At 32.0% G+C, this 144,179-nt stretch overlaps 2 protein-coding genes across 2 annotated transcripts in view; one reads left to right on the top strand and one right to left on the bottom strand.

The window, feature by feature from the left end:
- Nucleotides 1-30,369: 30,369 nt before the first annotated feature.
- Nucleotides 30,370-116,278, top strand: LOC123657244. Its single transcript, XM_045592820.1, has 6 exons — nucleotides 30,370-30,986; nucleotides 111,708-111,904; nucleotides 114,363-114,594; nucleotides 115,081-115,158; nucleotides 115,784-115,786; nucleotides 115,966-116,278. The coding sequence occupies exons 1-6, from the start codon at nucleotides 30,370-30,372 to the stop codon at nucleotides 116,276-116,278; spliced, it is 1,440 nt and encodes a 479-aa protein (XP_045448776.1).
- An 18,791-nt stretch (nucleotides 116,279-135,069) lies between these two features.
- LOC123656898 (28 kDa heat- and acid-stable phosphoprotein-like) overlaps nucleotides 135,070-144,179 on the bottom strand; it is an 11,157-nt gene continuing 2,047 nt past the window's right edge. Inside the window, exons 4-6 of the mRNA XM_045592513.1 lie at nucleotides 143,781-143,908; nucleotides 137,153-137,338; nucleotides 135,070-136,005 (exon numbers count right to left, since the gene is read on the bottom strand). Coding sequence (XP_045448469.1) covers nucleotides 136,002-136,005; nucleotides 137,153-137,338; nucleotides 143,781-143,908 — 318 coding nt within the window. The 3' untranslated portion in view covers nucleotides 135,070-136,001. The remainder of the gene's footprint in view (nucleotides 136,006-137,152; nucleotides 137,339-143,780; nucleotides 143,909-144,179) is intronic.

The following is a 144,179-nucleotide window of genomic DNA, read 5'->3' as shown; positions in this document are numbered from 1 at the left end:
TGAGATGTCGTGAGGCTGATAAAATGGACGTTCGTATCGGAAATGACAACTAACAAGCGAACTTAATGATCATTGGATACTGGTCGACGAAACTCAAAAGGCAAACGAGTGAAGCTGAACAAAGAAACTTTTTCTTTGTCTCTTATGTATTTTTCTTGATTCGGACGTATCGTATATACGCATGTGCACGCTATAGGAAGTTTATATTGTTGTACCGTTATAACATAGCAATTTCAATACATACATGATACAACATATTAATAGCATAAAATTGAATTAAACTTGACCGCAATGAAAAAGGGTCGGTTTGAAAGTCTTCAATATTTTCAAAAGTACCTGACCTAGCTTTGTGAAATAAAGACTAAATCACTACATAGTATAAAACAAAGTTGCTCCCCGCTGTTTGTATTTTTAGATCTTTGAAACTACGCAACGGATTTTGATGCGGTTTTCTTTAGTAAATAGATGTTAGCATTTTAATTTGTAATTCTGACAATTATTAAAATATTTGATTTTGGTTGATATTACTCTTATTGTTTATTCGCTTAATACCGGAACAGTACAAAGATGGTGACGCCACCTACCGAATGCTTAATACCTATTAATTTACGATTAGTCAGTCACTATTTTTGTTATCTGTTTTGCAGTGTAGTTTAACAATAAATACTGATATCATTTAAATGTTCTAATTCTGATTATTATTTGTTAAAGTACCGGAAGAGCATAAAGATAGAGACACCATCTTCTGAATAGATAATACTAATTTTCTGATTGGTCAGTCGCCATCTTTGTCATGTATTGGCGATATGGTTGTACTATAAATACGATAATTTGTAAATGAAGAACATTGATGTATAAAAAAACCCTATAAAAAAGCTGTTTTTTATACATCAATGATGAAGAAGCAGTTATTGTTTAATTATTGTGCGGCTAGAGTTGCTGCACGATAAGTGGCGTATAAGTGATTAGTGTGATAAGGTATTCAATGTAGTTAAAAGTGTGTATTGTGAATGAATAACTATGAATTTGAAGTGAGAAATAAATGTTTTGTTGAGTGTTCTCAGTCATGTTCTACATTGCAGAAGTGGGATGACAGTCGAAATATTTCGGCTTCCTCCTTTTGAAGATACACTTTAAAAGTTCTTAGATACTTGATTTTCGAAGCTTTAATTAGTAAGATAATATGAAGATTATTATATTTTACGATATAAATGTTACCTGAACGTCTGTTGTTTCAACGAGTGCTTTAATATAAATTACCTATTATGCTCATTTTAATAACGTGTTTTATTACAGAAAGCATTATTTTTATACATTTTCTAATACGATATTGGAATTACAAATTGGAAATACAATTCTTAGGAATTGTGCACATTTCCTAGGATATTCATGTATTAAATAGTTTTTGAAACAATATTTTATACATATCCTAAATAGCTTCGGAATTATATAAATTTCCTAGGATTTGTATACAATTCCTAGATATCATACATTTCCGGTAACATATGCATGTCCAATCGTGTTTTCATAACATAAGCACGTATAATAACATGTCAAAGACGATAATTAATACTAGCTGCTTTGAGCGATCTAGATCTATTATCATAGAACATGATTAATATCTCAAAAATCGGTAGCAAGACGTTAAACTCATAATTCATATGAGAGGTAGTCGCTTTCGTTTTAGTCATTTTAAGTCAAAGACTATAATGCTACCAATGTACATACTTATAATAAAGAATATTCAATCGATGTAATTATATATAAAGCTTAAAACACTATTAAACAGAATTAAAAAATATGAATAGAATGTTAAGAAATAATAAATACAAGATATCGAAGAATTCGATATCGGTAATTAATGAGTGTTTGAAGTTTTTATTATGACTAGCAAATGTATTTAAAAAATAAAAATAAAAAAATTTCAAAAATCAAAAGTAATTGACGTCGAGAGTAGAACTTTTGAAAACAAAGTTTTAGTAATTGCTGTATAACTTCATACAATTGCGCCTGAATACAAAATAATAAAAGTAAGACTGCCTTAAAGAAAGCAACAATAAGAAAGATTTTCACAATTTTCACGTGCATTGCGCACCTTGACAAGGAAGTCAAAATTACAACATCTATTGTTGAAGCAAGCACCGCTTAAAATGTCTTCTGTGTTTTCCTCAATTTTGCACAAAAGGCAAGTGCTTTGTTATTTCGACTCATTTGTTTACGTCTGATAAATGCGTGAAAATAACGTGAAAATTAAAGTTTTTTTTTTTAAATCTTGCATAATGTAGCACTGCGATAATACTAAATTCAAGAGTCACTTATAAGTTATGTAAGTTGTTACTACGTGGCAGTTTTCTAAATGCAAACGTGTGTGTATTTATTTTATTTAATACTATAGCATGTTTATGTAATTATCTAAGTACCGTGTATTTTCATGCATTGAAGTCCTATGTTTGGTGATAAATTCAGGATGAGGTAGTCTTTAATTACTTGCTTACCAAGTGCCATTGCAAAAGGTTTTACTGAATGGCTTTCATATTAAGTAACAAATAGGTGTCCATAACAACTTTTAAACTTTCGCGTTGCATTATTATATTTTAATGTTCATACGGGGATTAACGCGAACAAAATTTTTTAAGGTAAAATATATTACCTTGAGGCCTGACGTTTCGGCCAGGTTACACCAGCCGTGGTCGTGGTGGTGATGATTGAGTTGAGGGTGGATGAAGAAACATCTACCCTGACAGCGGAGTCGTGACATCGCTGGATCAGTCTGCCTGCGACCACGGCTGGTGTAACCTGGCCGAAACGTCAGGCCTCAAGGTAATATATTTTACCTTAAAAAATTTTGTTCGCGTTAATCCCCGTATGAACATTAAAATAAAATAGGTGTCCGTTCAGCCATTCTTATAAACATTTATAATAATTTAGTAGAGTGGTGTAATTTTGAGCAAATTGAACTATTTAATAAAATAAATTTAAGTAAATAGTATCTTAAATTATATAGGTAATAGAACATTCGTGTAATGTTTGAATGATTAATTCGTGATGTTTGTGACGGTTGACACAGTTTGGCGCTTGCAATACTTCAAGTCGCACCAGGCGGCACTAAACCGTGCGACAAGTTTTATTTGAAAACTTTACTTTGCACTTCGCTGCTCCTTCAGCGTCCCAAAACACGAATTTACATGGCTTTTATCAAACTACATGTAGGTCATGTAGATCACGTATATTGATTCCAAATCTGTTCTTTAAGTTTTTGACTGCAAATCTTCTCTCTATATGGCGGTGTGAGTCTACACACCTTTTTATTAATTTGTAAAAAAAAATTAACAACAAATCTAGAATTAAAATTGTTCATTTTTTTGCGTTATTAAATATAGTGACCGAGCTTAGCTCGGTATTTTTAGTAAATCGTGTTTTTTGAAAATACGAATTACATATAGATAAAATACGAATAATATTTTCCGATTTTACCGACATAATAATAAAAAATATGAACTGGTTATTTAAATAAAAAATCAAATACTATTGAACGAGCAATTATATATATAATCTGAATCTCGGAACGGCACCAACGACTTTCATGAAATGTACTTATGCAGGGGATTTCGGGGGCGATATATAAACCGTATATATATATATATATATATATATATATATATATATATATTATACGGTCGAATTGAGTAACCTCCTACTTTTTTGAAGTCGGTTAAAAAAGACTTCATCCAAACCGGCAGCGAATCATTTTAACTCTCTCTTCTACTAATCCTTCACGATTTACTAAAAATACCGAGCTGAGCTCGGTCACCCAGGTACTTATTAATTAATACTAATTAACTACTTCCTACTACTTACGATTGCTCTACTGTGTAGAAATGGACTCCATGCTAGACTGTCCTGATAACTGTATGTATACTAGTATATATACAGTTTGATAAATATCTCGGTGCAGCGTTATTATGGATATGGGGTCAATACTATACAGTACCTATAAAGTGAAATCGAATAATTTTACCGTGAGCTTAAAAGTAATTAAAATTCGCTTGCCTGCTCAATTATTCCGCGAGTTCCATTCATTGACAAAAAGATTTTCAGGGTTCATTACTGGCGGAATTGTGGTCAAATTATTTTTTAGATCGTTGATGACTTCGTTAGCATTTTTATTGCTGCAACGAGATTTTGAATAAAATTGAAAAACTCACTAGCAAGGCTGTGATTGCCCAAATTAAACTAAAAATATTAATTTATTTTTAATTTACGCGCTTCACCTGTAATATCCCACTGTTGGGTATAAGCCTCTTTCCCTATGTAGGAGAAGGATCAGAGCTTCATCCATCACTATGCTCCAATGCGGGTTGGCGGATATATTTCCTACTATGAGTAACGATTGCTATCAGGTGTACATGAGAACAACCGGGACCGACGGGTTAGCGTGCTCTCCGAGGGCAAGAGACAAGGGCTGCACATATTATTATTTTCTTTTTATACACGTTTTTATTTATCTGAGCAAGTTTTTGTTAATGCAGTGATTTCATTTTACAAGCGATTTCATATATTATTATATACAAATGTTGTTAACTATTGCTTACATTAAATGTTCTTAATTGCATAACTAGATTTTCTTCGGGGTTTTTCTCGTTTTTTGATGGTCAACAATCACTAGTTCATTTAGATACATGGCGTTTTTAAACCTGAAACAACCCTAAAACTGTACTCCAGTCCTATAATACACGAAATTTTTTCGCTCGAGAGACTAAGATTACAGAGAGATTACAGTATATATACATAAGAGGTTTACAGTTTATGTATAGATAGTTTAGTCAAGATAATTACTATGTTATTGTCCATCAGATTGAGCTGTTGTTCTATAAATTTGAACTGTAAAATTGTAAAAAATGCACGAAAGAATTTCCTCGTCTTCTGTCCCTAAGTAAATAGTTCATTTGTTGTAAATGTTTTTGTCTCGCTTTAATTGGTCTGATTGGTGCGACGAAGGGAATTAAACCACGCTGGCTAAGGATTTGCTGGCGTTGATTAAACCTAGCCAAGCTCTAATTTACTCGATTGTAATATCCGTAACTGAGTCATTATCTTTAAGATAAGACTATGCTGGAAATATAAAAGTATTTTGAGAAATGGTAAGTAAAAAAATTAAAGATAGATAATTGTTTTATGGAACGTATAATATTTACGTAATAAGTCCTAATCAAAACATTTAAACGTATTTTTACGAAATATAATTATGCAAATGTAGTTAAATTACGAGTTATAAATATATTGAATATTTATACAAAATTGGCTAAGTGGCTCAGATTTCTAAAAATTTGAAAAGGTTCATTAGATTCTTCTTACTTTATTTTCATTCATTCATTATAACATAAAAAAGGTTACATCAGAATACCCTTTAAATGTTTGAAAAACTAATTTGCATATTTACCTAAAAAAAAGGATATTACAGTACTGTCAGGTATTTGACTGAGACACCGGTAAAATTCCACCATATTTTAGAGCGTATCTCAATAACTCCAGCAATAAAAATCCCGGCAGCGTTCGGATGGCCGCTAGAGGGTGAGAGGGGGATGGTCCCACCCCACAATGGAACTGAATTTACCACGATGCAATGAGCCGACCAACCATTTAACGAGACGTACCCGACCTTCATTTTGCATGTTATTAAACTGGAAAAATAAAAAAGAAAACTTTGGCAGAATTATCATGAAAAAGAAATTTCAAATGCGCTCTATATCAATGGAGGCAGTTTAAAGCGGTAACTTTTTTACTTGATAACGGAATTAATAGTTTCATTCCGTTAATTTTATAAGGAATTAACTGGTAAATATTTTTTTTTTACATATTGGATACGATTTTTAGATATAAGAATTATTAAAACTTTTTTTTGACGAAAATATTGGGGTTTTATTTTTTATGTGTAGTGTAATAAGATTTAAGATTTCTCACAATTTCTTGTCAAATATTATTATTAGAATAGATATTGATTTTTTTTAAATCTCTGACGACAAATAATGAAAAAGTATTTGATAGCCAAAAATATATATTGTATCATGGGGGAGGTTGGCTGATCATTCTTAACACATATTATACTAATAAGCCATATAGGATGGTTCAGTCAGAACTCATTTTTTTTTTGTAATTAAACTCTTTGCATAACAAAATTTTGTAATTAATACCATTTGTTAATTTTTTTTTATTGAAATATAGCCTACTATTATTATTATTGATATAATAATATACTTTTATTCGAAGGTTGAGCTTTAACACGGAAACTATTTTTAATTAACGAAATGACGCATTGGTTCGAATATCACGTTACTGGAATAAACAAATTCAAATAATCATGGTTTGTAATTAAAACCATTAAAGTAATTTTTGCATCCGAACATTCGAGTTGTATATTTTTGGATTTATAATTATTAAATATATACTTTTTGGGGATGTTCGAGATATTTAGGACCAGTTGCATGACCCTTGGTCGCGAGAAAAGTTCTTTGGAAAGATCCCCTCTTTTAGTTCACTTTATCATTTATTTATAAAAAATAAATATTTTTTTAACGAAAAGTGTAACAGTATACTTACAGATAGTTTTGGTACGGTCGTTCAGGAAAGTGGTGTACCAGTTTTGATTTAGTTTCCTGGTCATCGAAAATTACAACCAGGTTCGTTACTTAAAGATATAACTGAAAGATACATTTAATAATGACGTAAACCTAATTGATAGGTATATATATACATATCATACGTCATTATTATACATAACATTTTAAACTCTATTATAAAAAAAAAACAAAGGACATTAATTTCTACAAAGAAATTGAAATGTTTCCAAACGAAAGTAATAAAAACTATTTATATAGACCACCTAATTCCATTTGATAAAGAAAACTAACAGTTGACATTTTGTCAAATATATTAACGTAATTTCTATTATTACTTTCCTCTAAAATCGATATATGTTCCGTGTTATTTTCCACTCAACTGCATATATGTAAGAGCAGCTGTCATGTTACAAACAGTAATAATCGTTATCAATAATCAGATAAAGACGGCAATAGTAGTTGTCAGATCGATCTGCAAGCGAAACTAATCTTTATCGCCTATGAATCTGCAAGCGGCATTTAACCTTAGGGTGGGTGGTACACCACTTTCTTGCCCGACGGTACAAATCATATCCGTGTGTAATTGTGCCGAGAATGCTGGCAGCATTTCCCTGTTGATACGCTATGCCGATTTTCTGGGCAAAAAATACACTAGCCCTTTTGTCACCAGTGAAGACAATAAGGCGAAGAGTTATCTCATTTCAATTTTTTTAACACTGCTAGTCCAAGGTCCAAGTGTTTCGACTGCAAACAGCACAAAGATGTGATTTGGAATTAGTGACGTATATTTTTGTGCCGTTTAGTCGTTTCAGCTTTTTCCGCTGCGACTCCCGCTTTTAAGGCTGTTTCCCTGACACGAGACGGAGCAAGTGTTTCAACGCAGGTTGCGTCCCGCAAAAGCACCCGCCCCCTTTCCTAGGGAACCAACTCAGTCCATCAAGTCTCCTGCCATCATCGTGACTAATTCCAGTAGGCTCGATAAGAGCAGGAACAGGAGCAGGTATAATTTAGTGAGCCGTGGCGGGAAAACCTACCCTAAACTCTTGTTGCAGGAATGGCCGAGTAGTCCGAAAGAATAAATCTCAAATTATTCTTTAATCATATTACTTATTTAATTATGTTTTCCTATTTTCAAACTTGTTTTGTTTTAAACATTTTTGAATATCATATCAAAAATTGACCGCTCCAGCGGGGTTCGAACCGGTTGAATTGTTTTGTTTTTACGTTTAAAAGGGATGGACAAAGTTTTTGTGATATATAGCCACAAAAAAACTGAAAGAAAAAGAGAGATATAAAACATCATACTTCGACAGTAAATAAAGACAGTAAACAAACACATTGATCATCTGATCAACTGAGATATCAGTTGTAGTAAGTACGGCCAAAAATTTAGAACTTAATATTTTCTTATAACTTTACACCACTCTGGTAAAACCGTAGTAGATACAACTAACAACTAAGATTCTATACCTTTGTTCTTCATATAAGAAAGATATAGATACGATCGATATTGGAATATTTATTAAAAAATATAGTGCTTTTTGCTAAGGGCTTATTTACTAAATTATTATTGAATAGCTTTTCGATTGTTTCTAATTTTAATTTAATACGGATCGCACAACAATACTCACTAAACATCTATGTTAGTATTAAAATTATCTCAAGTTTCGCAATTAAAGCATTTGAAATATTCTTCATGTTAGATAGCCTGTATATTTATAGGAGATATAAAATATCTTGATACCATTCAAAGGAGCGAAGTAGATCTCATAAATTTCCACTAAACTTCATATGAGACGAATCTAGATCGACGGGTTTTCATAGAGTTGTATTGATCATAGAAATAAATACAGTTTTTATATTTGAAATCATTATTATGGTTTTCAAATAAAAATACACATAACACATTTATATATTTAGTTACATTGTTCTGTAAAAAATATAAATAGAATGTATATATGTATCTATTTATACCAGTGGTCGCCCAGCGGTCGAAATTCGACCATAATTAAAAGATTAAATTACAAAAAATCAATAATTAATGAAAATAACGAATCTTTTTTTTTAATTTTTCAATTTGAATACGTGGTAGTGTGTGAAATGTTATTTTTTTTATTAATTTTAATATATTTTGATGCATAATTTAAAAAAATATTAGCATTCTGCACTCCTTCTCTATATAAACTATAAGTGTACGAAATTTCATACTACTCCGTCCGCGCAATTTACGTAAAAAGTGGTAAAAAGTTTTTGCTTCACGTACAAATATATAGATATATATAACGACGCGTTGGCATAACGGACACAGCACTGGTTTAAGACTGTTGCGCTGGCTGTTGCGAATTCGATCCCTGCACATGACAAACATTTGTATTGGACATACAGATGTTTGCCGTGGTCTGGGTGTTTGTACAGTCCTTGTGGGTCTTCCTACCGTGCCTCGGAGAGCACGTTCAGCCGTTGGTCCCGGTTGTTATCATGTACACCTCATAGCGATCGTTATTCATAGTAGGGAATATATCCGCCAACCCGCATTGGAGCAACGTGGTGGATTAAGCTCTGATCCTTCACATACACGGGGAAAGAGGTATATGCCCAGCAGTGGGATATTACAGGCATGAGTTGACCACTCTATAATAATTATGAATTCCGTCTACAATATTTTGGTATATATATATAAATGTCCATTTTAGATAAGTGTAGTAAATGAAAGTAATGAAAGTTCGCTGTCAGTATGTGGTGTGGAATTAATCAGTAACCGACGTGCTCTCTATCTTTTGTCCTTTCGAATTCGTTCCTGGGGTTCTTTTTAAAACCTTTATTTATCTTCCTAGCTCTAACTAGAACAAATGTTTTATTTTCTACATTTGATCACTTGTACAGAGGTAAACAAAGATCTGATCGTTCTTTATATCGGATATATTGCCGGGTTGAACTCTTAAACTTTACATGTTAGAAGTAGGTTGTTCTTTCTATTCTTGTTTAAAGTATATCCTTATTTTTGTTACATTTTTTTTTTGATATGTGCTTACATATATTTGTCAATTGACATCGCAATTATCTGATAAGGTGTAATGTTTAAGTTTTTAACAATATTAAGTTATACACTATTCATTATTAACTCTATTTTACACTAGAACGTAATAATAAATTTAAGAGTAATGAAGACGCGTATTAATAATGATGCACAAATAGCACAAGAGCCCACGATGGCTAGACCGTCATTTTATAAAAGCTAAAAGTTTTTCTGTGCATGTCCCCTATACAGGTAAGAACGACCAGCGACTGAAGAGTTTGGGTTGTGGTTACTTGGGCAGGTAAGAGGTAGTAAAGGAGTATAAGTACCTAAAATTCGTTAAAGTATAAAGCTCAATTTTTTATATTTTCTTCGGGATAACTTTAGAAATCTCGTCATCCATTGCCGGACACTTATGACTGTTGGTACCTTCTGCCGGACACCCCTAAAATTTAATAAATTATAAGTATACCTATATTATAGTATAAAAGCTAAATTTTATACATGTTACTTGAGGACCTATAAAAAAATGTTGCCTCAATAGCCGGACAGTTTTAATGGTTTTTACATCTAGCCAGACGAATTGAAATTCCACTGTAGGTGCGAGCGCAAATGCTTAGTTAGTTGCGATCTTTAAAGATATTCAACAAAAAAATATTACGTTCATAGCCATAGTGTTATATAAAGCAAAAAATATTAAAAAAATATAGTTACATGTAAAAAAATATTTATTTGTTTTTATATATTTCATCATTGATAGTCACATCCCGGTGATAACGATTTTCTATATAATCATCAGGCAAAATAAGGTCTTCATATTTAAGGTTATGTTTTTTCATTTCATGTATCTCCCATGATAACATATTTTACTAAAATTATACTTTTCTTTCAAAAAAAACTTACACAAATATCAATTATATAATTGTGTTCGCTCACAAACAAAAAAAAAACTTGACTTCAATAAGTAACACAACGTAAGTAGTCGCAAAATAGTCAAGTAAATCCGCGTTATCAAAGATTACTCAGCTTAGTTTAGTTTAGTTCAGATTTCTCAGTTTTTATAAAATAACGAAGGTCTGGAAGTCGTGGGCTCTTGGGCTCTTGGGCTTAATAGCTAAGATAAACTAATGTTTATCTTATGTTGGTTAATCTAGTAGATAAAAAAACAACTTTGTACCTACTTAAACCATATATGAGTAATTAGTAAGAGGTATGAAGTAATAAAGTAGATTAATTAATAAATATAATGATAACTTACAATTATATTACGTATAATTTTAAAAAAACTCATTAAATTTTAAACCAAGTGTTACGAAAAATTATCAAAACGAGCGTCCTTTCCAAGCTCTATTTGAAACTGTAAATCTCGTTCTAATAATTAGGTAAATAAGGGCAGATATAACGATGTCCCATAATTTGATGTGCTACCCTGCTCTGTAATTTGGAGATAGTAATCGTCAGAGATGCGAATCAAGTTCCTGTGATTTACTACTGTTGTCTCTTGACATAACGAGGAAAACTTTTTGTCTCCGAAAACACTAAAATAAATTAGGTGAATTATATCATCACTTATAGCCAGTAATGCATATATATATATATTATGTTTGTTTGTTTCTTTTGATTTAGTATTATCTGCGTTGTGTTTAAACTGGATACAGTAAAATATTGTTTCATAGCAATATAGTGAGACAAGTTGAAGCAAGTTATATATATATATTTGAACCAGAAAAGCGATGAATTCCTTTAACTCTTTTAAATTTTGTATTACCTTTAACCATACAATATGGACTACCAATGGGGGGGATCATAAAGTATTTCAACTCGAATTTCCAGAGCACGAGTGAAATTGGGTGCGACATGTTTAAGTGCCGAACTATAAAAAGCTTGTCCAGGTCAGTAACTCAGTTAAAGTCGTATAGAAGGGTTCGAAAATGTAGGGCACATGTCTCTCCGTTCGAGACGTCGATATGCTTCAAAATGACTTTGGCAATTTATTTTTTGCTATGTCGGGTGAATAAATGTGTACATTTTATTTTCCTCAATTATGAATGCTATTTTTTTGAAACCTTTTTCTTCATGGAATTGTTATTTTATGCGTTTTAAAGATTTTTTTTATATTATTAGATATTTTGAGCACATATATTTTGTTCTAATATATAAGTAATATGATTTGTATTATTTGCTTACTTATAGATGTTACAGTGAAAAATCATTAATTCAAAGGCCAGATCAGCCTTTGAATTAATGATTCTTACACAACTTTGTTCCGAATAAATGCCAGTATAGTTTGTAAGTCTTGTCAGGTACAAAAATTGTACTGGGGCGAAACGAACTAGACAGTGATTCTGCTAAATTCAATCTGAGAAAGTTTGCTTTACTTGTTCTGAACAAGTTGGCTCTTGATTTAGATGTTGAACAAGCCTTAATTAAACGCAGGTTGTTATTATGGATCACATTGTTTAATTGTTAAACAGTAAAACGACTTTTGAAGTAATTTAGTCTTTTGTTTTAATTTCGAAACAAAATGTTTATAACAGCGCCTAATGAAATTTTGTTGCAATATGCTTGCTATATTAATTGCTTGCTTGCGTCGTATACATACATGCCTTTAAAATACAATGCTTCTTATTTCAATTTATAGCACTTTATACAGAAACAGAAGAAGCTGGTTAATAAATATTTTTTTCTTATTTCGTAAGTAAAACTACGCATCTAGAAATAATATACGTATATCAAGTTGTTGTAATAAATTTCGAAGAGTGTAAACAGTTCTATTATTCTTGTGCTGTACTCACTTTGTTAGAGCTTCTGGCAAAACCTAAATTACTTGTGGAAACCGATAATGACCTTTGCGCATTGCTGTCTACTTAGAAAATGAAAATACGGTATAGTTATCGTACAATAACTTTGATATAAACACAAATAAATATTAAATACAGAAATATTAATGAAAACCATTTACATAAAGTTGCCTACTTGTCTGCGAGTATGTTATAACTATTATGATGTTATGTTATATATAACATTATGTATTTATTATCAATAAAAAATAAAAATAAAAAAGTGGGAAATTAATCCGAGTTTTTACCACTATAGATTCTGGGTAAGAATAAAGCTCGTTGAATACTCTACTACCTTGTGGCCATCTTTCAGCGATTGTGTCCAACGTTTGCCCTTATAAATGTTGCATGATATTGTTTGCATTCGTATCGGACAGACGGTCGTCGGCCCTGATATCCGTTTAATATGATAATCCGCATGCAAACAAGCGGCGGATTGCCTGGCTAAATTATTTATGCACCCCGCCCTGTGTAGGTGATGGTTTCACTTGTCACAGAGGCTTGACTTTTATTGGACCCTAGAATTTCGTGTTGACAGGTGAGAAGTTTATAAACTTTTCATGGACAACGAGAATAAATAATTTGCAAAATTTTCAGCCATTAAATCCTGCATATGTAAATCGCAGACCGAATACCCACATCTAAAGATAAACTTAGCTTTAATTACTAATATTTTGGAATCTGAAATTTTAATTAAGGCTAAAGTTATCTCTTCTCTAAATGAAAACTCTTTATGGAAAATAAAAAAATAAAGATACAATTAAGTCATATGATACGCAGATATTGTACAAAATAAATGATTGAGAGAAATACAAGCTAAAAAAACAGCATTATGAGATGACTTGACGTGTACCTTACCTACTGTGTTGTTATTATATAGTTATTTGTTATCCTTAAAGTAATCAGTATTAGAAGTTGCAAATCGAAGCCTCAGCTTAGACGGATAATAATAATCCATTTCGAAGTAATTGAATCTGGTCAGGCGGATGCATCATCCCAGTTCCCGTTTAGTCGGTAGGGACGTCTTAATGAAATAATGTTCCCAGTAATTTGATTATACCTACGTCTGCAACGATGCTACTACTATCGATAGATATCGTCTGAATAATATGTAAATAATAATGAAAGAATTCTTGATTTTTTATTACTGTTGTATTTAATCACATACACGCTGTTACATTGTGTACATATTTTAACGAAAGGCTGTTAATAAATGACATATAATTTAGTTGTATTGACGACGCATTGGCGCAGCGGTCACAGCAATATATGTTGCGATAGCGGTCGCGGATTCGATCCCCGCACATGACAAAGATTTATGTTTGTCGTGGTCTAGGCATTTGTGCTTGTGTATTGTGTGTTCCTCTGCAGATAGTAGGTATCAAGTATCAAGAGCAGGCTCTTTAGATTATAACATATTGGTCTAAAAGGTTTGAAGAAGTGATGGTAATATTAATTTTTACAATTGATTTTATTTTATTATTATTAAATGATATATACTAGAACATTGTGATTTTGTTAGTCTTTTACACGTCCACTCAAACGTATAATATATAAATATTGTGACGACGTTTATCTAACTTTTAGAATATTACAAAGTCTATGTGTATGCAAATTACAAAATCTCTTTTAAGGAAGCTAAGCAGATAAGAATAATTATTCTAAAACGTTGGGTTGCTGCGGTTTTTTGCGTTGCTGGCTCAGATTTATCTGGAATTCTCCGTTTTAAGGCTTTTTGAAGCTGTCGTAACATTAGTACAATAATTAAGTACTCTAACTTTGTATACATACATAAATTTTTCAACAAATCAGTTTTTGATATTTATCCTGTACACCATTTAATAAAACCTCTTTTGCCCTTAAGGTTTTAATTCTTTGTTTCTATTAATTTTGTCACCGATTATAGTAGCTGCTGAACTAAGTAGTATAGTAAGTATTAAATTGTCAAAACTGTTCTACTCTGTAAATTGTTTTGTGTTTTTGTTTTGGTTGGAATATAAAACCTCCTTACGTTCTTTAAGCGTTTAAAAATTCGTGTCGGTAATAAGAAAAAATAGAATATATATTGAAGGAATTGTAATTATTTAATTTTAATAAAATTGTTAACAGAATTTACGTTTAATAAGCGTAATATTCACGATGCATACATTAAAAGCTTATCAAGTTCAGACAGTCTGTATCTGGTTTCGTAGAAGGCCATTTTTGTTGTCTTAATAAAAGCAACCGCTTTTATGTACCTAGACCAGCCATAAGTTCTGTTGCAAATGAAAATGCACTTTTTTTAAATGAAGTAATGTAATATTATTAAAATTTATACCTACATATTTATTAACGTCTCAGCAAAAAATAAAAAAATATTCTATTCGAAATGGCCACTTTTAGCTTATATACAGGCCTTTAATCTGGCTACAAATCTATGGATTTATGCATTATTTCCAAGGGAAATTTCTCCACTGCCTGCTCCAAAGATTTTTTAAGAGACTCAATGTCGCCGTGTCGTTTAAAGCAGGCCATGTCCTCTTAAACTGACCATAATTTGAAGTCTAAAGGGTTGAGGTCTGGGCTAGATGAGGGCCAGTCTGCAACTCTATAAGTCCGGAACGTTGGTTTCAAGCCAGGCTTGGGTAGTTCGTGCCTTGTGACCAGGTGCAGAGTCCTGCTGGAAAGTTCACGGTATATTTTTAAAAAGTGTATTGCTGAGAGGTTTCACAACATGATCGAAGACTGTATCTTGATACACTTTGGCTGAAGTTTTCACTCCTTTTTCACAAAAATGTAGTTTTGTGACTCCTTGATAAGACTCGACCCACCAAACCATCGCTGATGCAGGACAATGACCACGTTGTACCTTTCCGACAACTTGAGCAGCTTCTTTAGAACTGTGAGCATACACTTTATCATGTTGCTTATTGTAGTGTTCTTCAATCGTGAAAAGTTTTTCATCGGTAAAGAATATATTTCTGTGCCTTTCACCTGCGTATCGCGACACAAAGCGTTTTGATCGATCCACTCTTTTTAATTGTAAAGATTGATTTAGGGCATGTCCTGTATATCGGCGATAAGCACCGAGGGTCTTGTTTTTTAATACGCGACAGAGTCCTAGCGGGAATTTTCATTTCTCGCGATAAGATTTTTTGCTTCCTAATGGAGTTTCGACGAATTCAGGCTTTAACAGCATTAACAGTCTTTGTAGTTCTAACAACACGCGGCCGCCCCGATCTTTTCTGGTCTTCGACAGACGAAGTGTTGTTGTATCTGTTGATAGTACGATATACGAACATACGGATGATACCAAGCTTTTGAAGTGTCTGGAATATGATCGACGTCTCCATAACCACTTTGTGCAAGGCGATCACTACAATCCTATTTTCTTTAACACCCCATTTCATATTGTAATTTGATAATGAACACGAAAAAATATGTGAAATGGCGCAAAATCGAAATAAGTGTTTAAAATAATATACGTGTTCCAATTTTAAAATAATTGAAAAGTTGAGAAAAGGAAAAGTTTTTATGTAACAGTATTTATGGCCAGACTAGCTAATCATGGTAAAGCTGTAAGTGTAGGTAGGATAATCACTTATCCACGGCCTTGGTACAAGCATAATAATTATGACTTTTAAGTGTTGACTGAACTCTATAAATTACAGCAAAGTAGTAACAGAATTAAAATTTATTTAGCAGATCTGATCTATTTTCTTTTACCAAGGCCTCGTGTGAGCCTTATTCTATTTTAATTTTCCAAAGATAATAGTAATAATTATAATTTGCTCGCAGTCAGGATGCAAAAGATGCTGTTGTGTACTCAATTCGGCTGGGATTGTCCGCCGAGTTCTCAGCCTTACAGCCCTAACCTCCGGCTGTTTGAGCTCCCTACCAGGGCATAATCCTTCACTTGTTTATTTTTAATTATGTAAATAAATATATAGGGTGTTCGACGTGTAACTGCCTTCCTTATATATATATATATATATATATATACTAGCTGACCTGGCGAACTTTGTACCGCCTTCTTTATTTTTTTCTTAAATATAATAATTATTATATCAAAATAAAATATAGCCTATCTTTCAAGTTGGATCGAACTGCACATGGTGTGCGAATTTTATTATAATCGGTTAAGTGGTTTAGGAGTCCATTGAGGACAAACATTGTGACACGAGATTTATATATATTAACTATGGTTTAATACAAAGCTTATGACAATATACCTCAATATGCTAATGAGAATATAATGACAAAAAAACAAGATTGTCAAGTATACAAACAACGGGTGAAACCACTTTCATTTTTTCCACACTTCCGGCACCTATACCGGCTATTGTTGGCAAACGAATATATAAATAAAAAATAAACAATTGATGATAAAATTGATATTGTAGGAAAATAGATTGAAATAAAACAAATTTTAATAGAAAATTAATATATTATGTTTTTAATACCGACAAATCAATGGCGACAAAATCTTTATCTCAAGATGTGTAATCATATTTGCGAATTTATAAATTACGAACTACTGTTATCAATATGGATTATAAATATAAGTCTAAAGACAAAATTTTGCGTAAAGTCTCCATCTATAAATTTAGTATACACAAAATATTCTAGAAATACTCGTTTATTACCGATATAATATGTATTAGGTCCTTACATATGAAATTGGCGTTTTGTCGTACTGGCCAATTTGATCTTAAATATTTCCTCTTTGGTTATGAATTCCAAATTCAAATTTATACAGCTATTTACTCATAAATATGCCTTTTAAAAACCGTAATTCATTTGTTTTTCCACTTTTGTTTTTCATCTTTGCATTACTCAGTTTACAAAATGGAAAACTTGAAATATCATGTTATTTACTAGTACGAGTTTCACCGTGGCACCAGTGCTGCAGAAATGGCTCGAAGGGTTAATAATGTCTATGGCTGTGGTGTCGCAAAAGAAAACACAGTGCGTCTTTAGTTCCAACGATTTCGTTCTGGAAATTTCGACCTGCAGAACGAGCCCCCTAGACGGCCGGAGACCAAAGTTGGTAATGAAGAATTGAAGGCTATTGTGGAAGCGAATCCATCACAAACCATATCCGAGTTATCTACAAGCCGCGGTGTTAGTGAGAAAACTGTTTTAACTCACATGAAGCAAATTAGGAAGGCAAAAAAGATTGAAAGGTGGAAATCTCAAGAATTGAGTGAAGCAAACCGACAAAAGCGCTTAGACTGCTGCATTACATACTCAACCGGCACAATAATGAAGAAATTTTAAATCGAATCATTACATGTGATGAACATGGATCATATATGATAATCGGAAGCGCTCATCGCAATGGCTGAAGCCTGGCGAACCAGCCAAACCCTGCCACCAAGTGAAAATTGACTCAAAAAAAGTTATTTGTGAGCGTTTGGTGGACTAGTGCCGGTTTCGCTCACTACAGCTTTCTCAAATCTGGCCAGACGATTACGCAGTATGCATGTATGTGGGTATGTATGTATGTATGTCTGTATGTGTTTTATTTATTGAATATTCATTATTTTGCTGTAATTTGTACACCTATGCTGACGCTAGACAATGGTATTGCGTCAGCAAGGAAAATGGCCTTGGTCGGCAAAGGAAATGTCCTTTGCCCTAAGGTTGCCTGGAAGAGATAGCTCAATAGACGGCTACCAAATTACCATTTATTTCGAAATTTGTATATCTTCTTGCAATGGAAAAAAATCGACTTCAATGGGACAATCCAAACCGCCTTCAAACATTTTATTGATTCCCGTCCGAATATTTTTTTAGTAAAGGTATCAATGACGTATAAAATGGCAAAAGTGCATAGATAGCAATGGTAAATACTTTGATTGATTCAATATATTATATATAAAAAGTCAACTTTATGTTCCGACCATACAAAACGCCAATTTCACTTTTAAGGACCTAATAGGTACCTACATAATGTCAATTCATAGTAGTGGTACAAATTTGTTACTTTAACATGTAAATATTAGAAGTCTATACAGAAGATTTTTTTTTTAATTTAGACACGATAAACCTGAGAAAAATGGTCGCCAATCTTTTATTCCGATATAATTATGTATGGATACATATAGGTCATATTACTAGGTTACACGAGGCACGAATTTTCAAGACATAAAACGACATTTACAACAATTGATTTAGATTATAGTACATAAAAGTATCAAAGAGGTTATAATTATTTTATTACGTGAAAATATTAGTTTAAAATTGCTATAGTTTTAGTTAAATATTTTATTTGCTTGATTTTTATGACCTTAGTATGGCTTAAGTAGTTCCTGGATACACATGAAAATAGTGCTATTAAACAAGTTATAAAGAGTTATTGCTCATCTATAATAAAAATATTTCTAATACATATGTCACCAGTAGAGTGGGTAATCCACTTATTTATTCCATACATCGTCATGTATGTCTCCTACATATTCGAAGGGTTTTCCTAGAGGTTTTGAAAGTCTATTGAAAAGATAGTATATTTCTTCAACGTAATTGTTCTTCATTTTTAGAGATTGATTTGTTATCAGTATAAAGCGTTCACAGTTCAGGAAGAGAGGGGGTGGCTACATTGTACTCTGTCGTAGCAACATAGCAAAAATATGTAAAATAAATTATGTGATGGCATGGTATTGTATAAAAAGAAATAAGTCTAAAAACAACGGTAAAATCAAAAAACGGTGATAATTTGTGATAATTTAATATACTGTAATTTTTTAATTTGAATTTGAATGAATAAGTCATTATTAAACGGTTTTATTTAGCTCACCCCGTTTGTTTTATTTTTTATTCTTGGGTCAAATTTAGTAATTCAAATTTCACCCTCTTCCTGTCAACCGATTAATCTGAAATTTTGTATACACTTTGGATTTTGGTGACAATACAATTATGTTTATTCATTATCATTATTAATTCAAGATGGCCGCCGCTACAAAATGGCGGATAATTTATGTTTTATTAATCCCATCAATATGGGTATCAAATGAAAGGGCTCAACAAGCAGAATACAATATACTATAAAAAATTGAAATCCAAGATGGCGGCCGCTACAAAATGGCGGATAACGTAGGTTTTATCAATCCCATCAATATGGGTATCAAATGAAAGGGCTCAACAAGCAGAATACAATATACTATAGAAAATTGAAATACAAGATGGCGGCCGCTACAAAATGGCGGATAACGTAGGTTTTCTCGATCCCATCAATATGGGTATCAAATGAAAGTGCTCAACCAGTATAATCAATGTACTATATAAAATTAAAATCCAAGATGGCGGCCTCTACAAAATGGCGGATAACTTAGGTTTTATCAATCCCATCAACATGGGTATCAAATGAAAGGTCTCTTACAAGTAGAATACAATTTACTATGCAAAATTGAAATCTAAGCTGGCCGCCGCTACCAAATGTCTGATAACAATTTTTTATCAATCCCACCAATATGGGTATCAAATAAAAGGGCTTGACAAGAAGAATACAGTGCACTATACAACCTCAATATTTAAGATGGGCCTTGCAATAATGAAGCACTAAATGAATTAAACAGAATGCGAAATAAAAACTAAAAACTAGAAAATAAAAATAGGTAAAAAAACTTTTTAAGTTAAACGGTTTTATGTTAAACATACATTGCAATGTTTAAGATAAATGTACTAAAAACAAAAAAATAATAAAATAGATACAGTCTTGGGAATTATAAACATATGCATAGACTAGACTAAAATAAAACCGTGGGGCACGTCAATTGTCTACAAATTATCGACTTAATGTGCGATAGAAGAATCGTTTAATTCGTCGTTAAAATAGGCAGTTGGCCCGCAGACGGTGAGGAAATTACTTACTATTTTCTTGCTCATGGAAATTCCAATAGTTATACACTCCATGTAAATAAATAAGAGATGTTTCAACTAGTTTATCGTTGGACATTCACACTGCTGGCTGGCGAGGAATCGTTTCACTGCTCGTAGTTTGTCTTTAATCGACTAAACATATGATAAAAGTACTACTCGCTCACCACTATGAAACCCTAAAACTCGCTTATAATCGAGCTTGCTAGCTTGTTTCCACATTCTAGCCCTACTTATCACAGGTCCATCGTTGTCGGTTGAACAACTGCCTAATTATAGTGTAACATTACAAAACAAACATTTTAATCAACGATTGTAGACAATTGACGTGCCCCACGGTTTTATTTTAGTCTAGTCTATGCATATGTTTATAATTCCCACGACTGTATCTATTTTATTATTTTTTGGTTTTTAGTACATTTATCTTAAACATTGCAATGTATGTTTAACATAAAACCGTTTAACTTAAAAAGTTTTTTTACCTATTTTTATTTTTAAGCTTTTAATTGATTGAATTTTGATTTTAGTTTTAATTTTAATTTTGTTTTAATTTTAATATTGATTTTTGTTTCTTTTTTATTTTAATTCCAATTTTGATTGAATTTTTGTACTGATTTTGTATATAATTTTAACTATTGTAATTTTGAAAATTTAGTATTTATTTTAATTTATTGTAATATTGATTGAATTTTAGTATTGAATTTGGTGATGATTTTAATATTGGGTTTGATTGAATTTTAGTATATTGATTTTGATTTTAGTGTTGTTTGATTGGCTTTTGACACAATTGTTAAAACTAACGTAGTTTAGGGAAAAAAATGTAACTAACAAAAATATGGACATATGTCTGAAAATAAATTATTATGATTATTATTATTATTATTAAAAACAAAAGAAAGCAAATATGGAAAGCATAGTAGGGGATTCCAGCTTGGATTTAAATATATAAATATTATCAATTCTATATAAATAATAATGAATCGACGAAACGTTTGTACCCGCATAACTTCTGCACTATGATTACACATGACTGTACCAAATTGGATAATTTTTTTCTTGTGTTCGTTTTATCAGGGCAGGGTTTGTATTAAAAATTGATATTTAATATGTCGAAAAAAATATGGCAGTGCGAAGTTCGCCAGGTCAGCTTGACAGTAAATAAATCAACAAAATTACGCCACCCTTGTGTACTAAGTAAAAAGATGCTTAAAAAATATGCTTATGCATAAATAAATATTGAAGAGAAACGTTGAAGGCAAGTGTCGAACGCGCCATCAACTCTCGATCACAGAAGACGATCTTCGGAGAAAGCGTGAATATGATTGCTCAATTATGAACTATAGAAAACAAATCAAGTATCTATTCTTTTACTTGTTTACATTATAATATCACTATATTAAATATAGCATAAACTAGAGGTTTTTGTTAGCTAACTGCTATGAATATTCACACATGTAACACAAGTATATCTACTAATTTTATTTGAACATGATTCTAAATCCTTATCTCTACTTTTACTTTGTATAATGTAACGATGAGAACAGTTTCGAACACAGATTATCTTTTTTTTATTCACCAAAATTCAAACAAAAGACGAGTGCTCTTAATCGCTCGGAAGAGATATAAGGGACTTTTGTTTTGCTTATTTTAACGAACTTCTTGTTATACACATAGAGTTTACATTTTTACTAAGGTTATTCATTTTGATTCAGATTATTATTATTATTGTCATTCATTTTGATTCAGATTATTATTTTTATCATATTTAGATATTTTATTCCACGCAGGCGAAGCTGCGAGCTTAAAGCTAACTAACAACAAAGTAAACTATCTATTTCGCACATTAGTGTAAATAATAAATATCATTCGGAATACATACGTCAAAAGAACTAATAGTTATGAATCATGTACAATAACAATAAACACATCCGTACCATACATATTACTTAGTTGTTATTGTTTGTGAGAAAGTCGTACTACGACATTTAAGACAAATCGATTTGAATGAAAGTTATATCTGCGAAGCCTACCGCAGTGCATGATGTAACCGTATCCGTGTTATTTGTGGACTAGTGGGAGGCGCCGGCGCCGCGCGGCCTTGGAGAAAGTGTATCTTTTATACCTACGTTTCACCTACTGCCTTCATCTCCAACTGTTTTTCTATAACTTATCTTCTGTGTCACGCAAATATTCGGTATCCTCATTAATATTGAGATTTGAAATATTTACGATCGAATTTGAGGCTTTCACGTATCAATCAGTATATATTCGTATTCGTGTATCTCAAACATTTGTAGTTAAATAATATTGTACACATTATGAGATCGATTATAGTACACTACTCACGTAGTATAGAATGCATTACTATAATAGTAAGATCCATAGTGACATTATGACGACGCGTTGGCGCAACGGTGACAGCACTGGTTTGTGGCTGTTGCGCTGGTTGCGAGTTCGATCCCCGCACATAACAAATATTTGTATTGGCCATACAGATGTTTGCCGTGGTCTGGGTCTTTGTGCAGTCCTTGTGGGTCTCGCCACCGTGTCTTGGAGGGTACGTTAAGCCGTCGGTACCGGTCGTCATGATGATGATATACCTGATAGCGATAGTTACGCATAGTTGGGAATATATCCGCCAGTCTGCATTGGAACAGTGTGTTGGACTAAGCTCTGATCCTTCTCCTACAAGGGGAACGAGGTCTATCCCAGCTGTGGGATATTACAGGCTCAAGCGTGAAGCGTAAGAACATTATTGTTTTTTTTACATCAAACTATGTACATTTGGGTATGATGTTCGAAAAGTATTAAATATGCGAAACGGTTTAAATTCACTTGTTTGTTGTAATTTATTTTTGCGCGATTTAAAATATTTTATACCGACTAATATTAAAATTTCATAAAGTTTCTGCGCCAGCTCAAGCACATTATATAAGCACTTTCAAGGCTTTTTTATTAAGTTCCGCAGGATAAGTCTCTATTCTTTATAGTGTTTGCATAAAAAGTTCTTCAACATCTATCTACATTTTCATTTCGAGTAAGTTGAAATTTTTAGTAACATCCAGTATATGTAAAAAAACGCTTAAAAGCGTTTGCTTTTGAAACATTTTTAATATTTATATTATAATAATAAAATGAAGTGTGATAATAATAGACATTTTGATTATCGTATGAGCGTATGAGGAAATGTATTTCGGCATTTTTCTGTAAACTGGGCAATTTCATGTCTACTTTTTCTCGACAAACAGTCTCCTGGTTAGTTTTTACTTAGGTTAATAAGTTTTTTTTTAATTATATTATTATCATCCGGCAAATATAAAAAGCATACGAATCACTACGTAGAAATAAAGATTAAATGTTATTGAGTCAGTTTTAAATAAGAACAGGGAACTTTGCGTAAAATTCGGGATAAAAATTAACATTACCTAGTTTATGTAATGAAAAATAAATTATATACATTAGGTGTATTATTTAATGAAAAATAAAGTCCTGTGATATTGTTAGTAAAAGTAAAATAAGTAAGATTTTTAAATATTATAATCGTCAAAAAAAGTCAGATTTGAGCATGTGATTGATGTTTCTACATAAGTTTTAAGACTTCTTTGATTGTTGAGATTCAGGTAAACTGTTTTTTGACCATTATAAAAACGTTTTGATTTAATAAATTTTATTTGAATGGATATGATCAATGGAAAGCGGTAAATTTGTGATTATCTTCTTACGTTGAGTACATATATTATATAATTAACTATGTTTTTCGTATTAATATAATAGTGAGTTTCCTAGTTTACAGAGATAATATACCCATTACTTTTTTAAATATTTTCGAGTTATAAGTAAATAATGATAATTAAAATTCCATAATCATATATTAATTGCCTAATTGAGGCATATCAGGAAATTTTCTCGACCTTACAGTATAATCTATAATAAGATCATCACGTCAGCATATCGAAGACGCTGCCTTTGGCCTGTGTATTTCAAAGCCAGCAGTTGGATGCTTATCCCGCCATCGGTCGGCTTTTTAAGTTCCAAGGTGGTATTGGAAGTGTGTTATTCCTTAGTCGCCTCTTATGACCCCCACGGAAAGAGAGGGGGTGACTATATTCTTTACTGCCGTAACCACACAGTAGTACAGATCTGGTTTCCCTACAAAACGCATAAATCATTATCGCCTTTTACAGAAGATCACAGCTAAATAATACTGCTTTCAAGCAGTGTTGTGTTCCTGTTGGTTAGTAAGGTGACCTGAGCTCCTGGGGGGAATTAGGGATAGTGTCGGCAACGCGCTTGTGATGGTTCTGGTATTGCTATCGTCGTCTATAAGCGTCTATAAGCTACGGTCGCTTACCCGACCTAGTTATATTTTAAAAAAATGTCTCTACATCTACTATTAATATATATCCTCGTCATAAAGGAAGAATTTTTATGAATAAAGCATTATTATTATCTAATACTATTAGTAACGGCTCCAACGATTTTCATGAAAATTAGTATGTAGAAGGTTTCGGGGGCGATAAATCCTTCTAGCTAGGATTCATTTTTAGATAATGTCGTTTTATCTCTGTTTTTAGGCAATGATAAAATTGCTATTGTTATTAGAAGACGAAGGTAAATTTCGCAATTATCAATAAAGTTGTAACAGCTCGGGTGGGAAATCGACCTGTCGGAAACGACTGAGAAGACTACGGTTCAAATCTCCTGGTCCATTAATATTATTTTTTTATATTTATTTATATTTATTATTATTATCGGTAAAATCAAAAAATATTATTCATATTTCATAAATATGTAATTCGTATTTAAATATAATTTCTAAAAAACACGCTTCACTAAAAATACAGAGCTAAGCCTGGTCACCCAGGTACTTATTACTATTATTATTATAGGAAGATCATCACCACATGACACTTTATTGCCAATAGTCACGTTATATCCATTAATTTAACATCCTCTTTTAATACTTATTTTTATAATATGTTTTAATTATTAATTATATTCGAAAAAGCTCAATACCTAATCAAAGGAAAAAATAAAAGAAAGATAAAAACAATCAATATTTAGACGAATTTTAGAATCAATGAATGTTTTCAATCAATTTTTCAAAGGAATTTTATACAAACTACCATCCCCTGTCTTAACCCCAAAAGGGGGTTGATATCTGAAGATTCATTTCGATTATTAGTATACCACACTATCTATAGAGAGATAAAAAAACAGGACTTTCATATAAAATACCTACCCCCGTTTTACTCCCTCAGGGGTGGTGGGTGTGGAGTTATATAAAATCCGTTCTTAGCAGATGTCTACACTCTATAAGGAACCTACTTGTCAAATACCAAGTTTGTAAGTGTTATATATAGTTTCTGAAATTTCGTGATTAATCAGTGAGTGGTATTTCGCTTTTAAATACATAGTACCTGGGTGACCGAGCCCAGCTCGGTATTTTTAGTAAATCGTGAAGGATTAGTAGTAGAAGAGAGAGTTAAAATGATTCGCTGCCGGTTTGGATGAAGTCTTTTTTAACCGACTTCAAAAAAGGAGGATGTTACTCAATTCGGCTGAAGGAAACTCAATATATATATATCGCACCTTCGGTGCAACAAAGTCACAATTCAGGACACTTTTTTTGTTATGTCTTTTATTAGGAATTTTTGATAATTTATTATAAGATTTTTAAACTATAGCAAAGAAAGTAAACTATTAATTTTATAAATATTTAAAACCTACTATATATTATAGTAATCCAGAAATGAGGAAGTAAAAGCGAAAAAAAAGATTAAAAGTCCTCTCCTGTAAAATTAAGAAATGAGCTGTTTTGATTGTGTTGCACCGAAGGTGATATATATATCACTACATAGTATAAAACAAAGTTGCTTTCTCTGTCCCTATGTCCCTATGTATGCTTAAATCTTTAAAACTACGCAACGGATTTTGATGCGGTTTTTTTTAATAGATAGAGTGATTAAAGAGGAAGGTTTATATGTATAATAACATCCATTAAATAGAGGAGAAATGTTGTTGCACGGAATGTTGGGCAACAAAAGTGACGGATGAGAGAAGAGTGCACGAAGCCAAGATGAGAATGCTAAGATGGATGTGTGGAGTAACGAGGAAAGATCGGATTAAAAATGAGTATATAAGTTTGAAAGTAGCACCCGTGACAGAGAAAATGAGGAGCAATAGGTTAGCGTGGTATGGGCATGTAATGAGAAGGGATGACCGTTATGTCGGTAAAAGAATGTTAGGGATGAATGTCGAAGGACGAAGAGCGATCGGCAGACCGAAAAAGCGATGGATGGATTGTGTGAGTGAGGATATGAGAAAGAAAGGAGTAAGCACTGAAGTGACGAATAATTGAGAGGAATGGAAGAGGAAAACATGTTGTGCCGACCCTACATAAGTGGGATAAGGGCAGGAAGATGATGATGAAATAGAGGAGAAATACTGTTATTTTTGAGGTTTCTAATGTGATGTCGTAAATAATTACATTTTTCCGCTCACATTGCAAACGCAGCCTGAACCATGGCATTGTTACTATTAAAATAAAAATATGTATGTATATATAAATAAATAAATAAATAAATAAATAAAAATAAAATAACCCTACGAGATTTATCAAAATGATGTACTAAGTATTATACACATTGAAAAGTTCTACAGAAAGCTCCGCTATGGTATATGTCTATCTCTTATGGATATCCCACAATAACATTTTTTTGTCATTTACTTTTTACGACAAATAATGGCTAATTTTCAAAGCGATTTTAACCAATTAAATACCTTAAATACATTGTATATGATTTAAATGAATATTTTTGAAGATATTATAGATTGAAAAATTGCGATACGTAGCGTTTGCTGCAGTTCCGGCCGGCTTTTACTCTAAAGTTAACGCGTGCGGGCCACGGGCAGTAATGAATAAATCAAAACTACTGGATTGATTTTAATCATTTTTCAGTGAATGACATAGGCTAAAATTATATTTTATACCCGTGCGAAGCCGGAGCGGCTCGCTAGTATATATATATTTTAATGTATGTTCGGGGCTAACTTCGTCGTTTATGAAAAGATTTTGATAATTTTTTTTTTGGTGGAAAGGAGATATCCCAGGTGTGATAGCATGATAAGGAAACCAGGATCTGATGATGGGATCCTAGAGAAATCGAGGGAAACTTTCGAAAATCCGCATAACTTTACATTAACTACATAATACTTAACATACTACTGTGTGTACTGATTTTGATGATTTTTAACTTAATCGAAAGCCGATGTTTATCATGTGGTCGTATTTCATCGAGATCTGATTACAACTTTTGGAGTAATCTTTGATAATGCGTATTTCTTGACTATTTTTTCGTATACCTACGTTGTATTACTTGTTGATATAATTGAAGTCGTTTTTTTTTTTTCGTTTGCCTGCAAACACAATTATTAATAATTAATTAACGCAAAATAAAAATAAAAAAATAACGATAAATTAAAAATTGATACAAAAGACACAATTACAACGCTTCAGCCTGTAATATCCCACTACTGGGCATAGGCCTCTTTCCCCATGTAGGAGAAGGATCAGAGCTTAATCCACCACGCTACTCCAATGCGGGTTGGCGGATATATTCCCTACTAAGCGAGTAACGATCGCTATCAGGTTTACATGATAACAACCGGGGCCGACGGCTTAACGTGCTCTCCGAGGCACGGTTGGGAGACCCCAAGCAGACACCTGTATGCCCAATACAAATGTTTGTCACGTGCGGGGATCGAACCCTCAACCGCCAGCGCAACAGGTACAATCCATGGCGTAACCGTTGCGCCAACGCGTGTCACACACAATTACAAGATTTAGAGTAATTGTTTCTCAAAACTGACAGGCGCTCCAACAAATCGTGTTTTTTTCTGAAATCATATTTAAATACGAATTACGTTATTTATAAAATATGAATAAAATTTTTTTTACCGAAAATAATAAAAAATATAAATAAATATGAAAAATCAAAAATAAAAATAATTAAAAAATAATAATGTTAAAATATGAATAATATTTTTCGATTTACCGACATAATAATAAAAAATAAGAACTGCCTATTTAAATAAAAAATAACAACTGCAATTAGAAAAAAAAAGAAAAAATAATTGATCAGGGACATGGGGATTTGAACCATGATCTTCTCGGTTGATCCCGTCCGGCCGATTTCCCACCGAGCTATTACAACTAAATTGACAGTTGCGAAATTTACCTTCGTATTCTAACGATATTTTTCACTCCCTAAAAACAGGGATAAAACGACATTTTCTAAAAATGAATCCTAGCTAGATGGATTTATCTCCCCCGAAACCTCCTATATACTAAATTTTATGAAAATCGTTGGAGCCGTTTTCGAGATTCAGATTATATATATACATATATATATATATATACAAGAATTGCTCGTTTAATAGTATAAGATAAAGATTTCACTCTACCTCTCTCATATAAATAATTTCTAATATATACGCTACAAAATAATGTTAAAAATGTGAATTTTAACATTATGTTAAGTATTTAACATTTAGTGAGGCAACATTTTAAAGTGTAGTTATTAACATAAAATACAATTAATTAAATAAGTTTAATCTATTCAGTAGTTTTGCTAAATATTTTGTTCTGTTGTTTCAACAGAATGTCATGTCGTGAATGTCAGTTGTAAGCTGTTTTAAATTAGTCGAATGCAGGAACTATCAAATGCAATAATAATAGGTATTATTATTATTGTTGGTAACTGTAAAGCCAATGATATACAAAAATCTCGTAAAAACAAAAATTCTTTAAAAATTAATACCACTGCTAATATTTTAGTATTTCTATATTTGTGCCGCTTAAGCAAGAGAAATCAGTTCAGATATGATAATTATATAATACGTTTTGCAGCTTCATAAACACAAGTAAAAGGGATAATAAAATATCCGTTCTGTGATGCAAATAAAACTCCATGAAAGAAATCGTAAAAGCAAGTGGTTAACAAAAGATTAGAGTTGGAACAGTATGAATTAAGTCGAGCGAATTCGGATATTACGTAACAGATGAAAGTACTCAACCGAGTCGTGCTACAAAGTAACACGTACGTTTAAATTTTTATATTGTGTAGATTGTACAGTGCTATTAAATAAATGTTGTATGGAAATTATTTTGTTAGTTGCTGTGAGTCATATTATAATATTAAGGTGAAACTACATATTCACACATGTCAAATGTTGATGGTTTTAAACTTATAACTGTTAGTAATCTGCTAGTAATCATAAACAATTTTTTAATATCATATCACCGATCGAATCGACCGTTCCAGCGGGGATCGAACCTGCATCTCCGATTTACTGTGTCGGTGCTTCAGCCAATTAAGCTATGGAAAGATGTACCCGTTAAATCGAAATTTTTGATATGATGATTTTATATGCGGTTTAAGCTCTAGTCTAGTAATCATATTAATAAATCAATCTGCCTACAAAGTTTCAGCTAACGTCGTACAAATCCTGTTCCACTTTTCAGACTCATGTAGGACAAGAGTACATAAATATTTAACAATTTTACTTTTACTGTAGTCTGTGTTTTACATCTAAATTTATGAAAGATTTTCATATAATAGTGCAAGCTTTCATTTGTTAAAAGAAATTTATCTTCGAGTAACACAACAAATTGTGTTAATCCAGGGGTCACTTAAACCAGTTCTTATAGGTATATCTTTTTAGTTTTTGGGGTTCTAGCATTAACGTTAATTAATGTTATTAAATATAGGTGTGACAGTTTATTTAGTATTTTGTCTAAACCAAGAGCGCGATGGTGTACATATACACTTTATGATAACATATCATCATATTACACAATAAAGTAAGAATATTTAATCTAATTGGGATACGTCATTTGACACTTTATTTTCTTGTCTTTGTTGAAAAAGTGTAAAAGAAGTAATTTTATAATAATAATGTTTTTCTGTGGTCTAGGTAGAGGCGGTGGCGGGTGGCGGGCGGCAGTGGAGGCGCGGCAGCGGAGCGCGGTGGCGAGATGAGCGCGCCGCTATCCGCGGCCGAGGCACTTTCCGCTTTACTGTGGCAGCCTTACGATTGCCGCTCGCCGCCCCTCTTGCGTTCCCGCACCGATGGCGCTCTCGCAAGCGTGTACCTCGTCGCGGCGGGGGACGAGGCGCACACGCTCCAGTCGCCGAACGGCGGTCGTCATGCGCGTGCGTCGTACCGCGCGACTACTCCCCGCCACGAGATGCGGCTGCCCGTGCCGGCGCCCGCTCCTCTGCGAAAATCGGATTCGGTCTCGGTGCGTGTGCCCGGCGAGCCGAGCCGATCGAACGAGTGCAATGTGAACATAGTGCAGGTGCAAGATGCATCACCAAGTCCCAACGTTAACAGTGCGGTGCAGACGCAGAGAGAAAGGAGTGTAGCGACTGCGGAATGTCAGACGGAGGAGCCTGCGCGGCGGCGGCGTGCGAGGCGAGCGCGGGCGCCTCGTGCGCCCGACCTGCTGGAGAGCATCCCGCCGCCGCCGTACAGCACGCTACCGCCGCCCGTGCACCCGGTGCCGGTGGCCGTGTCCTCGCCACCCGCGCCCATCGTCACACCGCATCCGCCACCAGCTCATCGGTTTCCCTTCCAACCTATACCTCTCAGGTGCATTTTCTATATATTTAAATTCTTAGTCAAATTGCTTCTCGCACACAAAAAAAAGTATTGTCTCATGATCGACTCTACACGATTGTTACTTGTCGCACCACATAGTTCTCGATAGCCTACGAAAACAAAAGATCCCTCAAGTAGATACTAACACAACAACAATAGGACATAAATGCTACGCTATTTATGGAACGATTGACTGCAAATAGAAGCGCTTCTTTATTTTATTTAGTCGGTCACGTTAACAAGCGGATTTGGAGAAAGGCAAGAAGTTGTGTTGCATGTGTTTACACGTAAAGAGTACTGCTGTTCATAAAGACGGTACAAAAAAGTAGTAAAATGACTTGCAACAATTTTGAGTCAAATATAAATAATAATATATTAATGTTTCGATCGACGATCGGTCACGATTCAGCCTGTAACATTCTACTGCTGGGCATAGGCCTCTGTCTCCATATAGGAGAAGTAGGTAAAGCTTTAGATTAGGTAAAACCGAATTTCGGGACCGTGGGGGGAAGGGGGGGGGGGGAACGCTACCCCTGGTACCACTGTCACACCTCAGAACCCCGTGGTTATGGAGATATCCATGGTTAAAGTTTTGAGGTTAGAAGAAGAATTTCGAAAGTTAGAGGAACGCTTGGCTGCGGTGCTGCGGGAAGTGCAGCCCTTCCGCCCTTGTGTGCGAAAGCACGCTCACTCATGCTCCGTTCCGCAGAGGAGACTCCGAGCGACTCAGAGCCGCTCCTCTACGCATTCGTTCGCGCGCTTTCGCACGGCGGGCGAGGGCTGCCCTCCCTCCGCGCCTCCGCGGCACAAAAAAAAACACTCTAGGGGTAGGACAGACCAAGACCACGTGGAAAGTGGGGTGCTCCGATTCGGTTTTGGGTATTTTTCGAATTTCTAAACCTATATTCTAGCACGCAATGTTACTAATTTTATTAGAATATTATGTCTGACGCGTTATTTTGTTTAAAAGTGTCGATTTGTCACACAATGCAAACAGTACGAGCTCAAAGGTATTATAATAGCTTTAAATTCTTCTTCTAACCTCAAAACTTTTACCATGGATATCTCCATAGCCATGGGGTTTTGAGGTGTGACAGTGTTACCTTGTATAGATTCCCCTACACCCTCCACCCTCCACACCCAAAAACCCCATAATTCGGTTTTTCTAATTCGGTTTTACCTAATCTAGATCTTAGCCGGAGAAGTATTGGAGCTTAATCCGCCACGCTCCTCCAATGCGGGTTGACGGACATATTCCCTACTATAAGTAACGATCGCTACCGGTACCCGACGGCTTAACGTGCTCTCCGAGGTATGACGAGATCCACAGAAACAGATCAAAACCGGAAAGAAATATTTGTACAAATACCCTTCCCGACTGGGAATCGAAGTCATTTACATGTGTGTGTGTAGGTTTATTTATATGAGATTTTGTAGCATCACTCGTTGAAGTCTTTTATTGTTATCATTGCATGAAGATAATATAAATTATGAAATATTATATATACATATATATACCCACTCACATTACGAATTCAAGTTGCAAACAAAAAGTCACGGTGTAAATGGGAGTAAAATCCGCATTGCCCACCGGTATAAAAGATGCCTAATATGCTGCCATTTCGATGTTAAACGTCTTTGCAATCATTTATAGTGTATAAAAGCTAGAATAAGTTACAATATAAAAATTAACGGTTTTATAGTTATAACTATAACGACGCTTCATTGTTTTAATGTTTTATACGTAGGTATATTATCATGAAAATTACAAGCGTTTCTCAATGTACGCCAGTCTTATTATAAACGGACGAACTGACGATCGTAATGAACGTAAACGTGTGTTAGTAATAGGGGATTGCACCTTTTAAATGCTGGACCCTAAAAATAACAAGATTTAGTAATTTTAACTTTTTTTAGTGTTATAAATTATGCAAAGTAAAAAATCATAATGTAAAGTATTTGAGTTTTTTCTGTAATCATGAGCTACTTTTTTATTATATGTATCGTATTTACGCTACAGTTAGTGGCCGATCGTAATAGTTATTAACGTGGCCTTGCTGTGTATGACTATTGTCTAATAAGAATATTTACAAAACAAGGCCATTCACCAGATGCTCTTTTATAGAGACATAACAAAAAAAATTACATACCTATATCATTTTATAACGTAAGACGCGCATATTTTGTAATTATATAAACATTTCCGTACTAATAATTACTTGTAAAAAATAGGAGCTAAATAATAAAGTTTGTAATTATTTGCATACATTACAATATTTTGAAATAATTTAATAATTTACATGTGCATGTGTCGGAGAATGTAAAACCTTCCGTATTAATGACAATTAGATTAAAAATTAGTAATTTACCAAAAAAGTAAAGTATTAGGATAGGAATGTCTTCGAGTTAAAATGTAGTAATGTACGTAATTAAACAGGTTTAGTGAAGTGATAATGCAGCAAGCAGTTGTTGTCGAGACTAGTTTTAAACCATATGGTGGAAAGCGGCTGCTTAAAACATAAAGTTACATTCGGATATCATTTTTATTCCTATCAATAATTACAAATTTTTAGAAAACACATTAAAGTGCAAAAAGGATTAAATGTGATCCTTTAGTGTTATTGCTATAAAAGTAAATATCACTTGGGATTAAAACACATTGTTCTAAATAAGTGCGTGAGAACACAGCGACACGACAAGTTTTTACTCTCGACTTTATTAAGTCGAGTGCCGACGTGGAAAGTAGCGCGACCTTTTTACTCGACTCGCTTTAATGGATGTCATGTTTTAAGCTAAATTGATAAAGTATTCGCTAAAGATTTTAATAAGTTGCGAGCATAACATTTCTACAAGCTTTTTAAGAATTTAACATTTAACGAAATTAGTCCTATTTCGAATATTTTAATGTACTAAAGAAACCTTGAAAACATTTACTTATCTAATACGTGTTAGTCTTAGTATTGATTTTTCTTTTTATATTGATTTAATGAGAAGCAATATTATTCAAAGTGAATAGAATTACAAAAAATAAAAAAATTGATATACTTTAATAAGCTAATTTAATCGACTCTACGTAGAGTTTTTATTATAATTTTTATTTACACGTATAAAACTAAGCAAGAATAAATTCATTTTCTTTTATTTTTCTTGGAAATTTTTGAATCCATATCAGTATTTTATTTTGTGAGTATGACAGTTAATATCATAGAGTTTGATTGTCAAGTAAATATATATTCTTTGATGTTCCACTAATAATATAAAGACGACGTCCGTGTAGGTTGGTCTTGTGACACAGAATACGCGATAGTCGGACGTGCATGTGTGCTTGTGTGTCATACGCGTACGGACCTTGGGTAAAGACATACTTATAACGATTAAGTCCAGTACAAAAAATTTAAGTGAAGATCTACTAATACTAGTTGACTTCTGTAAAAGTAAAAAATGTAAAAAAAATACGTCAGATAAATTTGTCTTCTCTTTAGAGAAACTCGATTAAATAGTCATTTTAGTTGTTGTTTTTTGTTTGTAATGGATAAATTCCTGACAATATTAGACCGATTACAATGGTTTTTTTAGCTGTAAAACGTGAAATAATTTTGAAATCAATGTATAAAGCTTTAGTTTGATAAAAAAATGATTTGTAGGTATATCTTTCATAGAATTTTACGATATGTTTTGCTAGTAAATGTGCAGGACTGACACGAAAAGTTTATTTTGCGGGTAGCAAGCATGGAATAGTCTTTCAGTTCCAAAAAAAAAATCAATTCATGTTGATTATTATTATTGAAATAGTGAAATGACTATCAAATCACATTTCATGTCTGACAATGTTACACATTTATGACACTGGAGGAGCTGTGTTAACTTTATTTATGACATTATGATAGTAAATGCCTGTGAATATAAGATAAATAGGTACATTTATTTGTCTATTTGAGGTTCATTGAGATTGATTGTTTGGCGACTCAAACGCGTATATCTGTACTAAATACAACGCGGATGACACCACGATTACTGCATAATATTGCAATTAAGATTTTTAGCGTAGAATTGTAACGATTTTAATTAACTGCTGACAATATACTCTTGAATATAGTTCCTTAATTTTTTATATTAATGACCAAAATGTACAGCAGTATTTAAGAAATACTGCGTCACCTTTGCGACTTATTTTATGATTTATAACTACTGTTTCAGAAATAGATATTGCAAAATTAATATTAGTATACCAATTTTCTTACAATGCATTATGCATTGGAAATGTTAGGTCTGTGGTATTTCAAACTATATTCTTATAGGTTTTTTCTTGGGATTTGTTCGTATGTGTTGTGTTTTTATGATGGAATGAAATATAAGGAAAAAGGAAATCTTCATTTTAATTGCATATGAGGCAATTAACGACTTGTAAACTAGCATTGAAGATCGTTCCTGAATTATATTCATGATTTTTTGTAAATCTGTTTGTAATTAAAATGCCAGCACCCGACAAGAGCTTTAAAATTTATAATTCAGTCAATGTTTATAAAAAGATTTTTGTTATATAGGTATTTCTTAAAGAGAAAAATTGTTATTTAAATACGTATATGTTTTAATATCGTAATTAGACGTTAGAAATATCAAACATTAATAAATTTGAATCAAGTTAACGCAATTGCTTAGTTATTTACAACTGTTGTAACTAAATATAAACATATTTTGTAAGTATAAAAGTTCTCATAACTGTTAAAAGTCTTATTAAAAGAAAAATTTAGTACCTCATTAAAACATAATGAAATCTTTTAAACTTACAGGAGAGTTTTGATAAATATATTTTTGTAATCGTTATTATTTCATTATTTAGGATTTTCGTTGAGTAAGACAGAATTGTTCACTGTCTGCTCTCAGTTTTAACACAGTATCGCAACGAAGGCCGTGTAAAGTTTTGCAAGATGCGCTAGCGCCTCAATAAACAGTCGTGCCCTCGAAGTATTTTGTCGGTCAATAACGTTGTTTTGCGAAACATCATTTGTACTACTTATAACATTATATCACGATCACAATTCGGCCTGTAATTAATATCCCACTGCTGGGTAGGCCCCTTTTTCTCCTTGTAGAAGAAGAACTAGAGGTAATTCTACCACGCTTCTCCAATGTGGGTTGACGGACATATTTCCTACATTAGCAACGATCTCTACCGGGACCCGACGGCTTAACATGCTCTCTGAGGCACGATAGAGACCCACAGGAACAGATATCCAAACTGGAAAGAAATATTGGTACACCCAACCCGAGCGGGAATCGAACTCGCATACCGTGTTTAGGCGGCTTCTCGCACCACTACACCATTGTTGTTGTTGTTATAACTTTAAATGAAGAAATTTATTCGATAGCCATTTATTAAGGGTTAAATAGTAGGTAGTATAATTATGATCAGCCATTTCTTCTAGACAACCAAAATTAAAATATTAATTAATCTTTACTACAAATTTTTTACACTTAATTAAAATTAATATTAGTGTATAACTAATTATTATTAAACTATCACGGTATGTATACAAATAAATTTAAGTATATTTATATAAAAAAGGTTATATTAAAATGAAACGACTAAATTTCACTTGCAATGAAAGTTTTACGCAAACCACCTCATTATAGAAACTGGATCCGGAGTTATATTTTCTTTTACTGGTAAATTATTATTTTATACATGTTCTCATTAAATTTATAGCCTTCAAAAACCCGTTAAGTATATCGTCTCTTTGGAGCACAGATCTCCAGTTTATTTATCGAGACCGGTTCGTCATTCCATGTGCATCTATTCCAAGACTCCACACTTCCTTGAATGCTAAATGTACAAATATACTCGCACCTCGGACGCTATTGGCTCGCTGCCAATATCCTAATGGCCGGGACTAGCATCAAAGCCACCAGAAAATCTTCTATATCGAAAACTACATTCATAATGACTTAAATTTTTCTATCGGTAACTAGTATAGCAATATATAACTTCTATAAAGTTCATATTTATTAAGTACGTAGCATAATAATTCCGTTTGTTTCTCTTATTGCTGTTAGGATTCGAGCACGAGATTGCACCAGAGTCGTAATTCGAAGCCAATTACGAGTTCCCTGATCCTCGAGGCACCGACAATCCAATTTGCGAGCATTGTCTGACTGTCCGCGGCACAAATGCAATACAAACCCTAAAACTGACTCGGAATATTCAAATTTTTTAATTCAAAATATACTTTATTCAAATGTTCTAAGAGTACCGTTAGGTCATTTAAAAATCATTTATAGCTCAAACTTAAGTTGCTGTCCCATTTGAATGCTACATTTGTCCAGTAAAGGTAGTCGAAAAACTCTTCTGTTACTTTTTAAAAACAATTTCATATATTTACATTGTACAATTATAGGAAATCAGGATACGAAATTATTTTTGAATACTAACTAATTAGTAATTTATTTCTACACATCCTACACTAATAATTAGCCCTATACTTACTATAAAAAATAATATCTTATAAAATATAGCTTGCCCTAAAAATGGTCTTTAATTTGATATAGACGAAAATATCCTAATAAGTTTATATATACCTTTCCTTTTTCGTATATAAATTATTAGTGTCAACATTTTTTATCTGTGACAGAAATTATGGACTGGAAAGACGTCAAAGATTTTTTAAGATTGTAAAGGGCCTGAAGTTTTTTTTTTTTTTTTTTTGATATAATATGATCAATCAATTGAAACAACGTCGTTTTATTTTATCTATATATTAATACGTGAAGCAGAAACTTTGTACCCCTTTTTACGAAAATTGCACGAACGGAGGAGTAATATGCAATTTCACATAGGTACTTATTGTTTATATATAGAGAACTTAATAAAGTTCTAAAACATATAATTTAAATTAATTATGGTTCAATTTCGACTTCTGGGCGACCACTAGTTGTAATAAACTTTAATGGGATATGCTACCAGTCACCTATTTTTTATATTTCAATAGAAGTCTATACGAAATAAGACGTGATTTACTTTTATTGCTCCTGAAGTTTTATATTATGAAAGATTATACGTGTTCACCAGTACAAATGTAAGGACGAAAACTATTTTTTTTTAAATAAACATAATAAATACATCGAGTTTAGAAATAAAATGAAATATTTAATTATTTTATTTGTAGAAACTTTTATCTAAAATCGACTAAATGGTTCTGATTAAATTTGACGCTGATTTCAAAAACTGTAACTCGTTATGTACCACTACTATATAATATTTTAAATACTAAAGATAACACAATTATTTAAGTGAAGTTAAAAAATCAATATTCATACTTTAATAAAGGTTTGCCTCAATGGAATAGAATATTGAATCGTACGCCACTTATAAAAACTTTTTATTTGAATCACTTCATGCAATATATACTATATACTCGGTATTGTCATTTCCTTCTAGTACTGTATAGTGGCAAACTCACATATATGCCTTATCTCTTGACATTTTGAAGCATAAAATCCAGTTTAACCGAAATGGTGGACTTCATAGACTGTTCTCATTTTATTATATATTCTTTTGATCATTTTGGTTGATATTTCGTTTAGTTGTAATGTCGTACTTAATGGACTGTATTGTTCTTATATATACAATACATTCAAAAAAATATTTTAAATATTATTAGTAGTTTCGTTTTTAAAAAACACATTGTACAAACAAATATTCGTAATGTTGTTAGATTTTATTAAATTTTTTATTTATTTTATGCATAAATATAATGAATAAAACGTTGACATTACGCGATGGTACACTTATTTTCAATTTTAAATCAAAGTAAGCAAGGTTAACGATTTCTGGTAGAGCGCTAGAGCTGCTAAAGATAGGTCGTAATAAAGTATAAAAAATTTAAATCTAATAACATAATACTATTAAACGAGCAATTCTTGTATATATATATATAATCTGAATCTCGGAAACGGCTCCAACGATTTCCATAAAATTTAGTATATAGGAGGTTTCGGGGGAGATAAATCCATCTAACTAGGATTCATTTTTAGGAAATGACGTTTTATGCCTGCTTTTAGGGAGTGAAAAAATAGCTACAATATCGTTAGAATACGAACGTAAATTTCGCAACTGTCATTAAAGTTGTAATAGCTCGGTGGGAAATCGGCCGGTCGGGATCAACCGAGGAGATCATGGTTCAAATCCCAATGTCTCTGATCAATTATTTTTTTTCCTTTTTTTTAATTGCACTCGTTATTTTAAAAAAAATATTATTCATATTTTATAAATATGTAATTCGAATTTAAAAATGAATTCCAAAAAACACGATTTACTAAAAATACCGAGCTAGGCTCGGTCACCCAGGTACTAACATATTTTATTGTATCTGTTGTCTAAAAATTGTTTAAGTCTGTATTTTAGTGTAACGTTGGTCATAGTGTGTTTCAATCTCTAAAACAAAAAAAAAATAGTGTGCTTTATGCACACACGTAGCTTGCTCTCTCTCTTTCTATCTTCACTAACTTATATTCCCCTCTAAACTTCCGTTCGCTTTACCTTATTACACTTTTCGTAATGCTCTCTTAACGCATTCATCAACTTACTCCCCAAGGCAAGCGTGCGTAAAGAATTTTAACTTCAAAACTTGTTAAAAAATACAAGGAAGTAGTTACTTCATTTAGTAATACAGCCATGATATCGCAAAAGAATTGCATAGTTTGTAATAAAAAAGATATTGCATCACAAGCAATATGTTTCAAGTGTTCTTCACATACAAATAACTATTTGTAATCTGTCTGTTGGAATTCTTCACACGATTGCATTAGACGCATGTTGTATGTGTTAACAGACCAGTTCAGTAAATTGTTTAAGCTAATGTGTGAAATTAATTAGATAGAATTAAGTTCATCTTGCGGTATTTATTAATTTGGTTTGGTTTCTTATGAGTTCACAGAAATGAATTGTCTTCAAATATTAGCAGCAGACTTAGACCTTTTTCCTATTAATGAGAACTTGATACGTCTTGACGTTGGTCTTGACTAATCCTGTAGTAGCTGTATTTGCACCGAGTTTAATGTGAAATTAGAAAAAAACTTACATAATAGTTGTTAATTACTTTCATGTTAGAATTTTATGAGTAATAGTTTTGTATTGTTTCCAAGATTAGCTAAGAGTAGCTGTAACGGAAGAAATACATGTATTTCAATTTATTTATTTGTAATTAGGTATATGTTTATAAATATTTTTGGTTACCATAGCTTTTGTAAAACAATTTTTAATTTACAATATTTATTATGATATGTAGAGTATATCTGAATGCACATTTGAATGCCAATTAACTCAAAATAATTGTTACTAGAAAAATTTAGTAGCGCATTCGTTACAATAATCAAAACAACACTCGTACAAAAACTTTGTATAGCAGAAGTTTGCCATACTAACTGATTCTGAATAGTAATTCTGTACCAACTGTCGATTAAGTTAAAAAACAAAAAAGGTATTTTTTTAAATAAACCGTCAAAAACAAGTCAGCTATAAAGTCAAAATTAATTTTTATTTTCAATCCATTACATTAAAGTGTACATAATTTAAATTATTTTTATCTTTTCACTTATTTGATAGAAAAGCCTTAGTAGCTAGTTTAGCCAGTATTATGTTTGAGTTTTTCATCTGAGCTTGTATATCATTAATCGAATTCCAAAAAAGGAGGAGGTTCTCAATTCGACTGTATTTTTTTTTTTTTTTATGTATGTTACTTCAGAACTTTTGACCGGGTAGACCGATTTCGACAAATTTTGTTTTAATCGAAAGGTGGTGTGTGCCAATTGGTCCCATTTAAGTTTATTTGAGATCTAACAACTACTTTTCGATTTATATCTAATAATGCGTTTTTACTTGACGCTTTTTTCGTCGACCTACGTCGTATTATACCGCATAACTTTCTACTGGATGTACCGATTTTGATAATTCTTTTTTTGTTGAAAAGGGGATATCCTTAGTTTGGTACCGTGATAAGGAAACCAGGATCTGATGATGGGATCCCAGAGGAATCGAGGGAAACTCTCGAAAATCCGTAATAACTTTTTACTGGGTGTACCGATTTTGATAATTTTTAATTTAATCGAAAGCTGGTGTTTATCATGTGGTCACATATAAATTTTATCGAGATCTGATAACTACTTTTTAAGTAATCTTTGATAACGCGTAGTTGCTTGACAATTTTTTCGTCGATCTACGTTGTATTACTTGTCGATGTAATTGAAGTCGGTTTTTTTTTCGTTTGCGAGCAAACACAATTATTTAAAAAGAAGTGGTAAAATATAAAAATGTGCATATTAGATTATCATTTATTGATGTTGTTTGTCGTAGACGTTCCTTTTTACGTGAAGGTCATATTGAGGTCAACATTTTAGAAAACAAATGTGTGTCGCTTTTATGCTACTGACAAGCCATTAGCGAAGTAACGAAGAGACTAGACGCTACACCGACACCTCTAGAAAATGGCAACTAAATATTTTTGTGCTTGATTCTACAGTAAAGTGAGCGTTGCTTATAAAATATTCCCTATAATAATAGTGTGCGACACGCACAAGAAAATGTCTGTTTCATTGCATTACTCGTAAGAATAACTCCTTGTCGTTAGCCTGTAACATGCAATATGGACATTACGTGAAAATAAAAGGGATTGTCGATTGTCATTTTTATCAGTGTGACAGTTATGACGTGTTCGAAACAAAAATGTTCATAAATCTGTATATACGTACATAATATAGTATATTACTTATATATTAATTTTAAAAAATTTCGGAATAATGTTTTTAAGTTCTTCGACATCTAGGCCTACATCGTTTTAATAAGCGTATTTGTAGGTATTAATTACGAGGGGAGTTTTTAGAAGTTTACAGCTTTGAGTTGAAAGCAACATTCCTTTATTTGACAAGCCATTTAATAGGTGATAGTTGCTTTTTAGTTGGTTCCGTACCTGAAAAGGAAAAAAAAAACGGAACTCTTATAGGATCATTTTCTTTTCCGTCTATCTGTCAAGACTCTTTTTCACAGGAACGTGTTTAGGTGTCAAGCTGAAATACATATCAAATACCCAGGTTTACTGTCCCTTAGAATTGTGAAAAAATCAAACTTCTAAGCCAACGCAATCTAAAGATACAGCCGTTTATACTGTAAATGTTTGACACTCGCAAGGGAATCAAAACACAGGGTACTTCCCGTGAACTCAGAATCTTGTACTTTGGTACGAAGCTATGTCTTATAGCACAAATAAAGGAAAAATTGCGAAAATCATAAATTTTTAGTTACATCATATAATAAAAATATTTTTAATAATTTTTTTATTATAATACGGAACCCTCGGTGCGCGTGCACGACTCGCATCGGCCGGTGGTCGTTTTTTTTTTGTTTAGTTTGTTTGACATTTCATTATGGATTACACCAGAGCAACGCTTGCAAATTGTTGAAGTTGTTTCATTAAAGTAATGGTTTTGTTCGTGAAACTTATCTCGTGCACTTCATCCATTTTATGGCGTACATAATCGTCCTTCAGAGAGGCTAATTCGAATATCAACGGATTGTTTTTGGATCACTTTTACTCTTAATGATAATGTGCATCTTTTGAGAGGTCAAACAGTGCGTACTGTAAAAGCTGGAGCGCATTGAAGAAGATCGAAATCAAACAATTAGCCGCCATTCTCAGCAACTGGGGTTATATCTTTCCACTCTATGGAAGATTTTACGAAAAGATCTTGGCTTGAAAGCCTTCAAGATTCAACTTGTGCAGAAATTAAAGTCAAACGACCATCGCGTGAACCGCCGCGCCGATTCGGCGAAAAGGCTGAAGCATATTAATATTAAATTTTATTCAAAATATTCTTCTCAGATCAAGCCTATTTTTGGTTGAATGAGTACGTGAATAAGTAGAAATGTCGCATTTGGAGTAAAGATAATCCACAAGCTTTTGTCGAAACACCATTACATCCACAGAAAATTACTGTTTAGTGCGCTTTACGGACTGGCGGAGTCATCGATCCATTTGTCTTCAAAAATGATGATGGCCAGAATGTTACTGTTAATGGTGAACGATACAAGGACATGAAGAGAAGCTTTTTCGAACCTCAATTATCTGACATTAATCTTGCTGACATGTGGTTCCAACAGGACGAAGCCACATGCCACACAGCGTGCGTCACAATTGATTTACTCAAAGATAGTTTTGATGAAAGAATAATTTCACATAATACTCCAATTAATTGGTCACCAAGATCGTGTGATTTAATCCCATTGGATTATTTTCTTCGGGGTTATGTAAAGTAACCAGCCGTGGCAGCCACATAGCCATAGCCATGTTAAAGCCGTAGACATTCGAGTTAATTTTAATATCATACAATTTTCTATCCAATAAAGCCCATTTCATTTATATTAAAATATATATTTCTTTATTTTATTATAATTTAAATTGGTGTAACCCTAAAAACACTCCTTATTAATATTTGAATATTGTCAGTAATTAATTTATTTTTGCTTCAGCCTGTAATATCCCACTACTGGGCATAGGCCTCTTCCCCATGTAGGAGAAGGATCAGAGCTTAATCCACCACGCTGCTCCAATGCGGGTTGGTGATATGTTCCTTACTGTGAGTAACGATCGCTATCAGGTGTAAATGATAACAACCGGGACCGATGGCTTAACGTACTCTCCGAGGAACGGTGGGGAGACCCACAAGGACTGCACAAACACCCAGACCACGGCAAACACCTGTATGGCCAATACAAATGTTTGTCATGTGCGGGGATCGAACCCGCAACCGCCAGCGCAACAGGTACAATCCATGGCTGTAACCGTTGCGCCAACGCGGCGTCAATTAATTTATTGTTATTTAGTAATTAAAACATTTGAAAGCTATAAAACAAATAAATAAATTGAATAAGTAATTTTTCATTGCTATAAAACAATTATGTCGTTATTTCCATTAATTATGTGAAAAGTAAACATAGATAATTATTACAGCACTAATTTTATTATTACACTCTCTCTTATAACTCAATAATGTATAATTTTTGTATGTACCTACTTGTTATTTGAAAGCTCGTAGACTTTCTAATTAATATACATATTTCGTTCTACTTTGTAGTAATTGCCCTATTATTGTGACTTTATAACAAAAGCAATATACGTAAAGGTATTGCGTAATTTTGACATGTAAGTATACACATATACCTTACATACATTAATTTTAGTATTATTCAGTTAACAATGTATTACACAATGACATTTAACACTTTCGTTTGTTATCTAAGTAAGGTTCTTTAACAAAACTGTACAAGCCAGTCATGGATTCCGACCGGATTACTAATGTAAAACTTTTAAGTGGGACATCTACAAAACATTATGAAATGCCATTTCACTTCAATTCAAACTTTGTGATGGAATAAAAAGTTAAAGTCGTCGTTATAATATTCCATGCTATTTGACAAAATTGTTTTATAAGTCAAACAAGCTTAGCTGTATTCTGTATAAATTATAGTTATATTTGTAGTATATGTTCCATCTGATTAATAAATATAGTAATGATAAAAAAATTATTAAAATTTGTTCAGATCAATCTATACTTTATAGTTTACAAATAGACTGACAAGTCAAATAACTTGTTATTGAGTTATCCAAAGGCTTTTTCTATAGACAAACTAGTAGTGTGCGGCTCGGTAATAGTGCCCGCCAAATGGCGAGAGCCATTGAGAAGATGCCCAAGCTGCCATATACTGTTTTTAAGCAGAATTGTGTTGGTAAGTAAGGTGACCAGAGCTCCTGGGGGGGATTGGGGATAGGGTCGGCTACGCGCTTGCGATGCTTCTGGTGTTGCAGGCGTTTATAAGCTACGGTAATCGCTTACCATCAGATGAGCCGTACGCTTGTTTGCCGTCCTAGTTATATATGTATAAAAAAATGTCGTGTGTTTCAATTGAACAAGTTTTTGTTAAATTAATATAAATTAATTATATTATTATAATAAATATTTGTATAATATTGATATCTTAAAAATTTATATGTATAAATCTTGTCAAAACTTATTTAGCCCGAACGGGGAAGTATATCAAACTTACTGAAGACCAGCCAAATAATACTACTCAGATAGTGCTCTGTTCCTGTGCTAAGGTAGTAGAGCGTCTGGAGGAAGGAGGGGGAAAAAGTAAATATGATAACTTTACGGCAATGGCGTAAAGCGGAATCAATTTCACAATAAGTACCGCAAAGGCGATTGACCGTTATAATAATATTGAAGTATAGATCTCACTCCCTCTAGAGAAAAAACAAAGACGACAATCATCGAATGATACGTCAAAAATTATCATCGTTAATGACTTGACGCAAATTTGAACTAAAAGCACCGTTACATAGGTGTATTGAGCACATACAGTTCAAAGAAAAATGTAATTAAAGTCTTAAAGATTTCAATTATGTTGTTATTATTTATTTATACTAAATTAAGTTATTATTTGCAAGCAACTTTGTATATTATATGACACACAACATGATCTATTAGATTATGAGAAATATGTTGATAATATTTTTAATAAGACACCTGCATAATATTTGAGAGGCATAATTTTCATTCTTAATATTTTTTATACGGGAGGTTACAGACATTTGACGTAAATTTAAGTGCGATATTAATGATAAACAGTGATAGTTGCGTCGCAAAAAAAAATTATATTATACTTTTTGACATTGGTTAAAACGTATGTTTGGAGGCTTATCATACATGAATCTATTTTATATCAGTTTGAAGTCATGATGTATTATTTCTGTATACTTATTCATTCATTCATCAGAAGCTGAAAGCATTCATTTTAGGAGGTACTTAATTTCTCATATTTCTAATAAGTCTGAAGCAAATTCGAGGTATGTAAACATATAAAAAGGAACGATGTATAAATCCATCACGGATATATACCATACGGATCCACTATAGAGCAGCGTCACTGTGTACGGCATCACCAACTGCGAGAAATTATTGCTTACATTATGCATAATATATGCATGCATGTTGTTTTATGTATGTATGTTTTTTAATAATTTATTATATTTTTTATTGTAGACCACATAATACTTGTACAAAATTGTGAATTAAAAGAAAAATGCACAATGAGAATCAATCGTACAATAGAGCTTTCTTCCAAACAACCTTATTAGATTTTAAAGGAAAAAGTATGATAAAATTGCGAATGATATTAAATTAACAGCAAGTATACGATACTGGCAAATTCCGGCTGTTTGATATTTAGATTTGTGACCTCGTTGCGACTCTCTGAGCTCGTGCACATTATATCAAAAACTGTATTTCATTTTGTTTTTTAAAAATACGCACATAGAGACCAAAATGGTATACGCGGGTGAAAAGTACGACCATTAAGAACCGTTTCTTGAGTCGATTATAATTTTATGAACATGTGTAATATGTACCTATTATGAAAGGATATTTCACTGCAAATGAAATTGACATTATCAATTAGGTGTTTGGTTATAACAAGATTTTTACAGGTGTCAATAAGACACTTAAGATTGTCTATTTATAACTACTTGACAGTAATTCAAGGTAAAGTTTATGAATAATACCAGATCTCAGGATACGGAGTAAACCGTATAATTATAATTTATATTATATTATACTTCAAACTGTGTTTTCGTTGTGATTTCCCATCGGCAACATAAATTTTAACGAAAAAATTTCAAAAATTACGAACTTACGTACTTACACACTTTCGTCCGTTATTGGACTTCTTAGGAAGTTAATTTTTTAAATGTTTCCTCTGAAATATATTTTTGTTCTTTTAAGAAGATATTTGTTAAAATTTCTTGCTTATAAAGTAACTTGTTTACATGTTGCATTTTCTGTTAGCGAAAAGTTGGTATTTCTTTAATAAACCGTGATAACAATTTTAAGGAACAATGTACCTATTAATTTGGTGTAATAAAGTTTTTAGGGATGAATTAAAGTTGTATATTATTTTAAGTTCAAATCAAGACTTCCTGTCGTCTTGTCAACTATTTTAAAACTAAATCTAATACTCGATAAATATTTGGAACTATGGCATAATATTTTAAATATGTAATTAATTATAATTTCTTTATAATTAATTACATATAATTAAGCGACAATGAAAAAAAAACTTTTATATGTTATAATAATATATTATGCGTTTAACTTTGAAACAATAAGTTTTTTCAGAGATATTTCTCTGATACATTTGAGTAACATTTCATAAATTACACAACTGTAAAATAGCACCATTAAGAAATTCAATTGTTTTTTTTTTTCGATTGGAATGTCAGTAACAAGCTATATACATATAGCTGTTTTTGTAATATAATCGTAGTTATTTTAATAAATTACATTATATCATTCGTAATTGATGTCAAATAAGCGTTCTACTTTTTCTATTCGATATTGTTATTGTGTAGGTATTAGACAATAGTTTGAAATTATTGTTACGATATTTCCATATATATGTTACACTTTCTAATTAATATTCATATTTTTAAATAAGCAGATAGTGATGTTTAATAATAGGTCTCTATATATATAAATAATAAAATGTTGCGATATACAAACAATGAAAAGGTAACGTTTATGCAAGAAAAAAGCTCAAGAACGGCCGCTGGGCCAATTTACCTGATTTTGATCTTGAAATGTTCGTGGAAATCCAGGGAAGGTTTAAACGGTGAGAAATATAAACAATAAGTAACGGAAAATAGTAAAAACGACAATTTAACTTTCCAATTATAAAATGTCTTTTGTCAAAAAATTTGTCACTTGGTTGTCAGTAATATATTATATAGTTAGTATTTTTAACCGACTTCTAAAAAAGGAGGAGGTTCTCAATTCGACTGTATTTTTTTTTATGTATGTTACATCAGAACTTTTGACCGGGTGGACCGATTTCGACAAATTTTTTTTTATCGAAAGGTGGTGTGTGTCAATTGGTCCCATTTAAATTTATTTGAGATCTAACAACTACTTTTCGAGTTATATCTAATAATGCGTTTTTACTTGACGCTTTTTTCGTCGACCTACGTTGTATTATACCGCATAACTTTCTATTGGATATACCGATTTGGATAATTCTTTTTTTGTTAGAAAGGGGATATCTCTAGTTTAGTACCGTGATAAGAAAACCAGATCTGATAATGGGATCCCAGAGAAATCGAGGGAAACTTTCGAAAATCCGCACTAACTTTTTACTGGGTGTTTCGATTTTGATAATTTTTAATTTAATGAAAAGCTGATGTTCATCATGTGGTCACATTTAAATTTTATCGAGATTTGATAACTACTTTTTGAGTAATCTTTGATAACGCGTAGTTACTTGACTATTTTTTCGTCGATCTACGTTGTATTACTTGTCGATGTAATTAAAGTCGGTTTTTTTTTCGTTTGTCTGCAAACACAGTTATTCACAAACATATGTAGGTGATACGAAGTGCGCCGGGTATCGAGTTTTCAATAAAAAGAAAGTTAATTAATAATTCAATAATGATTGTCTTTTATTGCAATAGCTGTGGAAATAATTTATTTTCAGAGATACTAAATTTATAAGCATATTACGTTTAATCCGAAAACGCATTTACCACATAATTATTTTAATTCGTTGTCAATTTCAGTTAATTCTTTAGTTGTAAAGCAAATGACGTTAAAAACGAAGCAATGAGGTTCTCATCAATCAACGTGGCTCTACGTTCAACTTTACTATTTCTCATATACTTTAGTGCTTCTATTGAACGTTCCAGGAATGGTTAAAATGTATGTTGATAACAATGTGCCATTGACAAGATAAGACGGTTTTGTCTGTGTGTGACATTTTATAGATTTGTTGTCGGAAACATAAAATGTTACGAAATTTCTATGTAGTTTAAAAGTTATAATAATCTTTTATTTGTTCGTGGTGCATTATTTATACACGTGCTGTAAGTAATTCTAAAATAGATATAATTTCTACGCAAGTGTTGTGTAATTATAATAGAATGTATTTCCTAATCAAAATTTCCTTGTTGTTACATGAGGTAATAATAAAGTTTTACACTCACTAGCATTTGCTGCGTACCGATTGTTGAAACTAAACACAACATTCACAAAAGAACCCTCGCATAAAGTCATGCTTGATTTATGTTCATAATAATCTGCGAGGGACGAATTATCTAAATGCAGTGTTTGGGGATACAAATTACCGCTATTGTTTCCGACCGGCGCTTAACAATACACTTATTTAATTACTGAATTTCCCACACTCTGCAATATATACTACACATTTTTATAATTATACATTAATTTTTTATGTATTTTCACTTTCACGTGAAATAAAAACATGTCATCTATAAAAGGCCTTCTACACGGTCGGGATCGACCGCCGACCATCGTGTCCTTGGTCGGGTTGATATAAAAATGGACAGTGTGGAAAACGGTTGACCCGACCAATATTTGGTTGATGTCAACGGCCTTGGTCGCGAGCGCATCTCATCAAAGAAGAACTGACAAGTTGAGTCAACCACCGACCGTGTAGAATGAATACAAAAATTGGTTGACCCGACCAAGAACACGACGGTCGGCGGTCGATCCCGACCGTGTAGAAGGCCTTTATGAGTTTACTTGTTTACAGTGATATAAAGATATTTCTTCTGTCATATTTGTCCCGATGATTTAAAGTTCCTTTTCAAAAAATAAACAGTTTTGGAAAACATGAATAGGTACGAGAGATACAACAAAATTTTCTTTAATTGAAAATATGATAAAATACATATATTTCAAAACGAATTATAGCATCATCATTAGCTACGAGTGGGTAATATGCCGCGGGCGGACCATTTCTGTACCTATCGATTGCTACTTAAACCGCAAGCGTTCGGAATTAATTAACTTTTGTAGATTTTGAATTTTCAAGTGTATTCAAGTTCAGAATTCAATTAACGAATGAATATCGTGAAATTCTAAATTATCTAGCGGTATACAATCACATGTTTTCTATAAATAAATCGGGTTCTTAGTAATAGTTGTCATGTAAGAAATGTTTAAAAAAAAATTAAAGTTGCGTGTCCCATGTTATACTTGTAGAGTGTATCATTAAAACTAAATCAATAATACCTTCGTAATATTTAAAGCTTTCTGTTTGAATGCCATAATTAAAGTACAGATGAAGTTCTCAAACTAGTTAGGAGTCTAGCAGTTAAATTTGTTGGATCCTTCATTGAAGTTAACGTGTTTGCAATTTATACGGTAGTCCTTATTTCATTTTCATGTGAGTTTCTAGCTTTCATTTCATTAACGTCCATGCATCATTTTCATCAAGAAATAAAATTAATTATAAACTAAAAAAAAAAAAATGGTTTTTGTGATAATGAAAAAGAGAACAGCGGTTGTCTACACAGCTTTTAGTAAAGCTTTAAAATAGTAATAAATATACCTTTAAGTATCTATTGGTATATCGATATAAGTACACAAATAATTTGTAAAAAGAAAATTCTTTTTATCATAAAATTTTTGATATTATTAATGAGGCAAGTTTAAATGTCAAATTTAGTCTAAATTAGTAATTAAGCACAATTATTTTTTATTTATATTATATTTATTTATACTATATTGTACACCAAAACTGCACCTTAAACATTAAACATATTTAAAGACATTATATTTAACAAGATTATGTTTAATTTAGCCATAGGCTGAAGTGATGATGATGATGATGATGATGATGTTGTTTATGTTGAAATTAATAGTTGGATATTTTTAAGAGTTTCAGTATTGTCAACTTTTTCTATGAACTAGCTCAAACCATTATTGATATTGAGATTTTATTCTCTCAAAATCAATTATATTGAAAGCATACACAGATATTGGGGTTTTAATATAATAAACAAATTTAATATTCTTTATAGTTCAGCGTTATTTATTTATTTTTAAATAATCATAATTTCCGCGAATAATGCTCAAAAAGCGAATATTTCGAGGACAATATTTGACACACATTTTTGTAAACAAAAGACGTAAAGAGCCAATTTGTTTACTGATTGCATCGACATCACTTCGGCCTTACTGGGTATTATAACGCGTCTCTCGAACCAAGCAATAGAAAGTAGCTTGCCTTCTTTGCCATTCTTCATTCAACCAAACCGAACAGGTTACGACTCGCTTAACACACACAAACGTCCTAAAATACAATCCATGTATTAAGTTTATACACACACGCAAACAAAGAGATACGGCGTTGCGAGTACGCAGGTCAACTCGACGCATCTTTTTTACACAAACTGGTTTTCGTATCACAAAGAGTGACTCAGTAGGGTGTTTTGTAAGAATTATAGAATAATTTTTTGCTCTATTTTCATTAGCCTCGCTAGATCATTGAATTATTCTTTTGCATCTAGTTTAGCTGTAATTGTTGGTTATTTATTTCATGTTTTCATTAAAGTTGACATCAATCGACATAAGCTACTATTTTCTAAACAGATTTCGTTATATTTGAATCTTTAACCTCCTGCGGCCCAGTTTAATAGAGGGGACTTCCGAGGATGACCCAATGTCCTAATATTAGAACTAATTAATAAAGTACTGAACGCCCAGAACAAAAATTGTTTTTATCTGGTTAATCCCAATATTTACAGGTTTCATATTTTAGGGCTATTATAGTATTGATTTAAACTTGTCAGACAAAAAGAAAAAATACCAAAATCTTTTGTTCTTTATTTATCACATTGGGTTGTTACATTAACTTGAAAGCTAACTAAACAGTCTTAGAAATCTTATGAAAACTTAGTATTTAAACACTTAAAACTAGTACCGATCAACAAAATAAACCTTTAGCTGCATAGAAGTTGCAATAATTAGTTATCTTTCACAAAAATAACACAATAATCACATTTAAAAAAGAAAAAATGAAATTTAAATTAACTTAACAATGTTATTTAGACCATTTATGTTTCATTATTAGCCTTCTTTTCCAAAAAAATATCAAAAACCCCACAGCGAATAGGAATCTAAACAAAAAATAAAAATATTTTTAACTGACTATTTTTTAACTGACTTCAAAAAAAGGAGGAGGTTACTCAATTCGACCGTATATATTATATTTTATGTTCGGGGATAACTTCGTCGTTTATGAACCGATTTTGATAATTCTTGTTTCGTTGAAAAGGAGATATCCCTAGTTTGGTACCATGATAAGGAAACCAGGATCTGATGATGGGATCCCAGAGATATCGAGGGAAACTCTCGAAAAGACGCATAACTTTTTACAGGGTGAACCGATTTTGATGATTTTTAATTTAATCGAAAGTCGATGTTTATCATGTGGTCATTTTTAGGAGTAATCTTTGATAATGCGTATAAAAGACGTTCAATTTTATTAACAATATTTGTAACTATAATACTTGACAATCTTTTAGCGCTGTAAAAAAGAAAATGTATGTGCCTGATGACATAACACTATTACAAATTAAACTATTAGGTACAAAAATAATTATCCCGTTCTTTTTTTCTATATCACACGAATGCCAAACCTTATTGTTATGAACGAGATGCAACACCTTAAAAAAAAGCGATTTATATTATACCTGCCCGGCGTACTAGTACTAGTACAAAAAAAATGATCATCAAAAACACATGTCGAAAATGTCGTCATTACGGTAAACTAACAATTGTTACGCATAATTGAACTCTTTATCTCTAAAACAATAAAAAATACAGTAAGTATTAGATAAAGATTGTAAAGATATTTACAAGTTAAAGTAACCTCTTCTCGTTACATGCGTCATTGCCACGACGTTTGGTGACAGAAGACCGAAGATAGCCCTTCCCGGTCCCTTTATGCAGTGCTGCCCTAATGCCTAACATATCCACAAACTAACCGACAGCGAAAACATGACATGGCGCGTAATTTAAACATACCAGGTGTCGGTAAATATTTTGTTCTAGTATTATCACAGTGGGCTATTACTCCAAGTCTCTATTTTCATACTTGGGCCTTCACTGCAAACTGATTTTGTCCTAGTATTATCACTTTGAACCCCAGGAGGTTAAAAAAATACTTCATTATAGTAATTAATTAAAAATTCTTCTAAAAATAACGAAGTTTTTTACAAAATTATATTCTACACCTATACCGTCAATATATCATCTCCTTTGCTCTAAGGTTATTGCTAATGTTGCTTGCTTATTTTATTTGTTTGGTGTACAATCAAGTGTAAAATAAATAAATAAACAAATACCATTCCATATATAAGTTACATGCAATACCTTCCCTAGAACATAACGATACAATAAATATCTCGAGAATTTATACATTGGGTGCAGTGATTTATTGTATTGGGAACACGTGTGTCATGGTTTGTTTCCTTGACACGATCCTTTACCTGCTTTAAACTTACCCTCTAAAGCTGAGACGTAACAATAACCCTAATCAAAACGAGATTTTCCATTGAATTTTAGGCTTTGATTGGTTTCTCGGTCGTGGTTTGACTTATATAACTCGTCATTAGACTTTGAAAACTGTAAATTGCACTCGTATGGGTTTTATCATGATATTTATGTTAAAAATATTACTTACGCTAGTAATATTACCTCAATGACTTTACCCAACTTTAGCGGAATATTTATAACTAGAACTTTGCGGTGAGAAGTTTGTCTAGTTTTGTTATGTTATGTATAACGGTTATAATAATGAAATGAATATAAATGAGCGAAGTAATAAAAAAAAAAAAATCTTTTGGTAATTTACAATGATAATACATGTTTTAACATAATTATAAAATAAGTTCGCTAATTCACTTTCATAAGATATTCATTTTCATAATAAAATTAATTTTTAATATATTAGCTTATTGTAATAAAGTAATATGAAATTTTGTATCAATTTTGTATCTTTTGTGAAGGTCTAAATTAAGTAGGTACAGATACCTACGTACGTATAGTTCAACTGGACCCTTAGTAAACTCGATTTGTATCTGCTTTGTCCGTTTAGGTTATTGTATCACTCATCGATCTCGGATATTTATGTATTGTGAAATCACAACGCTCGCCTACCTGCTATTTTATGATGAGGCACTCTGTGTGAACATTATCTAATAAGGTATGTAGGATTCTCTTCCAATCTTTTGTTGAAATCGTCCCTTCGTCTCGATCATTCGTTTGAAATATTAAAAAAAAAAACAACGAATAGTGACGTGACCTCTTTGAAAGTGTTTTGACCTTTAAAATAATTACGATATAAATAAAACTAATAAAAGGTCGAAATTACATAAGTTTTTAAATTTAGTAATATGAAAAATCGAAAATTTATATTCTTACAAAAAATAAAACATGGTTGGATCAAATACATGCTCTTTTCATACTTAGTAGTAATAACTTAAGACAGAAAGAGACGGGTGATAAACTTGACATGACTCGTGGGAAACGATGGTATAACAAGGTTTCTGTCCTTCCTTTCGCTAGCCTTTGATTAGCCTTTGTTCTTTTGATGCGTACATTTTTGTTTTGTGAATCTAATTATTATCCAATTCACGTATTGTGTATGATTTTTGGATCGATATTCATAGAGAATATCTAACTGAGGCACTGATAATATGGTGTTTTGAAATGTTACAATTTATTTTGCAAACGTATACTAATACAATCGTATGTAGTAACGTTGTAATATAATTTATTACGAATTTTACTAGATTAGACTGTGGCAAGTTTTCTACCATAATAAAATCCCAACAACACTCAGGAATTAATCATCAGTTTTAAGATTTTATCATTTAGACGTCGGTTTCAAGATTTATTCAGTTTGTAAATAAATTATTATGAAAATTTTGTTAATGCACTGCTGGATAAGAGTATAATAATAATGTAATTGTTAATTATATCATGATATAATAATTAATTTAATCATGATATAACAAGATATATATACTCGTATTTGTTACATAAATAGATTTTAGATTATTTCATAATGTGCTACTGAATATGTGCACTTTACATTGCATGACAGCACGAATCGTAAAGCCAATCACCACACAAAAAAGATTAGGTGAAAGATCGGACATATTTATTGCGTTGTTTAATACCTGTGGTCTATATAGTGATCAAGCATATATATATATATAAGTATACAATAAAACCGCATCAAATTTATTTACACATAATCTAAGATACTAAGCTTTGGTGTAGGATTTTAACGCGTTTTTCATTGCGATAAGAGCTATATCATTACTTACTACTGTTATGTAGCAATATTTTATTTCTTAAGTAAATGTTAAAGTATATTTTAATTTGTTTAGTTATAACTAGACTAACGCCGAGTTGTACGAAATAAAATTAAAATTTAAGTAGAGATTAAACTAATTTAATCACAAGAATTTCATACAATTCTTGCGATTAAATTAGTTTAATCACTACTTAAATATTAATTTCTTTTCGTGCAACTCGGCGTAAGACAGTAGATAGGCATATAAAGATAGTAACAGTGTGTAAACACCGAGTTGCTGTTAGTGACATTTATTGTGAGCTGAAAATTATTGTCGCATCCCACGTCCTGTGAAGTGTCAAGAGTACATAAATTAAACTTTAATGTAATGTAATTCTGTCGTAACCTAAATGAAGCTGACGTCTTAATCGCAATAGTAAGCGATTAAATATTGATGTAATGAATTAGTAACCGTTTCAAATTTAAGTCATCTATTATGTATTTTAGTATTTAATTGTAATGAGTCAAATAGCAGTTTATCAACTCGGTAGAACTCTTTGACATATGGAGTTATTCAAGTTATAACTATCTACAGTCTACAGTATAGATATAGAAAGACGAAATATTCGAAACTAACTTTTCTGTCACTTGGATCAGGTGAACGATTTTGCCTATTCCGTTATCTCCCGTTAAATTACACAATAATAAATATTAATGTGTAATTTAACGGGATATAATATGTTAATTACACAATAATATTATTCAGTGATAACCTATTATTCAACTATAGTCTGTTTTATAACAAACGAGAACTGAGTATGTCTCTCGCACATTTCCGATATTGACAGAGTGAGCTGGGTTCATTGCTAGGGGTGGGACCAACGTCATTTTTAAATATAAATAATTTTATAAATAAATAACAAAACAACAATATTGGATATTGCTATAGTATAAAATATTATGCACAAGAACTTATAAATAAAATAATGATTATATCATTCTTGTACATAATCTTAAAAACTATCGTCATCACTTCCTTCTGCAGACATGTGAATAACAAACTGCTCTAACATATTTTCTACATAATTGTCGACTTCGTAGATTGTTTCGATCCTGGCTATCACATGATATACACATGACAAACATTTTTGGCTATCCACTTTAGCTACTCATTGTAGCAAAAGAGTTCGAACTTCACCAATTTCATAGTTTTTGTTATTTGTTGCCTCGTAGCCTTTCACTTGAGTCCAAACAAGCTCAGTTGGGTTGAGCTCACAGTGATGATTTTTGGACTGAGCCATCTCGTCTACAATAAATTTTTCATAGTCATCTTTGTTTTGCATAACTAAATCTAAAAGTTGTTACTTTAACATTAGCATTATTTTTCGACTGTAGCTATTTCATAATGTCTTGTTTGCGAGATGAAGGTGTAGGTCCTTTGTCTATTTTTCGAGAATGATATGCATCATCAATGATATGCTAAAACAACCAATTGTCAACCAATGTCTTGCAACCAATTTTCAAACACTTTGGAGTCCATATCTTGGTGGTAGTCACCGATTTTATTAGATTCAAAATAAATAATAATAAAATACTACCGATATGTGTACTATTATAACTCACTTGCTTTTCATAAAACATTTGTCAGTGAAGTAACCTATATATAGCGAGTTTTATAGAATATGTGCAGATTTATTTAAAAAAGAAAATATAAAAAAAATAAAATACAAAATTAAACACAATTACCTGACGGATTTTTCGCTCTGTTGATACCTAAATTTTTAGTGCTTTATACAATCTCGATCTTGCCATAGACGGGAAATCAGATCGGGGATCTTTCTTTATTATGTTCAGGATTTTATCTAATCTACATTAGATAAAATCCTAATTAAAAATCCGATAAAATATTATCAAAATTAATCCTATAAAGTATTATTCTCAAACTTTTTGTATGAGGACCACATTTCGAAGAGCGCTTTGTCATATTATTATATCTTTTTATTTTGTTCATTACATTCAAGCGATTTCTTTTCTTTTTCGGTGATTTTGGTGGTCCGCTAAATTCCATGTCTCCAATAGCCTAAATATAAAAATTTATAATATATATAATATAACGTTTTTCTTATAATTTAGTTTGACGTAAATAATAATTTGTAATATATTAATGTGGATTTAATTAGCTTATAAATTTATAATAAATAATGTATAATATTATTTTCAATTAAGTAAAAAAATGTTTACTTTCTACTTGTACACCGTAGAAACATGTATTGTACTAAAACATGTGTTATAAATTGAACTCTATATTGTCGAGACAATTTCACTATTTGATCTATTATAATCAGAATCAGAAACAAAAAAAAGAGCAGGGTCACGACAAACTGCGCCAACAGGCTAGTGAAACAATTTTTAATTACAGTCCAGTAGCGTTACGGCGGCGTAGATAATTATTTGAAAGTAAAAAAAAAAACGTTTATCTTGATGAATGAACTCGCGGACAAGAAATAGTACTTTAATGTAATATTAACAAATTACAAATATCTATAACGGTATATCTAAAAGCTCGGTAACAAATATTGTGCAACAGTGCAACTCAAAAGCAGACAACTGTCCGCTTGCCCGCATCCGATGCTGCACAGTCAATGAACTCTACGTATTTGTGCTCGTAGTAACGATCATTACGTGCTTAATTCGTTTTACTTACATTTGTAATTACGCGCATAGTAAACGACTCCAAATTTACATTTAAATTTTAACGCGTGCTATTTACTGTTAAATATTTACAGTCCATTAAATCATGGCAAATAGTACAGTAACAAGACTATAAAATATAACATGAATGTTTAAGACAGTTTTTGTTCTTAATGTAAGTAACCTTTAAATAAATCAGCCTGTAAGACACGTATTTTTTTACCTGTATTAATCTTAGATAGCCTTACTTACAGTAATAAAACTAAGTGCGTCTTTTAATAAAATCACCACGCGTACAGGTCAATGATATATGTATATGATGCAGTACAAATTATATTGTACCTTTAAAAATCTAGTGCAAAATTAAATATATTTTATACAACAGTCAAAAGCTTTTAATCAGCCGATTTTTGAGCTCACTATTCACTTGCCTGGTCCGTTACGGTATCGCAAATAGCGTCGAAGGGTTCTTATAGCGTGAGATACCTATCGTGAGAAAGCGTTGAAGAATGTCGGTTAGGGAACAGAAATATTATTAAAAGTGAGAGCATTCGATCATATTAAGATTGAAGCTGTTGAGGCTTGGTGTTTCTCACAAATTTACCAAAATTGCCTGTTCTTTCGGAAATTCGTCCTTTGCATTGAGAACTTTAGCCTGCAATTTGAACTGGTTTGTTCATGTGCGTGCGTTAGCGTTAACACGATAATCAGTACTTATTTTCATTAAAATTCAAAAGACACAAACGATTATTATAGCTATCATTTTAGAAAGCTTTTTTAATTAGGCTACCGACGTTGCTGATAAATTAGTATTAATTCGAAGCAAAAAGAAAAACATTAAAATGATTAAAGAAGAGTATTTATTTTGATATACGGTGTTTTAATTTCAATTAATAAATTCCTATCTTAATTTTTAAATTTGAAATTGTAGCTATAAATTTTAAAATCGCGCACAGAGTTGCGATCACAGCTTCGCAAGCAGTGAATATGAAGCAATATTAATCGCGTTAATTAAAAATCAGCGGACCAGCTAGCCAGGCAGTATTTCCAGTATGATAAACAAACTGAAATTGGAAACTTGTCCTGTATTTCGAGGTTCGTTATGCCCTGTGGCTTGGTGATTTCACCGATGCCCTAATTTTGCAATTTTCCATCTAGATAGATAATCACTGGGAACATATTATAAGTTCTTGATAATTACATGCGTTATTCGAAAATTCTGTATCAAGTGTGGTGAATGACATTGTCATCAAAAAAATTGTACGTGGAACATAACATAGCAGTCAGTTATTTTTAACTAAAAATAGAAAACCATACATTAATAAAACTTTTTTTACTTTATATTTATTATAGTTTTATTAACATTAAAGAGAAACATTACAATATAAAACTGACTGACTGCTCTTATTATTTATTATATCGAAAATGTCTTTATTTAAATGAAACAAGTTGAATTATATTTGTTTTTATTTTCTCATTGTTGCAGGTAATTTACCAAAGATGATAAACGACGAGTGAAAATCCCGTTTCAATATAATAAAGAGCGTTTTTTTCCATTGAAAACCGCAACAATAGTATTGTTGTTAGCATAGATTTTCTCTGTAAGAACGAAGGCCGTTAAAAGGTCGTAATGTGGCGCAGTGACTTCGTTTCCTTCAAAGGCCTCTCGCTTGGCACGAGCTTTTATAAAAATTGAACAGCCTAATATTCAAGAAACTATTTTGCGATTGCATACGCCTTTTACTCGGTAATATAAAATCACGGTAAGTCAACTATGATGGAAAGAATATTGAAGTTTAAATAAATCGCTCCTTTAGGTATAAAATACTTTTAAAAGTATTTGCTTCAATATAGAAAAGATTAAATATATTTCAATTAATGAATAATAATGCTAAAAATACTACGGTATTTACTTAACTTACGTAAATTAACATAAACGTTAGGTCATTGTTAAAATATCAATTAGATATTATACGAATTTATCGGCATAGTTTTAAATAATAAATTGTGATTCAGCACAAAAACTTAGAAACGTGAATTAATATAACAAAGTTATTATTGTTATGACTTAAAAACTACAAGCTATTAATTTTATGTGATTACTTGCACTTTAGTATGAGGTGATCAAAGTAAAATTCTTAAAAACGATAGCTCAGAGACTCACCTACTATAAATACCATGACCCGGTTCAAAATAACTTGCTCTCTACTTTGTACGAGCTTCGTAAGCGGCGATACGGCTCTCTATGTGATTTAAGTAATCGTTTGAGCGTAATGAAGTGAATCAGGGTTGCAAAGGTCACAAAGCTCGATTATGACCTTATCCTTGTGAGTTAGGTTTTGAAAATAAACAATGTATAAAAAATGATCTATATATATAATGATAAATATATATATATATATATATATATATATATATATATATATATATATATATATATATATATATAAAAAGCGCCCGATTGGGGTACCTAGCAATAATAATAAAGAAAACATTAAAAAATTAAAGAAGATTACATCCTTTTGGATTTTGGAAACCCATCTGCTGTCATCGAGTAGTGATGTCTTAATGTGGCGAACAAGGTAGCCAGAGCTCTTGGGGATGCGCATTGTTGATAGCGGTCGTGGGTTTAGATAAAAGGGTCTATACTACTATGGTACAAACTGACTATCATTCAGACCCTATGCTTGTTTATCAGCCTACTGATAAAAAGGGAAAACGATGTTTAGGTGATAATATTGAAATGAGGATATTATGATTTTATTGAAATATTACAATATGTATTTCAAATAAAAATATTATTAGTTTTCTTAATTAACTGTTAGTACAACTGTTAGTATAATAATTCTAGTACTCAAGAAGCACAGATTATTTTGTTAACGTAGAGAGTAGTTATTAAAAAAAAAGTTTTTATTAGCGTTTCAATGTCTATCTTAAAGTAAATTAATCTCTAAACCCACAAAATGTAACAAATTAATTTTAATGCTCTTGAGTAATTGCGTAACATTAGCTTTTAAACTTTCCAATTACTGTAGTTTTGGATGTACGAGTACTATATAGCTAAATGTATCGAGGTTGGGTGTATGCAATAAAATTAGGCTTATACAATTTCAATTATATATACGTACATAATTAATTATAGAGAATTCAATGATTCAATGATACTATAGATATTTATTTTAACAAGGGGTTTCTGTAATTGACTTACGATTTGGTAAGACGTATTGTAAAAAATAAGAAGTTATATAATTTTTCAGTAAAGATTCTTATCCAAGCGTAAGCATTAACATACTGTTTCAATTATACAGACTCGTGGACGTAATAGTTATTAATTTACATTATTACAGCTGTTACTCTGTTATTAAAGCATTGTTTATGCACTCGAGGAAATAAGTGATGTAAGTGTTATTTGAGTTGCATTAAAGCTACCGTTGCAAGTAGGTTCTAGTTGTCATTTGACAATAACCTAATTAGTTTATCTTGTTAAGACTTTATGATACAATTTCAGATATTTTTAAGAAACAGATAGTTCTCTACTCTCTTAATATATATTTTTTTTCACAATATATTTATAATACGTGTTTTCTAGAAACTGTTCTATAAATAATCACTAATGGGTATAAATCTATACGTTGAATGCTTACATTAAATGTCATCGTTTTTAATTTAATCTAAGAATTAGACCGTAACACATTTTCGTTTGTATAAGGTAAATAACATAATTTTAACTGTAATAACATTGGCTAAAAACGTAATACCGGAAAACATGGTTTCGTTATCATGTAATAGGTACATATATAATAATTATATTTTTATATTCGCGACAACCTGTCAATATCCGCTGGTAATGATAATTAAATTAATTTAAATTTAAAACTAATAGGTTGATTGTATGTAAGTCGTATTGTCTTAACTTCATTTTTTAACCGACTCCCAAAAAAGGAGGAGGTTCTCAATTCGACTGTATTTTTTTGAAATGTATGTTACTTCAGAACTTTTGACTGGATGGACCGATTTCAACAAATTTTTTTTAATCGAAAGGTGGTGTGTGTCATTTATTTGAGATCTAACAATTACTTTTCGAGTTATATCTAATAATGCGTTTTATTTGACTATTTTTTCGTCGACCTACGTTGTATTAACTTTTTACTGGGTGTACCGATTTTGATGATTTTTAATTTAACCGAAAGCTGATGTTTATATCATGTATACATTGTAATACTTATCGATGTAATTGAAGTCGATTTTTTTTTTTGTTTGCGAGCAAATACAATTATAAGTAAGTGTTATTTTTTAAATGACGTAATAGATAAATGATTTAGTGTATGTAAAGAAAATAATTATTATTTCTAATTAAAAAACGTGTCTATGAGCATGATAGCTGTAATTATGTTTGTAATTGTAATGGAAGGAGATGCTTATCGTTCACTGCGTAGGAAATACTAACCTTAATTGCATAAGTATCTAGATTTGTTTCTATGTTTTTGATGAATATCTGGTAAAATGTTTCCGCAATACACATGATCTGTACCGGCGATTAAAAACGATGGATGTAAAGTCTTACGCAATACTAAACGTATTACTTGATATCAAAATAAGAAGAAAGTATAAAGCTGCTTTCACAATGAGATGCGGCGGAGAAGCGCAGTCACGTACGAGTTGACGGTTCATCCCACTTTCCAGTTTTCATCGCGTGAATAATAAATAATAAAATACATTTCAGTTCAACTCAATCCAACTTTGGTATTCTCTCTTATCTGAATTTACTCGTGGAAAATTTTTCACAAAGTTTCAAACTGACATAAAATGGAGGCAAGCTGTACGTTTATATTATAAAATGATCTTGTATTCAGGATACTGCTGCTGTGTGGCTACGGCACTAAAGAATTTAGCCACCCCCTCTCTTCCCGTGGGTGTCGTAAGAGGCGACTAAGGGATAACAAGGTTCCACAACCATCTTGGAACTTAAGAAGCCGACCGATGGCGGGATAACCATCCAACTGCTGGCTTTGAAATACACAGGCCGAAGACGGGCAGCAGCGTCTTTGGTGCGACAAAGCCAGTACTGCGGTCACCAACCCGCCTGCCCAGCGAGTGACTATGGGCAAAGCACATGAATTCACGTTATTTTTGACGTGAACTTGTGGAGGCCTATGTCCAGCAGTGGACTGTATAGGCTGTAATGATGATTCAGGGTACTGATATAAAAATGCATTTAATTACACAAATATGACTTTAGTAAGATATAATATTAAGGGCCAATTATATTAAATCTTTCCTCTTCAGCTTACAGCGTTCAATAAATAGTGAGAGATGAAACAAAACTCAGGAAACCGTATCATTAAAGCAAATCAAGTCTTTTGGGAATTCAAAACGCGTGCCGCGGGACAGCGGCTCAATTACGCTCCTTGTACCTGGGATTTTCTCGACCCATCGCCGCAATACAAACAAATTATGTACATGATATCCTATGTAAAGTAGGATAATCAACCCAACTCTTTTTTTTATATACAACGATAGTATCAGAAGAGAATGATACATATAAACGTAAACCTAAAAATGTTTTCACGGCCGGAGGTTTTGGGCCAGGATATGTAACCTTACGAAATGACAAGATCGCTTATTAAACTTAAAACAATGTAGCTTTTGACCGTAAAAAAAATCACTTCAGCAGTTCCAGAGATTGGTTTCAAAAAACCTTCCAACAATCCTCTGAAGTTTATCTCTTTTAAATAAACGTCAAAACCATACACAATAGACAAATAATAATATCTTAAATTATAGGATGCCTTATTTATCTCAGATACAATAATTTTCTAACTTAGTTTGTTTCTTTGTGCTATAAACAACTACAGGAATACCCTGTGCCGAGCCACCTACTCGACAAAACGGATTAGCCGTTTGGTCCAGTAGGAGCTTAATATCTTATGTCCGTCGAGTTCGTTACAGTGCAGTCTATTCTTTTCAAGGATCTCCCTAGGGAAGGCACATATAGCGATAAACACGTATGTACGGGCATTGTTTTCTGCAGATATTTTATGTGAATATTATACACCAGTACTAGTACTAATAAATAAGGATGTTTAGACAATTATCTATTACTAGTGGGTACTATTCCATTTAAGAAGCGTATATATCGTTGATGTTACTTTTTCAGACGGTTCCAATACATATTCGACTAGGACTGTGAATATTTTACACGTCAACGTAAACGACTGGGGCCCGAGATCCAAGCGTTTGCGTAAGGCGTCTCGGTAAATCCCGTGGGATCCAATTTTCGCAGCCTACTCCTTCGTGCTTACCGAAGCTTGCAGATACACGTTTTATGTTCCTCGCATTTTGAATCACTTTGGTCGTAATAAAAGAACTGAGATTTTGGGTTTTGGAGATTGTAATACTGTTCTAGCTGGATTTAGCAGTTTTATTTACCACGACAAAATTTTGCAGGGTTTCCGAGTCTTGAAGTGGCAATATTGTACACATTTCTTTCAGGCCTCGTAGCAATGGTACTAAAATTCTGAGAATTTAATGAAAATTTATATTACAAATGAAATTAATTCAAACTTATCTTTGCTATGAATATTTCTGTATTTACTCTGTCATTGGCAAATCCTCATGGAAGCCATTACAAAAAGAAGAAGAAGAATTTCTGTCATTTTATTTTTACGTAAAATTGAAGGTAGTTCAAAATATATAAAAATTAAAATACATTGAAAAGTTAAGTAAATTGATAACGTTATAAAATTTAAAACTTTATGCACTTCCTTCTAAGATCACTTTGAATGTGTTATTACGTGAGTCTCTGGCCATTTACCCATGGCACGTTTCAAAAAACTGATGTAGCGATATTATATACGGATGCGAAATGATTGTTCGTAACATCGGAAACGGCCTTCATTGTTAACACTATTTACTGCTTTGTTGATGGAAATCTTATTATTTATGTTGAGTAACGCACAATTTTCTTACTTGATTGTACCGATATATTTTGGATTTATTACTGTTATAAAATATACAAGGTTATAATCATTAATAAATAATATTTTGTTTTATCCCAAGTTATTAAAAAATGTGTATAAAGATTTTTTGTTTAATAGGTAAAAATAGTTTAATTAAATAAAAATATCGATTTAATATTTCATTTCGCCTATTAAGAGTTTATTTTAATAAATCAGTTTTTATAACCAAACTCACGATTAAAAGTGAAATTAAAAGTATAAAAATTGGTCTCTTACCTAATAACAAAATCATATGAAAGTGCATTCCAAATTTTAACGCAAATTTAGTAATTTTAGCGTGAAGCTTGACACACAAGCTTCCATATTTTGAAGTTAAATAAATTATTTCAATTATATTTGATATGTAGTGTTGTTAATGTCCCTTATCCGGCACTTAGGCTTATCATTACATAGTATAAAACAAAGTCGCTTCCTGGTGTCTCTGTGCTCAGATCTTTAAAACTATGCAATGGATTATGATGCGGGTTTCTTTAGTAAATAGAGTGGTTTCAGAGGAGGTTTATAATTATGTATAATACATGCATAATATAGTAGAGCAATAGTGATAATTTTTCACACGTGCAAAACCGGAGCGAGTCGCTAGTAGTGAATTAAATATTAAATATCTTTTTTTGTGGTGTCAAATATTAAAAATCGACTACACAAATCAAACGGGAACCGAATATTCGTGACAAGTTAATTATAATAGACACACTATTAATATCAATTAATTATTATTTTACCTTATATTCCTATATATCTATATGTATACAAATATCGTGTCACGATGTTTGTCCGTAGTAATACCCGAAGTTACTAGACCGATTTTAATGAAATTTTTCACAGATATGTAACTTTGTCCAGCACCTTTTTATTAATATAATAAGTTTTTACGTGAAATTGATCCTTATGGTACATGCTCATATTATTTGTTTGGTAACTATATTTTTTAATTTTTTTAGCGTTATATAGTTAAATGAAATAGCACAGTAGTCAATAAAAAATAAATATTATTAAAATATATTCAATGTCAAATTCACTTAGTATAGTTGAATATCGAGTCTGTTAGTTATGCCATAGGTGTATTTTGTGTAACAAAGCCGGCAGCTGTTTTATCGTCGGAAGCCATGCGTTCATTGTTGGCACGTTGGCACAAAATGGTCCATATTAAATAACACGTTATGAGCCTTCATATATTCCTCGTCATTTGCGTTAATGCTATGATTGTATAAATATTAGAATCGTACTACACTAATAATGTAAAATATATTTATGAGAATCAATTCGTATATAACATCTGTCTTTTGTTTGATGTTCAATGTGAGTTAATGGTAATGTGAGTTAAGGTTAATGTAGTTTTCTTTAGTAAATACAAAAGTGTTGTTCTGTCATCACAACACAACTACATGAAAATTATTGAAATATAATAGATAATGTCATTCGTCGAGAGATCTCGTCCATATTTGTGATATTAAATGCAGCTAAGAAGAACATGTCTGGATATATATTTTATTTAAAATGTAAAGCGTCCTACTTGGGGAAGTACCGAATTCTTACAAAAGATCGCAGCTAAATAATACAGCTGTCACGTAGTGTTGTGTTTTCGTGGTGAGAAAGGTAGCCCGACCTTCTGTGGAAGCTTCCAAGAATATAATGCTAAGGATACGTTCGAGTAAGTCGAAGAACCCTCAGCCAACCACACCCTATCAAAGTCCTAAGTTCCCTTATTCTAGTGCTGCGAGTATTGATAAGCAGTGGTCTGTGACAACTTTTGTATTCTAATAATTCAACTGCTCCTCCATAAATCATCACTCAGTTTTTGTATATATACAAAACTGCCAGTTATTAATATGCAAATGCTAGTAAATAATTGTGTTTGCTCGCAAACGAAAAAAAAAACGACTACTTAATTACTGACAAAAAATAGTCAAGTAAATACGCATAATTAGAAAGTACTCAAAAAGTAAAACTGATAGCGATCGTTACTCATAGTAGGGAATATATCCGCTAACCCGCATTGGAGCAGCGTGGTAGATTAAGCTCTGATCCTTTTACTACACGGGGAAAGAGGCCTATGCTCAACAGTGGGATATTACAGGCTGAAGCGTCGACTCAAAAAGTACTTGTACAATCTCGATTAAATTTCAATGCGATCATATAACAAGCATCAGTTTTCGATTTAAAAAACATTCATTAAAATCGGTCCCTCAGTAAAAGATTATGAGATACTCGTATAATATGACGTGGGCCGACGAAACAGTCAAATAAATAAGGATGCTATTTAAAAATAATTTAAGGTGACATTGTATATTATTTAATGTTAATGTTTCAATAATATACGATATTATGTTGTTTTAGTTTCGACACAAAGTCCTAATATTACTGTTACTATGCAAAAATAAACTCGCAATTTACATTTAAATTGACAAATTTGAATTTCATATACTTTATTAATTTTTATTTATTTGAAACAATTAGTTACAACGTAATTCAAATCTAGCGTACAGCGGTTATAAAGCGGTTTAGTAATATTATTATAGTGAAAGGCAACCACGAAGCAAGCGACCTAGCTCTGTAGATCCAACGTCATCTATATTTATGCCGCACGGATTTCATTACTGACTTCTCTAATATAAAAGTTCTTTTATACGGCACAGGTATTCCGCGAAAATGAATTTTTATGTTGATGGTATAAATTTGTTTTTATTCATGAGTTGTATTGAATTTTAAGATTTTTCCATTTACCATATTATTATATATTATCATTAATATTATCAAACAGTCTCGAATATATTTAAAAGTCTATATCAAATATTTGAAATACATTTTAAAACATTCTAAAGTAAACAACTTTTGAGTATCTCGTAAAATGTTTAGCAAAGTTAATCTCACAGATCTAATCACGGTCCAATCATGCAAAACGTTAACCAAAGAGCGTGAAATCGTTATATTTTTAGTCTGGGTAATGCTCGTGGATTCAAGTACATTCGCTTAATGTAGCTTTTGCTTTATCAATGATAACTGATTATTTTAGTAAAATTTAAATTGATCATCAGACTAAATACTTAGGTAATTTTAAAATACTTTTATGTAGTAGTAATATATGTGTGTGTGTGTGTGTGTATATGTGTATGTATAGATAAAAAAAAATTATTACATTATAAAACTAAGTTCGTTTCTCAAAACTTTATTTGCAAAATCAAGGGCCAAAAATCCTCGAAAAAAGATTTCAATGATTTGTAAGCTTTGACCGCCTCCAGACAATACGCCATTCTTTTATAACTCAGTCTACAAGTCACAAAAGTATTCAACGAACATCGCAATAGGGAAACTTTTAGCGGAAAATACGAGCCAAGTTTCTGACTTTACCTTGTCTGGTGGAAAAAATCAAGCTGGTCCCGTCGGGCTGCCTCCGCAGACACGATAAAATTTACATGTTTCGCTTTCAGCCTATATTTTATTTTAAAAGGGTGAAATAAGAAGGCATTACGTAAAGAGAATATTCAATTAGAGACTGCTTTCAGATTTATGCAATAGAAAGGGAGCCATTCGAACTTATTTTTTCTCCGAGCTCTCTTTGTATTTTTCTCTACTTCGTTTTGTCCGGCATTTTTAAGCAGGCCCTACAGTTTTCAGATCTTTTTATTTTATTTTACAGAGTACTAATCGTCGACGTTTTGACGACTAAGAACAATAAAATTTAATTTTAAATGGTGTTCTTAAATTTGTTTTATCACCTCTTGGCTCGTATTTAATTACAACCAATTTATTTCAGCGGAAGCACTCGTAGCGAAGTAATCTTAACCTAAATTTTAGACACTCATAGCGGTTTGCCGTTTTTGATGTCTTGCTCGTGAACCCGTTAAATCTTTTATCGGCTGTTAGGCTCAGCGCAGGCTTGAAAGTCTAGTGTATCTTTTACCAGACTTGGTTGAAAATTTGCTAAAATTAATGGAATATATTATTAGCAAAGAGAGAGATTTAATCGTAAAATTTGAGATGTATTTTTGTTACTCGAATTATTATTTATAATAACTTAATACAAAATCAAAACTAAATAATATAATGTAATATGAAAGTGTATACTTCGAAGAATAATTAGTGTGTATGTTCGTTATATATAGGTCATAACGGTATACTGAATTTATTAATTTATTCACTTCATTAAATATTTTAGTCACTTAAGATATTATCTGCAACGTAAACTAAAGTAAATACTTTTTCAATTACCAAATAAATTAAAATTTGTTTATTCGTTTGTTTTTGCGCATTCAGGGTTATCTTATAATCTATAGGAAAGACTTCCATCATGTTTGTGTTTAATAACTTATAAAACTTCATTTTGACCAAACGAAAACAAAGTGGCTTAAATAAAAATCCAAGATAAAAGAAAAAACAGAACCGTCATATTTCGAATAATACACTAAATATTTTATAATAATTTCAATTTACCATTTTAACTCTATTTTCTACCAATATAATTTCCAGTCTGATACATTATAATAAGATTTATGAAAGAGCACTGTTACTTACGCTTAGTTAAATATTCTGAAATCGTAACATTAATTAGTTTTGTTTCTATTAATAACCAAGAAGTAAACAGAATTCAATAAAAACTAATATCTGTTATTAATAATTAAATTTTGAAATAGATATATACATATTTAGTTAATTATTAATTTAAAATAAAAAATAATACAAGCTGTACAATAACCAATTTGACGTCTTAATGGCGTAGTTTGCTGTTAGTTATCCTGTTTCTTGTTCCGGATGTTGTAGTTTAGATAAACATAATCTTTCATATTGATATATATTAAAAAAGTTTTGATAATATGTTGTATATATCTATGTCAGCTGGCTATTACCTTCATTAAGTTGTCTCTCTTAAGAACACACAACTGTATGTCATAAAATACATAAAAAACACAATAAGAACTATTTCATTAAAATAAAAGTAAAACAGTTAAGTAATGTCATGAAAATAGAAATTATTAGAGTCCGACCGAAACTGGTTTTCCGGCCGAAACCGAAACCGAAACCGAATATTCGGCCGTGGCTTCAGTTTCGGCCGAAACCGAAACCGAAACCGAAATTCACGTAGTCATGTATAAAATTCCTTAAAATACTGAAATTTGGTGCATTTTACCCATTATTCTGGATTCATTAGGACATGAAATGGAAACACAGTATATTAAGTTTGTTGTAATCATTTATTTAATATAATATAAAAAAATATTTTTATTATTTTTTAAAATTAAGTTCTCATAGCAAAATTTTATCAGTTATCAATAATCAAATTACTAATTGTTACTGTTTTATTAAATACTAAGTATTGGTATTTTGAAATCTTACTAATTAATACTTTGGTTTGTAGAATCATCAATCTCTTTTAGGTACTTCTTATATAAAAATAGTAAAATAATAATTACTAAAATTACTATTACACTCTTAGTTCCAGTCTCAACAAAGATAATCAAATCACACATTTAGAATTAACAAAGATCACAATTAGTAGGACAGCCATACTTAGTAAGTATGACTGTCCTACTAATTGTGATCTATAATCAATATCAATAAAGCACTGACTAAGTTTTGTTGTTACCACAGAGTACATTAATAGTTGGTACAGAGCTATCCGAACGCCGCACGACAATTCCCGAACAGGGCCGTCAGCGTCCGCTAAAGCGTTGTCGCGAGAAACGAAGTTAGGCGAGCGTGCACGACAACTTCCGAAATCAGTTTCGGTTTCGGCAAAAGTTTCGGCCAATTTTGGCCGAAACCGAAACTGTCGCCGAAACTTAATTTTTGGCCGAAACTCGGCCGAAACCGAAACCGAAATCGAACTTTCGGTCGGACATTAGAAATTATACTGTACAAAATTTCCTTAAAATTTTTAATACTAAAAAATTGACTTAGTTACCTATATATACTCCTTGGCTTTTACTTTTTCAGATTCCATTCTTGAAAGAGACGTAAATGAAAAAATAAACAGTTTGAATGTTGTATATGTATTCACGTCATACGAGAAAATACAAAGAGCATTCGTGTATTTCTAAACATTGGAAAAATAAACCGATAACGTTAGTTTTGTTGGTTTTGAAGAGAAATTGTGAATATTGGTGTATTTTATACACTATAGCAGAATATATTTTGTGTATAATACTTAAATAATCGATTATTACATTTTCAACAATATCATAAATTGAATATGGTTTATAAATAATTAAGTAAAAATCAGCAAAGTAATACTGCTCCCGGCGTTGCAGGCCTCCATAGACTACGGTATCCGCTTATTATCAGATGGATCGTAAGTTTTTTAGTCACTCTTATAGTATAAGGAAGTGATACTACGTGATCCATGTAATTTTTTTATAATCCTTAATGTTTCAAAGTCGGTTAGTCTACTGTTGAATGTTACCAGTTAAACCAAAGCGTCAAGTCGTCATTACAACGCCTTATTCGTAGTCTAACAGAATGACACCTACCAGTTTTTATTTCTAACTTTATTTTTTTAAATCAAAAACCTAGTCTTTTTAATTAAGCAGTAAAAGGCATCGTTATCGACGAGATATATTATATGTAATCAAATAAAAACATATAACTCGTTCAACTTTTAACAATAATAAATGCAATACAAACATCAATTAAAAGTATTTTTGAGTATTATCAACGTCTATATGTGTAATACATTACAAAGGAAAATTAATATTTAATATAATCTATAAATAATACTTACGTTACTTTCTTCTCTTTACTTACAGTAAATTTATCGAAAATATCACGTTCAGTATTTTGCTGTTATCACAAATCTTCTCTTTTTCCTTATTACGGAAAAGTGATATGGAACTAAAGTACTTCCTAGAGACATATAATAAAATAGTAATAGACCGGTGTATGTTTATGAACGATGTTGAGGAAATTTAAATTACGAAGATGTTTTTGAGAACTATAGAAGTCAAAACAATTGTTTTAGAATTACTAACAGAATTATTATTACAGTATCACTCAGGAAGATAGATATAGGGACGAATTGTTTGACTGTTTGTCTGTTTGTTCACATGGCACGCGAAATCTGCACCATGACATTGGGTACGACTTTTTAAATTCAGTCATAGACATAGGTTTAACTTAAACTTTCTTATTTGTTTTATCTCGATGCACCCGCTAGAAGTGAAGTTATAACTCTATAAACAGTTAAAATTAAATCGGAAGCAAGTTGCTAGGACACAGATTTTAACTGAGAGTGAAATGGCAGGGCACAGCTAGTAAATATACAAATTGTGTTTCGTATTCATAAGTTGTTACGAAAGTTCCCCTTTGGAAATATACTCCCAAAAGAAGCGTATTTTTCTCTTAGCTATTACATATGAAATATGAACTAGGTGTATTAAATTGAAGGTGATTTATCCTAATGACATTTCAGAACTAGGCAGTAGCAGTAAATCGTCGAGTTGATCCCGTTGTATAAATATTATGGAACGGTGCACAAACATGTCGGGGCGTAGCGCACCGCGGGCGCAAACAAATTATCACAGACGATTCAAACTTGTGATTTGTATTCTTGAATATATTTGTTCTCGAATTATTGAGATTAGTTTTAGTTTTCCAATTAATTACAAAATAAATCGCGCAGAAAATCAGTTATATATTTATTAATGAAATGTTATTCATAAAAACTTCTCTATTTCACAAACAGTTTTCAAAGAAAATCGCTCTTTCTAGGATAGCAAATAGGCGTACGGTCGGTCTAATAGGTAATGGTTTTCGTAGCATATGAATGATAGACTATTCGAATCACATTTTTGGTTTTAATTCCTTCGATTCTATACAAAATAATAAATAATATGCTATATAACTTAGAGGAACGTAGTGTTTCTGAGAAGTATTTAAATAAGCTACGTGAATACATCATGGGTGGTCAAGTTATAGAATTGTATAAGAGTATTATTTCCTGAAATTATATGTACCTATTACACTTAAAGACGCCGCGTTGGCGCAACGGTCACAGCTATGGATTGTGCCTGTTGCGCTGGTGGTTGCGGGTTCGATCCCCGCTCATGACAAACATTTGTATGGGCCATTCAGGTGTTTGCCGTGGTCTGGGTGTTCGTGCAGTCCTTGTGGGTCTCCCCACTGTGCCTCGGAGAACACGTTAAGACGTTTGTTCGGGCGATTGTTACTCATAATAGGGAATATAAACGCCAACCCGCATTGGAGCAGCGTGGTGGATTAAGCTCTGATCCTTCTCCTACATGGGGAAAGAGGCCTAAGCCCAGTAGTGGGATATTACAGAGTGAAGCGTGACTTAAAGACAATAAAAATATATCGTGTTAAAATTGTCGTGTGCTAAGGTGGACTTATCCGTAATTTGCGGATATTATTGGTAGTGTGATATAATGTCATAAAGCAGGCCTAAAAGTGCAGTAATTTTGTATTTAGTAGTTAAAAGTTATTGAATAAATAACATGTAATATATACTGTAACATGCTATACATACCAGAAAGCATGTAAAATGACGTACTCTTACATACACATCACTAGTTATATAAGTAGATATAACTAAAAATAGATACAATCCATACAATTAGTGTATTTGCAATGTTTTAAAACAATGGTATAGAAAACTCATTTGCGTACTCCTACTGTGTATCTATCAGTATGTATAATTGTGTAGTACGAATAAGATCATATTCAAAATTTAAATATTGTTGCCAACAAGTTCAATATTAATTAAATCAATTAATCACATTGACGTTAAAAAGCCAAACAATATAACGGTCGAAATAATTTAACTAAAATTGTATTTATTATATTTACTCAGACACCTATCAATCTTTAATCGGATACTATTATTGTATATGAACGAATTTTATATTAATTAACATTTTACGAGCAATTACATAATTTATGATTCATTCAAACTCTTATTACGAATGAATGATTTCATTATTAGTTATTCGTACATAGAAAAGTTCATTACTCTTTTGTATATACACATATAAAATAAAACCCGGTTTGTCATATTTATCTGACGTATAAAAATTAGATTTTGTCAGATATTTTGTGTATGTAGTTGCTTACAATCAAAAAGCGATTTTTTAATATATCAAACTTTCGACGTGCAGGCTAGAACAAATATAACCTGCATCTTCTGAATAAAATTTATCAAGACGAGAGATTAAAATTAAATAACAAATTGTGAAGAGTTTGGATAGTAGTCCTTGTAGTAGAATTACTTGCGAAATATAGAAATATACTTAACATCGTCAAGGAACTACGTGATAATGTCGTAATAATGCGAAGTAAAATGGAGTACACTTAATACATCGTAATAATATTTTGGGAGAGTAACCGCATAGCGCAGAGTCGCGAGGTGACGCGGCACATGTGGTTTTAATGGAGTGCACTAACGCAGAGGTGCTCCATCCTCTTAAGACCGATGCATACTTTCGTTCATTATTATTATTATTATTAATTTTCACACAAGTATAAGTACGTATTTGATGTATATAGAAATAAGAATATTGTAAAGAAATGAATTTTTTTATCATTAACAGTCAAGTTATAAAAGATGTATATTTTTTTCAAACTATTTTCTGTATTATCTTTCATCGCGTGATAATCTTTCGATAATATTTTCTAATTCACGAATTATAATAAACGTTATGATTGACACAGCTATGTTAATATTGTTGTATTGAAGCGAATAATATCATCGTGTACCTAATATTGTATAGTACTAATTGTAATTAATTTGCAATTAATACGAACCATCTTTGATTTAAACACGCCCCAAATAGTCATTTATGAAGTATCACGGGATCTAGAATGGGCGTAAGTAAAATCGCTAAGAGAATGGCTAAAGAAACTCGACGAAGAGCGAATTTATAACGTTGTCTCCGGAAAGTACATTAACAAGTTCTGATATCAACGAGTACTTGTTTACATCTAAAGAATGGGATAACGCTTTTGTAACTCGAGACTGAAATTATTTTAGTTTTTTTTTTGCTGCAGTTTCTTTAGTAAAATTTTGTATAAGAAATTATTTCAGAAACGAAATGAATTTAGGTAGTATTTTCTATGGTTCGTTCTTAAATAAACTTCTTGACATACATTGCAATGCATATTTAATTGCAACACATCTTTCTATTTAAAATTCAATATACCCATGTATACACGTAACATATAAATCCTGTAATAATAACATGACAATATCTGTCTGACTTGATGATAATTTGTTTTAGAGTGTGTACTTACTACCGAGTAAATTAACTGTAATATATAGGATTGAAATTGAAATAATCAAAGTCACTAAAATGTTTTAAATATATAATAATTGTGTTTGTTGGCAAACGAAAAAAACCGACTTCAATTACATCGACAAGTAATACCACGTAGGTGGAAGAAAAATAGTTAAGTAAATACGCATTATCAAATATTACTGCAAAGTTGTAACCCGATCTCGATGAAATTTAAATGTGACCACATGATAAACATCGGCTTTCGATTAAATTAAAAATCATCAAATTCGTTATACCCAGTAAACAGTTATGCAGATTTTCAAGGGTTTCCCTCGATTTTTTGGGATCCCATCATCAGATCCTGGTTTCCTTATCATAGTACCACACCTGGAATATCTCCTTTCCAACAAAAAAATTTTTTATCAAAATTGGTTCATAAACGACGAAGTTATCCCCGAACATGTCGTCCCCGAAGAGGTCGAATTGATAATCTCCTCTTGTCTCTCCTTTTTTGGAGTCGGTTAAAAAAGCAGAGCTATTTCAATAATCCAATAACGCTTCAAATCAAGTCACTCGAAAACTAAATATTTCAGTGTCCGGGTAAATGGAATAGTTAGTTATGTAATATCCACCTGTCACGTAGGGCCGAAAAAATGTCATCGAATTCGACAGCAATGAATTTGTCCGAAACTAATCCAGCCACACGAGCAGCTTTGAAATGGTACGCGTTTTAATCAGAAATTCAGTTGGCTTTTTATAATGCCACCTCAAAGCGGGCTCCTCTTCATTTTTTCCCAGGCTATTGTAGCCCTTTTGTACAGTGGGCCATCTAGCAGGTAACTGATTTTATTGAGTGTACCAAAATGTTGCACAATATTTCTTGGACATTATTCAGTTTCTTTTATATATTATACTAATGTCATGTACATATGAGACTTTATGTTACGTGATTTTACTAACTTAATTGATATTGAGTTGTCGTTATTTCGCAATAGCAGTTTGTGTTGTTGATGTTCTTAAGCACATTGACCTTGCTCAAGTATGATCAGATGACAATAATGACAATGTAAGTTTGTAAGTAGCCGTTAAATTAATGTATATTCATTGAGAAAGGAAAATAAGGAAAACTACGAATATAAATAACGTAATTTATTACAAAGAAAAATTTGGAGCTATATCTATACTTAAGAGAATTTATTATAACATCAAATGCAGTAATATTATTATGAAATCATTTATTTATTGTTAATAAAATTTCAAAATATAATAAATATGTCGTTGGATGGAAGTATGAATAACGTCGTATACACAGAATATAATAGAATGAAGCGTTTGGAATACCTACTCGCTGAAATGACAGGTATAAATCACTGAAAACATCTAGATAGATAGTCCGCGTCCCGGATTTAAGCATAGCCGATTTTTTGTCCCGGAAAATAAATAAAATACATCTCTGAAAATAAATTACATTGTCAACGCGAGTGGAAGCCTGGACAATAGTTGTTTAATTGATATAAAATAAAATCTCTTTACAATAAAAATACCTTGTTTCTTTTAGTGGTTTATGATATTGGAAAATTTTATCATGTTTTATTTTTTAAACTTTTTAAGTTATTTATTAAACTCTTGTAATAGTTATTAATTGTAAATTAGATAGATTAGATATTTTATTCTAATAAAATTATTGATTATAGAAGTAAAAATATTTGTAGAGGTCAAAATCATATTTGTACAGGCTTACGTGTACATTGACAATCTTTGGACGTGAATAGCTATACATTATGTAGGGATTACATTATATTTTATGTTTATTTTTTATTTAATTTGTGTTTTTGAAACCAAATTTTCAAGGGGGTTTCTTAATAATTTTTAATTTTAATTGTTTATTACACTGACACATATTGAAATACATATTTAATTACAATAAATCTTTCCATTTAAAATTCAATATACACATGTATACACGTAACTTTTAAGTCTTGTGATAATAACATGACATTATAGTAAAATCATTTTTCATTAATTCCTTTTTTAGAGTTGAGTCATTATAACCTCCTGAATTCTAAGTAAGTTTAAACTGTTAACTAATTTTAATCCGGGGACGAGCACTAACGACCGGATATTTTTGGTTAAAGTTGTTTCGACGACACTAAAAAGATAATTATATTGGGACGTTCGTGCTCTCTTAATTTATGGTACTCCTAACTCCCGGCTTTATCGACAAAGTAAAATATTTTCAAATAAGAATAAAGATAAAAGGGCAGAAGAGGTTGTATTGTGATGTGTTTTATTATTATTCTCTATTTTAGTGATATGTTTATAAATAGTTTCAAAATATGTGTATTGTTATAGGTACTTTAGTTTCATCTCTATAATAGGTTTGATGAAACAAAATTAAAAAAGTTTAAAAACGTACATTAAAAACTATACAAAATTCACTTCTTCGGTAGGTTGTGTATAAATAGAAAGTAGCTTTAAAGATAATATCGTAGGGCTCAAAATTTACCCTTTAGGTAGTTATTATAAAAACCGGTCATACCAAAAATAACAATAAAATTATCGATCCTATTCGAGGAATGTTGGATGTATAACAAATGGCTTTATAGCAATGAGTTTGAAACTCCTCTTGAACTTGCCTAATTGTACAGGCGAGTGACGGAAACCGGCTCTTGTATTACAACTTCAGTTTATTCATAAAATATTTTCCAGCCAAGTAACAATTTGTTTGCACTTTTATTTATGCAAGGAGAGCGTTCTTGTCATCTACGCAAATATTACAAGATGATAATTTGTAATTGAGTTACGGAGTTATGTTTTATACATTAAATTATAAAATTTTGCTTAATAAAAAGTGGAAGTGAAAGTTAAAATTACGCGTAGTAATTTATATTAATTAATAAAATTTTATATGCATACACATTTTTGATAAAAAGTCCTTACGAATGGTGTTAGTTATTTTTCTAGTGAAAAAAAAACACCGAAGGTGTACATCCAATATTTATTTTCACCTAAAATATCCCTGTACTTACTTCAAGGTACATACATACCTACTATCTTTAAAACAAATTAACATGCTTGAATAATTTAAGAACGCTGTTAATTTTGCTATTAATATATTATAAATTAATTAATCAAGCGAACAAAAGACCTGAATATATTATAAGTCAGTACTTAGTTAACCTGATACAAAGTAATTAACTATGGAGTCGTGTCTTACAAGTTTAAAGTTGCTCTGGGTAACGCCGGAGAAATTTATAACTCTCACAGTTTTACACGCTACTCAAATATACTCAATTACGAGGTTGATACTCTTTATAAAGCAAATTTAGTTAAATTAGATGCTAATATGGCAAAGACCGGGCCGGGAATTGGTACTAATGTTGTAACTAATTATGTTAAATTTAAAAATATTTGAATAACTAGTTTGTCGTTACACTGTTATTTTGTGACTAGAAATTTCATGATAAATAAGTATACATTAACGATTCGTGATTGCAGAGAAACTTAATTTATCTAAAGATTAAAATTTTATTGCTGCGAAATTGCAATTTCCATTCAACTCTTAAAGCTATTCCGACAACCTTTTATTGATTGAGCGCCGAAGACTGTGTTTAACAAACTTGAATTCTAAAGACGAAAAAGAGTTTATATTTATGAAATATATTCCTACTTTAAAACTTATTTAGTTAAGAAAATAAGTATATAAATTAACCCAAACAAAATGAAAGATTTTAAATGTATGACCCGTGTTTCAACATAATACAAAATTCTTGATATCGAAATGTATTCCTCTATAATAGAGACTTAGAGAGATTTAGAGACTATATTAAATAACTCTACTTACATATGCTGAGGCTCATTAAATAGAATATATATAGTACTAGTTACGTGAATGTTATTTTATATACCTAAATGTAAAAACAAATTAACTAAATTCTAAATTATGCGATTGCAACCGGTAAATATGCATGCATGTAAATAAAAATAAATTATATACAAATTGTACATATTACACGTATAGCATTGACATTTTGAACTAGTATCCGGGAGAGTTGTATTTGACCTGTATCAATATTTAACAGTAGAAAATTAAAAACATCGTATACATAGAATATAAATGCAACATTTTAGTGACAGGAGTATCAATAATTCAAAATGGATGTAGCAATAGTGCGGTTGCGTTCGATATAAATTGGCCCGTACTTGGTATATGTGTCACGGCGATAGGACGAGGCTATCGTGTGCTAATAGAATAATAGTATCAGCGACCATTATTACTCCACTTGTATTGAATTACGTATAATTTAATCTACGTTGTAGTTTAAGTCATAAAATGGTATAAAATGTTAAGATTTAGATTATTAAAAAATAATAATTAAATCATACACATGCTTTATGATGTTGTTAATTTTTGCTATTTGTCTTAGCATGTACCATTTTGGGGAAGAAGTTATGTTATTATGCTATCTATTATCGTCTTAATATGCTAAGAGCCTAATCAAGTGACCATGGCTCGATACCATTGCCATGATAAGCCGCCCGGCGTGAGCTCTATGCCATAACATTGCTCATTGTAAATCATGGTGAAATTACCACTGATGACATATTTCAAATAGTCAAATTGTCAACGTTGTTTCGTAAGAGATTGTTTACTTGACATGCAAAAATATATCATAGCATTTTTATACGGTATGGATACATCGACACACCATACACGCGAGCGACGTCGAGCAGTGATTATTTCGATAATTTCTAGCGATAGGCTTGCAGTAGGTAGTAAAATATATTCAAAAAAATAATTAAAAAATACTATGTGTTTCAGTTTCGAGACGCAACTGGAGTTTAAGCCTTAATAACAATTATTGTGATAGTTGAAAATTTAAATGGTCTGATAAATGAATTATCAAATATATCGTATATTATGGTTTCTTAAGGAGTGCACTCCAACAATAACCCGAAAAACAAATAGAAAGTAAGCAAGGTATTTTGTACTCATTCGTCAAATCGGATCAGCTAGCACGTGCTTATTTGTATTGTTTCTCATCATTTTGGACGTCGCTTATAGCATGTCATTACGATTTTTTGCTCTAGTGATTTGAATACTGTGATACCGCTAGAACAACATAATTTTATTATGATCATATAAATATTTGTATTGTTTACATAATGTTAGTTAAACGTCTTCAAAATAACTTTTGAACCGTCATTTTACAAAATTAAATTTATTTTATAACATTACATTACCTACTCTTAAATTAATTATAGTAATGTAACGCTTCAGCACGGCATAGGCCTCTTTCCCCATGTAGGAAAAGGATCCGAGCTTAATCCACCACGCTGCTCCAATTCGGGCTGGCGGATATATTCCCTATTATGAGTAACGATCGCAATCATGTGTATATCATGTAAAGCTAGCACCAATTACGAGCGTAGAGTAAGTTAAGAAGAATCGACATTATAAAACTTAACCATTACTTTTTTTAAATGGTTAATTGTTAATTTAGTTACATCTAGATGTATACATATCTATTAGAGACGCTCTATTTCATGTTTGGTACTAGTACACTCAGTAAACCAACACGTCTTTGTCATTAATGAAATCTTACCGACTATGTAACACAAAACTACAAAAAATTGAATAATGCACATTTTACCTTGTTTATTGACTTATTAAATATTTATAACTGCTACTTTAAATTTACAATTTTAAAGTCATGATCAAAAAATCGGGTTTTGAAATTATTAAATTAAAATAATTTTTAAAGTACAAAGCACAATAATTGGTAATAACGTCAAAAAAACTGGTTTAACACATTGCGTTCCAAATATTATAAAACAAGATACTTTGATAAATATTTTTAAATACCTTAGCGTTTTTAATTAATGTGAACGACAAGGTGTACGCCTGGTGAACTGTCACGCAAAACTAGGTTATTGGATATAGTAAACGAATCTGTTTATATTTAAAAAACTAACGAAAATATTTTCGTTTAAGTGACATATTTTGTGCGACCTCAAATTCCTTAACGATTTGAAAAGTGTTGTCTGAAGCAGCGTTAGGCAAGCAGTATAGAAATACTTACTAAATAAATTGCTTATGGAAAAAAATAACGTTAATATTAATCATAACTGACTACCCGCGCGGTTTCACCCGTTCTTATTTAAATATCTATTGTTCTGCTTTTGTTAGTTACTTGTATTTTATACAAGTAAATAGACACTTATCTCGGTATCATTACATAGTATAAAACAAAGTCGCTTCCCGCTGTCTATATGCTTAGATCTTTAAAATTACAGAACGGATTTCGATGCTGTTTTCTTTAGTTGATATAGTGATTCCAGAGGAAGGTTTATATGTATAATATATGCATAATATAATAGAGGAACACTGATAGTTTTTGCATCGTGCGATGGCGGGACGGGTCGCTAGTAACAAATAAATAAAAAAGTGTTTTATTGCTGATATGAATATTTTTATATGAGTATTTTAATGAAGATTTTAAAACGACGTAAAACTTGAATGATATTTTTTCAAAAGACAAGAAAGACACACGTAAATAAGTAAGATTCAATAAAGTACCTACAAACTTTTTTCCTTTCGCTATGAACTTTGTGTATAAGACGGCTGATGCTTGACTTAAGTATGAGTTGACAGCTTCACTTTTCTCGTCTCCGGAACCAGTAACCGTGTCGCTAAAGAAACAAACATTACAGTAATATTAGTGTCACTATAGCTTTTCACCTGCAAAACATTGTTATTATTATCGTTCCTTAGATTATGGAAAACTTGTAATTTAAAATTTATCGATTTATTAATTAAATTATTTAATTTTATATCAAATCAAATAGAAAGATGAGCAACGATACCTATGGTAATAATTTTTTTAAATTAATTCTTTGTTTACATTTTAAAGAGTTCAATAACATAATTGTGTTTGCTCGCAAACGAAAAAAAAAAACGACTTCAATTACATCGACAAGTACAACAACGTAAGTAGACGAAAAATAGTCAATTAAATACGCATTATCAAAGATTGCTCAAAAAGAATTCATTATATCTCAATCATATTTAAATAGAACCACATGATCATCAGCTTTTGACTAAAATAAGAATCATCAAATTCGGTACACCCAATCAAAAGTTCTGAGGTAACATACATTTAAAAAATACAATCGCATTGAGAACCTCCTCCTTTTTTGGAAGTCGGTTAAAATGATTTATATCATGAGTCAATTTATGTATGTATATGGAGATACGATGGCGTGACACTACTTGATCCTCGTTCCCATGCTTTGAGCACATTCAGTTCACCCATTGAATAATCTTTGATCCTTAATAAATATACATAAATTATGCGTAAATATGTACATAAACTTTTCTTTAATAATATGTAAAATTATCCGCCGACCCGCACTGTAGCAGCGTGGTGGCTTAAGCTCTGATCCTTCTCCTACATGGGGAAAAGGGCCTAGGCCCAGCAGTGGGATATAACAGGCTGAAGCGTATGTAAAGTTAGCTTTATTCAGTAAGAACAAAATGTACTTTAAAAAGTTATAGTTAGTTTAACAAAAGATTTGTATGAAATATTTGTCAAAACCAACGAATTGACCTTTTGAAGTCAAACTATGATTAAACAGAAAAAAGTGTATTGAAAATATTTCACTAGTAGAGTTGCCCTATTATGAAATTTATTTTATATTAATAATAGTGTAGATTTAAAAAGTAATATATTTTTTTTTGTTTTTGTATAAATTTAATTCAGCGGAAGCATTTAAAAATACTGGAATTTTGAAATAAAGTGACTCACGGAGATCATTAAGACGTTGTACTCGTAAAATGATCTTCCACCGAATTATTTTCTCAATTAATATTCTCTTTTTGTTTTTAAGCATAATTTTATTGATACGGATATAACGGATTGGAAATGAGCTATATAGGTTTGATTTATGAGTAAACGGTATATTTAACATATATTATTTATCATTTTGAGTTTCCGATATTTAGACAAGATTTCGAGCGCTGTGTGTACCCAATAACGTGGTGCTTCTAACAGTGCCGAAATATTACTAGTGACCATGAAAGTTTAATAACTTATGACGTATAGGTAGATACCTAATTTTATATTCGCTTATAACATATATTTTTACTAGTACATCAGATAGTTTTATTTGAAAACATCAGATAGGGTTGCGGAGCAACTGACTAGGCCTATTTATCTATATGTGAATACGTGAAACAAGGATTTTTACCCCTTTTTATGAAAATGCGCGGACGAAGGAGTATGAAATTTTGCACACTTATATTTATATAGAGAAGGAGCGCAGAATGCTAATATTTTTATATTATGCATAAAAAATACATTAAATCAATAAAAAACATTAGACACATTATCATATATAAATTTGACACAAATGACTATAGATTGATATTGTTTGTTTTTACTGAATATCAAACATAATAACTAATATATAACGTTCAAACTTATTATTTAAAAAAAAATCATGGTCGAATTTTGACCACTCGGCGACCACTGGTAAATATAAAAGGCTATTTCATTTTAAAAATTAAAATATGTGACTATTTGTCATATCATATAAAAACGAGATATAAATATGATGAAATATTTTAAGTGTACTTTTATTTAATTCTTATATAATATATCAAATAAACAGCGTCATCAAATACGTGAAAAATATTCACAGATGTTTCCAAAACTGGCGCAGTAATCAGAGCATGATATACAAAACCGAGTCAGGCCGTGGAGTGAAAAATGAAAAACAAAAATATGTTTAAAGAGTACAAAAATAAAATAAAAATGGTGTTACTTTTGTGAACGTTAACACGTCGTGAATTCGTGATCGAATTTGAATAATATTGTGCACATTAGTATAGAGCTATTGCAAGTGAGGAAAACAAATGAATAATTGTTATTACAGATTTTTATTTATTGTATTATAGATGTTACAATGTTTTTCTTAAAAATAAAAATAATGGGGTTTTAGATTTTTAGTCTCTTATTGCAAGTAATTCTTCAAAATCTAAACAAAGAAATAAAATTGGCGTGTCTGTTTGTAGTATTAAAATAACCGATTTTTACTAAATGCGTATGGATGTATACACGGTACATATACCAAAATAACATTTTTTAGAATTTTTGTCTGTATCTGTCTGTCTGCATATTCCAGCTAATTTCTGATACGGCTTGGCCGATTTTAACGGGACTTTCACTGGCAGATAGGTGATGTAATAAGGTGAAACTTACGCTACTTTTATTTTATAAATTTATTTATTTTATAACTCTGCAAACTGAACAATAACTTTTTTGTTAAATTCCACGCGGATGAAGTCGTGGGCACAGCTAGTTCTTCATAATAATAAATAGGTAACATTAATTGTCGGGTAATGCATAGTCTATCTAAACTTTAAATATTTGCGTCATAGGGAAAAATTTCCGACTAGATTTTTTTTATATAATAGAAAAATAAAGATAAAAGAAATTCTAATAATTTATTCCACTTTGTATGAGAAGTATTCCAATAATTGTTTATTTTTTATTTTTATAGTGATTCTTTTTTATAACTGTAGTGTGTGTGTGTGTAGTGTAATTTTTTTATAAGTACGGCTTTCATACCGCTATTATGGTATCATAAGTTAGCCAGCTTATATTTAATTTAACTACGAATTCAATTCATATTTTGATCATCGGGGTCATCTGAACTTAAAAAATCCAAACGAGCGAATATTAAATAGTTTAGCATAAAATATAGCTTAAAACGCTAACATTCAACTAAAGTGCTCTTAAGAGTGTTGTTGCATCGCCGTCGAATTACAAAATAAGACTTAAGATAAAATGCTAGTTAACGTATCTTTATAATATAAAACGTCTTAGGTAATAACTGTTACTGAGCTATTATTTACTTTTAATTTTTTTTATTTGGTTTCGTTCGCTTTGCACAATATATATTTCATTTGTATTTATAGAGAATATTAAAGTTATACTATTTAGTATATCTATAAGCTTTGAAGATAAATTAACCTCTTAGTGTAGGCACTGAGAGTCTTCAAAAATATTAAGACCTTAATGAACGATTCTTGATTTTTTTTTTTCAATAAAAATCTGAATTTTTTAAAGAATCCACTAAGGAGGTTGGATGCCGTAACGCGATAAATTATATTTCGCGTTTCAAGACTAAAATATGGTAACCATCACACGGCGGGTGATTTGGTGTAAACCTGTTTACGTAATTGGTGTATACCGTTTATTCTGTGCACACTTGACCCGGTTTCTCGAACCACATCGACATACGCGAATTGTTTCTATGCACGTGTTGGTAAACTTCTTTTTTTCTTTTCTGTTCGAGTTTTCGAAAACTGCACGAAGTTATGTGTACTTATTGTTATTTTTCTATTGTCTGGTTCTGTCACATACATGTATAATTAAAATAGTTCCAAGAACTGTTAATTTAATTTATAATTCAGTTCAATAAAGCGAAACAGTTTTTATTAGTTTTTTTTTTGTTTTAATTTTTATTTGAGTTCCCGTTTTTTAATTTTCATAATTATGAAGTAGGTAAGTACTTTAGGATAGAATTATTGAAAATATATTGATGGAATTACTTTTCATTTCGTTTAACACTTAATAAATAAACATACGCCGCGGATCCAACACCATATAAATCATAAGCAATTATTCAAATTATCCTATTAAAGTGCGTAACGTGTTACATGTTTGAACGTGTGAGGCATCGTCTAGTAATTGATGATTACTAGAGCACACAATTATTACGGATTATATGTAATGCATAGAATAATAAAGTTTCGTTTACTAAGTAAACAAAGCATTTCGAATATTATATAAAGCTTAAAGCGCTTTTTATTTCAATAAAGTATACCTATTTAATTTAATCAGGTATGTATTTGCATATATGTATGTTGTATAATATTGATTTGTCATATCTTCTTGCCGTATACTATTAATGTTAATACGCCTTAGGAAAATAGTTATTTATTTCTAACTCAATATATAATAATATCTGTTTCTGTCTAAAAAGTTATTAACTAATCCAGGCTCCTAGACCAATTAAATTAGGAGGCCGTGTTCACATCGACAAGTTGAAAGTAAGACCTTCAGACATATATTTTATCATTCTTAACCGTATGGAAATAACGATAGCGTTTTCTTCTTTGTTTATATTTAATTGTTTATGTCATTAAATTCATGGAACATTGAGTCAACAAATCATTCATTGTTAATAATGTATTTTTAATAGTGATGTTAGTCGACCTATGTTTACGTTTTCAGCTTGTGGTCAATTATTATGAATGATTGTTATGTACGTCCTGTTTTTGTTTCTATATATTAGTATAAATCTATAATTAATAAAATATATCAGATTTTGTAATGGTATGTTATTTATTGATAATTTAAGCCGAATACTAAAACAAAGCGATACTAATAAATATCTAAAAGCACATGTCTACTGTTGAATTGTTTAGGGGAGGCAGTTAACGTTAAAAGCTAAAACCGTGACATAAATAAACTCTGCCAAATGTTCCGTTAACTTTACGATTGTACCCACTCCTTTTTTACAGATAATATTGCAAGTTATAAATTTTGTTATTTTTTTGTTACAGGTAACATCGGTTCTGCTGGTTGAAGTTTATATTACACGTATGCTAGAGATGGTATAAATGTGTAGAGTTATTTTTAAGTGTTAGTTTTTTTTAAGTGTAAATCTACCATACAAATTTATTCTATTATGTATTCGCTGCATACGGAATAAAATTAATAATTAAGTAATTCTTGTTTCAACTAAAATTAGTGTGAAGAATCTTTTCTAGATATTTTTAGTAGATAGCTTTATTTAATCACGAGCAAAGAGATAATAACTATTTAATGGTTTTGCATATGAGCTTATCGGGTGTTTGTTTTTGAACCTTTTTTTAAAAAAAAATCTCTTTCGATCGTACATAGAAAGTTGTTTGAATATCAACTGACACTATCAGTTTCCGGTCCGAATAGATAAAAGTACCTACAAAATTCATGTTTTTTATTCAGTTTATCGTGTTAGGCAATTTTGCAGTTTTGTTTACATAAAACATCCTTTTTTGTGTTTGACTAAATATTTGTGATCGCATACAAAGCTGTCCCGTTTTGATTACATTCACAGTCTGCGATAAATAGTCAAACTTGTTTTTTTTTTTTAAATCTGTAGAGCTTCCTCTTATTGCAGTTATATTGTAATTTTTTTTCATATTATGTACTATAATATTTTTATTGCTATTGCATTAGCATCATAAATTAAATTTGCACTAGTTTGTTATTATTGTTTATATTTTATATAAAACTAGACTGAAATCTTGTTAGTCGGAACAAATATTTAATTAAGTATGAAGGGAATAATCCATTTTGAGTGAAAAAAAATTAGGAAAATATTTATAAATAAAGACATTCTGGACGAAAAATATAAAGCAATGTATTATATACATTACATATATGCATTGCAATGTCTTAATTATTATCTTCGGGCATTCTAAATGACACCTCAGCCTATCGCAGTCCACTGTCGGTCCTCATCCAGCCACCACCGGCAATCTTACGTAGATCGTCGGTCCAACGGGCCGGTGGGTTTTCCATACTGAATCTTCCGAATAAAATCCAATAAATCTTATATAAGAAATTAATAAAATACGGATTTACACACCTTGGGATATTTGATTCTTCTACACGTACTTCTACAAGTGAACCTTGCCCGCATTTGTAATATCTATTACGTGTGTCGCATTCAATGTATTGTGCGTATCATGTAGTTATGTTCTCTCGATATGGATGTTTAAGGACAATGGCTAGTCAAATAGTTTTAAATGCGATGCGTCAAGGTAATATATGATATAAATATTTATAATACCGTGCACTACATATGTAAAATAAGGGATTAGTTACACTTTGTAGTCGTATTTCTATCTTTAGTTTATTAAGTATCAAATCCTAAGTATTAAACCTTTTTTTACTATATGAGGTTTAAAGTTATCGTATATAAACGGATATACTAATTTTAGTATAAAACTTTAGTTGAATACTTTTTGTGGAAGATTCTGGAATAGCTACATCGAATTCCAACCGTTTGTTTATTTATCTATCAAAGTAAGCCAGTATTTTTTATATTTTTTTATTTCTTGTGTGGAGCTTCCATAACGATGTCATATAATACGTCATAAAATAAAACCGCCATAATAGTATAGGCACGTAGGTTCTATATCTTAATATATATAAATCTCGTGTCACAATGTTTGTCCTCAATGGACTCCTAAACTACTTAACCGATTTTAGTCAAATTTGCACACCGTGTGCAGTTTGATCCAACTTAAAAGATAGGCTATATTTTATTTTGATATATTATGTTATTATTATATTTCAGAAAAAAATAAGGTGATATGAAGTTCGCCAGGTCAGCTAGTATATATATAAATGTTTAGTGTTTATTGAATATAGAACGATATGATAATATATCTCGTTATATATTATATATTTTACATTGTTTACACCTAATACATTTCCTCCGTACACACTTATTCCAGTTTGCATAACATACTTCTCGAACGATATGTTATACAAGTTTCAGCTCAGCTGCATAGTATCAAAAGTATAATTTATTAAGCCGCTGCAACTTCTTTGGGGAAATGAGTTTGTTGCATCGTTACGATTCGTTCCGTCCGACGGTTACGCAAAACTGCAATTTTACCGCAAACAGAAATGTCTGCCTAGATCTCGCTCACTTTCTATATCCTCTCCAGATGTTAGGATTTTATATTACTGCATCGTAAATATTGTCGTTCCGCGGAATTATATAAACGTACCATAATATATCACAATTCACTACGAAGTTAGGCTTAAATTGGTCCTCATATTTGTTTTGTCAAAATAAGAAAGTAAATAAACAGGTGCCGAATTTGTGGCTTGTAAAAAAAAAATTGAAGCCATTGCGCCCATAGTAATTAAAGCTTAGTAAATGTCGTATTGTTGTCCAACGAGGCTGATTTGTCAATCGACGAACGACTATTGATGAAGTTAAATTCTATAATGGACTATAGATCGTACATTATAACGAGTAAGGTTCAGAATTGTTTGTGAAAATCTTTTATAAAAGATTTGCCGAACGCGAATTACCATAATAGGTAAGATTAAAATTGCTTAAAATTTGCACGCAAACAGGAACCGTATATCCTATTTCCCTTAAAGCTAATTTAGCATGAATATATTTGGTGATTAATGTTATGTACGCTTGGTAGATACAGCGGTTGGTCAAACCGAAGCGACGAAATGTTGTAGGTAATTAGAGATGTAAGCAGTCATTGCAAATCTGTAGATTTAGGTAACGAAGGACTAGTTTTATCGTTAGGAATATTGAGTAATAAAGTAACAAGTAGCTAGTAAATATGTTGCTCTATATTTTCTTTTCCTATTAAGGAAAATAAGTAGCTTGGTTGGGAAAAAACAAAATCCGTCACGCACTTCCACTAAGATTTTTCGTTTATTTTAACTTACACTACTAAGCCGCAACTCTTATATTACCATAGTATATAAACAAACTTTGGAAACTAATCGATTTTTTAAAACGTGACGTTCAAATGTTTAGTAAATAATTTTTATTTTAAATTTACACCGAAATCTGTGTATCTAAATTTTACCAATGTTGTGATAGTTTAAAATATGTTATTGATACAACAAGGTGAAATAACATTTTATTTGATTACATTCACTAGAAACACAATCCCAGTCCAAAGGAAAATAAACTTACCTACGGCGTATAGACAAGATAAATGTACAAGCAGTGGCCTTATCCCTCAAAGAGCGATCTCTTACAGCAATCTTAGAAGTGGAGAAAAGGCGAATAAAGATCAGCGCGGGTGTATTTTTTATGGATGAATGTATGTATTAGTCATCTATAGCAAATTACCAATACTATAAAAAGAAAAGATTTCTTTGTATGTAACCCACGATACTATTCAACCTGTAATATCCCACTACTGTGCATGGCCTCTTTCTCCGTGTAGGAGAAAGATTGGAGCTTTATCTACCACGCTGCTCCACTGCGTGTTGTCGGATATATTCCCTACTAAGAGTAACGATCGCTATCTGGCTGGGACCGACAGCTTAACGTGCTCTCCGATGTACAATGGGGAGAGACCCACAAGGATAAACATCTAAACCGGAAAGAAATATTTGTAATAAATTTTAATATATTGAAATACAAATACCAATCACGAGCGAGCGGGAATCGAACTCGCAAATCATTGTTTTAGGCGTCTACACACATTACTACACCAGAGCGTTGTTGAGCGATCGGGGAGCGTCTATTATGAATATGAACTCTGAATAATTCTTCAACTGTTTACAATAAATATCTTTAGTATTTATATACTAATATACGAAGAATAATTGTGTTTGCTCGCAAACGAAAAAAAAACCGACTTCAATTACATCGACGAGTAATACAACGTAGATCGACGAAAAAATAGTCAAGTAACTACGCGTTATCAAAGATTACTCAAAAAGTAGTTATCATATCTCAAAAAAAATTTATATGTGACCACATGACAAACATCAGCTTTCGATTAAATTAAAAATTTTTAAAATCGGTACACCCAGTAAAAAGTTATTGCGGATTTTCAAGAAGTTCCCTCGATTTCTCTGAGATCCCATCATCAGATCCTGGTTTCCTTATCATGGTACCAAACTAGGGATATCCCCTTTGCAACAAAAAAAGAATTATCAAAATCGGTACACCCAGTAAAAAGTTATTGCAGACTTTCAAGAATTTCCATCAATTTCTCTAGGATCCCATCATCAAATCCTGGTTTCCTTATCATGGTATTAAACTTGGGATATCTCCTTTCCAACAAAAAAAGAATTAGCAAAATCGGTACATCCAGTAGAAAGTTATGTGGTATAATACAACGTAGGTCGACGAAAAAAGCGTCAAGTAAAAACGCATTATTAGATATAACTCGAAAAGTAGTTGTTAGATCTCAAATAAATTTAAATGGAAGTCGGTCTTTTTTGGAAGTCGGTTAAAAATACAGTCGAATTGAGAACCTCCCTCCTTTTTTAGAAGTCGGTTAAATAGTTTAGTAACGAAATAATGAATAAGAGCCATCTCTGATTATCTGCAAGAGCTAAATCAACTAATCGAACTGGACGTGTGCAGTTTTGGATTTTCCAAATTTTCTATTATTATATATTTTAAGTATGATCAACTTTATTTCAAATTATAGACTTTCTTTTCTAGGATAAAAATGGATAAGTGAACAGTGTAGCAACTCCAGGCGAGTCACGATCATGTTGCAATCATGTGGTTCAGCAACACTGCGTGTCGAACTACATTGGGCAACAGACCATTTTCTTCTAACAGCTCACTAATTAATAACGTCTTATTTATCCTATCTTTGCTTGAACGTGATATATATTTACTTCAAATAAAATATGTAATGTATATAAATCGTATAGACATCCTTTTAGATTTTTGTAGCATAACATATCATATCTGCAAACAACTTTTATTTAGAAGGTACTATTGTTTCTTCTCTCTGTGCACTACTGTATTTTACTACGTCTACGAGTATATACTTACTATATATTTATACTATTTTGTGTGTTCAAGTATAATTATTGTTGTTAACTATTTACCTATATGTAACTATTTACCTAAATTTGTCAACAAATTGCAATTTTCAATATTTGGTTTAGTAATGTAGAATATTTCATTTTATGTTTATACGTAATTATATGTATTTACGTGTGTAACATTTCGTCTCTATAAAGATATGTCATTCGCCATCTGATTTTATGAAGCCTGCTCTTAAGCTGTCACTTTTATGCCACATGCGGGCGTAAACTTTATAGGGTTTCGTCCTTTATAGGTTTTAAGACCAGCGACAACCTTTTTATGTGAAGCTGATGAAAACTTTACTGATACACGATACAACGATTTGCTTTTGATTTCGTTCAAAGTAAAGTAGGTTAATAGGTGTTCCTTTTACGCATTTAATGGTTAAAGACGGAAAAAAAACCGACGTCAATTACATCGACAAGTAGTACAGCGTAGGTAGACGAAAAAATTGTTAAGTAAATACGCATTATCAAAGATTACTCCCAAAGTTATAATCAGATCTCGATGAAATTTAAATGTGACCACATGATAAACATAGGCTCTCGATTAAATTAAAAATCACCAAAATCGGTACACCCAGTAAAAAATTATTAAGGATTTTCGAGGGTTTCCCTCGATTTCTCTGGGATCCCATCATCAACGGCGCTCGATTAAATTAAAAATCATCAAAATCGGTACACCCAGTAAAAAGTTCTTAAGGATTTTTCAGGGTTTCCCTCGATTTCTGTGAGATCCCATCACCAGATCCTGGTTTCCTTATCATACCGGTACCACACTTAGGATATCTCCTTTTCTACAAAAAAATAATTATCAAAATCGGTTCATAAACGACGAAGTTATTCCCGAACATACATAATATATATATATACACATACGGTCGAATTAAGTAACCTCCTCCTTTTTTGAAGTTGATTAAAAATAGAGAAATAAGGCGTGTCCGTTCGAACGTCGTTATTGTTGTGCTTACTTTTTCTTTACGCTTTTAAAGTATTACAAGAAACAAAAAAAAAAACAATAAAAATTATAGATATAAAACAAAAAAAAAAAAAAAAAAAAACTATAGGTATATTAAAGCCTAAAAGGTTTATGTTGTTTGTATTCCTTTGTTGGTTGCTTAATCAAATAACCTACTAAAGGTTTCGGCAAGGTTAATATTTATGTGCATAGGTACTTATGGATATTTTAATTCGTTACCTTTTAATAATAATAATAATAATAATAATAATAATAATACTCTTTTATTTGCAACATCCACACAAATCAATATTACATATCCATTAAGCTAAACAATTAAATTATACAATGAGGATATCGCAAACCCGGTCTCAAGCTCGGCATATGCTGGCAGAGCTGTCAGCGCCGATCTTCCGCTTGAGCCGTCGGGTGACAACACGGTCGCACCAACACCACATACCATACAGAATCGGAATACAGAAAAAGAAGCATGAAAATTAAATGGATATAGTGAAGTATACATGGGACTAATATATTATACGGTAAAGTGAAATGCTCTGGACATTGAAAGGAATTTCGTTCTTGTTCCTATACATTAGAGTACAATTCAGCTTTGTTTACATTTGAGTTCTAAAGTAAGTAATAAAAATATTCTTTCAACATAAATAACGCTTGCTAGGTAAAATAAATAATAGGTTATCCATTTAAATCCATTTCACATAGGATGGGTACGGTGACATACGAATCATATTTTATCATTGTGTTCAAATTAACTAAATAAATAATTATTTTAAAATCAATTTTGCACAATCACGATTGCAAAGTTGATTAATTTATAATTCAAGGAAGCTTGAGTTTGTACTTATTTAAATTGAAAATTGAATTCAAATAATTATTGTTAAGTACTTCAATTCATCCCTGTGTAGCTACGATAGTAAAGAATATAGCCACCCCCTCGCTTCCCGTGGGTGTCGTAAGAGGCGACTACGGGATAACACAGTTCCACTACCACCTTGGAACTTAAAAAGCCGGCCGATGGCGGGATAACCAATGATCCAACTGCTGGCTTTGAAATACACAGGCTGAAGTTGGCCAGCAGCGTCTTCGGTCCGACAAAGCCAGCCCTGCGGTCACCAACCCGTACCCAGCGTGGTGACTATGGGCAAAACACATGAGTTCGCGCTATTTTTGGCGTGAACTTGTGAGGCCTGTGTCCAACAGTGGACTGTGATAGGCTGAAATGATGATGATGATGATGATGATGACTTCAATTCAGTATTTAAATGTCTGAACTTTAGAACATTAAATTAAAATGTAATCAAATATATAGGTATTGTATCAGCCAGCTATTTCCCAAAACAAAGGCATTAAATTTCTTACCTTAGGACCAGATAACCAGCAGTGTGACCATATTACGTTTATTATATGATAAAAAAAATATTAATAGTTTTTTTTTAATAATTCACAATGATATATTACTAATGTTCCAAAAAACTAGTATTAAATACTAAGGTGATACCAATATAACGCTTGTGCAGCGCAAAATGTTTGGTACAATTTAGAAAGTTCACGTATTTCGTCGGAACGATGCCAAATACAATAAGTCAAAGTAGGTACGAACTCTATGAACATACCTACATATATTAATATTACTACAAATGTATAAAAATGTTTCCGACAACGAATTGGCGTGTTCGATCCCCGCTCTTGAGAAATTGTTTAGTGATATGGGCCATACAGAAGTTTGTCGTGGTCAGGAAATTCACATATTGTGATTGTTTTTGTGTATTCGGACTTCTGGCACAGGTTTTTACTCTTCTAAGAAAAGTTAATTGCATTTACTATTTATAGCACGTATGTGCATTTCAAAAAAAAAAAAAAAACGAGTCTGCTTTAGACCATACGACTGAAGTTAAGTTACAACTTACGAAACGTAACTCTCTCCCTCTTTCTATTTTTACTAACTTATATCTCTCTCTCAACTTCCGTTCGCCTCGCCCGTTCACACTTTTCATAACGCTGTCATCACGCATTCACCAGCAAATAAAACGCTATGCGCGTAGAGTTACGTTCGTTACTTATAGTATTAACTATAAGTATGACGAACGAATGTAACTTATGTCAAATCTTATGAAAATGCGTACGCGAATTTGTTTTTCTATACTTTCTATAAGGTATACAAGTGTATAGAAAAATTGGTCAATCACCTTGCCGTGTTATTAGGCTGTATAACGAGACGTGGGAGCATCTAAAAACTCAATCCGTCTCCACATTCAAGAATAATTTTTTCGTTTGTATGATATTTCTCTTATTTATCAAATAATTATGACTATAAAAATTAACGAATTATATAAATATGTAAATAATATTTACGTGTACATTTTAATAAGTATCACCTCCCTAATCACAGAGGTCTTAAACAAAAGTTTTAATTGTTTTTTGCATCACTTTAAAGTATAACACACCATACTAAAATAATAACCTTTAACAAATATAGTAAACTACGAGTATATATGTATCATCGCTCTTGTGTTGTGGCGCGTGCATCGTGTCTCAGTGCTCAGTCACCGGAATTCGATTCCCGTTCGGAATGGATATTTGTATTTATACAAATATTTCTTTCCGGTATGGTTGTCTGTCTTTTTGGATCTCCCCACCGTGCCTCGGAGAGCACGTTAAGCCGTCGGTCCCGGTAGTTACATGTACACCTTATAGCGATCGTTACTTATATAGTAGAGACTATATCCGCAAATCCGCAGAGGAGCAGCTTGGTGGATTAAGCTCTGACCCTTCTCCTACACGAAGAAAGAGGCTAATGCCCATCAGTGGGATGTTAAATACTGAATAAGTATTATGTCCCTAACTACTAATTATGTCCACAAATGATTAAAAAAAAATGTCCGTTCCGAAAATGTCAGTCCGCGAATATCATTCATCAATTTTCAATAGAACCACCGCTCACCTCAGCCATTTATCTTACACAAGCTGACCGTTCTGGACTTATCTATAGAGGAAATATGTCCTACGCGTTATGTAAGAATATATACCATTTTTAGAATTGTATTCGGTGTTTACGTGAGAAAGAGAAAGATAGGCTTATGTACAAGTGTGATTGTTCAAATAAATATAACCAGACACAGTTTAATGTTTAGTTTATTTAAAATTAAATAACTATAATTTGTATTTTGACTAGCCTGTTGGCTCGTTAGTCTTTAAATATTTTATACAACTCATTTTCTTTCACATGTCTCTATGAACAACGACATCATTTTTCCGATGATGGACCTACCTACCTTCCTATAATTAGCTAAATAATAAAAAACAATCTAATTGGAAAACTTAGAAAGGCAATTATATTTTTAGACTCCTATTAATAAGGCTTACCACCATATATGTATACCACCTATGCTATGACCGGCACCGTATAAAATTATTCGCTTGCTTCACGTAGTTTATTAATTATTTATTACCTTATTATTGAGATTGTTGAATGTAAGTTAATATTAATTATGACAACACAATACAACAAAAAGGTAGGTTATAAACAAAATACGTAGTTCCTAACAATGGTGTTCAATTTATTAGGCTGCACAATAGCGTATCGGTGTCAAGATCGCTATATCGTACTTTTAGGTTCGATATTTGTTTTCTTTTGAAGGTCAAATCTGTAAAAAGTTTTTAAGCAAACTTTTTAATCAAATTGCATTTTTTTCTGAAATATCTGACCTGAAAGTCGTTGTCCTGTCTTGCGAACAGTCAAACGCATAAAGTTTATGTAATCTTTACGTCTCCTGCAATTTATGTCAAATTCCGTAAAAGCTTTCTACATCATTTAGAAAATTTTAACAAGTAGCCGAATCGGTCCAGCCGACATCAAATTTTACACTCACGATTAGAAAAAAAAATTGCGATTAATTCTTATATTATAGATTATTTTCATTTACGATTTATAAGGTTTTATTAAGAACTAGCTGTGCCTCGCAATGTCAGCTGTATAATTGCCGATCCCGTGCCATCGGAATTAAAAGTAGCCGATGTGTTTCATTCGCTATCTCCAGCTGTCTACGTAGGTACCAAGTTTATTTACAATCTATATAGGTTTTACATGAAAGAGAATGAATATTATCATGAATCGATATCATATCGATTATTTTATTCAGTATACCCAATGTGTTATTTAATAGTAGGCATCCTATACTTTTTCGTAAATCCTTTTTTTTTTGTATATAAAGAAAAATACGATACGATAAATCTGCTAAAGATGTTCTATTTTAAACCAATTATTTATACCTATCGGAATAAAATCTGTAGGAATTAATTGGCTTTGACCTAGTTGTAAATATAATATTATTTACAGTCTTTGTTCTAGAATCACATGGCCAAGATCGTATAACTAATGAACCAATAATAACATTATACATATACGTAATTGTATTTATACCATTATGTAAATATTAACACAGTTATATTTGATATATTGTTATATAATTTATATAAAGACTGTAAATCTATATGTAAACAATTATAACATTTAAAAACTAATGATGTAAAAAATCAATATTGCTTTTGGCTTTGTTCCTTTTTGATGACATATTATACATACAGCTTAATCAGTTTCATTTTATTATTAGTTTCTTATTATAGTTCATTGTATTATTTTATTTCATTAGAAGAAAAAATCCAATATATACCCATATTGTGTGAATGTTCTAATAATGATAAAAACTCTGTGTAGGATTGATATTTCATTTCAGGAAATTTAATACAGCACCTCGACAAATATAAATATTTTTAATTTTGTCTAAAACTTTATGTCATTTACTCGTAAATATGATAGATGTACCTAATTGCCATGAATAAATCGTTTAGTTAAAAATTAAAATTTCTTGTGCAGATTTAATGCAAAGTCCAGTTTTATTATAAAAAGTAGTTTTGAAACATCTGTGAAGCCGTCGGCACTGCGCGGGCGGGAAGTGGTGTCCCGAATGCGGCGTTGCGTTGCGTTTCTGTCCGCAGGATGTCATGCTCGGACGCCCGGCAAATTATTGGTATGCGAGGTTTTTTTACAGCGATTGTTAGTGACAAACAAAAGCATTATGTAACGGTGCTTTAAATTCAAAGAGGTTTTATACAATATAATAAAATGTTATACTAGTTTTTATTGAGTGCTTTATTTTATTGCAATGGTGTAACTTCAAACATTGCATAAATATTTCATAAATAAAAAAAAATTCCGCTCTTCTTTTATTGACCCAGAAAAGTAGGCCTTTGCCCAGCAGTGGGACATTTAACAACTGTTACTTACGTATATATATATAAGTATATTTCATAAGCTTTACATACCATATGTAAAATTAGTTCTTCAAAAAGTTATTTTAATAAATATATATATTATTAATAAAAAATATTTGTACGTCCGTTTTTGTCTTTCATTTTACTGAAGTCAGAAAATAAAATTTTCTTTATAGTTCATTATTGGATGTATTTTTTAATATAAAGGCTCATTCACGCTCCATTTAGCAGGCCATCGGATCTCTTTTAATTTTATTTAGTATAACATTTTATGGTAGTATATATAATGTTCATTTTATCATTATGTATCGAACATTCCGTAAAACCCGGATAAAATATTTTAAAAACGTTTAAATAATTACCCGGGTGAGGGTTTATAATCCTGGATTACTGAAAGCCTAACGCGAACGTCAATACCTCGAATGATTAATAGTCTGACGATAATCCCTCGGTTCGAAGCCTTCATTTTTCTATCAAACAAAGAGCTCTACAAAGCAGCTTTAAACTCACCAACACAGGTATTATAGGAAGATCTACTTTACTTCTTTTTAAAAAGGAATTACCTAAACTTGATTAATTGTATACTAAAGTGTCTGACATTTGGTTTTTTGTCTACTTTCGATTTTAATTAATATCTGAAAATTATTCTAGTCTGATCTATGTAAGCGTTACCGATTTTTACATAACGCAATTATCATCTGACCCCGAGACCCGTAAGGGCAAGCAAATAACCCTTTGGATTAGAATAATTTCCAAACCTAGAAAATATCATATATATAAAGATCGTTGTCTGATGTTGATGATTAACATTAGGATTTGTAGCTTTAATGAGTCTGAGAATCATGATATTTTTATGAAATCAAAATATATAACCTAAGCGAAAATCGAATTAATGCCCGTCAGCGACGCAGACGCCACACCTATAGTAAAACGGTCTCAAAATGTATTAATTGAATAAATATTCATTCAATTAATACATTTATCATTCAAACGGAACTGAATTTTTAAAAAGACATTCATACTTCTTTATAATCTATAAATTCGTAATATGATAAATGAATTTAAAGATTTTCAAGGAGAAGTAGCAATTGATGACGATAAATTTCATTACTTACCCCGTTTTTTGTTGTCTAATCGAATTTGGCTTCGTTCCCACATAATCTCTGAATTTCTTTTGAACCAATTAGTCTATCATCGTGCGCTTCTCTTTGAAAATCTTCGTTTTACCAAGCAATCCATCTTTATATCTGTCAAGAACTACTTTAACCTAATTTCTGAGTGTCAAATAAGTTTTATTACTTCAGTTAATGTAATCAGACATAATAAAAAAAATATGTAAGTCTATCACCAATACGTATAAGTTTTTCTCGTTTAATAAGACGACGTCACTTCTAAAATAATTTTCGATCTTTTTCGGGAAAAACAAGTCCTCTGATAATTTAATTGATGTAGTTTTGACAAGGGTATCGCTGCCTTTTAACAAAATTTTTCATCACCCTCAAGCGTTACGACAAATTGAATTGAGAACCACGAATATTTGAACTGGCGGCTCCCAGTCGGCGTCACTAGAACAGATAGAATTACAACGGCATTTATTGAAACAAATTCATTTCAAAAATATATTCTCGGCTTGTTGCGATAAGTTTCAAAGTAATTTATTTAAATATGATAAATGTTAATTTAACTTTTGAACCCATGACAAAAGTAAAATATATTATAAAAGTTTTTGCGTTATCTCTGGGTGTTGTTAATAGTTGAATATTGTGTTGCTGCACTGGTTCACAGTGCTGAAAAGTTCAGTAAATTTTATTTCAATCAATTATACATATAATTACGTAAATGTATTTTTATTACCATACCATGTATAGTAAAATCTATAATATAATATATAATTATTTATTTTCAGATGAATTTTTATGATATCATAATTCTAGTAACATTTAAACCTAAAAACAAACCTTTTAGACTGGGGATATTCAATCATCTAAAGCGATTCGATATGCTTTTATCGGACCACATTAGAGCTGTTCTGTAGATGAGGGTTCCTCAATTTGTCGACGTTTATATGGACGGAGGTTTAAGATGTTTCTTTGTGTACTTTTTTTACGCAGTGTCGATAAGGGAATTGAATGAAGATTTTCTATTTTTAAGGCGCTCTAGATATCATTCAGTGGATATATGTAATGTAAAACCGCTCGACGTACCGAGTTTTAAAATATTTTATATTAAATTTTAGTAAGCTAACTTAAAATAAAATATAAAAAAACAAGACAAAATAATGATCACATGTATGTGATCTAGATAGAGAACTAATTTTAGTCTTTTTCAGTCACGGTAATTAACTATATTTAAGTCATTTAGAAAATACTGTAAATAACAAATGTACCTAAACTGAATTTTAAAAATACGCTTGTATTTCGACTTGTAAGACTTTAGTCTAGGTCTCAATGTGATTGAATGAAGGAAACATATGTATGTGAAAGTAAACATAAAATTGTAAATATCATTGCTACTTCTTTTCTTACGCGTGTCAATATTAAGCCTCATAATGGTCCCAAAATAAATGCTCTTACCGCGCGTTACATTTGGTCTTTTTAATTCATCAGCTATATTTCAACAAAAAAAGTCAACCAGACATATCAATGGAACGTAACCCCCGGGATGAGACCAAACAAAACAAGCTGCTCTTGGCTTATTTTTTTTTTTGTATATGAACAAATATTTTTACCTGCCTCGAAATAAACATTGGTTTCTGTAACGAAGTATTCTTGTGCAAGTTATAGAGTTATTTAGATATGACCCTTGAACAACAATTTATCAACTTGAACAAAAAAAAATGCCCGTGGATGGATTGATGATGAATTTTAAAAATTACGTTCTAATGGAGTAAAGTTCTGATAGAAAAACGTAATGTTTAGGTATATGGTTTAAATCAATACACTCAATTTCTGATCTTGTATTAAATAACGGATAAGCAAAAAACAAAATTTTACATACAACACTTAAAAGTACCAACATCTTACAGATATTTCAATAAAAACTGAGAATTGCTTGTTGTGTGGAAATCGCTCTCAATGAATGAATAATCAGATATAGATATATGAAATGTTCTTGAAATCCAGAGCTTTGTCGGATTACGAAATCCGTTCAAATGTTTACAAAATTGTTTCAAAAATCTGCTCGATGAACGTTTTTGCGTAAGATCTACAATAACGTTTCGTATTTTACCTTATAAAAGTGTGAATAAGAAACGATTTCGTGAGATTTCAAATTATCATATCATATCTATATAAACAAAAATGAATGTTGCTAAGCGCATAACTTGAGAATGGCTCCTTTTGATAAAACGAAGTCTGTCCGGGCAGCTAGTGGTTAAATAAATTTATTTTTTTAATGCATGAATGTGAATCTAACTTTGATGAATATTTGTTGGCGTTAAAGATTAGTGTCGGAAAAAGGGACTTCCATCACATTAAATAATACTGCTAATTTTGGAGATTCAAAAACAATATATTAATCTCAAAAGATATATCGCTACACAAATAGTGAAATTTCGGTATTCTAACACATCAGCCAATTCGTATGTTACTTTTGAAGATATTTTTAGTCTTGCGTATAAAAATACATGCTATAGTCCTATCTGAGTTCTCTGTGTCTTATAATATATCGCAAAATTACCGCATGGTATCGACAGTTAAGAATAACGTCGAGCTGTCTGTGAAGCAGAGCGATTTGTAGTATACATAAATATCCTGCAACTAATTGCTCGAACCCACGCACGTCGCTGAGCGAAAACAGATGTGTCTTCTATTTTCCCTTGATAATATACTGTATCTTATCGGATACAATAACAACAGAGACATTTTTTGTATATTTCGTACGTGATAAGTTGACACGACACTTACGTTTCATATGAACTCTCTAGAGGATCATTGTATCTATACCTACTTAAACCATAAAATAGATATATAATAGGACAGATACTCAGAAATTAATTTTTTACAAGAATTAAAAAGGCACATTTTATTACAAATAGTCTGAAAGTACTAGATATGTAATGTAGACTGAATATGTATATAATGATTTAAAAATATAGTAATATAAATAGCATTAAGTGAAATCAATTTATTTGAAATAAAAAGTGTTATCTATATTAATTTCGACGCCAGTTTTGCATGTAAAAGGTCATTAAATTATGTGTAATTTCTATTAAGACTTCCTGTGTAATTAATCAGATTTATCTCTTATCAAGTAAATCGCTTTCAATTATTTTGTTCGAAAAAAAATTAATGCCATTTTAATTTGTTTACTTGTATAATTCATTTATAAACGGTTTGATTTTCGTTAATTATATGAATTTAGTTTAATACATTTATTTGAATTTCAATAATTAAAATGTATAAGTTTTGTTTTTAGATAAAAATAAAACATACCTACTTAAATATTTTTTGGGATTAATTTTCTGCAAGACAAGCATATAAGTTTATTGAAATATAATCTTAATTATCGTTTTCTTTAAAAATTTAAAAGTAAATTATAAATCAAATTAATGAAAACATTTTTTTGGTAACTACATATATCATTTTAAGAACGTGTGATAAAAGTAAACAAACTATCATCATCATAGTTGTATTTTTTCTGACTTTCCATTTGCATTTTGAAGCTATAAAATTAACGCAAATAAAAATTCACATTCACGTCGTAACAGCCAAACTGCTAAAATTTTTGCTGAAGGGGCGCTTTTGTGAGAATATGAATGGGTAGCATAAAGTTTGATTAACTAATCCACTCAACGTTAAATTGTACCTAATACCTAGGTATTGCTCAAAGTCCCCAAATTGTGAGTTTGACGTGTGTCACCGTCGCGTCGCCCGTCACGGCCAAATAAGTTTTCAGCTGTGGCGGCTTTCAACTAAAATACAGAGGGTTATAATTTAGCTTCGCATCGGTTTTTTTTTACGTCACAAAAAAGCGGTGAACACCAACAGACTTTCATTTCATATACCATAGACAATATAATTAACTATTTTTATTATGTAAAATGAACATTGTGCAATTTGAACAAAATAATTTTGCTCTGAATCAAATTTCGTAACAAAAAAAAACAAAAATATTTGACGATGAAATAAATACTTAAAATAACAATTGTCTGAGCGAAATGTGATCTGATTAAACAATTATTTATATACGAAATACTGTATTTTATTTAATACCAATGTTATTCATGTACATACATATATTAAGAGCATGTTTAAATATTTTACAAAGCTCGCATACCCATCCTTGCGCGTGTACCTAAGCTATCATTTTTCACACCCTAATCCGAAGACGGGGCTCGTCAAAGGGAGCGCTTATCGAGGGTCCCAATTTATTTCCTCGGATTTCAACGTGATATTGTCATAGGCATGTCATCCTACGTTTCACGCGAACATATATTGGACATATTACTCGCACAAATTTAGCTACATTTGTTAGAACGAAAAAAGATTACGAAGCTCAATTGGTCTAACAAACAAAAAAGATGCATATTATGATGTATGTCATATAAAATTGTGCTAGGTTTGTATTGTTATTAAGGAAAGTGATGTCAGTAATGTGGGATTATCTTACGGTAAATATTGTACGTGTCTTGGTTGCAGAAATGTGATACTATTTTACTTGAAACTATACATTTTCGTTTTACATACTCACATGTTGTCTTGTATGCTTAGGCCGTGTTTTATTAAAATTGATTAAGACTAATTACAAAGTTCAATAAAATAGTATTTAGATTTTTAACGCTATATATACATATATTTGTATACATATATAACAAAAACCAGGAAGGGGGAGTGATCAAATACCGCTTATGATGAATCGTCTCCGGCTCAAATGCCTACTGACGCACGCACACTATTCAAACACAAAAGCACATCAAAAGCACTCGAGTTTAGTTTAAATAGATGTCGACTATATAGTATAATTGATACACGAAGTATTCATATACACTATTGAATTAATTAAATTTATCGTCTCCTAGTTCCCTCCACCCATGCATTTGCATATTTAACTAGACAAAGTATTATTTTATTAAACCCATCCACTTTTACCAATAAAAGCGCTTAAGAGCTACATACACATGATATATTGAATTAGATAAGGATATCAATAAATAAAACGAGGCTATCTAGAGACATTAATTTAATAACAGATTTCACTAAATACAAAGAAAGCTCAACAAGTTAGTGTAATAAAACACTTTTTCGTGTTTTTATTCCTGTACAGAATGTGAAATTCGTGTACTTATTAGTTTTATTTTATTCGCATGGAACTCACAGGGCACTCAGAGCCCTCGAAGGTATAATTAGCGAGTAGTGAAAACTTGCCACTCCCCGCCATTCGCTAGTATGAAATGTCATACTCTCTTAGGAGTAAAATCATCGTTGTTTTCACTTCAGCGCTGGGAAAAATTGTATTAAGCAATTTTACTTCATATTTTTCGTTTCGTTAAACGACTTGTTTTTTTTTTTTATTCTGTCTAGTCTATACTTGTTTTTATTTCTTTTCAGTGTTCTATACTCAAAGAGCTGACAGTAAGACTTATATGTCCGCACACCAACAGAATATTTAAATTTTGTGTATTACTAAATGAAAGAGAGATAGAGTTAATGAGCGGCTTACAAGTTTTTTTCGTAGTTTTATATTTTTTTCTACAAAAATATGTATTGTGGAAAATAACTGTAGTATAATGTGCGTACACAATGAAATATAATTTAATACATGTGATTGTACTCGTGAAAATATAGTATGACATAACAGTGTTAGATAAGTATAAGCTTTAGTTTATACTTTTTCTGATCGACAACGATATATTATCAATGATTATGGTTTTATTGGTTCCGTGGTTGATGGAGCGTGACTGTCTGTCTGGATGAACACGAACGGGGGATTTCGTTGAGAAATTACCCTCTTTAAGGCAAACAAGTATTGTTATCTTTCAATGTTCTTGCATACTATAAGGATCATATTTTATACAGTTAAGATTGTTTGAAATAAAAATGACATTTTAAATTTGTGAAAGACGTATCTGGAATATTTGTATAAAAAACGTATTAAACTTCTTGTTAACTTGTTATTTCTGATAATTCTATACAATTATGCATTTAGCATTGGATATATATTATTTGCGTCTTAATAAATAACGAATAATAAAACAGCAACTAACCTTTACAATAATGTCATTGCAATAAGTTTGATTTAAGTTTTCAATTAACACGAAGGATGGTGTAACGTCACGAGTGTGTACAAGTCTTATATTTCGTAAGGCTCAAATTATTTATAATACAAACAGACAAAAAAATATTTTTACTTGGATTTATTAAATCAAGACATAATCATTCCATGATCTATTTAACAAATTCCGCAACCTCGGCCATAAAGTACAATCATAAACCATATAGAAGGTTATTAACGAAAGAGGCTATTAACATTTTCAATGACAAGGGGCAATAACGACGCGTGCGCAAGTGTGGTTATAAACTCGTAAATCAGATAATTAACCCTCCAGCCCTTATTAACATCGTAAATTTTACGGTCCAAGGCGCAACATATGTGACGTAGGCTTAATATGCACGTAACGTTACCAACAGAGTTAAGCGGTGAGCTTGTATCGTCTAAGTCGGGATGCTTTAAGATGATACTTCGGAACAATATCCAGGCCTTAAATTGTTCTGGATTTGCATAATGGTTCGCCGTATTGAATCATATTGAACCAAGTTATTGGAGAGATTCAGAGTACTGAATCTTGCGATAAATCATTTACTTAGCGTTCTCGTTTAATATTATATATGTGGATAAAGTTAATGTTATTTTTACCAGATTACAGGAGGAGGATAATGTTTTTCGAGTGTATGTATGTATTTATGTAGATTTCTGTTTTCCACCACAACCTAAACGGCTTGAAGGATTTTAACGTTTCTCTATACATATAATAAAATGGTAGGTAAGTCAAAACTGTACATTGAATATATTTTTAAAAGAATACTTGGTGTGTGATCTGCAATCGATACCGAAGCCAAAAATATAGTTTTTAGAATTTTTGTCTATTTGTCTGTATGTATGTCCGGGATAAACTCTGTCAAGTACTGCATGGAATTACTTCAGGCACGAATATTATTAAGAAGTCCTACCTACGGGGAACGAGCAGTGAACCTTTATTTCTTCAACGCATTCTGTAACAACGTGTAATCTAACGACGCATATTTGAATGTTGTTGTTGAAGTATTCTTTTAAAAAAATATTCAATGTACAGTTTTGACTTACCTACCATTTTATTATATGTATAGATTATTTTTTTTTATATTTCATGCATAATTGTTAATAAATTTAATGATTAATCTATATTACAACAGGGAAATGGGTATTTTTATAAATAAAACAAAAATAAAACCGCGCCCCAAGATATACAATTGAAATACTCGTACAATTGAAACAATATTGCCGTTTACAATTCGCTATTTAATAAAATAAAAAATAACAAGCGATGTTCGCAGCAGTATTATAAAAATAAAATAATAATAATAACAGGGCTCTTATATTGGTTATCTCCGTAGTGTGAGTAGGTGTGGGTAAATGTATCGCGTGGTCAAAACCATTATGAGAATAAAAAATGACTCATTCCATTTAAACTTATTTAATTCTGTGGATATAACAGATGTTTTCACTTTATTCAATTGTCCCTAATATTCAGTTACTTATGCATATAAATATTTTTTTTGAGTTTTAAGAAAGAGAAGTATATAATAGGTATTAAACTTTTTTTGTTATTAGGTACTATGGTACTATCTATATTTACTATCTATATTTTCTTAATTGATTTTAAAACTTAACAAAGCGACGAGTTCATGACTCATACCGTGAAAACTCAAAAGAGACGCCGCGAGAATGAAATGAACGTTATTGTAAGGACGCCCATTTATCAAAATGTTTGAAGACAAACAACTATAGCGTCACAGCATCTTCGCAGACAGAATTTATTAAATGAAAATTTCCTATTTGTTGCTACGGCGGAACTGTATTTGCTTTTAACATACCTATCTAGCGGAAAAAAATACCAGCGAAATAAATTCTTTTCTATTATCATTACACACGCTTAGAGATTTATTATTTTTTTTGTGACTAGATTATCTATTAAATGTTTATTTTAATACAAATAAGTAGATATTATATAACATTCATTAGACATAATAGGACTCATGCGTGACACAAACAAAAGGTTTTTGTATAAGTATTATACAGCTAAGCAATTAATATTATGAGGGCTCTCGTTCGAAGGGGTCAAACGATATAGGTCGATAAACCCCGATGCATTGAACCATAACTCCGGTCAATCACTAAACATGATGTTAAATCTCTTGAATATAAGTAGTTACATCGGTACGTGTCTGTTGCTCATTCATTATTTCGCTTTTGAATAATAAAACTAAGACGAAATGAAAGAACTCTTTCATTGCTTGCATTCTTTTTAAATTAAGAAGTTTTATAACGAAGAGCCCCACTATAAAGGCTGTCAAAAAGACGGTGGACTTTTAATTGGCTGCAAAGTTTTCGAGTAGGAAAAATTTTGAACATGACTGTAGAACAAGTGTAAAAAAAAATAAAAAAAAAAATTTAATATAGACGGTTAATTTTTGCCTGAACCGGTCAATTAATTCTTTTCTTTTATTCACAAAATGTTAAATAGCATTTAATCCATTTTTTTATTTAGGTCTACATAAAACCTCGTAATTTATGTTGATTTCAAATATATAATGTATAGAGTTTTTAAATAAAGTTTATTTTATAAATTTAATCCATTACAGTAAAAAAACTTAAAGGTAAGAAATATCTTAATAAAATGAAGATATTTTTAATTATATAATGTAGTTAATTTTTTCTTAAAGACTATAAATTTAATAGTTTAACGTTTTTGATAATATAATATCACAAAGCATGAATATATATTTATGTATATATATTTTTTACCAAGTTCAAGAATCTTTTGTTTATTATATTACTACCGGATAATCATTTTAACTACATTTATGGCAAAACCACTTTATTTAACCAAGCCTGATGATTTTAGAAATTTTAGAATGAGTCTAATATCAATTTTCTCAAACGAAAAATATTACTACAACCGCTCTGGTGTAGTGGTGCGTAGTCGCCTAAAACACCGACGGTTTGCAGGTTCGATCCCGCTCGGGGTGGATATTTGTATTTGTAAAAACATTTCTTTCCGGTTTAGATGTCTCTCCTTGTGGGTCTTCCCACTGTGCCTCAGAGAGCACGTTAAGCCGTCGGTCCCGGTTTTTATCATAAAGACCTGATAACGATCGTTACTCATTGTAGGGAACATTTCCGCCAACCCACAGTGGAGCAGCGTGGTGGAGTAAGCTCCAACCCCTGTCCTACATGGAGAAAGATGCCCAGCAGAGGAATGTTACAGGCTAAATGCAAATTACTAAAACAACAAAAATACCACATAACAGTAAAATTGCGACTTATGCGATCGAGGAATTGATTTTTATTACTTTATTAGCTATTCAAAAACAAATATTCGAATTTTTTTAAATATTAATAATATATATTACATACAATATCAGGTAATTTTTGCGATTTAGTATATGATGTGTGTACTTACGAAATCCAAAATACGATAATACGCCTGATGTTAAAAGGAATTATTTTCCTAGTTAACATTACGTTATGTATGGTTATTATTTGTTACTAGTATTTCCTCATTTTCTGTAATATTTTCGAATCTAAGTAGGAAATTCGTATTTTTCCTTACAAATAAAATAATATTCGTGATTGTATTTTTTGTTCGAGTGACCTCACTATATATATTAAAAATACGTATATTTTGCTAAGTACTTATAATTCATTAATTTTGCATGAAATACTAAGAAGTGAATTCCCTCGCACTGCATTGGGATTCCATATCTCATTGACCGTAATTCAATTGCTTACAATCTCATTTAGATTGATATACTGGGTTAAATTGGATTTAGGAGACAAGCTCAGTATCATGGTGCGTGAATTTCAGTCCTACATGCGTAATGCAATAAATCTATAGTGCTTACTTTTTTTTTCATTATATTTACTTTAGGAAAAAATAACAATATTTTCATAGCTAATGTTAATACAAGCCATTTCTAAAATTGACAAAATTTAGTTTTTTTTTTTTATATCTACAAATTTAACGGAAATAAATAAACTAGCAGCTGTTTTGTCTTCACTTTCGGATAAACGTTCTACAACGACATGGCACGCCTTTCCAAAAATAATTCGAATGACTATACGTATGTGTAAGTATTATGTGAAAGTAACTACCTATTTATCAATGCATAATAGACGTCAAGTATGTATCAAGTTCTATCAAATCATACAATGATTAAAACATCAGCTGTTTGACGATACTAAGAAAAAAGAGGAAAATCATTTGCACATACAAATTAACTTGACTCGACTGTTGCACACGTTCTGAAAATTATTTGTAGGGTTGTAAATACATAATTGTCTGTACTATAATACCATGATAATAAAAACCTTGTACTTTGTCATGGACCTCCATGACCAAAGTATAAGATTTTTATTATTTGTATTTATATGCTATGGATCATCTGATCTTTATCAATACTAAGTTAGAAGATTTTTAATTTCTAATATTATGATTTAATTTAGCTGTGCACGGTTTTCGATATTATCGAATCCACAGTCTTCCGGCATAGAACATAAACACAGGTGTTAGCATTTAAATTTATAATTCTGACAATTATTAAGATATTGGATTTTGTCTCGATATTACTCTTATTGTTTACTAGCTGTGCCCGCGACTTCGTTCGCGTGGAATTTAACAAAAAAGTTATTGTTCAGTTCATAGAGTTATAAAATAAATAAATTTGTAAATTAAAAGTAGCCTAAGTTACTCCTTATTACATATTAAAAACAACTATTAACCTTGCCAACATGATCAAATTAAAATGATTTATATCCAAAAAGGGATTGATGATGATGTTTGTGAAATCTCATAGATGGCTCTGCTTTAAAATTGTCTTGATACTACTTATATTCATTTAATTATGTTTATCGGCCTAAGTTACTTATATTGTGTGATTTTTATAGAGTGAAGCTAGCTTATAGCATGGTTATTAATATAATAACAACAACATTCAAATATGCGTCGTTCGATTACACGTTGTTACAGAATGCGTTGAAGAAATAAAGGTTCACTACTCGTTCCCCGTAGGTGATAGCGTGATAATATGTAGCCCATATATTTACTCGACTTCTTAATAATATTCGTGCCAAATTTGAAGTAAATCGATGCAGTACTTTTTGAATTTATCCCGGACATACATACAGACAAACAGACAAAAATTCTAAAAACTATATTTTTGTCTTCGGTTTCGATTGTAGATCACGCCCCAAGTATTTTTTTTTTAAATATTCAATGTACAGTTTTGACTGTCCTACCATTTTATTATATGTATAAATTCGCTTAATACCGGAACAGTATAAAGATGGTGACGCCATCTACCGAATAGTTAATACCTATTAATTTACGATTAATCAGTCACTATATTTGTTATTTGTTTTTTTGCAGGGTAGTTAAATAATAAATACTGTTATCATTTAAATGTTTTTATTCTGATTATTATTTTTTGAAGTACCGGAAGTGCATAAAGATGGACACACCATTTTCCGAATATTTTAATACTAATTTTCTCATTGGTCAGTCGCCATATTCGTCATGTATTGGCGGGATTGTTATCCTATAAATATTATAATTTGTAAGTGAAGAAGCAATTATTGTTTAATTATTGTGCGTCTAGCGTTGCTGATCGATAAGTAACGTATAAGTAATTAGTGAGATAACGTATTAAATGTAGTTAAAAGTGTGTATTTTGAATGAGTAACTATAGATAGATAGATAGATTATTGTACACAACAACAATCAACACAATAACATATTACAAAAAAAAAAAACAGTTTACAAAGGCGGTCTTATCGTACAGTAGCGATCTCTTCCAGACAACCTTATTATATTTCTACTATAACTATAGTTATGAAGTGAGAAATAAATGTTTCGTTGAGTATTCTCAGTCGTGTTCTAGACAGGCTACTGAAATTTAATTGAATGAAAGTACCTGTTAATCCGATCATTAACTATCTACAAACCAAATTTTATCGACTCAGGTTCACTAGTAAGTAAGTAATAATTGTAGCCTACATTCACGTCTGATGTGTGGCTACCGCAGTAAAGAATATAGCCACCCCCTCTCTTCCCGTGGGTGTCGTAAGATGCGACTAAGGCATAATACAGTTCCACTACTACTTTGGAACTTAAAAAGCCGACCGATGGCGGGATAACCATCCAACTTGAAATACACAGGCCCAAGATGGGCAGCAGAGGCTTCGGTGCGACAAAGCCAGCCCTGCGGTCACCAACCCGCCTGCTAAGCGTGGTGATCATGGGTAAAACATGTGAGTTCACGCCATTTTTGGCGCAAACTTGTGTAGGCCTATGTCCAGCAGTGGACTGCGATAGGCTGAAGTGAGTGTGAGTGAGACATTCACGTAACATCCATTCACTCGTCCACAAAAACCTTCTATAATATTAATACGAATTTCTTTATTACAGATCGGGAAGGGGTGCAGCATACGCGTGTTCGGAAGGAGAGGGCAATGCTCCTAAGTCTTGTTGTGGTCGGCCTCCGCTTAGGCTGTGCGTCTTGTTCCTTGGCATTGTGGGTGCCTGTCTTGTGGCCGCTGGTGCTGTACTAGGAGCACTGAGGCCGCACCCGAGAGCACCGCTCACATTACTATTACTTATGATAGGTAAGAATTACTTTTTTTATATTTTATTTTATTTCTGTTTTGTTGATGTTGTTGGCCTTTTTGAAATTATCGCCGCTAGTAAAAAAGCGGTAAGCAAAGAACACCTGTCGTTGAAAATATGTCAAGTCAAAATTAAAGTCATACTTTGGAACAGTTTTCTTTTTTTTAACTTGTATGGAAAGTGGATATAAGCAAGATACTTAAACCACATATACTCGTATATAGAAGATACTATTTCAAAGTTATACATAATTTTTTATTTCTTTAAGTAAATAAATCATTTTTAACCCTAACTTGCGCCTTAACTACAGTTCCTAGTTCTTTCCATTGATCTAGATTCAATAAATTTGATAAAAACCTTAAAATTACGTTCACACACTTCAAAACACGTGACACAAGTTGTAAGATGTTATGATTGTTTTCCCATATGACTACATTTTCAGGTGTTGAAATGACAGTGACGTAATTACGACTGAATTGTCAGCCACAAAGTTATGTGTGTGTGAATAACATTTCCTTTACCTACTAGATTCCCTCGTGGTTTCAATACTTGTCGTATGGTTGACATTTTTGATTTCTACTTCAGTCTAACGAATCTTTGCGTAATAGGTATTTTGTGTTCTATCTCCATAAATAAATAATAGATACAAAAACATTTTCTTATATCGAAGTAGTAGCTATTTAGATTATGAATATTTGATACAAAAATTAAAAAAGTTAAAAATAAATTCGTACCTATGCAATTGGAACCTAAACATTAATTTATTATTATAAAGTTCACTTAACTATTCACCTTGCGGTATAGCTAGCTCAGCAAACGTACTCGTAACTAGGCTCAGCAAACTCAACTAGGTTAGGCCGTCATCGCACCATCAACTCCCTAATGTTTTAGATGTCTATTGATGGGTAGGTTTGACGGTAGACGTTTAACATCATCATATATTCTCGAGGAAATATAATATTTTTCAGTTTAGTTACAAATAAAAACAATAAAAGGAAACAAATTTTGTAACAAACATTTTATGTAGTAATTGTTCCTTGATAAACGTAAACGTCATTATAACTTTAATCAAGTTATTTGATTGAATAGTTCACGTCACGTTTCGAGTTAGTTTTTTTTTCACAAAAGATCAAATTTGCACTAGACACACTGCAGTACTAAATAAAACTGGACGATACGGCTGCCAGTGCCCGTCAGTTGTTCGTTAACGTATTCGCGTTTTAATAAAATTTAGGCTCAAAGCGTCGCCGCTAACAAATGGCCTTAATTAACCGTGAAACAATCCGGGCAGCCTCATTGGATATTCGCTCTGCATATGACAATAACAACTCTGGCCGAAATCTCATTACATCATTCACGAAGTCGCCTCCGCCCTTCATCGGACGAAGTTTTCAATTAAACTTCGAATGAGTTTTGGAGCAGAATTAATTGGATTTTCATTAGCGTTGGGGACAAATGATGTTGTTTCAGGCGAGCGATCTATTGTTTTGACGATAGAGCAATTTGTACGCGTCGCTCAGTCGCAACTTCACACATCAACATACACTGATGTACTATCCAAATATTCGCTACACCCCGTTCCACGGAATTAGTTGACTCAAATGGAATAGACGAGGTGATAAGCTAAATAGTCATATGATTCTAACTTCAATCCTAACATTGTGTAAACACGTTTCATTACAATGCACAATAATTAGTAAAAAAGAAGTTTCCTTTTTTATGTTGTACGTATAAGGTAAACATTTTTAATTAAACTAACGCTGATCAAACGCGGTGTTGCAACGTAGCTCGGAACCGATAAAGGCCCTTTATAAAAGTAATTTTACATTTCTCTATGAACTTCAATAGCCCAGGTGCGAGCCATTAGCGCGGGAGATCAAAGCGGAACATATTGTTCGTGATCACGAGCACGAAAATAGTTATCTAAATAGTCGCTCATGTACATGTTTTAGCTCTGTATGTCAAATCTGTTAACGCTATATCAATATGTTATGTAAATATGAGTTTTGTTATTCTGTTTAATAAGTTATATCAACATTACTTTCACACTGTTTACATGTAAATAGTCTTAGAACCTGTTTCAACGTTGCCGTTAAAGCTATCTGACGTATAATGGTATCCAACGGATAAAAGCTTGTGACATATTATTCCTTTTCTCAATTGAATTCAACTTCTACCGAATGGTACACAAAAAATTGTAATTACTTGTTTTAATCAACCTGTTTTATACATGCCCTAGTGGCCTATTTCGTAATTAACTCACATCAATTTATAAAATGTCATTTAAATGCAAAAAATTACGTATTATCTTATTTCAGTGAAACCATACCGTTATTCAAATAACAGTAAATTTTAAAGGAATATAACGGTTTTTTAGAAGTACCAACAACAACAATATTTGATATACTTTTCGTTTTGTTTTCTGGTTTGATTGTATTTTGGAATATATGATTTCAGGTATTGGTGTGGTGCTAGTGACGGCGGCTGGTTTAGCTTGGCGCCTGGGAGCTCGGGATGCTCCCTGCGCGTTGCTAGGATTACGGCGGACATCATGCCGTCGCCTAGTTCCTCGCCTGCCGCCCAGTTACGCCCGTCCACATCACCCGTATGCGGCCATGTTGTACCCGGAGTTTCATTACCGGCCTCCACCGCCTACCTACCAAGCTTCCATGCAAGAGTATAGACTCAGGTATAGGGAATGTTTGTTAGATTACGATACGTACCTATATCTAAATATCTTTAATATACACGAACGGCCATCTTTTCCTAAGATGAGCAAATTAATGCTTGAGTTATAGTTATCAACCAACTGATACAGCTTATATATTTTTTGATACATATATAAATAAATACATATGTTACCCGCAGACGTCGGGCGGGAATCGTACCCACTAGTACCGGAACAGAAGGCAACAAACAATATACTTAATTAGTAAAAAATAATATATGTAATTTAAATATTATTGATAGTATGAATAATAGTTTTCGAGATTATAATACAAAGGATACCATGTCGTCCTCTATTCTAACAACGTCATTTAAGTTACAGAACTTAAATTGAATTCTCAGATCTCAGATCAATTCAAATGTGAAATGTCGTAAGTGTAACAATCGTTTCGTGACTCTAAAATGTTAGACTAGTCTAGTTCTCAAGTAGTTAAATATTTGTTTCCAGGTTACTTCTCCTTGATAGAAGTGCGCCCGCGGTGTCGCCGCCTCCTACCTACAGATCCAACTCAGCCAGTCTAGTCAGGTACGCCGCTAATCGTTAATCAATACACTCGTTAGCTAACGTATAGTATTATTTGAGTTTATCTTTTAGAATCTGAAATATCTCTCACGAATGAAATTAATAACGCTTTGAAATAAACGGATTGACAAATTAAGAGATTGTTTTAAGGAAATGTGTACCTATTTAAAATGTATGATTCGCTAGTGACTAATAACATCGTCGGAACTGCAAAATCGCATTTTTTTGTTTATTTCATAAAACGTTCCCAAATAACCAAGTCTATCATCAGCTGAAGAGAATTTTTTTATTTTATGCATATATTATTTAGTTGTGGTACTTCTGACAAAAAAAATGTAACAAGTGACTTTTCTCAAATTTACACATTAAATACCGGCTAGTAATAATATTAAACATAAATAGCCTGTACAGCATTACTTTAAAGTTTCATGATCCTGCTTAAAATAAGTAAAAAGATACACGCAATTTACACTTTGAATCGCTCTCCTGTAAAGTTGCTGTTTTTCACGTCCGACGTTTTTAATAGTCATGAGCGAATTATAACACGTTTACTAGGCGTATGTATCATTCAATCGAGTATTTACTAACCGTGTCTCATTATAAAATTAAAATCAAAATTTATGTGAAGTAGGTTTTCAATCGTTGTTTTACAATGTTTTACTATAAAAGTAAAGCTATAAAAATCATGTCGGAATAAAAGTTTGTTGATAAGGGATACAAACAAACTAAATTCTTCCAAAAGAGTTATTAGTGAATTAATTGCTACTTGATCTTATTAGTTGTTTTATTCTATGTTATGTGTTTCAACAGAGGAACGACGGGAGCTGCGTGGTGCGGCTCGGAGTACAGCGGGCCGCCGTCGTACCGCGCGCCGCGCGCCGACCCGCCCGTCACGGTCGCGGACACGCTTCCCGCTCTAACGCCTCTCGATCTTAAATACGCCGACGACACGATAGAAGCTCTACCGAAGCCTACAGAACAGGAAAAGGACCCAGATGAACATCTCGTGACCATCGTCCATACGGAGGCTCAACCCGTCATAGTAACCGTCTCCGGTTCCGCAGCACTTAACGAAACGCACATCACGCCGCCCTCCGAAATCGATATTTTAGCACACTTATAACAAACCATTGAACTTCTATGAAACAACGATTGAACCAAAGTGATTGGTTTGTACAGTGATACTTCGAGTGCTATTTGTAAGACGTGATCAATATCCTTTATACCATATGTAAGGGAATATATTATATATTATAATTGTGTTTTCCATGCAAATATATGTATGTGTAGCACTGAAATCGTATGATGTCATAAGCAAATTATACGGAACTAATGTAATATCACGATTCTCCACAACGCGAATTCTATTCCAACTCGATTAATTTCGAATGGCAAATAAATCAAATGCATTTTGGGGAAATCGGATTCGATATTGAGAAAGCCTTTTAAATGATCATTTTCAAACAGTGTTGCGTTAACAATGTACCATGCATTCATTTGTCTGTATTTCATACGTATGAAGTGAATTAAAGTACCTTTTTGTAGATAAGTTATGTGTTGTAAATAAAATGCACTGACAAGTAAGTTTTGATTTGCTTGATATTAGGTTAATGAAGTGTGCCGTGTATATACGAATAATATTAGTTACATAAGTAAACCAAAATCTTCACCGTAATGTACAACATTAAAACGTGTTAATTATTTAGTGCCAATCACCAATGGTTGTTCGAAGCACGTTCAGTCGTACAGATTTGTTAATGTTTTCATTATGATAAACACGCTAAGTTTTCTATATATTAACGTTATTACCTAAAATATTCTTTATAATTTGATAGTTTGGAAAATATACATATGTATCTCATGTTCATTTTAAAGTTAATTTGTTATTTACCTTTAAGTAAATATTTAAATTCGTCTTCTATGTAACACGCTATTTAATAGTATTTATGATAATAGATGTTTTCATAAAATCTTGAATTCCTCATTAACTGTAGGCTTGAAACGAATTCGGAATCCGTGACACCGAATTATTAACAATAACCGAATTTTATATCTCGAATTGGCAGCATTCACAAAACAACTCGTTTAAAACGTTACTTGGATGTTGGTAAAAATGCCAAAATCGTTAAAAGCCTTCTAATAATATTTAATTATTAAATAAATCTTAATTCAATCGGTTGTCACGCATAGTATTATTAGGTATAGGTAACATACTTATTCTGTTTTAACTTTCTTGACTTCGTAAAAAAAAAAACTACACTAAAAACATTAACGCGTGGGAAGCTAAACTAAATTTTTGTAACGCCTTCGCATTCCTTATTAGAGTAACTGACGACAAAAAAAAATGTGTGAATGCGTGACAAATCTGTTTTATTTAGTTAATTAAATATTAGTTAACAAATAATTTATCAGTGCAGATCTATGATAAGTAGTTAAGTTTCATGTATCATATCTATTGTTGCTAAAAACTATTGTAACAATATATGTAATTATTATGATGTACATAATGTTATTTGTAATATAAGAACAAATAAAGATCTTTAGTGAATCATTTGTAGTTGTTTTCATTAATTCAGTGAAACCTTTTTAAATATGCAAAATATTAATCACATTCGTACATACACTCAGCCTGTATCATCCAACTGCTGGGCATTTCCACGTAGGAGTAGAATGGCAGCGTTGCTCCACTGCGGGTTGGCGGATATGTTCCCTACTGTGAGTAACGATCGCTATCAGGTATTTATGATAACATCCGGGAATAACTGGTCAACGTGTTCTCCGAGCCGCGATGGGGATATCTACAAAGACAGACAACCAGACCGGAAAGAAATATCTGAAAGAAAAAATATATCTGTATAATTATAAATATTCATCCTGGGCGGGAATCGGCACCGCAATTGCCGGTGACCGACGGCTTAACGTATTCTCCGAAGCACAGTGGGGTGACCGACAAGGACAGAAATCTAAACCGGAAAAGAATATTTATAAGAATACAAATATCCATGTTCCAGTTCGAACCCGCAAACCGTCGGTGTTTTAGGCGACTAGTCGCACCATTACAACTGAGCGGTTGTTACATTCCATTCCATTTTCGTTATTCATTTCATTCGTACATAAATTTATTTAATTATATAAGTAAATATATATCTATAAGTAAATGAGGTAGGGGCATAGCAGGAAAAATTCTGCTCAAAATCGCTTAATGTTGGAGGCGTCTTTAAGCTACGGATATCGCTTACCTAGGTAAGCCGTACGCTTGTTTGTCGACCTAGTTATTAATAAACAAAGTATAGTTTTTAATGCCCCAATATTATGTAGCTTCGAGCATAAAAATTATTTATTTAGAATGTTTCGTTGCTGATTCTGACTTATATTTCAATAAATATACAGTTTCAAAACAGAATTGAAAGACTTTTTAAAATTAAACTGAAATATATTTAATGGGACGTGCAATAAAGCTTTATAAAACATTTCATTGTTTCGATACATTTATACCAAAAAAGTCTCCTTTTGTTGTACAAAAGCACATCGCTAATTAATTTGAGTATTTCATTCAGGTGATATACAACAATAGTATTCGAGCGGTATTTTATGTTGAAATGAAAATAAATGAAGTAGAGAGATCGCAAGCCCGCACAAATTGGGCCATTCTAAATGTAAATCAAAGCACGGTGATATTTCAGAACAATGGCTCTCTGTAATTATATTGTAAAACAATTTCGGTTACAGTGTCCTGAAGCGAAATGAAAATCTGTACGGCTTACTAAATCCTGAATACAATGCTACTGTAAGGTTTAAATAACATTATAATTTTCATGAATAAAATTTTATACTGTTGTGCTGCTATTATAAAAATATCATGTAGTTTTATTGACCCTATTTCTTCAACTGATAATGTTATGAGATAATTATTTCCGTCAACATAATTCTTTTGTTTTACATCAAGTTCGATACAGAAACAAAATAATGTCATTTGAATTACCCATTTAATATGCTTAGGTAATATGCTGTGTGGCTACGGCACTAAAGAATTTAGCCACCCCCTCTCTTCCCGTGGGTATCGTAAGAGGCGACTAAAGGATAACAAGGTTCCACAACCACCTTGGAACTTAAGAAGCCGACCGATGGCGGGATAACCATCCAAATGCTGGCTTTGAAATACACAGGCCGAAGACGGGCAGCAGCGTCTTCGGTGTGACAAAGCCAGTACTGCGGTCACCAACCCGCCTGCCCAGCGTGGTGACTATGGGCAAAACACATGAGTTCACGTTATTTTTGGCGTAAACTTGTGGAGGCCTATGTCCAGCAGTGGACTGTATAGGCTGTAATGATGATGATGATGCTTAGGTATATTTATTTATTTATTTATTACTTCAATCATAACTTACAACTATCATTACAGGTACTACCCAATTCGATAGTGAAGCACACATAAATATATATATATATATATATATATATATATATATATATATTGTTAGAAGTGAGTATGAAAACATAATTTTACAATAATAAACACTAAAGCTAACAGATATAATAACAGAAAACAAAATTGTCTATTAAAATTATACCTAAAATGCTTAATGTTATTCTAAGCTCAAAAGCGATAGCTGCTTAGTTTAGAATTTACTCCCACATTAAACTTTGACCACGCTTTGAACTATCAAATAGAAATATTTATCATGAGCTGAAGTTGTACTTATATAGGTACTTAGTGAAAATGAGATCGACTCAGTCGATTTCCTTTGACAAAATAAATAAGAAATATTATCAGTACACGTTTTAACACTATTTCAGATAATGTAAACATAATTACTTAAAGACACATGGGTATATTATGGGTGACTTTTGTAGGTTACATATAACGGTAATGTATCCATTGTAATAATCTAACGCTGAACTTTTCTGATCTTAAAATTTAAATAACAGTGTGATTTATAATATTTCTTTCATTTTTCTAAAATCGGTCTATAAAGAAAATTGTAGGCTATAAAACACCAGTCTGACTCGTACGAGTAGAAAAGTAAACGTGAACACACTTAAAGTCGCAATCATATTATATTTTCACAATTTCTACAAATTTAATCATTGATTTATTCAAATGTAATATTTTTATAATTAATCCACAAGTGAAATACATAAAAATTCGTGTGTGTATAAGACTGCTGGGTACTGTAATATATCAGCCATGTCTTTTTATTATCTATATTGTTAATTTATTTTTTGAAATTATTAATCAAATAGTATATTGAGATAAGGCACAGCACGAAATATCCTGCTCAAAATCTTACAAAAAATCAAAGCTAAATAATATATACTGCTCGTAAGCAGTATTGTGTTCCTGTGGTAAGTAAGGTGGCTGGAGCTCCTGAGGAAGGTCGGAGATAAGATCTAAGTAAGTCTATAAGCTACACTAATCGCTCACCATTAAGTAAGCTGTACACTTGTTTGTCGACCTCATTTCAGCCTTATGCAGTCCATCGCTGGACACAGGCCTCCACAAGTTCGCGCCAAATATGCGTGAACTCATTTGTGTAGCCCACAGTCACCGCGCTGGGCAGGCATGTTAGTGACCGCAGGACTGGCTTTTTTGCACCTAAGACGCTGCTGCCCGTATTCGGCCTGTGTATTTCAAAGCCAGCGGTTAGATGGTGATCCCGCCATCGGTCGGCTTCTTAAGTTCTAAGGTGGTAGTGGAACCTTGTTATCCCTTAGTCGCCTCTTACGACACCCACGGGAAGAGAGGGGGTGGCTTTATTCTTTGTCGACCTAGTTGTATATAAAAAAAAAGTAAGCGAACTAGTTTGCTTTCTGGAACGATTTTTTTATATAGTTAAAGATTTTTATACATTTTTTAGTAAATTACTGGTTGAAACATGTTACTTTAGGTTTATAAGACGTTACTGGAATGTAAAGTGGTAAAATATCAATATGTCGGATGCGGGCCGTCTCCGTCTTATATTCCCAAGGTGTCCATGAAAAGCATCCGAGCGCAAACCATGCATATCCAATACAAACACCGTTTTCCTTATGCAATCTGTTGGTTTCGACGTGTGTTTTAGAATGATGACCTCGAGATTACGTGTGTAGGTAACAACGTTTTTGACTGCACTTTTGAAGTTATAATTTAGTACTAAATTAGTTAAAGTAAGGTAAACGTTATGTTGTATTAAACTGACGACTTCTATTGTAGTCGTGAAGAAAGTTGTATTATCATCGAGCTCTGCATGTTTATACCCGCTTATAATCTTAATTCTTGTTAAAGAAGTTTGTATTCATACAAGTATTTGTTTATGACAATATGCATTATTATTATATTTATAACAAAATATGCTGCAAGTACCCTTTTACAAGAGAGGGACACTTATAGTTAGTTTCAGTTACGTTGACAAATGACAATTACAACACACACACACACACACACACATCAGCCTATCGCAGTCCGCCGCGTGTCGAAGCTCAACAATACAAGTACCATGAACAATACAAGCGCTTTTCCGACACTGGCTCCGTCAATTTTTGGAATCTCTGGCTACCTTTTTTAACACAGGAATACAACATTATTCGAGAGAGGTATTATTTAGCTATGTTCTGTCTGTAAGGTTACAATACTTCCCTAGCTGCTCCAAATTTTGAGCAAGGTCATACCCTCCTGGAAACTGTGGTAGGGCACAGCAGAAAATTTCCTGCTCAAAGTAAGGACCAACCCGACTAGGGCAGTACCTCGACCTCACAGAAGATCACAGCTAAATAATATTGCTTTCAAGCAGTGTTGTGTTCCTGTGGTAAGTAACGTGACCAGAGCTCCGGTGGAGAATTAGGGATAGGGTCGGCAATGCGCTTGCGATGCTTCTGGTGTTGCAAACGTCTATAAGCTACGGTAATCACCAACCATCAGGTGAGCCGTACGCTTCTTTGCCGACACACTTATACATATATAATAAACTCTCCATCGCTAAACATTTGTAACTAGCTTTCGTTCTTAGCCTATATAACTCTTAAATAAGTACGTAATTGTTTTACTGGAAAACAGATTTGGTATATTACAGTGTTGTATTTTAAACCAAATACTGAGTGGAATTCACTTGAAAGTTCTCTGGTCTGATCAATATGTGTCTGAAATGTTAGAATGTTTGCTGAAGTTTCTTGTGAACAGGGCGAGAAGCTAATCTATTATTGTCGCTTCAATAAATTTATCTAGATAAAGCCAGGACACAGACTAGAAGTATTTTACGCATGAGTTAATTACATAAAAGTTGCTATTTAGCTTCCTATTGGTCATAGATGCACTGGAGCTTGTTAGTTTTACGACATCTGACGAAACATAGTCACTCTTTAGTATTTTTTCCACGTTTCTCGTTATTATAGAAATATTAGTTATTTTGTTTTATATTTCCTCCTATAAGAGTGTAAATTATTTTACTACTTTTTTCATAAAAATTATATTTGGTATGTTACGTTTTAAAATGTTATTTTAATTATGATTCAGTTTATTATTTAAAAATAAATTAGAATTAAATACAACTAGATGGTTAAAGATTATTTATTTATTTGTACATACAACAACAATATGCGTAAGTGAATATGGCGAAACCACAAACAAATAATTTCGTTAAAAGACAAAAGGTATCTTATCATGGCGTTTGATTTTAAAACAAAACTTAAATTACATTTATTGGTTGTATTGTATCGATAGACTTTCTGATATGCAACAATAAAATGTCTTTTTTTAACTTTTATTAAAAAGATTTAATGTCTCAACTCATCAGAGATTGCTGTTGTAGGTAGGTATTGATCAGAGAAAGTTATGGGCATTATGGATAATAAATAATTGTGTTTGCTCGCAAACGAAAAAAAAACCGACTTCAATTACATCGACGAGTAATACAACGTATATCGACGAAAAAATAGTCAAGTAACTACGCGTTATCAAAGATTACTCAAAAAGTAGTTATCAGATCTCAATAAAATTTATATGTGACCACATGACAAACATCAGCTTTCGATTAAATTAAAAATTATTAAAATCGGTACACCCAGTAAAAAGTTATTGCGGATTTTCAAGAGTTTGCCTCGATTTCTCTGGGATCCCATCATCAGATCCTGGTTTCCTTATCATGGTACTAAACTAGGGATATCTTCTTTCCAACAAAAAAAAGAATTGTCAAAATCGGTACATCCAGTAGAAAGTTATGCGGTATAATACAACGTAGGTCGACGAAAAAAGCGTCAAGTAAAAACACATTATTAGATATAACTCGAAAAGTAGTTCTTAGATCTCAAATAAATTTAAATGGGACCAATTGGCACACACCACCTTTCGATTAAAACAAAATTTGTCGAAATCGGTCTACCCGGTCAAAAGTTCTGATGTAACATACATTTAAAAAAAAAAAAAAAAAAAAAAAAAAAAAAAAAAAAAAAATACAGTCGAATTGAGAACCTCCTCCTTTTTTGGAAGTCGGTTAAAAAGTAGTTAATAGATAATTACTGTGTTTAAAAATCAGCATATCAATAGTAAAAATCTATCAAATAATTAATAATAATAAATATGATACATCAGATTTATAATACACGAAACGAAAAAATAAATTCAAATAAAATCTCTTTATACAAATGAAACTCCAATAAAGCTGTAAAAACACAAGATTACAAGCAACTTTTATTTCCCTCAGGCGCATTAGGTGCAAAAGCGGCAAGTAAGCACCACGTGAATAAATCGCTATTCAATGAAAACGACAAGAGATGCCTACGCGGAGAAATGATTTATTGACTTGTCAGCTTCTAGCCAACCGATGCTAATGGTAGCTGAATAGGCACTCGTAAGCGTTTGGTATTTTATCTCGAGTAAATGAGTAATAAGCATTGGAAACTATAAAAAGATAGGAAATTAATTGAAATGAATTTTTATCTTTGAAAATTATTTCAAACAAGCGTTTACCGTATAGGAGTTATATAATAGATTTTATAACACTATTTTCGTTATGCTTTAAGTTGTTTTAACAAAATTGATTTGACAGATTTCATTGGTATTGATAGAAATATTACATACGCGGTTAGATACATTTTCAGAACGGGGCTGAAACACATACTGAGTGAATGAAAATAATGTGTACTTTGGGCGTTTTTGTACCTTTATACATTTTCTTCAGTTTATCGACAAAAACGTTTGTAGTGAAATACATGGGAATATATAAATATGAAAGTATAGACTTATCTATCTCTCTCTCTCTAGATCTTAATCCAATGTCTTAGAATACGCGAAAAATGTGCCAATAAACACAAGCAAGTAGAATATAGGCTGCTAATTTAAAGACAAGCTTATATTGAATAAACCCTTGGCTGATAATAGGTACCCGACCAGAAAACAAATCAGGTTCTACCAGATCATGCATCTGGGTCCGGTCTAGATAAGGATAGCCTGATGTAAAATATAATCAAGTGTGGTAAGGCATACAGGATCAGGGCCAGGTCTGATCTAGATAAGGATTCAAAAAAGAATTTGGCAGATTTCAAAGAATTCTTTAATTTTCTTTTTAGGTTCAACAAGTCGACGGCGTGAACTCATTGGTAGGCGAGGCCAAGGCGAGGCCTAAATGAATGCTATCTCCCCTGACATAGTGTGTAAAAGGACAAGACTCCAGAGATGAGCAGTGAGAAAATATTGCGCGTGGATGTAGTAGGTACTACACATACACACCTGACAAGCTAGTAAATGCGTGCACGATCTCATTGACGTACCTACGTAGCGCGGTGGCTAAATCGCCATCACTATGAGTCTCGTGAGTTCCGAGTCATGGGATCCCCCTTAATTCGCTACATGGTATCCCATAACACAAAACTTTGCTTACTTTAGATTTTATTTTTTCATTTTCTTTTTTTAAAACATAACTTGAGGCGCAACGGTAGGTAGATATATTATGTAGGTATAAAGCGCGCATCGGCAGAGGCGCGGCTCATTTTAGAATACCTGACTACCTGAGACATGAGCCATCACTTTCATAGTATAATTGTGTTTGCTCGCAAATGAAAAAAACCGATTTCAATTACATCGACAAGTAATAACAACGTAAGTAGACGAAAAAAATTAACAAACGCACTAGTCGTCACTAGGATTTTCGAGGGTTTCCCTTCTTTCCTTTCTTATCGTGGTACAAAATTTGGGATATTTCCTCTGCAATAAAAAAATAATTATCAAAATCGGTTCATAAACGTTAGTCCTTTTTTGAAGTCAGTTAATAAAACAAAGTCGCTTCGCGCTGTCTGCCTGTCCCTATGTATGCTTAGAACTTTAAAACAATGCAACAGATTTTGATGCGTTTTTTTTACTAGATGGGGTAATTCAAGAGAAAGGTTTATATGTATAATACACGCATAATGTAGTAGAGAAACACTGATAATTTTAGAGGTTTCTAATGTGATATCGAAAATAAACATATTTTTTGCGCTTACATTGCAAACGCTGACTGAACCCTACGAGATGAATCAAAAAAATCTACAATAGTATTTTACATCTTAAAATGATCTACAAAAAAGTCCGCGCTGGTATATCTCCTAGGGATAACCCACAATAACCATTTTTGATCCTTTACTTTTTATGAGAAGTAATGGCTTATTTACGAAGCAATTTTAAGTAATACAGCATTAATCCTTATTCAATTAAGTACCTTAAATACACTGTGTATTTAATATAGATCAATATGGCTCTTTACAGCATGTAATTTTAATAAATATTTTCGAAGATTTTACAGATTTAAAATGCAGGGACATAACGGTTGCGGCGGTACCGGCCGGGGAGCCGGCGGCGGCGCGTGCCCAAATAAATAATAATAAAAACAATACCTAGCGCATCGGAGGCTGCGCTTCGCCCGACACCAACTTTGTCCTAAGCCGAGTTGCGATCTCGCTAGGAGACACCCTTAGGAAGTCAGATTTCAATTAAAAATAAATAGAACCACATGACACGCAACAACTTTCAATTAAAAAAAAATCATCGAGACAAATCGGTCCGACCAGTCAAAAGTTCTAAAAAAAAACACATTGAATACCTTCTCTTTTTTTGGAAGTCGGTTAAAAAGCAGTGAACGTTATGAATAAAGACACTCTGTAGTATATTTAGTATCAGCATTGCACCTGTACGAAGCCGGGGCGGATCGCTAGTAATGTATAAAATAGTACTTACCTATATTTCTTATGTTTTTCATAGTACTTACCTACTAATCAGTGATAGTTTAAGTTGATTTATAGGATTTGAGGAATAGGAAAAAAAAAGAGTAAATATTTGTACAACGTAATCTGTGTTATTTATCTTCATTGGTTTTATCCTGTCCTGTGTATCTGTTTTACCTAGTTTGCAATAAAGATTCACTGTATTGTAGGTATTTTATTTGCCAGATTTGATAGGTACCTAGGTTTCGAGATATAAGTTCGAGCCGAACTACTATTTACCTACGGAGCTAATCACAGAAAAAGACAACATTGATTGATTAAGTATTACTAGTAACTCGCGCTATAGGTAAGTAAATAGACACATTTGGGGATGCAATAAAGTTCCTAGGTACCTTCCCAGAATTTTAAATATATACCTAGTATTTAAATATATTGGTGTTTATGTGTAGAATACTTAGGTAAAAAGTTATTTGTTCCGTTATTATTTTTTATGCATTTATTATATGCAGTCTAAACTGATCGCAAAATAGCTCACGTAATTAATGGATATTCTACATAAAATTAATCTTTATATATATATATATATATTTCTTGTGTGCGTGTGTATGTCACTGAACTCCTCCTAGACGGGTGGACCGATTTTGATGATTTTTTTTTTGTGTGAGTTCAAGGTGATTCGAGGATGGTTTAGATTTACAATTTGGTCCACTGGAAAATGTTTATTTAACTAATTTTTCATTTATAAGAAGTTCTTAATTTTGGAATGTTTTACATTGGATCCGGTAGACTGCGCTACCATCGCAGCATCAAATATTAAATATTATTCTATTTTAATTTCAGTTTATCCCGACAGTTGGTGCTGCGATCAAATTGAGAAAAATATTTGAAATTTTGTGTTATGGCAAAACAACGTTTGCGGGGTCAGCTAGTTTGTTTATAAATATTAAATATTATTTGGTGTTATGCCAAATATACGTTTAATAAAATTTACAATATGTTCTTATAATACGAGTACATATTAATATTAAAACAAAAAAATGTCAAAAATAAAACATCGAAATTACGCGAACTGAGCCTGAATCCCGCTATCGATATTACGAATACGAATCCGTTTCTACACAGTGGAGCAGTCATAAGTAGTAGAAAGTAGTTAATTAATAGAAGTTAATAAATAAAATTTAATAAATAATAATAATTAATTAATAATATAAAAATAAGCAAAGATAATTGGTATTTATTTATTTATTTAAGCCTACTAAATTGTTAGTACATTGATATAAACACATTAGGTATACAGTCAAGTCTTTAATACATATATCAGTTACTAGCATGCATAACATTCGATTTTTTTCAGTTTGCATAACACATAATAAAACTATTAATTACTTAAAAAAAGGATTACAAAAGAGAATATTAATAAAGAAAGAAAAAAAAAGCTATATTATTTGTGAAAATGAGCAAGGCATAAGTAACATATTTATATAATATCAATTCATATTTTTTTTATTAAATAATTTTTTCAAGACTATACATTCATGTTTTTTAAAAGGACCGGACCGGATACTTGACCCGGACCAGGCCAGGAATCTGGACCCGATCAGGAAATCAAATCAGGACCGATAAGGTTTTCCTGATCAGGTCCAGACAAATCGTCTGCGTTACATACTTTATCCGGTCCATATCGGGCATACCTAGTCCGGTCCTTCTAAGGAACATGAAAAAATTTCTACTCGGGTATTCGGTTTAGGATAGTAATACAAAATAATAAAGCGCTAAACGTTTTTAAATGTTAACGTCATTATTAATGGTTATTCCGTTAAGGAGTACCTACTTTCATAATTATATAAGAAACCTGTACGTTAGTAGGTAATGTAAAATTATGTAATTTCATTCAAAGTCAAGAAAGTGCTGGATTAAATAATATATATACCTTACCCTACACAAGAGGAGACTTTTTCTGGCAGTATGACGTATACAGTATGATATAACACAGTACAGCATTAAATTGGCCTTTCTTTACAATTCATACAAGTTTATTGATCTGTGGATTTCTATTTCACGGTTTTGAGGCCAGAAAGCAAACAACCTTTTATACTTAAATTTCAATTGGCCCGGAGAACCGAACAATTAACACATGTTGTGTTACTTACCTACAATTTTAATACCTATTTCAATTTCTAAAAATGTTGTTACTGAAGATATACTTTTTATAAGTAGGTATATATAAGTTAGGTATAAGGTAGGTAGATAGGTACTGTAATTAGTCCAGTGCAGCATTTTAAGAAGTCTTATAAATGTAGTCAAAATAATGAAAACATTTCGGACAAATCTAAGAGCGTTCATCACTTAAAATGCGCTACAACATACGAGTATGTCTGCTTTCTCGAAGTGAAATGCTAGGGTACGGCGATAGTCAGAGATGTGTAGCTGTGTACATGTACTTTAATCTTACAAATACTCGACCTCTATGTATCTGACGAGTACAATGTATCCCCTAGCTAGACGCTATGATAAATACTCAAAGAAATCTCTTTGTAACTGCAGCGAAAAAATATACATACTAGTACTAACACCACACACATTGCATAATTTGATACACATACATTTGATATTATTGAAATCAGAACTGAAAATCTTGAAATAGCCAAAAATATAACTTATAATTACTATTAGTTGTATTTTATGTCAGTAACCTGAATGATAAAATTAATATTAGGTAGGAGATAAAATTACGAGCAAATATATCAACGTATGTAATAATATCTGTCAGTAATTAGGATTTATGAAATACTAGCTATACCCTACGCGCGTTTCTACGTTTTTTTTGGTCGTACCAACTCAGAAACCTTTGTCGGCTCATGCACAAAACATTGCTGAAGATCATGATCAAATGCATAGTTTACGATTCTATAGAGGACATACAGAGAAACCTTCATTCTTATATACATAGATTCATTAAAAAAAAAGAATCAGTTAAAACTAATGAAGAAATTGAGTTTCTTGAAAAATAACATACTTTTTATCAAATTCAGAATTTTACAAGAGGAAGTACTACAGCACAGAATAATTAAAAATGATATTAAAGGTCATAATTTTATATTAAATGGGCTTGAAAATAAAATAAAAATAGAGGATAAAATTTATTTTCGTACATTACCATATTTCACTTATTATGAACGTTCCCGATTGTGACATTCCCGGCCGCTGAATTCGGGAGGTGCGTGAAATATAAATCAGCACGCTGTGATTTAGGTGAAACCTCCTGGAAACTTATAATTGTATTTACCTACAATGCTCAGCGATTTCATTCATTCTTTATTTATAGCAGGGTAAAAGTAATGTAGTCTATTTTGATTGAAATGCGATTCACCGCTCAACATTCAACGTTAAATAATTTTAGAATTATATTAGATCCCAAATTAATAAGTTAAATCCAACTATTTATTTTTAGAACTAAATGAGACGTAATAGAGCACGTAATTTTTTACGCATGGGTTTTACCTTTAAATAGTTTTTTGTTTAATTTTGAAAATATTTACCTATTAGAATTCGTGACATATGAAAATGTTGCCGAAGCGTAATTATAAGTACCTATACCTGACTACCTTTACCTACATGTTACCCGATTATTACCTGTACTACAGGGTAATAAAGGCTTAAAGTAATTATTTCATAATTTACTTATATATAAAGTCTATAATGTAGTTCATTTAAACATCGAATTAATTAGTTTCACAGTACAAATTCGGAAAACCAACAAAATACGAGTACGATATTGACTCAAGCTCGAGCGAGTTATACTTGTTAAATGTTGAAATTAGTTTCTCTTTATGTAGTATTTTGGGGCTTTCTACGAACTCTCATTTAGTGGTATTATTGCAATTAAATTATTAAATTAAAATTAAATAAAGTTTTAGATAGGAAAAATCAGACAATAATTTTATTAATAAACATTTACAAAATATCTATAGCCCTATCAGAACACTAAAATGAATAAGCAAAACGTGTAAAAGTAACTTAACTCAGTTCATATTTATAACTGAGTGTATTGCAGGTAGAGCTCTCGGGAGGTGTATGTTAAATTAGCATAGTTTGACGGGTGCCGCGGGCATCGTGAGTATAATGAGAATTTACGGCCTTTATGAACACCGCATTCAGACTTTCAGGCACGTAGATTTATTAAAATATCTAACGAAGCACAATGCGCCGCTAGCCCTCATAACTTCCTTTTTGCTATATACCTTTAGTAAATATAAATTTTTGTGCTATATAGTAAGCTGTTACAGTAGCTGTACCTTACACGGAATAGTTTAGTTGATCATAGGTACATGAGCACATTTTAATTAATTTATAATAAATATACCTTATTTTCTTACACCATAACTAAATTTTGTTTATAACTCGAAAGTCTAAATAATTACATTATCTTGATAGCTAAATGTAGTGAAAATTAGTTAGTGTTAAGAAAAGGTACCTATAAAAATATTTTAAAACGTAAATCCTTTGAAACATGACCTCAATACCATTATACCAACTTCCAGGTTTTCCACAGTAATAACCAACCACTGTGCAGTAATTTTTGTTAACATTTTACGCCTTACCGTAATTTGAGGATGCTTAGTTTTCCCGCGGGAACTATGCCATGTCCCTTAAATAGCTACGAAATGAGTTTACAGGGAAGCTTGGAAAGTACAAATGCAACGTGTTTCAACATTTTCAGTGATTATAAAGATTTTTTGAGCCATGGATCGTACTTGTTGCGCTGGCGGTTGCGGGTTCGATCCTCGCACATGACAAACATTTGTATTGGCTATACAGATGTTGCCGTGGTCTGGGTGTTTGTGCAGTCCTTGTGGGTCTCCCCACCGTGCCTCGGAGAGCACGTTATGCCGTCGGTCCCGGTTGTTATCATGTACACCTGATAGCGATCGTTACTTATAGTAGGGAATATATCCGCCAACCCGCATTGGAGCAGCGTGGTGGATTAAGCTCTGATCCTTCTCCCACATGGGAAAAGAGGCCTATGTCCAGTAGTGGGATATTACAGGCTGAAGCGTATTAAGATTTTTATTCGCATTAAATACCATTACGTTTAACCCAACGATACAATTATCATCATTACAGCCTATACAGTCCACTGCTGGACATAGGCCTCCACAAGTTTACGTCAAAAATAACGTGAACTCATGTGTTTTGCCCATAGTCACCACGCTGGGCAGGCGGGTTGGTGACCGCAGTACTGGCTTTGTCGCACCAAAGACGCTGCTGCCCGTCTTCGGCCTGTGTATTTCAAAGCCAGCAGTTGGATGGTTATCCCGCCATCGGTCGGCTTCTTAAGTTCCAAGATGGTTGTGGAACCTTGTTATCCCTTAGTCGCCTCTTACGACACCCACAGGAAGGGAGGGGGTGGCTAAATTCTTTAGTGCCGTAGCCACACAGCACACAGCACAATTATATTGTATATATATATATATATATATATATATATATATATATATATATATATATATATGAACGCTACAAGTAATGATTTACTAACAATAACGTTGGTGGTATAAATATATTATTTAGTTAGTTAACTTTCACGCAATTTAAAGTGTCATGACACATTTCAACAAACATTTGTGTGACAAGTGTCTGACATCGTTTAAAAGTTATCAACAGCACCTACCTACCTATAGATTAAGATAATATTTTTAATAAAGAACGTATATAGGTACTTGCGTACTAAGCTGTCACAGCCCTAGAGCAATTTTTATTTTTTATGAGCTAGGAGGCGCAGAAATGAAATTGTTCTGCCCGTTTATAATCGTAGTCCATATAAGTTGAAGCATTTCTTCTGATGTTTTTTAGTTACTAAATGTACAAAACAACTAAAATGTGGATATGTAATTATTAATTTTAATCAAGTTATTTAATAAAATGACAATCATACTCTATCCCTATTCAGTCCTTGTCACATTTATGAGACATTGGTGTGGTCACATATTTTGCAATTTTTCAGACCAGTTTCAGCAATATTTTTAAATTTCATTTATTACCACCAATACAATATATATAAAAACAATATTATTAATAGTACCTAACAATTATATATATTGTAGGTATGTTGAAAAGTGATGGTTGAAAATTTTGACCCCCCCCCCCGTACTCATACTTTTTCGACCCCTTCCGTTAACTTGTGACGTAATTAATCGATGGCCCCTTATAAAACTGTTGTTTGTTTGTTTCAACGCGCTAATCTCAAGAAGTAGGTACTGGTTCAAATTTTAAAAATTCGAGTTCGAAAAATTATTTTTGTGTTGGATAGTCCACCAAGGATAGTTTACCAAGGAAGGCTTAAAGGGTATTTAATATTTTAGTACTTCTTTCCTTAATATTAACGCGGGTGAGACCGCGGGCTACAGTTACCTATTACCTAGTTAATAAAATTACAATGATCGTGTAGAAACATTTTTCTTATTTTATCAGTAACATGAATCAATTCTCTTAACTAAAACGAACCTACACAAAGCGACAATATAATTTGAGTTAAAAATAAACGAGACTGCTTTCGCCGGACTTTTCAATCCTCGTCGGATTAAAGTTTAAAAACTTCTAAATCACTTAAATTGCTTCCAAAGTAGACGAGAACTTGACAAATACTTATTTTATCGACTAGATAGTAAACGTTGCGCTAAACTGAAGATTTATTGGAAAACTTTAGAAATTTCAGTTTAGCTATCTGTATATCAAACGTCTTTCTGTTTTACCTCGCTGTTACATACAAAATGAATTTACTAAAATAAAATAAAATAAGCAGGAAAAAAAACTGTAAATATTACATTTAGGTACATCTGCAATAGATACATATAACGTGTATGTACGAGTAGGGTGTACAAAGCTCTTGGGGGAGATTGGAAGTAGGATCGAAAACGCGCTTGCGACGCTTCTAATGTCGCAGGCGTCTAAAGGCTACAGTAATCGCTTACCATCAGTTGAGCCGCTTGTTGTCGACCTAATTGTTTAAAAAAATGACTCGACAAAGTCGAAAGGTAACGTACCTGTTGTACCGGATATATCCTGTTCAAAATCTGGAGCAACCCGTCTGGGAAAGAAACTTCAACCTTACAGAAGATCAGTTAAATAATAGTCTTTTGTGTTGTGAGTAAAGTATACAAAGTTTCTGTGGAGTGTCGGAGATGGAATCGGTACAACGTTTGCGATAGTTCTGCGCTTAAGCCTGTAACATCCTACTGCTTGTCTAGGGCCTCCTTCTCCATAATAGGAGAATTTGAGCTTAATACAATACGCTACTCCACTGCGACTTGGCTGATAATTTTTTTACGAACGTTTGTTATCAGATGTCTTTGATTACCAGGACATCTACACGATAGCGAGACACGGTGGAAATGTGTGTGGTGGTAACTAACGCAATTAAATTGATTTTTTTTTATTAATACTATATCTGTTGAAATTGATTTCACATTGCTATCACATTATAATATTGCATATGACTATTTTTTAGAAGTTAGAATATTTATATATTAAGTAAGAAGATATACGCGATTGCGTAGCTATACTTTGAGGTAAAATAAAAAAAAACACAAAAAATTATTTTGTTATACCTCAAAGGGATTTGACAGAATTTTCCATGAATCTTCAGGGCGGCAAGATTTATTCCATTTTCGTTATCGAATTTTTCCAAACAATTTACTCAAAATTGTAGATATGCATAGGTATACCGACCTATCAATTTTGGAATCACTGTTTATTAGAGAAAACTACATAAAAATCGATATAGTATTTTTTTTAGTGTATTGACTAGCCCGTTGGCGCAGTTTGTAGTGACCCTGCTTTCTGCTCCGAGGGTTGTGGGTTCGATTCCCACCCCGAGTCTGGGTGTAATATAAATATTTATTTATATATTTATATATGTATTATTTATAAGTATGTTTATCGAAAAAAAAAATATGTAGCTATATACCAATCGGCTGTTACCTATAACACAAGCATTAAGTTGCTTACTTTAGGAACAGACGACCGTGTGTGTATTGTGTAAATATTTATTATTTATTATTATTATTTATTATTATTATTATTATTATTTTAGTTTATAGCAAACAGACACAACGAGGAAATTCGTTTCATAATATGTAGTGACTTAATAATCAACCAAGTAGAAAAAATTGTAAGTTTACGTAACACTAAACACGTATGGTGTTTATTGTTCTATACAGTTGCCTGAAAATGTCGCAAAACTTAAAAGTTTAAAGGTCTCTTTTCTTATTAAGGTGAATAGCTGGGTGGCACTTATACACTGTGTCAGAATTTCACCCAAGACATTTAGGTACACGTTTTTCTTACCTGTGGAGTGCGAAATGAATTTTTAAACTAGTGCCAACCAGCACGTGAAAATTCTGAATAAAACCTAAGATCTTTTACGTTTGTTTTACACTACGCCAGAAACATATAAAGAAGTTTATTATAGAATTTCTTGCCGATCCTTCTCTGTAGAATTTACATTCCGAATCAGCGATAGTTTCACTTTAAACTATAATTCATTAAAACAAATATAAATTTAAAATGTAAAATGACGATTCAAAGTGCTTTTGAATCCTACTTGAATAGAGTAAAATTTTGATTGTATGAAAGTCAGTAATTTTTTATGTATTTTAGTAGGTATAGGAGGGAAGGGTGTGACGTAAATATTATTTGACTTAGGTAGTTATTATTATTAATTGGGATAGATATAACATAAACATATTTTATTTTATAATTTATTATAATAGATACATATTGGCATATAAAATTGTCTAGTAAGACTATCTAACAGTTCATTAGACCTTAGCAAATTCATTCATAATTTAGGTGGAAATTGAAATATAATAATAAATGATATTATTCAATGCGTTCGTTTAATAATAATTATTTATTATTAACCATAACACTATCATTAGGACATTCGTTACAAATTTATTAATCTCCCAACATCGTATATTAAAAAAATAATAATAATACATTACAATAAAAGTCGAATGTTATTAACATTAAAAAATTTGTCACGGTTCTTCAATATTTCGATTTAATTAAAAAAAAAGGGAATAAGACAGACCACATGAAATTTTATGACACTTAGTTTGATTATTGTTTTACAAACATTGGTAAAAAAAATAAGAAATTTAAAGGAATTGTAAATATAAAATGAGAAAACTGTTTCATTACCATTTTATCAATAATAACAAATTAGCTATTATATTTAAAAACAATTTATGCACTAAAATTGCACATTTTAAACTCACAATACGAGTTCTAAAATAATTCAATACAATAAACATATTTCAATTTAAAGTGTTATTCGTCATACATGCATATTTTTAATATATATATATTTTTTTCATAATAAATTTATAGCAATTTACATATTCTGCAATAGAAATACTACTGAAAATCTTAGTGTCATTTCGCCGTCTGCTTTATGAAATTATTCTTGTGATATCTGTTGTCGATAGAAAATGCCAGTAATTTTTACGGACAGGAAAATTTACGATATTTTGTTAAGTTAGTTTAAAAGATTTTTTATTTTTATTTTATCACTGGAAACAAACATCACTTCCGAGACGATTATGATGAATTCGAAAGTTGCCAAACGTAATAAAAAATGGCATTCCTGTTATAGATTAACGCTGAGTATTTATCTACCTGAAACAAAAAAAAAAAAAAAGATAATAATAATACATTAAACAAATGTGAATTCCGTTAACTTTGCTACCCCCGGTCCTCCCTAGGAGTTCTCTACCTCTCTCACCACAGGAACACAACACTACTTGAGGGCAGTATTATTCAGCTATAATCTATGTTGAGGTACTTCAAATTTCAAGCAAGATATTTCTTACTGAACCTTATCTCAATAATGGTAATTCAACAGACAATAACTGCACATTGTTAGTTGAGTTAATTTTTAAGAAATTATTTGATGATTTTTATTTATATAATTAATTTTTAAGAATTTAATTGTATGAGTTTCAACATTGTATTTGATTATTTGAATTATTATTTGAATTTGTATCTCATTTTTTACTTTCTGCTTCTTGTTTGTATTGGTTATTGGTGGAAACTTAACTGGTCTGTGCGATATATCGTTGTTATCTTTTATTATTTGTGTTATGTTGTGCTGTTTGTTTCCCAAATACAAATAAATAAAAAATAAAATTGAATTAACCTCCGCCGCGTTGGCGCAACGGTTACAGCCATGGATCGTACCTGTTGCGCTGGCGGTTGCGGGTTCGATCCCCCCACATGACAAACATTTGTATTGGCCATACAGGTGTTTGCCGTGGTCTGGGTGTTTGTGCAGTCCTTGTGAGTCTACCCACCGTGCTTTGGAGAGCACGTTAAGCCGTCGGTCCCGGTTGTTATCATGTACACCCGATAGCGATCGTTACTCATAGTAGGGAATATATCCGCCAACCCGCATTGAAGCAGCGTGGTGGATTAAGCTCTGATCCTTTTCCTAAATGGGGAAAGTGGCCTATGCCCAGTAGTGGGATATTACATACAGGCTGAAGCGAATTAACCTCATATTGCCTATTATATAATAGGCCTCTTTCTCCATGTAGGAAACGGGTCGAATTTTAACGCACAACGCTGTTCCACTGCAGGTCGGCGAAAATATCAGGTGTATATGATAACACACACACGATATCTAAATCGAAAACAAATATTTGTGCAAATAAAAATATTTATTCTGAACGGGAATCGAACCCGCAAACCGCCGGTGTGTTGCCTACAAGGCACACGCACTACTACAATAGAGCGGTTTAAAAAAATATAATAATAAAGTAGATACTTTTTCTTCGTGGTCTCTTCCTTGGCCTTCTTCTCCGCCTCGCGCCGTTTGGCCGCCTCCTCGCGCTGCTGTCGTATGATGGCGAGGCGCGCGAGGTCGGCGCGCGCCTGGTCAGTCTTGCCCTCCGCGTGCGCCTTTTGATACGCGGCCGCCGCCCTCTGACGCTCGATTTCTTCCCTCTCACGTCTAGTCACATTTTATATAATTAGTTGAAACACTCATTGGAGTTCTAATTATATGCTAAATAATCTATTTAATATTAAAAATTCTCGTGTCACAGTGTCAGGGGCCAAAGTCCTCCGAAACGGCTTGATCGATTATTATGAAAAATTTCGGTGCATATTTGGTAGGTCTGATAATAACTCTCGTACGTCGGTCGTAAACTATTTTTACACCCCTAATTTATATGGGTGGCCAATTTATTTTTTGGCAAAATCTTTTATTTTAAATTTATTATGATTTGGCATTGAAAAATACACACAACCCAAAATTTTCACCCCTCTATCACCAACCCTTATTTTTTAAATAGCGTTTAGTCTTATCGGAACCAATAGGGTTCCGATTGATGGCGTCACAACGGTTAATTACGCCACCTTAGATATATGGCTATAGATGGCGTTATTTGATTCGTTTATTTACCATTTCATATGATAATAATATTTTTCTTAGAATATAGTCATCAGAATTTAATAGGCCCGTTTTAACCATACGAATTGGTACTCGATACTCACGATAAATCGAATCAAGTTTGTATGAGTATTTGATCGGTTTGATTATGTAATGTCATGCGCATTGGATTAAAATTTTGATTAGAAAATTTAACTTAAATAATTAGTAATTTGAAATAATATAACGGTACAAAAGGTCAATTTGTCTTTATTTTTTTACTTTTTACGGCTTACGGCTTTGAGCGCCAAGCTCTTTCGTTTCCGTAAAGATCACTACATAATATTTGATAACTATTAACCTTTTGACTGCCGTAGTCACCTATACTTGACAAGGGCTCGCGAGTCCTGTGCGCCAGCGACGTCTATAGGTGACAAAAAACCCGCACCACAAAAATATTAAATAAAATTATTAAAAATATATTTCTAGTATTTTAATTCAACATTTATGAAAATAGAATATCCCCGCAACATTTGAGTATAAAAAACAAGTCTTTTAGAGCTACACGTACTGACAAACATTGAAATAAAAACATGCATTCTTATTCCACGTAAATGATATGTCCAGAACGCCGAAGTCGTCTATAGTTGACCGCTAGGGATGTGACGCAAGTGGTATAAATAAATAATAAATAAATAAATATTTACAACATACACACACGGTCATCTGTTCCTAAAGTAAGCGTTATAGGTAACAGCTGACTGGTATAGCTATATTTTTTTTTGCTAAGCATACATATAAATAATACACATATAAATAAATATATATTATACCCAGACTCGGGGTGGGAATCAAACCCATAACCTCCGGAGCAGAAAGCACCTGCTAACCTGTAGTCACTACAAACTGCGCCAACGGGCTAGTCAAAATGGTATAGATGATTTATATATTCTTTATTGCACTTTAAAAAAATCATAATTACAAGTCATTTTTGCAATTAGCTATTCAAAATTCAACTCAAACGTGTTATATTTTCTATAAATAATTTGATATTTGAATAAAACAAAAGGTAAAAATATAAAACTATCATCAGCTAACACATAAATAGCAAATGAATAAAAAATCAAATCAACTAAAATCAATCAAATCGCCATAATAAATCTGATATCTCAAATCTGGCGCATCTCTAGCGCGTAGTCATTAATCCGTTCTCTACACGCCGTTGTCAAGTATAGACGACACGCTGGTGACGTCATAAGCGAATAGCGAGAAAACTAGTGCTGTGCAACACGAGCGATACCTTTGAACATCGTCGCATTTTGGAAGGCGTCGATGATTTTAATAATATACAATTACCAATAAAAAAAAAAAAATTTTTCATTTTTTTTATTAAGAGCGAAATTACGATTTTCTTTCTCATTCTCAAAATCATCTGGTAGCATCAATATCATCTCTAACCCCACTCTCATAAAAGCTTTTTTTCTGAGACCCATGTCGTGTCGTGTGTCGTGAAATATTTGATTTGAAATATTGCTACTTACTCAGTACTGTTTTAGTACTATTTGCTACCTAAGCAAAAAAATATTTAACGCATGTAAATACTTCTTTTAAAGTAAGGCTGGCACCGACCGCACCGATTATATTAATTTGCTTCATTGGATCAACTACTGAGTTGGGGAACAATGGAACACGGGGCAATATGGAACAGTGTCGATAAAAATTTGAATTCTAAACTAATTCGTGTGGTAACACTTCGACTAATTACAGCGCGTCCTGCGTCAAACGAGGACGTAGTGAAATATGGCGGCGTGACAACGATGGAACTGTGAATAGAAAAATATTCATTTTTAACCGACTTCCAAAAAAGGAGGAGGTTCTCAATTCGACTTTATTTTTTTTAAATGTAATTATGTATGGTTACTTCAGAACTTTTCACCGTGTGGACCGATTTCGACAATTTTTTTTTTTAATCGAAAGGTGGTGTGTGTCAATTGGTCCCATTTAAATTTATTTTAGATCTAACAACTACTTTTCGAGTTATATCTAATAATGCGTTTTTACTTGACGCTTTTTTCGTCGACCTACATTGTATTATACCGCATAACTTTCTACTGGATGTACCGATTTTGATAATTCTTTTTTTGTTAAAAAGAAGATATCCCTAGTTTGGTACCAAAAGGTCTGGTAGGAAACCAGTATCTGATGATGGGAACCTAGATAAATCGAGGGAAACAATCGAAAATCCCCAGAACTTTTTACTGGTTGTACCGATTTTGATAATTTTTAATTTTATCGAAAGCTGGTGTTTATCATGTGATCACATATAAATTTCATTGAGATCTGATATCGACTTTTTGAGTAATCTTTGATAACGCGTAGTTACTTGACTATTTTTCGTCGATCTACGTTGTATTACTCGTCGATGTAATTGAAGTCGGTTTTTTTTCGTTTGCGAGCAAACACAATTATTCTTGTTCAAAAGTTGAGATTTCTTTTCAAAGTACTTTCTTTTTAGTAAAAAAGTTTAATGATATTTTTTTTTCATTAATTTTAATAATTTTGTCTATTTGAGACAATTCTGTGGAAAGTTCAAAAAATAACCTAACTTTTTATAAAACTCGTTTAAAACGTTGGCCTTATGGGGAACTATGGAACGGGGCACAGTGGAATACTGTTCTAATGAACCTTAGATAATAAACTATTATCTAATAAGATAATAATTGTGTTTGCAGGCAAACGAAAAAAACTAACTTCAATTATATCGACAAGTAATACAACGTAGGTAGACGAAAAAATAGTCAAGTAAATACGCATTATCAAAGATCAATCAAAAAGTTGTAATCGGGTTTGGATGAAATTTAAATGTGACTACATGATAAACATCGGCTTTCGATTAAATTAAAAATCATCAAAATCGATGCACCCAATAAAAGTTATGTAGATTTTCGAGATCTCATTATAAAATCCTGGTTTCCTTAGCACGGTACTAGGTACTACACCGGGGTTATCTCCTTTCCAACAAAAAAAGAATTATCAAAATCGTTTCATAAACGACAAAGTTATCCCCGAACATAAATAAAAAAATATAAAATATATATCGAATCGGTCGAATTGAGTAACCTCCTCCTTTTTTGAAGTCGGTTAAAAAATTACAAATTTGAATTCGGTTAATTTTTTTCTAAATTACTTTTCATGTATATATCGATTCGATTCGAAATAGATATATAGCCTGCGGCTTCCTTGCGTGTGACACAGCACGTCTCTAAAGAGAGTTTCATAACCGTAGGTCAGCTGCGCCGTAGTCGTCCAGTCGTGACAATGACGTCATGGCGATAAAAAAGAGTGTTGTGCTTTACTACGATTATTTTTGTAATGTTTGTTTTTTATTTATGTTGTTGTAAGTATATATAACGAGTGCAAGATAGCACAAGAAAAATATTAAAAAATAAACCTTCCTAGATTATATAAGTAGTCATTTATTGCATAAAAACGAGCAAAAACAAGTCACTGTGTGGTACTCGATAACGACTCTTGGCAGCACTATTTTTTTCGTAGGTATTTTTGTTTATTTTATGCCTTGGCGTACAGGGCACGGGAATGGTTTTGAGGCGTGGCGGTCAAAAGGTTAAAATCGAATGAAGCTAGTGAAATTTAATAATTAATCAGTTACAACACTAGTCTAATTTAAACAAAAAGACTTAGAACGTAACTGTTTTTGAGACGTTTCTTAATAATTAGAAATTGCATGCTACTAGTCTTCACGGATAATGGACCACCTTTGCGTCTAAATGTGGGAAACCGAGCCCAATACAATGCATGCAACTATAAAGTAAGCGCGAAGAGAATACTCTCAACATATTCTATCATATTATTTAACGCGCCAAAAAACGCTTAATGCCATTAATAATTCTTTTATTATGTCTTACAGTTTCGTTTCAAGTTACATTCTGTGGTCTTTCTCAAATGTCAAAACGGGCTTATTATATTTTGATGACTGCAGTAAGCCTTTTTTGTGCAAATAGACAGCAGACAGTCGATCTGAAGGAGTAAACTCCAGTCGTGCGTCGGAGCTGACACACACTTTTTATTAAATGAATACAAATATTACAACTAGACTCAGGCGGGAATCGAACCCATAAGCACCGGAACACAAAGCAAGGCCACTACAAACTGAGTCAACAGACTTGTCACAGACATCTTTGGAATATTAATTGAAATAGAATTTTGTATATTATTTAGTGTCCGACCGAAATAGGTTCTTTGGCGGAAGTAAAAACCAAAATTACAGCTTTGATCTCAGTATCGGCCGGAACTCAAATGGAAATTCACGAGGACTATGGGCAACACACATGAGTTCACGCATTTTTGGCGCGAGCTTGTGGAGGCCTAATTCCAGCAGGCCTAGCATGAGTACAACGTGATATCTCTTGACGAGAGAGAGAGATAATGTCTACATCGAGTATTTTCTCGATTACCCTAACATGCGCACTACGAGAGACAAAATTCTCTTCCGAAGACTTCGCCTTGTCGAGTAGAGAAAATTGTGCTGCCCTTACAAAAAAATATACCATTTTTTTATAATGAAAAATATAAACACTAACTAAATATTACTAACAACACTAACTAACTATTAAACTAATTTAAAAAACAAGAAATACTAGAATCTTAAAATTTCGCCTATCACTTCCAAAATTCAAAACACTGTAATTCGTTCGATTATGAAATTTTAATAAAGAAGGAATTTCAAAAATTAAACATTATCAATCATAATCACAACTGAATATCATTCTTATTTCTTATGACGTAAAGTTGAATTTTGACCAATCGTGCCAAACCGGGATGAGCCAACGTTTGGATTCACAGTATAATTTCAAACGAGTGACACATGTTTTATTTAACAATGTTCTCGGCCTTTTGGCTAAGATAAAAAGTGTATATCAAATTAAAAAAATCTAATATGGAAAATAAAACGGCGTAAGTAAATGAATTTAATTATATATGTAAAACAATATGCTCGTGTTGTGCTTTATATCTTGTCGCACATTAGATAATTGTAATTCTATCACGCATTGTTTTAGAATAAGAAGCAACAGGGCGCAAATACGTTTTTTGTGCCATTATATGGCACACTTCACTCGACTTTTCGCGCTTCCCGCTCTTCGTATACCGAAATTATAGAATTATAATAGGGAAACGCCATGTTATAGAAAAAATAGGCACCCGGTTTTATTTATTTTTTATTTATCGTCTTTCTCGTCGATAATATTGAAGACGAGAAGTTTCTCTTCCTAAAACGTCAAAATTCGACAAAATTACGATGTCATGTTAGCTTCCGTAGAGATAAATATCACAGATCACTAAAATTTAATGATTATCTCTTCTATTGACGTAACGAGAGGAGTATCACGTGCACGCATGTTAGCTACTGTAGACATAGAGAGATAATACGAGAAAAGGGGTAGACAAAATTTTGTCGTGGCGCGCATGCTATGCCTGCAGCAGTGGACTGCAATAGGCTGAAATGATGGATATGGATCATACTGCATTACATTAAAGTCTAATTTTGTGTAATGGATCACACTTTTTTCGAGTACTTAGTTTCTCAGAGTTCTAAACAACTTGTGTGATGTATACATTTACGAAAAAACTCTTCTACATATATTGTAATGTACTTTAACAATTCCTAATAGTTGCCACTAACAGTTTTGTACTTTTTTAACTTCTTACTGAATTCTCATTTTCAGTGTCACATGTAAGCAATGTTTTTATGAGAACTAATGGATAAAGCCATCTTTTTCTGTAAAAGAAAATAGTGACAGAACTTTTACTAAGTCACTCAACTACAAATTAACAGACAAACTCTATTACAATAATAGTTATGCAAACTCCATGATTCCATCTTTATTTTAGTTGACAAAATAGATGTAATTGTTGGAAAATCATTGCTTGCTTATTTTAAATCATAACATAGTGATTCGACATAAATAAAAATTAATACATGTGCAAAAAACAAAATTCTAACCTTGAGAGTTGAGGTTTTTCTCCTTCTCCGAGATTGTTTAAATTAGACAACTTTTTGTTTTTCTTTACTACTCGGTTAGGATTTTCTACTTCAATTAGGCCGGATACTCCTTTAGCCTTGGTTGGATGCTGTAATTAGATATTGATTTTATAAAAATATATTTATTACATATAACATGGCTTTTAACATTGAAATATACACTACATTAATAGAAAGAAAAGTATTAAAGAAAAATTTATTTTAAGTTTACGTTTGATTATTATTTAAAATGTTATTTAATAAATCCCTAAATCTGTTGCCAATCTAGTTTAATGTTTACCAATTAGAGCCATTTTCTTTAGTTTTCTAATATTTGTTAAAAAGTTTTTATGGAGTGTAATTTTTGGAAAATTGAAATAT

Source organism: Melitaea cinxia, chromosome 10 (genome assembly GCF_905220565.1).
Source record: "Melitaea cinxia chromosome 10, ilMelCinx1.1, whole genome shotgun sequence".
Taxonomy (NCBI): Eukaryota; Metazoa; Arthropoda; class Insecta; order Lepidoptera; family Nymphalidae; genus Melitaea; species Melitaea cinxia.
This window is presented reverse-complemented; position numbering and strand designations above follow the sequence as displayed.

Excerpts from the sequence above, each read along its gene's own strand:
- LOC123657244 (XM_045592820.1), top strand. The coding sequence starts at position 30,370 with ATGAGCGCGCCGCTATCCGCGGCCGAGGCACTTTCCGCTTTACTGTGG. Across the intron at positions 30,987-111,707 it reads TTCCAACCTATACCTCTCAG|ATCGGGAAGGGGTGCAGCAT; the intron begins GTGCATTTTCTA and ends TCTTTATTACAG. Across the intron at positions 111,905-114,362 it reads ATTACTATTACTTATGATAG|GTATTGGTGTGGTGCTAGTG; the intron begins GTAAGAATTACT and ends ATATGATTTCAG.